The 144179-nt window shown below is 39.3% G+C and overlaps 1 protein-coding gene and 1 long non-coding RNA gene across 2 annotated transcripts; one reads left to right on the plus strand and one right to left on the minus strand.

The window, feature by feature from the left end:
• Positions 1-861: 861 nt before the first annotated feature.
• klf6a (Kruppel like factor 6a) lies at positions 862-8138 on the minus strand. Its single transcript, XM_057824982.1, has 4 exons — positions 7801-8138; positions 5752-6337; positions 4896-5019; positions 862-3279 (listed from the first exon to the last, which is right to left on the minus strand). Exons 1-4 carry the CDS (start codon positions 7900-7902, stop codon positions 3228-3230), a joined length of 864 nt encoding a protein of 287 aa, XP_057680965.1. The 5' UTR covers positions 7903-8138; the 3' UTR covers positions 862-3227.
• An 8499-nt stretch (positions 8139-16637) lies between these two features.
• LOC130908438 (uncharacterized) lies at positions 16638-68692 on the plus strand. Its single transcript, XR_009061600.1, has 3 exons — positions 16638-16737; positions 68364-68427; positions 68511-68692. It is a non-coding gene; the product is annotated as an uncharacterized LOC130908438 (long non-coding RNA).
• The last annotated feature ends 75487 nt before the right edge of the window (positions 68693-144179 follow it).

Consider the following 144179-nt stretch of genomic DNA (forward strand, 5'->3'; position numbering starts at 1 on the left):
ATGAATCAAATGTATTCTGTATGCATTTTCTGTAATATGCATAGTACTCTAGGTAGATTATAAATTGTTAAACCAAGTGGGGCAGATCAAGGAGCCGCAGCATTCGCTGGCAAAAACAACATTCCGTGCCAAATCTGGGAGGTTCTTAAAAAATGGGCTAATTACCAACCGCTCGCAAACCTCATTTAAAAAGCAAAGGGCTTTTACTGGAAATCAGAGGAGCTAATAAGTTGCCTGCCCATTCTAGGTCATCACCATAAGCAAGGGAGCATGTTATTTCTCGTTAGTTTGTAACTTTTAAACTCGGCTCTTTGGTTTATCCACTGCTGTTTTGTATCATTATCTGCGTTGAAGAAAGTAATCATCAAACAAATGTATGAAAGTGGCTCCATAATTAAATGCCATGGGCTATAAGAACTAGAGATAAATTATTTATACTGCTTTGATGAGCACTTGCTTGCTCTAAGGAATGGGGAGCTCATGGAATTTCAACTATATGGCTTCATTTTGCAGGAAACTTTTCTGGGGGTGCTTTATTTGGGTGGAGTGGAGACAAAGTGTGTTGGGCGTTCATGTTTAGCAAAGCTGTTATTTTTATAGTTATTTACAAGTCAGGAAAAGGTGAGACAGTACACAGGAACTTTTGAAAAAAATATTGAAGAAAAGATGTTGCACAAACGGGTTTCTGCTCAACATCTCTCTTCTAAATTCATCAAGTGGCTGACACCAATATTGTCACTTTTGTAGCCTTGGTACCCACGCACTAACTTTAATCTGTCTTGCGTCAGTGCAGGACAAAACACACTCACAGTAACATAACCAAATAGAGAAGACTTAACAAATAAGACAAAGGAAGCAAGGTCAGATAAGAATTTCTTATTATTCCAATAAAAAATACATTCATACAGAAATATAACAATTTTGCAAAACAATTCCAAATAAAAATTTCATAAAGCATAAACATAACAATTTTACAAAAGTTTTTTTTTCCTTTTTATACAAAGATTCAGTTGAGAACAAAGCTGTGTGTTTGTGTGAGACAGAAGAGCTGGAATAGTGGCATGAAAGACGACGTCGAGTGAAAATGATGTCAGCAAACAGAGCTGTTTCAAGGCTCAATTACGATTTGAACTGTATCGGCTGCCAGCTATCTCTAATCTATCGTATTTTCAAGTTTGTACACGTCCTTGTGCACCCGCCCGTCTGAAATCTATATATTGCAGCACGACATCCGATTCCTTTTGGCAAGGTGGCATAGATCGTTTAATCCTGCGTGAATTGCGGCCTCTGCCTTTAGACAAGTATCTATTGCAACTCGAGATGCGGATAATACTCAGGCAGTTAGCGTTTTGTCTCGGTCTTCTGATTTAACTTTGACAAGCGCTGTCAATGGTTGATCTTTATCCCCACCCCCTTTCTCCTTTTAGGGCCTGATCACGCTTTTGATTTTCATAATACTGTTGCTGCCTCGCTAAAACAACGCTCCCAGACAGGTCAATATCCAACCTCCACAGTCAGCAGTCTGTGACAGATTCCATGCCAACAAAGCCTTTAGCAATTCATTACTGTGAGGCACTACAAGGCGAGGCCTGTCCAACTGCAGCCTGTTAATTACAATAAATCTTTAGCCGTTTCTTCAGTCCCACTTGCAGGCATAAAAGGGACAAAAAGAAGGGGGGCTAGTGAGAAAAGGATCAACTTAAAAATGATGGTGGGGTCTTTTTGTACCTTTTGAGCTGTGTTTGATGGACATCAGTACATACTACACAGTAGTTGACATCTTTAATAACAAAAAAAAAAAAAATAAGTGCTCTAAACATACAGCATTTTACGTATTTACAGAATTGTAGCTAAATCTGTGCTATGACTCAAAAACAAAACAAGTACTTTCATGACCAGAGTTAAGAAACAAGAGATCGCTGTCACCAAACACAAAGTGAAGACATTTGTAATTGAGCCTTGATCAAGCTTGTCAAATCACCCATATAAACAAATACGACCTCCCGAGGGAAGTGCTCAACCACTGCCTCGGGGCAGTCACTTGCATAAGGCACCATTCAGGTCAACAGTGCATTATTAGATAGAAAGAAAGTACAAAAAAATTCCAAAATTGTTACCCCAAGGCAGAAGATGAATGAATAGAACAAGCAAGCATTGGTGAAATGAACACAGGAATGAGAAGGATTTGGTTAAATAAAAAAGAGGGAATCATCAAGGCTTTATGTACAATATTGTAACATTTTTTAACCATTTGCATTTTAGCTGCACCCTAATTGAAACTATTTGCAGTCCTGATTATAGTGGAAATGGGAAATGGAAGAAAAAAAACCCTAGAACCATGCAACACCTGTCTATGATACTGAAGATATAGTTGTGTTATACCTCTAAGCACACAGCTTATACAATTAGACTACAAATGAAGCTTTGTAGCTTGTAAAAAAATAAGAAATCAGGCTACATAACACATTGCACATTTAGTAGCTGCACCAAAAAACACCAAAACAAAAACAAAACTCATCTCATACAGCGACCATGGGGGTGAGCTTCGGTCCTGGTCTATGCAGAAAGGTGACTTGTTTTTCTGTGATAGAAAAACTTCTCACCCCCAAGTCTAGGTGCCAGACAGACTGCCACTGGGGAAACATAACTGGAATGTTTCCCCCAGAAACCCCACTCAGTCCACAGCAACGTCGGTGCCAGCCCCTTCAGACCATCCAACTAGCCATCCATCCTCTCTTCTTCCCTCCCAGAATCCTCATTTCTTCCCGGAAGAGGGCAGGCAGCCGATGCCAGTCATTCACAGTACATTCGTGCTCACTTCAGACAGTTTTTGCAAAGTACCAGTGTATCAGCTGTCCGATAGGGGAAATTTCCCCGAAACATCATGCACCATACAAACAAAATCATTCATTCTTTTGTCATTTTTTTCTTCTTTTTTTTCCTGACCGTTTTAATCAAAAATCGCTCTCTGCATCTTGCTCCCTAACATTGATGATTTTGTCCACTTGTTGCAACCTTCAGGGCATCCCTCCTCTCAAGTGAGGTCCCGGAGGCACTGGGTTTTCAGTATGGTGCAAAACAGCATGCTTTGGCTGGAACACACTCCCACCACTCGGGATAAGTTCAACCAAGAGACTGGTAGGGAGACTGTGTTTTTTTTTCCCCTTTAAAAAAAAAAAAAACTTTTGCCCTCCGCTGTGTTGCTTGGTTTGGTGCTCACCCCGGCTTCAGATGTGCCTCTTCATGTGAAGAGCCAGATGGTCAGACCTGGAGAAACATCTGGGGACGGGAAAGAGGTGGAGGAAAAAAAAAAAACATTAGTGGAGCAGAAGCTGGAGGCTGAGGCGCATGCTTCCAAGGACAAATGAATGTTTTTTTTTTCAGATGTTACGATACTTGATTTTTTACAACGGTCCCTTGGTTGACAAATACAGTGATCCCTCCCTCGTTATATTGCGCTTCAAACTTTGCGCCCTCAGTCCATTGCGGATTTTTTAAAATTAAATAAATACAGTATTTTATTTAAAAATGTTAAGATACATGCATGTATACATGTACAAATCATTATATATATATATATATATATATATTATATATTTTATCATTTATATCATAATTATTACATTTACAGTGCTTAAGAAAACATTTTTTTATTTTTTTAAAGATACATATACAGTACATATAAGTTTTTTTTTGTTTTTTAATTAACATATTTTCCGTACTATAAGGCGCACAAAGCCTTCAGTTTTCTCAAAGGCAGACAGTGCCCCTCATCATCAGATGCGCCTTATAATATGGATCGACATTTGTTCATCATGGCATGACATTCCCTTTAGCGCAGTTCCATCTAGTAAATGCATAACGCAACCACTACTATCTCTACCACTACCAGTACTACTACTACTGTGCCATATGATGCAGTGCGCCTTATATATGAGAAAAAAAAAGTTTTAAAATAGGCCATTCACTGAAGGTGTGCATTATAATGCAGTGCGCCTTATAGTGTGGAAAATACAGTATACTTTGGGGGGAAAAACATATGTATTTCTTTCCAATGCTGTTAAATCTGAAAAAGGAAAAAAACTTAATTAGATTATTTTATTTTTGATAACATTTAAATAAGCTTTGCCTTTACTTTGCGGATTTTCGTTTTTTGCGGAGGGGGGGTCCTATTAACCGCGAAAAACGAGGGATCACTGTAAAATAATCAATGCATAATATTAGAAATGTTAAAGATGATGACTCACTACATGCATTTTTTGTTTGCGAGAAAATCCGTCTGCATGAATTATCTACTCTTGAATATATTCCTCGTCTCTAACTTTATATCCAATAGTGATCAAGTAGAAGCAACTAAACTCCAGTGGAACAATATTATTATCCAGCTATCTGCGTAGGAGTTTGCCACATAGTCGAATTTGTTGCCGCCTCAAAAGATTTTTTTTACACCTTACTGACAAAAACATTCCTAACCAAATCACCAATAAGACTACTATAAGCCACTGGCCAGGTTCCAAAATGACGCTAAACGCATTTAAGGCAACAATATTTAGAGTACCTCTACGCTACCAGTGCACCAGTCATGACATGTTTTCCCTGTTTCCCTTGATATCTCATTGTTATGTTTTCCCAGTAACGGATTTCTTTAAAGTCTTTGTGATCATAGCTTTAAAGAGGAGAATAAATACTTTGAAAACAGAAACGCACGGTCTCAATCACCCCCTCATAGGCTTAAATGATTTACCTTTGATTGATTTCGCAGAAATTAAAAAAAAAAAAAAAGTCACCAAAAAAAATTCCGAAAAAATGCTCCAATCAAGCTGTCTGACTAAATCGTTGGCTTGCCTTATAAGTGTGAAACTACTGCTATTGGCAGTAAAATAGACCAAACTTACCTGTCACAGTGACTGCATTTAAATGGCTTTGCCCCAGTGTGCTTCCTGAAATGTCTGGTCAACTCGTCACTCCGTGCAAAACGCCACTCGCAGCCCTCCCATGAACACCTGTACGGCTTCTCACCTGAAAAGAGCAGACATAAACGGATTAGAAGTCACACCAATATATATATATATATATTTCTTTTTTTTAAACCAAGACCGTTGCTGAGCTTTTAGCTTGGGTGTCAAAATCAATCATGCCTCAGGGTGAAACCGGCCTTATGAGTAATGCGGAGTCACCCAAGACGGATTCCACGGAACCCGTTGGATGACTTGCATGTTTTGTTTTACTCTTTCAATGCAACAGGAAGCATGCTTGGAATGCTGCCGGTGATTTAGGGCAGAATGTGTGAGAGCGAGATACCTGAAACCAGAAAACCTACCCTGCAATTTCACGCCTTTAATCAAAAATCAAAAAGTGACCACTGAAAGCCTCCCAAACTCGGTGAAATCCCCCCATAACACACCGCCAGCCCATTCTGCCTTTCCCATGGTGAAACTCAATCTGTTTTCAAGTCCTTTTATCTCCAATGTGGAACCCCTCCCCCTTACTCCTGCTTGCTTGGCTCTCTCACTGGGACAGTCAGTCACATTCCACATAGATTAGGTCACAGTTTAGGTATCCAGTCATGCAGAGCTAATGCCGCTGTGCACCAGCTGAGGACATCATGCAATGTGGACCTTTAATTACGTTACACATTGAATGTACAGTGCAATTTGTGGTCGATGTCTGAATTAGTAGCTTCTTCGATTAGTTAAAAGAGTTTTTATGTCTGGAAATACATTGATTTAGCAAGTCAAGTGTACAACTTACCTGTATGAGTGCGCTGGTGTGCTTTTAGATGGGAGCTCTTTGTGTAAACCTTGCGACACCCGTTGAACTGACACCTGTGTATCCTCCTCCTGCCGTCCGGTGAAACATCCCCGCAGGTGAGTCCCGTCTTTTCCGAACTCTTGGCCACACCGTTGCTCCGGATTTTAGCCGGCAAGTGCAAGTCGCCGTGTAAGCCGACCCATCCGCTCACCACACCGCTGGGCTCAGAGTTGGCCTCTGGCGAGGACGGTGGAGTGCTGATCACAGACGGGCTAAAAGGTCCAGAGCCGACCAGGGCAGAGCCGAGAGGGTTGGAGATAAAGCTGTGCATGGGCGAGAGCTCCTCAGAACTGTCTGACGCTTCACTGCTGGCATCCGAATTCACACTGTTGGTGTCAAAAATTTGGCTATCGTGATTGTCCTCCTCTTGGGGGCCCGGGGGAAGTTTGGGGTCAGACTCGACTTTAGCCTTATCCCCACAGGCCAAGATCAACTTGCTCCAGAGGTCCTCCTGGCCGTCAAACTTCAGATCAGGAGTGGAGACGTAAGGCTCGCTCTGTAGATAGCGCTCCAGCTCCAAGCATGTCTGAAGCAATGACAACAAAACCAGAAAGTACAGTGAGAAAACATGAATTATAATACAACCCCCTGCAGAGTGTACGATTTTCACGCCAGCTTCTGTGGGGGGTTCATTCTAAATGATGCATGTGCTCACAAGCCCAAAACACTGAAAGCAGTGGAATACTTGCCTGCAGCAAGAAATGATCACCAACAAATTGTAGCAGATTATGCAGTCAATGGCCACAGCATGGTGTATATATTAGGTTTCTTAGTTACATTTCACAATCTAACATATTAGAAATGCTGTTAGTTGAATGTTGTGAGATTCCACAATTTTTTTTTTTTTTTTTAAATGTTGTAGTATTATCAGTTTGAAATTGTCAATCCTTCATGTACTTATTACAGCAGACAATATTAATCTTAACCTGTGACTGGGAACAGGATAATATTGACATTTAATCACCATCTTCCTCATTGAGTAATACATACTGCAGCTCTCAGCATTGTCATTTCAGTGGCCCAATGACTCACTGAACAAATTTAGATACCTTTTAAGGAAGCCACTCAACACCCCCCCTCCGCTACCCGCCAACATGAGCTATTCAGCTGCTTTTCCTCATGCGTACCTCTGACATGCAATCACATCCTTCCTCACAGTGTCAGCTACACACTACACAAGCTCCAATTTACTCCAGCGCCCATTAAAGTTGAAAGGCAGGGCCATTCATTAGATGCTGCTCAGAGACAGCCACGTTGACTAGGTTCATGTAGAATACATATTTCCTGCAGGCATATGTGTATTTCTGTCTCTTTAACAATGTTTCCCAGCTGTGCTTGCTTCCACGCATGCCACTGGAGAATTGGAATTTGATATGCTCTTATCGAGTACCGTCGATTCCGGTTTAAAGATGAAAAACACATTGACCATGACATCCGATACACCTGTACACATCCAAATACATTGCCACTGTCAAAAATGTATACGTAGTATCATATGGTTGGTGTTTGTGCTAGCGTGGAACTACAACGCATCCCGATGGTAATATTTTGATTGCATCAGATTTGCTACAGGGGAGGCGAAATTCAAACTTCAGACAAGATAATAGACATTGGATCTGAAAGCGTCAATCACTACTCGTTGAATGCAGAAATTGTCTACTGGATCGTATGAGTGTGCCTTGTTTTAATGAAAGTCAGGCAAAGTACGTTTAAACGTACACGTAAAATGAAGAAACAGTACGAAATACTGAATGAAGTACTGTGGAGTCGTGCACACACACGCAAGATCGCAGCGCAAAGCTACACATGCACGCGGGTGTTTTGGACTTCCAGCTGTCAGACGTGACACAGTGATCCACTTCGTTTCAAGCGCCCATTTCCAAGCCATCTAATCACAAGCGATTGACTGCCCTGAACTATAACCACGCACATGTGAGAACGCGTATGCTATTGAGTGAGTTAGTTGTAGATAGTAAATGACATATTCACCTGCTGCCAGTACTCCTCCAGTGACGGTAAGGCGGAGAAATAGCCTGTGTCGTGAACTATTTGAAGTTCTTGAAAGATACTGCACATGGGTAGAACATCCATTTTCCCGATCTTCTGTCAAAGTAACCCTATTTGATCTGTAAATGTGTTGTGAGGAAGAAAAAAATCAAGCCAGAGAGGAAACGGAGTGAAGAGTGTCCCTTGCTGTAACTCGCATGCGACGCAAACGAAGCAGCGCTTGTTTTCAAGCAACCTCCTTCCGTCCCCCTCCTTCTTCTCTCGCTTGGCGTTTAAGGTATTTGCAAACACTGCACCGGACTAGATGGAGAGCTACTGGCTCTGCAAAGTTCCCTATTCAAACCTCCAAGCCCGCCCCCTTCACACGGCAGGATGACGCTTGCTCCGCTTCAGCCAATCAGCAGCTAGCAGCCTCCTGCATGTCAAATGATATCACAACTGACCAATCGAGAGAGACCTCAGCACTCATTGGGCTCGCTCTCTGTTTTGATTGGAGGGTTTGACTCCTATTGTCTCGTGGCTGATTGGTCAGTTATTTTTAGCATGTATATAAGCGCGGAACGCGTACGGCCACTTGCTCCACTCCAGTCTGTGTTGCTGGCTTCATGTTTGACCACAGACAGCGCATGTGAGCCGAAACTGCTTTGCCTGTGAAAACATATCCGCTCGCTGTTTCAGTGCTCTCAAGTAGCACTGTGACAGAATCGTTTAAACGCTATGAGCTCACCAAATCTGTGGTAAAGAGTGTGTTGACAGTGCTTTCCAAAAAAAAAAAAGGAAAAAAAAGAGGTTTCAGCATATTCTTGTTTTGGGACACTGGTTGCTGGAACTGTTGACTTGTTATATAAGCACAAGTTTTATGAGTTTGAAGGAAACTATCAAGTTTGGTCTGAGTATTTTTGCATATAATAAACAGTAATTTAATGTTCTACTGTTCCTGAATAAGATTTTACTTCATTATGAAGTTTGTAGTTTTCATTTTCTGTAGTATATTCAACTAGAGTGAGCAGTCTCATATAGGGCCTACAGTAAACCTTTCAATTTAGCAAGTACAAGTTCAAAGTTTATTCCTGGGCCATTAATAGTAGATTTTACTTCAAGGGCGTAGGTTTGGTCTCAACATTGGTAGGGACAATATAACAGCAAAACCTGCGTGCACACTTTTTGCCGGGAATGCGACATTAGTAAGACCAAACAAATTGGCAAAACGGTCATCAAGACTACACTTCTTCCGAATATGAACCATAAGCTAAATGAGCAATGCAAAATAAATCTGAATTGACTTATACTAAACTTTCATATGCATTGGTTGAGGTGTTACACTGTTTGATTCATACCTTTGTTTACAAAAACTACTAGAGAAATATTTTGAAAACTTCCAGAATAAATGTCTGATGTTTATCAGCCAATTTAAATTGAAATATTGGAACATAAATTATATTACCATACATAATAAACACACTTGTTAATACTCTCTTAACTATCCAGGAATGCAAAAAATAAACATTTGTCTTAAGACCACTCAACATTGACTGTGTAAATGAATTAAATATGACTGAAAAAAACTTCTTAGTCAGGGAATAACAAAAATTGGAGCCTTCCTTCAGGTAAAACACAACTGCTGTGGTCCACAAGCACAGTCAAACTCAACAAAAAAATGAAAGTACCTTTGGACTGCTTTAAGACCACATAAACAAAATGAAAATCGGGGAGAAGTGGGTACACCTTGGTTCCCTATATTTCTCACACTTTAATTATTTTTAACAGTAGAAAACACATACAGTAGGACACTATAAGCAGCTTCTGACTCGAGTTTTGCAAGTTCGCAAATTCACACAGTTTAATGTTATGCTAGCTCTGATGTAGGTCGGACTTTCAGTTTAAAATTAGTGATGTGTTTTCCACCTCCACAACATTTATGTCTTTTTACATTACGACAGTGGCTGCGGCTGCTGGCCGAAAAAACTAATATCCCTCCTCTTCAAAGCGGGCGGAAGAGGCGGTATGTTGTCGACAAATTTTATTTCTTTCGGGGCTGTAAGTGCACGTGTGTGTGGGCTGGGAGGGTTAATCCATCAGCCAATCAAATGTGCATTTGAGGGGGAAAAATGAACTGACACATTCAGCAAGTAAAAAGGAATTAATGTAAGTCTGAACATAATAAAAATAATTCACTTAATAATGGTAGGGTCAATTCTATTCTTATAACACAAGGGAAGACAATTTAATCAGCTATATAACTGAAGTCAATATATAATGCAAATAAGGTTGCTTAAAAGTAGGTGGGGACAATTTGAGCATCCTGAAAAGTTGGTATTGTTATGTCCCGACTGTCCCTATGCAAACCTACGCCCTTGTTTCAGTTGTTTTAATAGCACTAGAAACAGTGGCCCCTTGACTTACGAGTGACCCGACGTACAGGTTTTTCAAGTAATTAGCGATTGCTTAATGATTTTTCTTTTTTTAGTATGCAATATTTGGGCAATTAAAGGGCATGAATCCGTGATCAGACAGCAAACAAAAATCAGCTAATCGATTGGACAGCCCCTGTTAAAAACACTCCACAAAAGCATGGTGGTGAGGAGTTTGAAAACTATGAATGGCTTCTCAACTTATTTCAATGGACAAAATTACAAGCAGAGTTGACAAAATGAAAAAGTCTTTCAGTACCATTGACCATGATAGCATAGGCCGAGTTAACTTTTGTGGCGGGGGACATGTTGATGACCCCAAAACGCGATGTCAGCAATAAAATTAACAAGATTTATCCTGTTAGTAAATTTCGTATATCCATCTTGTTTCTGTCCTCAGGCGGTTTTGGACATTTTACCGGGAAAGTCTTAATTTTAAATTCATATAATGGCAAGTCAATTCCATGCAATTACATTTTTGGCCAGAAAGGGGGGGGGGGGTCTATGCCCCCCTGGACTCCCCTTAATATACCCGCGCATGCATGATAGACATCCTAACATTTTCTCTTTATTCCTTCTGTTGTGGATTGAAATTAGTTTCTCAATAGAAGACGCCCAATCCATTTTAACCTCCAGGTTCAGATTGATCGTGTATGGCCGTCAATTGCAGCCAGTGACTTAATCAAGGTTTCACTGTACTGGCATGGCATATTTTTTCTCATATAAAGTGACATTAAGGCGATGCTAGGCTAAATTTACAAACCCATCAACTGATCCAGGCCTAATAAAGGAAACTATTTCGTTCATAAATATTTTGTCGTTATGTTAGTCGAAAATCTTGCATATAGTTTGAGGACATTTACTGATAGTAGAGGGTAAAGTCAGCCCATGTCAGCGTTCTTTTAAAAATTCCATCTCTTATAAACCTGCCTGAGATTATTTTAGGATGAGGATGAGCCTAGAAAATCTCCTAACCTTGCAATTTAAGTTAGAAGCCTTACTTCCCCTTAACATACCATGCTTGGCATACAGGACGTATTTACTCTTGTGAAGTCTTAAAGGTCTTTATTTTGAATGGTGACACTTGTTGTATCCTTTCATGAATGATGCACCCGCTTGTAACATTCCATGACATTCCAGTTGGTAGTGGCTCAACGTCACTCAGAACATTCTCTTATCATTTCCTCTGTCTGTGTGCCAGGCTCCACTTCCTGTAAATATTGCATAAGTCCAGAGTGTGAAGTTAGACCGCGACCTGGCACGCTATCTCCTGATGAGATAAACAACATTTCTAACACAAGAACCCCATTGTTTTCCAAGTGGCAGTATTTTCTGACACTGGCAAAGTAGACAACTGAGCAGTCTTTGTGTTGCTCTCAGCTGTGAGGCCGTATTTGTCACCCACGGCATCTGATTTAGTCATATGGTGGAGGGATGTCTTGTTCAGCCTGGAGCTGGACTCAGTAGCCCCGCGCAGGAATTCCACTTTTCTTTTATGTTTCAAAAGAGGCTATTCATTGTGTCCTTGTAGAACTCAATGGAAAGTCTGATTTGAAAAGTGTCCATTTAGTGGAGCTGCTAAAACTCCTTTTGTCACAGCGCATGAAATGTAGCAAAATGCATTGCTCCTCATTGCACAATAATGCCTGGTCATTACTCATGCGTTTTCCAAGTTGCCAAGGCTTCCCCAGCATGTATTTGATGAATAACATAGTACATGTTCAGGTCCCGCTGGAGCATTAGTGGGCTGCTCTACTGTAATCACTTCCTTCAGAAGGCGTCTTAGATGAAGCATTTAGAGAATGCGCAAGGTCCTCGCATGGCAGTTTTATCTTGGAAGGCCAGGTCTGTAGCTTTATCATCGTTATGTAATTCCAGGCCCGCAAGTAGCCGCAAGGAAAGAGCAATTACGGAGTGACCCATTTAATGCATCACTGTCAACCCAATCAGTGAGTTGTTCTATAAAGGTTTTTTTTTTTTTTTTGGGGGGGGGGGGTGCAATTTAGCAATATTGGACCTCTCACTGGTCACTATAAAAAGGTAAGAAGTCCTTGGCTGAATTTTATGATAGTTTTTTTGGCAACACGAGCTCCCGAGCTGTTGGAATTTAAATTAATTGGGAGTGAAGCAGATGGTATAAAGATTGTAATGATTAGGAATAAGGCTGCATCAACTAATCGATTAAAATTGATTATCAAATTAGTTGCCAACTAATTTATTAATCAATTTTTGCCAGCAGCTGTTAGCAGTCCCGCTTGGGTCCTTGTTTAAGTGTAATGCAAGGCTGCGCGCGTGACAGTGATTTGGCCAAGAGAGAGAGATTTCACTGTTGCAACTGCAGCTGCTGCTGTTGGGTTGCTGAATCAATAATATTAGGAAGTGTCGGGACTTAGATTGTCTTTTGTGTTGTTAGATCCAGTGTGCCTCTGAGTAAATGAAGCCAATTTCATTGTTTGTATTCTTTGTTGATGAGACGTTACTTAGCACTGAGCGCTAAGCCAATTATCAATTATGCTAATCAGTGTCTTAAGTGTCCGTTTGTATTATGTTTTGGGGAAGCATATTAGCACTTGAGTTATTCTTAGTTAAGTCACATTTCTTTTTATAAAGAAACCTCACACATAAACCCATTCATTTAACAGTTTAGAGTCTGCTTCTAACACAAACTCAAACTGTAAATTGTCATACAAAAGAATGTGCTTTCAAATTGGATTTGGACTGTATTTATGAAAAACTATTTGATAAATAAAATGGATCAATTATAGTCTCCCTCCTTCTTATTGAACTTTGTTGTTCACTTTGTTTAAAGAAACTAAATGAGTCAATGACAATTTATATCAGTGATTTGCCCACACAAAAAAAAAACAATCAGCCATCAGTCTGATTTATGTACTAAGAAATTCTTTTCATGTTTTATTACCTAAGCTTTATTAAAAAGTTTTTTGTGCTTAAAACATTACAGTTGTAGAGTACAGTACAGTCAGGAATCTGTAATAGAATATTCTTTAAGAAAATAGACATCCATTTTAACTCTCCCTCATGCCGCTTTTCCTCACGAGGGTCGCGGAGGTGCTGGAGCCTATCCCAACTAACAACGAGCAGTAGGCCCGGTACACCCTGAATTGGTCGTCAGCCAATCGCAGAGCACAACGAGACAAACAACCATTCACGCACACACTCATACCTACGGTCTTCAATCAGCCTACCACGCATGTTTTTAGGATGTGGGAGGAAACTGGAGTCCCTGGAGAAAACCCACACATTCACGGGGAGAACATGCCAGAATTGTGAGGCGGACGTGCTAACCACTCAGCCACCGTACTGCACATCCATTTCATCTTTATTGTTACTTACAACATGCCTAAAACAACTTCAAAACAAGTTCAAATGTGAAGGTAATTGAAAAAAAGTGACATTTATCCAATTAATCGATTATAAATAATAATCGTAGGAATATGTGACATCAGAATTATGTATGAATTCTGAACCTACATTTGTTGCATTTAATGATCTGCTTCTCTGAGTTAAAAACAAACAAACATATCACTAACTTTTGACAACAGAACCCCTAAAAGTTAATGTACAGAAGTCACTACTGCATATTGGATTAGTCACCAAATATTTTTTTCCCTCTGTTATACATCTGTTAAGTCCCAAAAGTCTAAAAATCTTAAAAACATACTCATATTTCAGTGAGTGCCCTCCAAAGGGTTAAGGAGCAACATTTGGTTGAAAATGAGCTGACACATTCATTTAGTGTATTTGTTTATGAGTGTCACGTAAAGACTCCAGCGACAAATTTATTGCCCGACAATGTTTATGTCGGCATGACAGATTCTGAAATAAACCTTTGCTCATTATTTCCCCGCCAACTATCAGAAGGCCAGTTAGTAATGAGGTACATCGCTATTGATAGAGATGCATTGCCCTCTGCGGGGGCCACTGAAATTTGTCCTGGCTTAAATAAAATGAAAATAAAAATAATTGATTGGAAATCAATCCACATATATCATTCACTCTTTTGTTAAAAGGCGAAATGGACGGAGAGCAAGAGAGGAGGGGGTTGGAAGAAGAAGGAAAAAAAGAGCTCCTGGAAAAATCAATATTCATTCAAATCATAAATCAGAATTGAGTCAGCACTCGCAGGGAGGATAGATAATCATTGGCCTGGTTTTGGATTACACACTTGGCAAAGCTGAGGCTTGTCCAGCCTGCAAATACGTCCCTGCACGTCAAATGCACGCACCACACACAGATACAAAAAGTGCAATGATGCTTTAATGCAACGTCGGTCTCATGTCTCTCCGTCAGGCCACGTCTGGGGACAGATCAACATGTGTATACTATGGGACTGGTGGTGTCGCTTCCATCAGTCAACAACCTGGCTCTTGACCTTGAAGATGAAGAGTGTTCCCTTTCTCATAAGTATGTGTGCGTCTGAGCTGCTAAACAGACATGCATCAGACATAGCAATCAGTCAGGGAGCTCTTGTGATGTTTGGTGATGGCGCTTCTTGAATTGGTTTGTGTGCTCGCATTCAGAGCACAACGATACATCCATTTGCTGATCCTTTGAGGGGGAAATCAATATTGTCCACCTCCAATATGATAAAGGATTTGGGATGCTTGCTGCACTCAAACGTAGTAGTTTTTGTTTTGGGTGTATGACTCATAAAATATAAACTCTTAAACTTAGGAAATAAAGAAATTTTGAGATCAGCTAAACCTTGGAACTTACTTTGTATGTACAGTTGTGTTCAAAATGATTCAACCCCTCACGTAATTCAACCTACCTCATCTTGTTTGTAATCACATCAAATAATGACATATCAAATAGATAAATGGCCGAAAACACTCAGGTGACTTGAAGTTCCGCTCTGAGACCACCAAATTTCAAAATTGTCCTGTATGCATGTGTGATACATCACTGGAAAGCATAATATCTCAATTTTCTGGGGGAAAAAAAATTGAACAGGAGGGCATTTAAATGTACATATTATATATATATATATATATATATATATACATAAAGCAAAACCCTAACTAGAGGTGAGAGCACGCGAGAGCACAATTAAAGACGCCACGATTTTAACGAGATATTATCGCGTACATTCCTTGTTTCGATCCAAAAACTCCATGTAGCGTGTATCACCAAGTGTCAAGACAGAGATGTGAATGGGCACAGCAGGATTTTTGGGGGATTTTTTGGTGAACATAGTAATATAACAAGGGTCGCGATGGAGAAATCGCAGACATCAAGGAGTGGTTGAGATTTTCTTTTTCACATATTTACTTTTTCAAACTTTTTTTTTTTTTTTTGGATCGATGATTTATCATCTAACATATCGGGGAAAATACGACAGTAACAAAACAAAAAATACAATTAAGCCATAGTTATAAGATAGATATTAGGGTTGGGAATCTCTGGCATGAAGCCGAGTCGATATGTATCTAGATACACAGGTTACGATTCGATTAAAAAACGATAGATTTTTAAGGCCGAGCGATTCGATACAGTGTAAGAACGATACGGTTCGATAGAGTGAAAACGATACGATAGTAAATATTTGTTGTGTGTGTTTGTACAGTATTTTAAACATATAAAAAGACCACATTTCTAACATAGCAAAATTAAACAACAAAATTTCATACTGATGTTATGTTTTATTTTTTTATGAAAAAAAAAAAAAAAAGAAAAGAAAAAGGCTTCCTATATGACCGTCATTTTGTTGGATGGGATTGATAATAAAACTCCAGTGACAGACAACAATAAAGTGCAGTAACTCAATTAATGTATTTCCTGGTGTTTTTAGCACAAGAGGTAAGTAATTTATGTGCAAACTTTCAACGTAAACATCTTACAAACAAAAATATTAATTATATGCAGCAGCGCTAGAAAAAAAAAAGAATTAAACCTGCTAGTGTCATCATAAATAAATGATAAATTATGCTTTACGACTGGTATAATTGGAGGAATAAAAACATGGCGCCTGTGCTTCCTCATTTTTTTGTTCCTCATCACTGTGCATATCTTTTTTGAAGGGCAGATTTTTCTTGAGGAAGATCAACTAATCCACATGTTCATGTTTAAGTAAACTGCGTTTCGTGGAAACAATATGCCGCCCTTTCTACCATTGTAGTGGGTTATTTTTCAGGGTTAAAATCTCACGATCTCTGTACCGCTCCACACTTCACACAAGCTCTGTCCCATGCGAACAGATCTGGCTGCCTTCATCACTTTAAAGTCCCACTTTTGTTTTCCTGGGTGCGTTGAAAATCAATCGCTGCACGTCGCTCGCGTCGGTGATCACACTGTCCATTGTTTTAGCATGTTGCTTCGTTGCCACTTACTAGTTTCATTTTGGGCTGTGAAGAAAATGCTACGGAGCGTGCGTTACAGTGGTTTCGTTAGCTCTCGCGTTGTTATGACATGCCCGTGATGATTGGGTAATGACGGTGACTCGTAGCGTTTCTGCCGAAATGCATGGGAAGTTGAGGCAACCACGACTGTGAGTAAGCTTGTCCATATTATATCATGCCTGCGGTCTCGATCTAAGTGCGCTGTGTGGTGAATGACACAAGCGCAGCATGTGAAGTAAAAGCTAAATTATTGTCATACTAAGCAATGCATTGAAGTAGGCATTAGAAGCCGATTCTTGTGCTCGCGATAGCCGAATTCTATCTCTACTATCGGTTCATTGAATATTTAATGGCCAATTACTGTCGAATGGTAACTTTACTATCGATACATCTGTATCCCTCACCTGTAAAACCGGATATCCGGTCGTATCGGTTTATTGTTCTCAAGCTTAGTAGATATCCGGGAATTTTTTACAGACAGAATTTTTTTTATTGTGACGTTATTTGTTTAGAAGTTTAAAATATGCAGGTGAATCATTTTTTAAAGTTTTTTATTTTTAATGAAATATTACACATCAATTAATGATTCTAAGCTAAAAATGACATTCTGAATAATAGGTATAATTAATTACCTTCGTTTTATGACTGGGTTGTAACAAAAGCGGTTGTGCGACGTCTGTAAACGGGGGTTTCCAGGGTACAACGGACAAATTAAAAATCGTTCAGGGGCCTAATGTGCCATGAATCTGCTATGGCAGCAGATATAGATATATTGTTCTATCAAACACAACAGTTCTTTTGGCATAAAATACAGCAGTTTATTCTAAAGAGGGGTGTAAAAACTGAAACTGCTTTTTCAGTCTTGTCTGTGTTTTCCGCCATCTACAACTGAAATAACAAAAATATTTTGGGGAATATTCCAATTATTGACCTTTCTGTGATTACCTAATTGACAAAATTATTCAACCTACCAAGTCCACCACTCTTTAGAACAAAGGTTTCTATCAGATGTTGTCAAACAGCTGATGAAAACATCTGTAGATGTGAACGGAACCCTAATGAGCAGCAATTAAGCACATTTAAAAGGACTGTGACACATGGCTCTTCTTGGTAGTTAATGATATCTTTACAACATGGTGAAGTCCGAGGAATGGTCAAAAAAGCTCACAGAGGAGGTCATTTCACTACATAAGCAAGAATATGGTTATAAAAAGATAGCAAAAGGCTAAAAATTTCAAGAGACACAATGGGGAGCATAGTCAACAAGTTTAAAAGAAAGAGTAGAAAGAGGTTACTGTTGGCAACTGCTGTGCGATACCTGAAGCGAAAGGTGGAGAAAAATCCACGGGTGACAGCTGAGGAACTACAACAGGACATGTCATAGGGAGGTATTCAGGTTTCATCACAGACAATAGGACACGCACTGTGAAATGATGGCTTCCATGCAAGAACTCTCAGGTGCACCCCCCTGCTGACTCCAAAGTACAAGAAGTATTCCAAAAACCATGTGGACAAACCACAAACGTTTTGCAATACTGTTCTCTGGAGTGATAAGACCAAAGTTTTTGGGCCAATGGATCAACAGTGCGTGTGGAGGAGAAAGAATGATGCCTCTAAAGAAAAGAACACCCTATCTACTTTGAAGCACGGTGGGGGGGTCAGTCATGCTCTGGGGTTGTTTTGCTTTTTCAGGTACAGGGAATCTTTAGCGTGTGCAAGGAATTATGAATTCAGTTCAATACCAGGAGATCTTGGATGCAAATGTCATGCAATCATTGACAAAGCTGAGGCTTGTGTGATGTTGGACCTTCCAACAGCACAATGAGCCTAAGCCAGGGGTGGGCAAACCGGTCCTCAAGGGCCGCAGTGGGTCCTAGTCTTTGTTCTAACTGATTGAGCAAAGATAGTTTAACCAATGAGGTTTCAGTAGAAACAAGAACCACCTGATTGCAATCAACTGATCCCACCTGTAAAACACCAGATTAGTGAAAGGCTGCCCTTATGATGGGTTGGAACAAAATCCCGCACCCACTGCGGCCCTTTGTGGAATAGTTTGCCCACTCCTGTCCTAAGCATACTCTCTATACATGCTTTTTGTAATTCTATTAGGAATCCTAACCCTAATTGAAAATAACCCTATGAGAATATAACCCTATAAAACATATATAACCCTAACTATAATTAGCCCTATAGGAAATTAACCCTAACGTTAATTAACCCTAACTGGGTAATATATATTTATATATGGATAACTGTATTTGAGGGTATATATATAGATGTTTGCTTATGGAGGTTTATATATTTGGATATTGGTTTAGTTGGTTTATTTGGGATATTATTATATTTTTTGTGTATGCATATGTATATGTGTTTATATAATGGAGGTTTATATGTGTATGTATACATGTGTATGTCTGTATATAGGTATGTATGCGCATATATGTTTATAGACGGATATTGTTATATGGCTATATCTTGATATATGTATTTTTATGGATATATATATATATATATATATATATATATATATATATATATATATATATATATATATATATATATATATATATATATATATATATATATATATATATATACAGTATATGTGTGTATATGCATGCACAAAAAATTGGGATATATATGGAGAATAGTGGCATGGAAGAGTTTTATGTAAAATTATTTTGTATTGATAGATTATTTATTATTATACATACTATTAGTGGTTGGCCTCGACCCGTGATTCTATCCGAACTGGATATAAAGACTCATTACTAAATTTTATTTTTTCCTCACATAATTTAATAATCGATTTGGATATCTTTAAAAACTAATAAACATATACATGTACATTTGAAATACCCCTGTCATAGCATGTGCCAGAGCTGGTGAATTTTATGTTCACCCTATTATATAGAAATAACCTAAGCATACTGTAACTCAACATCTACCACATCTTGGTTGCAAAAGAAGTGCTGGAAGATTCTGGAGTGGCCATCGCAATCACCAGACTTAAATCCCATTGAAAATCTTGAAAATCTCTGGTGGTACTTGAAGAATGCAGTTGCAGCAAGCAAGCCTAAAGATTTTAATGAACTGGAGGCCTTTGCCCATGAAGAATGGGCAAAGATACCTGTGGATCACTGCAAGAAACTTGTGTCAAGTTATGCTTCACGTCGAAAGGATGTTACCGTTGCAAAGGATGTTGTATTAAGTACTAAAGTTATACATACCTAAGGGGTTGAATAATTTTGTCAATGAAGTGATCACAGAACGGCCAAAGATTTCCAAAAATATTTTTGTTATTTGAGTTGTATTTGTCTATTTGACATGTCATTATTTAATGTGATTATAAACAAGATGAAAAATAAATGTCAAACTTGCAAAAACACTTATCTACTGTGGAGGTTGAATAATTTTGAACACAACTGTATAGAATGACCGCGATCTGACGGTATGATCTGAAAGTCCACAAATTATGTTCATTTAATCAAAATCAAAATAATACAACTACATACTATATTTTTTAATCGTTTTTTTTCAATCACCAAATAATTTATCTCTAGAAGGACCTTTTCCACACTTGCATTTGTTTCATAATGAGCATGCGATATGAAACCAGTCTATATTACTAGCATGTGTGGCACAGCAATGGGCTTATTGCAGCATGTTCATACACAAAGCTTTTTTTTTTTGCCTTATTAGTGCAATGGAATGTTAGCATTAGTGCAGATATTTTAGCATAAATCTGTGCCACGTAGCAGGTAATTATGAGTATTGACCTTACATTTTTTTTTGAGGTGTTAAGAAATATTGTCTTCAAGAAGCCTTAAGCAATATGTACTGTAACATTTGCTCTCAATATTTGTCCTGTTGGTGGACATTTTTCTTTCATTCTTTCTCTCTTTAAAAAAAAAAAAAAAAAAAAAAAAAAAAAAAAAAAAAGAGTTGTGAGCGGAAATGCTCATAAAATTTTAAGTGACTTTCAGAGTAATTATGTGGTTCAAGCTTTTCAGTATACTTTCAAAATGTAACCCTCATTAGTACTGGAGCCAAATAGTGTAGCAACCCATCCATTAGATTTCCCTTGGCCCGAAAAGGCTGGTAGCCACCACTTGGGAAGCATAAATTTTTTGCCTGTCTTGTCAGCAAAAACAACACTAGAGTTAAAAGTAGTTAATATTGGGCCACAATTGTGCAATTACTGATGAGCCTACACGGCTCCTAAAAACACAATAGACCTGGCACATTTCACATAATTAGATGTTGAATGAGAGTCCCTGGCGCATAATTTGTTCAGCCTCAAAAAATGTTAGATCCAGTTGAAGCAAGATAGATGGATTCATTGATTGTGAGTTTTGTTTATGTAGTGATATAGTGAAACTTCACATTTCCATTCTAACAGTGTGATCAACTTTTGGAAAATTATAACAGTATATTTTGGAGTCAAACTAATGCCAACTTAAAACCCATGCCAAGTGAACAGATATGGGGTTTAGCAAGGGCGTAGGTTTGCATAGGGACGGTAGGGACAAAACACTACCAACTTTACAGGATGCTCAAATTGTCCCCATCAACTTTTAAGCAACCAAGTTTGCATTATATAATGATTCAGTTATACTGTATATGTAACTTAGATTGTCCTGCCATATGTTGTAAGGATAGAATTGACCCTACCATCCTTAACTTAATTCTTTTCATTATGTTCGGACTTACATTTTTCTCCTTTTACTTGCTGAATGTCCCAATCCATTCCCCCCCCTCAAAACGCACGTTTCATTGGCTGATGACTTTACCATCCCGCCCCTTCACCCCCCAAACAAACACAGACACGCATAGTCACACAACATGACGCCTCCTCCGCCCCCTTCAAAAGGGAGGAATATTAGAAGTTTTTTTGGCCAGCAGCAGCTACTGCAAGTAATGTAAAAAGACAATGTTGTGGAGGTGGGGGAAACACCACTAATTTTGTTACTTAAAGTCCAACCTGCATCAGAGTTAGCATGACATTAAACTGTGTGAAACACAAATAATTTTGCTACTGAAAGTCCAACCTGCATCAGAGTTAGCATAACAATAAACTGTGTGAACCGGCTAAACTGCAAAACTACTGTGGTCAGGACAGCCTCCACAAGGAAGAACGAAGTCAATCTAGCTGTCCCTATTTGGATCATTGTTTGCATTATCTGCATTACAGTAATGCAACGCAGTGGCTTCAGAGTGCAAGTCCCTTTATTTAAAAAAAAACATCAGAGAGCTATCCAAGAATGGGTCCAGTGCAGGGTGGACTCTGACATGAACATGAACTGACACGAAAAAAAAAAAAAAAAAAAATCTCTGAAATGAAATCACACATCAGAATTTCATGAGAGTACTTTGGTTCGAGTCTTGGGGTAGTCTAGTATGCCTTAGATGTAGATCGAACCTTGGATATCTTGATCGTCACTACCAATGTTGAGACCAAACCTACGCCCTTGGGTTTTAGTAAGAGTCAGTAACGACTGTTTCATACAGGACAAACGATTGTATACAGCATGGGTCTCCAAACCTGTCCTCGAGGGCCGCTGTGGGTCCTGGTTTTTGTTCATACCGATCAAGCACAGACATTTTAACCAATGTGGTTTCTACTAAAAGAAGCAGCACCTGACTGCAATGAACTGATTACACTTATAAAACACCAGATTGGTGAAAAGGTGTGGTCTTGTTTTGTTGGAGTGAAATCTTGCACCCACTGCAGTTAACCATGTGGAATTGTTTGGAGACCACTGGTATACACTATGTACAAATCTAATAAAATGTGGGTTTGCAGGTAAAATATTTGTTAAATCCAGGTAGTCCCCGGGTTACGAACGAGTTCTGTTCCTACACTTGTGACGTAACCTCAATTTCAACATAAATTGGAATTAACCCTTTAAGTACCCCTAAAAACCCCTAAATCTCAAAATAACTATCCAAAAACATGTACTATACGTCATTGCACTGTCCTCGCCAAGCCGTTGGAGCTAAAACCTAGTTAAACACCGAGCTAAGCTCCGAAATGACAATGTCAGGCGTCCGTGTGGTTTGCTGACTTTATTCAGCTGCTCATGACATCAACAATTACAGAATGAAACTAAAATAAAAATTAAATTAAATCAGTTTCATCTTTAATGATTAATGGTAAATATGCGTTTATAAGTAGCTGCTGATACAGCAATAACAATCCACACAAGCGATTAGCATGTATCAGTTAGCGTCTGCACATCATCAAAAACAATCACATAAACTCACCCCAAGTATTTGACCACAATTAAAAACGCACAATAAACAGTACAAAAGGTGTTGTGTATAGGTGTTGCCTCTAATGATGCTTGTGCGCGCAGGCTGTAGTCCCCCCCCCACTCGGCTGCGCGACTTCTTCATAGGGGCAAATGCGCTCTTACTCGAGTGTGCGCAGATACATTGTTCTTCGGGTGTACAGTACATACACTCTCACTCGCGTGTGGAAGTACTACCTGCTCTATGCTTCCTGCGCCAAAATAAAAGTATGCATCACAAAACAAAAGTTAACATTATTTAAAACATAGACTCCACCATCAGTTGACAGGACAACTCCCTCAGACTTTGTGCCACGCCTTCCTGTAGGGGGCCAACCCATAGTGTTGAGGTGGCTTTCACTATTCACTGTGATAAACACAAGCTTGGGTTCTAACGCCGGATTTAAGTGGAAATAGGACAAAGGTTTTATTGCATACAAGCAGGCAGGAGTGTCTCAAGAGTGATTTGGTCGAAGATTCAAGGTCATTATTATATTTTTCACACCATGCATGCACTTCGAAACGTTGTGAATACAATGAAATGAATGGAGGAAATTATTCTAACTTTAGCTTGAAATATTTACGTAAAATGTATGATAACTGCCCGTTTTTTTGCTTTTAACCAAGAGCCTAGACTGTTTTATGTTCATATCTACAGAAATTCCACAATTTAAGCAAATATTTGCAAGAATTTTCAACTTAAAAAGCTCTTTGTTCCGTGATGGCTGCCATATTGGATTAAACAATACCATGCATTTGGGTTGAAATATTTACCTAAAATGAATTAGAACTGCCTGTTTTTTGCTTTTAACCAAGAATATAGACTGTTTTGAGTTCATATCTATAGAAATTTCGTGTTTAAGCATTTATTTGCAAGAATTTTCAACTTAAAAAATCTCTTTGTTTCGAAATGGCGCCATGTTGGATTAAACAATACCATAACTTTGGCTTGAAATATTTTTGTAAAATGAACGACAACTGCCCGTTTTTTGCTTTTAACCAAGAATCTAGACTGTTTTACGTTGATATCTACAGAAATTCCGGGATTTAAGCATTTATTTGCAGGATTTTTCTACTTAAAAAGCTCTGTTTTGTGACGGCCGCCGTGTTGGATTTTGTATCTCTACATAATAGCTGTCAGGAAAACGCGGGCAGGCAGGTGAATTGTGGACCCAAACGCAGGAAAAGGGAAGAGAGACAAAAAAGGTGGTGCATTAATGTTTTAATTAATGCCAACAAAAAACAAAGTACTAACAAAATGACCGGGGAATCCAAAAAGTCTTAACAAACTAAAATTAGGCTTACAAATCAACTTACTTCCAAAGCAGGACGAGGAACACGAGGAACTGGGGAAAAACGCTGACATGAACGTGGAGATTGACATTGATATAGACTTTGACAATGACGCAACAAGGAGTGAAAAGAAACTGGAGCTTATATACACAACGCAGACAAGGGGTAACGAGACAATGAGGAACAGCTGGATGACACAGGAGGATGCAGATTGGAGGATACACTAGGAGCAGGCAAAACAGGTGAAATCAATGGGCAATCACAGGAACACACTAGGAGGGAACCAACACAAAACCTAACAATAGCGGAATTCAACCTGAATAAAGTTGTGAATGTATATAGAAAAATGCAAATTTTATTTTTGTTAAGTAAAATTAAGATGATTCTGCATGCTTTCCTCAAGTATTTATGTAAAAGTATAAGCTTCTGATGTGAAAATTGAGTGATTTATTAGCTGTTGAAAACTAAAAAAAATAATCAAGTTGCTATATTGAACAAAAACTTGTATGATGTGTTAAGTACTGCTATTGATCCTGAAAATATAGGTGATTATCTCTACATTTGGTGATTTTTGTGCATCTAATTTTATAGCAATTTTATGTTTTGTTATACTTGTCTAAAAAAAATAATTAATTAGGATTTTATTAGGGAACAACTTTAAATTTTTGGATTTCGGTGCTCATGGGGACGTATATATGCTAATGGGAGGTGTCTGTTTTGGTTTTAAGTCGCTAGGAGCTTTGCTTTTAAAAATATTAGAATTTTAAGTATTTGAAGTAGGCCTCCTACGGATCGGCCCCGAGTCGCGTGAACTGATAGTGAAGTCTATGTTTAAAATAAATAAATAAATCATTAAATAAACGACTGGAGACAAAACAGCGGACAAGACTCCGGTGCCATAAACGTAAGTCGGGTACGTCGTAAACCGTGGACTACCTGTATAATGTATTGTAATTTATTATAAATGAATTCAGAATGTGTGGGGCTTTGTAATATAAGTAAATTATCACAATATAAGCAGCGTTAATCAGCATTCTAAGAAGGACAATTCTGTCATCATGTGCAATGCTGCACAGTCATTTAAGTGAGAACTGACATCTGAAAATTACCTCTAACCATGCACAATGTGTAACATAGCCTTGGGGTTATCATGCCTGTGAATAGAAACAGTGTCCACCTCCTATCTTCGGTTGCCTTCAGCTCTTCCTATGTTAAAATGGAAGTGATGAACAAATACTCCCTTGCTACACTAAACACATGCGCTCCCCTCTGAAAAAAAACTTCACTCCGCAAACACGAAAGTGTCACATGCACCTAGAGGATTTGAAGTTTGTTTGAGCATTGCAGTCACGCACAAAGAGATTTCAGCGGCAGATCTTAAAGGCTCTGGAAAATCAGCGGGACAGTTCAATAGTCATTGTTTCACTCAGGGTGGTGCATTCAGGGGCTGCATGTTGTTTTCCCTTCCATTAGTGCCAGCAACACAGGCCTACTACATTATACGTAGTGGAGGAATGCTGGGTATTTTATTATTTTCTGCCAACCTCTGTGGGAACCAGTGCACTCAGGGGTGGTATTTATTGAGGCCACGGTATATAAACAGAGAACCAAACTGCTGATTAGCAATCTGGGATGTAGTCATTGTACACATTCTGTGGGAGAAAAAGTGAGGTGGTAGGTCTGGGATTAGGGGGTTATGAGCAGGCCACCATGACCATATGTTTAATGTGGTTGGGTCGGATAAAGTAACACCTACAGTATCACCCAGTTGAAGACAGCCCACTCATGCATTCCTTGTACATGACTAGAAGCACATAGTGCTGGCTCGTAGTTTAAATGCTATGTGACAAGAAAAATATTGTGCATACTGTAGTCATAGTTTATCACTCATGTCACAGCTAGGTGATTGTTGTCTCACCTGGCCTGGATTGCTTATGGAATTTACAGTTACCAAAAAAAGATGAAATAGTTTTACTGTTTTTCTGTCACGTTATACAGCAGGATAAAGGTTGAGGTTGATGGACAATCATCCAGGGGTTTGAATTCCGAATTGAGGCGATTCCTCAAATTTTACAAGAAATATAAACAAATACATTCAAAAAACATTCATTCAACTCTGAGCAAGATTAAAGAATTTAGCCCTACTTCACTAAGCCTGACTTCCGTCTTCACGTGACGAACCCATGCTCAGTCTTTCCTTGCGTGCACGGGTAATGCATTCTTAATTGATCTTCACTGTAGTAAACAAGATAATGTTAGCTACAGTTGCTATGTTGGTAACATGGCTTATCTTTTATAAAATGTTAATAATAATATCAACAGCTACTATTGTTTTATAGTATCATTTTTTTATTTAACGTATTCGTGAAGCAAAACTGAGATCTGAAATGCAGCTTTACCGCCTTCCCTTGTTTTGTCTTGCAATTGTCCATTTCCTTATTATTATTATTTTTTTCAGTAAATTTCAATTTGCTGTTTATATTTAGAATACAAAGGTACCTCTATTTACAAACGTCTCTACATAAGGGATTTTCAGGTTAAGACCAACCTCAACGGGAAAACATTGCCTGTTGTTACGAAAGAAATTTTAGGATACGAAAGGCAAAAATAGAGTATTGATCGTTACTCGCAGCCGCCAGAGTTCACTGAACGTAATGTACTTCTAGCTGTTTTGCCATTGGCTATCGCCTAGCATCTTCCTGGCCTCTAATTGGCTAAGAGGGACCACTACTGTATCTGTATGTGCATATCCCAGGGTCCTCTTCTTTCGCCCCTAGTGTTCCGACAGCTTTACGTGAGTGTATTACTTTCATATTTTTATTCTTTGTTTTTTTTTCCAACTCTTATTTTATTGTTATTGTGCAATAATCTAATTGTAACATGTATTTGTTACATGTTTTGATGCATTTTTTAACTTTATGAAAGATTTATCCCTGAATTTTGGGGGGGCTTGGAACAGTTTAGGGCATTTACAGTGGTATGAAAAAGTATCTGAAACTTTTGGAATTTCTCACATTTCTACATAAAATCACCATCAAATATGATCTGATCTTTTTAAAAATCACGCAGATGAAAAAACAGTGTCTTCTTTAACTAAAACCACCCAAACATTCATAGGTTTTCATATTTTAATGAGGATAGTATGCAAACAATGACAGAACGGAGACAAATAAGTCAGTGAACCATCCCATTTACAATTTTGTGCCGCTTCCTGTAGCTGCAGATCAGTCTGGCACGTCGATCAGTACTAGTCTTGGCCCATTCTTCTCTACAATACTGCTGTAGTTCAGTAAGATTCCTGGGATGTCTGGCATGAATCGTTTTCTTTAGGTCATGCCCTAGCATCTCAATAGAGTTCAAGTCTGGACTTTGACTTGGCCACTCCAGAACGTGTATTTTGTTCTTCTGAAACCATTCTGAAGTTGATTTACCTTTGAGTTTTGGATCATTGTCTTGTTGCAGCATCCATCCTCGTTTTAGCTTCAACTGTCTAACAGACGGACTCCTGCAAAACATCCTGATGAACTTTTAAATTCATTCTTCCATTAATGATTGCGAGTTGTCCAGGCCCCGAGGCAGAAAAACAGCCTCAAATCATGATGCTCCCTCCACCATGCTTCCATGCTTCAAGGTGAGGATGAGGTTTTAATGTTGATGAGCTGTTCCATTTTTCCTCCACACATGACGTTGTGTGTTACTACCACACAATTCAACTTGGTTTCATCAGTCCACAAAATATTTTGCCAAACCTTATATGGAGTGTTCAAGTAACTTTTTGCGAACATTAAACGAGCAACAATGTTTTATTAGACAGCAGCGGCTTCCTCAGTGGAGTCCTCCCATGAACACTATTCTTGGCCATTGTTTTACATATAGTTAATGTGTGCACAGCGATATTGGACTCTGCCAGTGATTTCTGTAAGTCTTTAGCTGTAACGCTAGGGTTCTTTTTTTACCTCTCTGAGTATTCTGTGCTGAACTCTTGGCGTCATCTTTGGTGGACGGCCACTCCATTCGTAGACAACTTCTCTGACTGTCGATTGATGAACATCCAGACTTTTAGAGATGGTTTTGTATCCTTTCCCAGCTTTATACAAATCAACAATCCTTGATTGCAGGTCTTCAGACAGCTCTTTTGTCCGAGCCATGATGCACATCAGACAATGCTTCTCATCAAGACAATTCTTACCAGGTGTATGTTTTATAGTGGGCAGGGCAGCTTTAAATAACTCATTAGTGATACGGCACACACTTGACTTAAATTGTTCGGTAAAAAAATGGTTTCAATTGCTCTTTAAGTCTCCTTAGGCAGAGGTTTCCCTTATTTTTTCCCCTTCTGTCATTGTTTCCATGCTATCTTCATTAAAATATGAAAACCTATATATGTTTGGGTGGTTGTAGTTAAAGCAGACACTACTTTTACATCTGTGTTATTTTGACAAAGATCAGATCACATTTGATGGTGATTTTATACAGAAATGTGAGAAATTCCAAAATGTTCAGATACTTTTTGATACCACTGTACATGAAAAACGCGTCTCTAGTTATGGAATTTTCAGTTTATGAAACTAATTCCAGAACGACTTAATTTCTTAAGTAGAGGTACCACAGAAGCTGTTTTTAATCAGCATTCAACTTTTCAGGTTCCATTGCAGTGGGTGAAGAGAATCCTTTCTTTTTGTTGTTGTTCTGTCATCGGTACAACACTCAAATTTGAAAACATTTTTCATAAGTCTTTAAATTTCTATTATGAGCCAAGTTGTAATTGCCATGATTAATGCTTTGTTTCATGTTGTTGCTGTTGACATGTCTGTTTTAGTCTGCGCAATAAGAGGAAGGAATGCTACTTTGCACATAGTAGGTCTGTCTTCGCACAACAGTGAACAATGTGACTCTACCCCTTGCTTATCACTCTTACCCAAACCCACATCTATCATTTATTGCCACAGATCTGTGTCACGGATCAGCGATCAGACTCGTTTGCTGTACTGATGACAGGATTGATGAGAACTACAAAGGCAATATAAAAGGAAGAGAGCTTTTATTCTCTTTAAAGCAGACAAAGTGGGACTTTTTCCACTTGGTTAGGTTTGTAATGAATGACCATCTGTTTTAAAGTGAAACTTTAAGCAGCAAAAGCACTATGAGTAAGCCTTTTGGTCATCACTTTAGGATTCCAATTCCTTGCAGGAATACAAATAATCCAAGGTAGGATTTGTGGTCTTGTAAAGAGGAAATATTCTGACGTGTAGTTAATCATAATTGCGTTATTGTCAGGCAAGCTGATCAACCTCTGCTAATGCTGTGTGTGAACTTTAGGAAGCTGTGGTGTATAGAAAACACATCAGCTTTCTGCACCTTTCGCCAAGGTCGTGACTTTTAAAGGTTGACTCCAAACATGGGCTTTGTTGACTCAGCGGCTGTCTGTACATTAGGACACATTTAGTGGGCAACCTAACAGCCTGCTGTTGCCAAAGTAACAAATCCTATTCGTTATGACCTCATTGGCCACTGAAGGTTGTTGAACTTTGAACAGTTATGTCATTTATTTGATCTGTGTGTCATTGACACTTCCTGTTCTAAGCTCCTCCCCTCTGGAGTCTTGCAGTTCACCTGCCTTCTTTTTGATCAAAAGGAAACCCTACACCAAAACCCTTTGTTTTGCTACATCAACCATGATGTCATTTACTTCCTTGAGCTTTCATTGTGAGTTTTCTGTAGTATAATCTTGACTATGTTAGCCCCATTCACTTCACGAATGTAGCCTAAGTCAATTTACCTAAGCTTAAAGCATGCACTTTGATTTAAATTGATCCATACAACAAGTTTTTAGCCAAACTAATCAATGAAAAACATTGCTCTGTTCTTAAAAAAAAAAAAAAAAAAAAAAAAAGACAAAACTATGTAATGTTGCAAAATATACAAGAATAAAGTTGGAATGGTACAACTGCCCTTTTACTTTATCTGGCTGTTTTAAGCATATTTAACAAACACTGAGTTCCTCACTAAATAACACGTAGCCCAGTGTGTACATGATTCTCATGGTGGTTGCAGTAATCAGGTGATAATCATCCACGAAAGAAAATGTCCTTCTTCCATCCCCTAAGCAGATACCTTTGCCCTGCTGAGAATGACTCATTTATAACTCATGACTGCTTTGCTATGAAACATGTTGTTCCTAGTGCCACATTACTGGAAGCAGGATGAGTTGTGAATTACAATATACAATCACACCACTCTCTGGGGAAAAGAAAGGTGCAGATAAAATCAACTGCATTTACTTGTTACTTTTTCAATTTATTGTTAAATTAATATATAAACTGGGAAGTATACTGCAAATATTGGACCATTTTCTTATACATGTATGATATTGTTGCATGTATGTACAGTGGTGCCTCTACATACGAATTTAATTCGTTCTGGGACCTGGTTTGTGAGTCGAAATTTTCATCGGTCGAGCGGGATTTTCCCATAGGAATACATGATAATTCGATTAATTTGTTACACAGCCCTAAAACCTACGCTAAATTCTTCAAAAATACTGCTGATACAATAACAAATAGCTATTACACATTGCAAAACAAATAAATTATGAAGAAAAATTGTAATAATAATAATAACTAGAAACTGCAATTTCTGGAGAAATTACGATGGGGCTTTGCTGTGGTAGATACAGACGAATCAGGTCGCTTCCTGTTGATTTGGGGACATTTCGGGGATACTTCCTGTTGATATAAGGTCACTTCCAGTTGTGTTGGGGACAATTCGGTCCTTTTGATATCAGGACACGCACTGTTAATTCAGGGACATTTGGGGAACATGTTCTGTTGATGTCAGGTCACTTCCTGTTCATTTGGGGACATTTCAGGGTCACTTGTTGATATCTGGTCACTTCCTGTTGATATGGGGACATTTTGGGGACACGTCCTGTTGACATCAGGTCACAAAATGTCAATGGGCTGCAATGATAAATAGTCAAAAATCACAAGAACCTATGTTTTCCTGGCGTTGAACATGAATGGGAAATAAGGACGTACATGTCTGTCAATGCCATCCCAGTAGAAATGAATGGGAAAGATTTCGGGGGAACCGTACATTTTTGCCAAATCCTCTATGCATCTTTCATGCCCCTTACAGTCCTAACATTTTTGACGTGTAAATTACGTGACTTGGTCAAAAATTGTAGGAAAAGTAGCGTTTTGAAAACTTTTTGTTTTTTCAAAAAATCCACGTTTACAGGTGAACGGAAAATTTTGGGGGGTCGTTTGAAAAATTCCCTGCGTCGCGCAAAAATTCCAGTCATTTTGATATTCGAACGATGACGGTCTGTCAAATGGCTTGGGCTGTGCGGCGCGCCAGAAAAAAAATGCTATTCAAAAAATCCCCCCCCCCAAAAAAAGGAATTATACTATATGGGCCTTTGCCTTGCAAAACCCCATCAAATAATAATATAATGCCCGATTCTAAAGTGGCAGCTGTATTTTGCATGCTGTTCCTGAACACACAGTGTGACTGACACCATAGTGAGAGGTGCGGCAGAGTTTTTACTTTCTCTTTCCATGTTTATGTCGGCTTCAGCCATGGCTGACAGTAGCTGTGTTGTGTTGCACAAGTTCTGAAATAAATGACTGACGAAGCTGGCGACTTCCTTGCCGATGTTAATAATTGTCACCTTAACTTATAAAGACTGGCGAACAGAGGTCGGAGGAGGATCGTCAAGACCGTAGACAAATTCCATCATTTCCATCTTCATTTTAATCGTAAGCGTCACCTTATTTCTTTTTTCACCACCTGCACTAATTTTCTTGGGACCCATGTTGATTTCTCTCATAAGAAAATCCGCTGTGCGTCCGTCAAAACAATAAAATCGCCCCACTGTCATAAATTGTCGTATTTCGAGGGTGTCATCATATGTCGAGACAAATAACGACTCAAATTTTACGTTGGATGTCGAAAGGATCATAAGTCGATGCCATCATATGTCGAGGTACCACTGTATTGTCATTTATTTACTTTTACATACAAACATTATCCCAGGAACAACAGCAATCCTCAGTCCATAAAGAGATCACCTCGATGAAACATAAGTGAAGAAAACATGAAGTAAGGCTACTTGGCTGTTGTTTTTTTTTTCTGAGAACAAAAGCAGACATCCTTGATATCTTTTTTTTGGGAGGGAGGGGCAAGTTTAGCTAGCACCGGTCACCCACCCACCAAGGACTTTTTTTTTTTCAAAATGCATATTCATAATGAAGTGTGTGACCCCCATTGTCATTTTGAAGCTGAGTGAGTGGACAGACACCATGAGGTCTGCTACACCGGTTTAGCAAGGTGACACAAAGAAGGACAGACAAGCTGGCAGACTGAAGCAGACAGGTAAACACACAAGCAAACAGGGTCACGCGAATGCCCCAGAGAGCAATGACACAAGCCACTGCCTCCAACCCACAACACACAAACTGAGCAGGCAGGCGGCTTTCGAATGACTGAAGCGCACAGCGACCTGCTTGGCTGAATCAAACGCGCGGCTTCTAATGACAGGAGACATGGCTGGCATCCCTCGGGAACAATATGAGGTAGGGGTGCACAGCACATGACGAAAACCTCTTCTTTCCCCAATTGGCCCGGGATCAGTAAATAACAAGAATGACAACACCAAGCCAAATAAGCCATGACAGCGTGCGGGGTACCCGCACCAGCTCCTAATTGATCATTCTCCACTAGTGACTTGCACCCGGCTCATACGTGCCGCTCTCACTTTTGCTTCGTGGCTATTCTTAGCGCAGGTGCTCTGCACGGTTGGATTTCTCTATTTGAGCTCTGCCACTAGCTGCAGACACCCATAGAAAGCATGCTCAAGTTTGTTTCCATGGCACGAGATACTTATTTATTCTCGATTAGGGAACTAAACTTGCAGTGTTCTTAAAGTAGGTCTGACATCAACCCATGGTGGGGCAACCCATTGTGAGAATTCATTAGCAGCCCTGGCAGATTCTAGCACTGTTATTTGGGACTTTCTGAACATAGGTGTGATATGTGGGTCGGTGTGGAGCAGAGCAGGGAGGCCAACGTCACAGCTGGATGTCATGTCATCCTTGCACTATCAGCCCTGGACAGACACGCTGAACACGCTCAATAATAAAGCATTCTTATCCCTGCCGGCTTGCTGACCAGCACAGTTTGGCATTCCCCACCTTTTACAGTACCCTAATCTGGGAATTTCACAATGTGTCTGGTCTTCCAAACCAGGGCGCACATCCTCCCCCTCCCTGTCCATACTGGTTGACTGTATTAGTCCAGTTAGCACATGTGCCCACCCACAAAGCCGACAAGCAGAACTTCACACTCTCACACGCTGGGCTCATTCAGCAACCGCAACCACACGCAACACTGAGTCACACAAGGATGCTAATAAGAGCTGTGGATTCCTCCTCTGCTTTCTCTATTTTTTATTTTCCTTCTCTGAGAGACCTTATGCAAGTAACCTTCAAACTAATAAACTTACGGTACATTGGTAGCTGGTAAGGTCTTTAACTTGCGTTATGCCGTGTGACATTGACAATGTTGAGAGGAGGGTGTTTGCACAGCAGAGGTGGAATAAAATCCACAGAGAAATCTATTTCCTTGAAAAGCCAAACAGAAACACGGGAATAACCGGACACATCCTGACATGCAATTAGTCTACAACTGCACTTTGGGAGAATAGCAATTAGCATCTTCCATTTTCATGTTTTTTTCCCCATCATCACCCTGTTCAGTGTGAGCTCCTCATGTTTCAGCTCAGGCTATCACAAGGGCAGATACAAGAGATAGTCAAGGCCAGTGTCAGAACCTTTCAGCTGTATGCGGTAATTACTAGTGTCCTTGATATTTGATGTGAAATGGGGATGGTAACCTTTAGTGTTTGCCTGTTAGTCCACCCCTCCTCACACTGCCCCTGCCCTCGATTGCCCTACCTCCCTCCCTCTATTACTCCCTGGTCTCCTAGAGAATGGATAGAAAACAAGAGCCTCACTTTGGAGGGAAGTGCGAAGTGTGTTTGCGTGCCAGCTGGTGCCTTGGGACATGGTCAAACATCCACTGGGCCGATGGCGCAGTGTCATTACTTTGATGCAGAATGGAGCAGTAGCTAGGAAATGCTGTCAAGGGAGGGCAGGTGAAAGGGGAAAGGGCCCAAGGTGAAGACTTTGGTCCTGTTTACAGTATAGTCAGTGTTTTATGATGACGTTTGCAAGATTTTAAGCAGTGCACAGGCGGGTATACTGATTGATTGTTTACTGTCGGATCCATCCATCAATACTTATGCCGCTCATTCTGTTTAGGCTTGCAAAAGGGCTTGAGATTGTGACAACTGCCAGGGGGAAAGGCCAAATACACCTTGGATTGCTCAGCAGTGAACCAATGGAGTGCCTGTTTCACTGCACGCGATACTTCAAAATACATTTCTATGGAGATGTAGACAATTTTCCGAGTTACTTCCACATTTCTGCTCGGGACTTCCGTTCTATGACCGAAACAACATTGGAGCTGGAGTAGCAACACTCATCGAAATCACTCAAAAAAGAATATTTGAAAATACCCCATTTATCCGCCATTATCACGACATGAAAAAATGGATAAGAGTCACCACAAAAAAAACAAACACACAAATTTAAAAAAATGTATTTATTTATTTAAAGTACATACGACAAGATAAAAAAGTCTTAAATAGCACTATTATATGAATTACAATCATATTTTGAGAGCATTCGACTATGTACAACAATTTGGCACAGATGACAAGAAATTAGTCTTTTAATCTGCTGTTTAGCCACGCCTACCATTATAGGGCTCTGGCGTCCCAAACAGAAGGATAACATCGGCAGGGTCATGGTTTCATCTGATTTAGAATTAAACCCATTGAGGGGGAATTATTCAAAATGAGGAAAGTGCAATGAAGAGAGCAGCAAAATGTCATTGTTTCAATCTCTCTACGCCAATATTTTTACAGGATATTCTTTTTATCCAAGTATTTTTTCCAAATTGCTAAATAAATGGTATGGTCATGACAAATAACAGTCTTGTGCTATGTAAATGGAATATGAAATATTAAAAATGCATTTATTCAGTACGACATGGCAAAAGTACTCCATAATGGTCAAAACCGTCGACTTCACCTTTACTGTTGCACCTCCCGAGCGATATTTTATTCCATCGTAGTTAGTCCGAATTTTGTCATTTCCCTGCCCTGGCTTCAGAGAATGTAAACAAACCAAGAGGCATGACAGCTAGCCGACATGCTAACCCGGACCGAGTGAAGTCTTAAAGTCTTATTTTTGCTTTTTGAAGTGAGAAATCACACAAAACTAGCTTGGATCATCTCACACGGCGGTGGGGTTGGAGCTTGTCGATCGGCAACCTGTTTGGCGGCGAGCAAGTTAGAGCTCGTCGTTCCCCTGCTGCGGGCAGAGGGCTCGTTTGCGGGGAAGCAGCTGGACAATGACGTCTGGACAAACTGGCCGATGTCGGAGGAGCGCGTAGCTGCCACATGGTCAACACGAATATGGCGTAAAATAATGCTTTAATATACGGCGAAGACGTAAACAGTGGGAGAGTCATACGAGAGCGGCGTGCAGTTGTTGTGTAGCTAACATGGCAGGAAGTGTCTGAGGAGAACTTTTCTACATGTCCGTCCATGATCAAACGTAAGTAAATAGTCCTTTAAAGAAAGTTTGTAGTGTTTACTTTGTAATCGCTGTATTCGCGGCCATTTTTAACACAAAGTTGCAATTTCTGATGGGGTTGAAAATTTGACAGAACACCGGGCACACGAAGAGGGCAATAAGCCGAGTATAGAGGGGTGTGTGGCCGAGTGGCATTCTCGGTGGACAATCAGCCACAAAATGCAAGCCACCTCCATATTAAAACGTGTGCCAGGATCCCAGTATTTGGCATAATACAAAATACGATGTTTACTCACTTCCTCGCAAGTTCAATGGTCCTACAGTAGTAGCAGTGACCAATATCCGCAGTCAATGGGAACCTTTTGAAACCCAAAAAGGCTCATGCCTCACCCTGGTGCAGCAACAATTTTCTGCAACACATTTGGCTGGCGTGATGTGAAAAATAAATGAATTAATCCGCAAAATCAGCTGAATCGGCAGTCCATCTGCATGTTATAAAGCAATGCTGTATTATGAGATGCTGACCCGGGTGACGCCACCTTTGCATTCCTCCTCAAAACAGGAAGTGATTCATTTTCATAGCGGGGAATTACAAAAATTGAAGAAATAAAACGATCGCTTCCACACACTTCCAAGCGGTCCGTTTCATTCAGGAGTATAAAATACCATATCATATACATAAAATATGAATTAAACATGCTTTTTGGTGTCATAGGCACTTAATGGCAGTATAATGAAATGCAATCAGGAACCTGAAAAGCTCCGAGGCATCCAGAACCTGCACAGGAACAAAGTTGAATGTGTCCTTATACATGAACACGGGAATTTTGTGTTCACGAAGGCAGATGTTGAACCCAGACAGTGCCACCACAAAGCAATAACATGGGTGCTGTTAACAGAGGTGGGAGACGTCCAGACTGCAGGCTGCACTTTTGTCGCAGGTCCCGAGGGGTAATGTAGCCATGCTGCCGCTGTGTTATGGAAAATATGCTCTTCCTATCCCTGCATTTTCATGTGTCTAGTGCTCCAAAGATACGAAAGCTTAAATCTTGCGGATGAAACGATTTCACAATCGTAATAACAATATCATTTTAATTATGATGATGTTTAATAGTGTTTACTGCACCCATGCTAACTACTAGTCCAGTACAACTGCTGCTAATCAGTACACGTAATGTCTATGTGGGATGGTACAATTATGTTTAATTTGCCTACAATTTTGTGTTTTGCGTCACTGAGACATCATTAGCTTTGCTAAACAATAGTTATACAATGATAAAGAAATGGAAAACACGCATCTTCTACAAGCCTTCTTACCGGGCTTCTTACCTTATACGCATAAATGCAAGTGTTACAAGTTTTTTTTGTTAGTTTACTTGTGGAAAATGCCGTTAGGCAAGGGAAGACAACTTGATGTGCCTCACAACAACTTTCTATACGTTGATGGACATATATCAAGACCAGTTTTGTTACTAACGGCGTTAGAGTATAACAGCGTTACTAACGGCGTTATTTTTTTCAGTACTGAGTATTCTAATTAATGAATTTTCTCATCTTGGCAACGCCGGTACCGTGACTGAGGATGTAAAGGCATGCGTTACTACGCGTTACTACAAAGTCAGAGACACAGACTCACGGAGAGTGGGAGTGGCAATGGGGAGGAGGGAAGGGAGATGTGACGGCGCTATAAACGTGATGTTAGGTGGCTGCAATAATACCTGACTGTAGCCGATAGCCTACGCCCACATCATGCTACAGTAGATATCACATGTATATAGAACTAGATGCAAAATGACAGGCACGGTGGCGTTAACACATGTATAGAGAACTAGATGCGAAATGATAGACTCGCCGGTGTTAGTAAACACCCGCCATCTTAAAGCAGTTGCCTTCTCAGGAAGGCTCTGTTGTAGAGAACCTTCTTAATGAACCTAAGTAACTTTTCATCTAAAATACTCCTAAATCGGCAAAATCTTGACTTGAATCTATCTTTAAATGAGGGAACAGTTTTAAAACTTTCACATGTCGAAAGTAGACAGCAGGGAACTTTTGCAATGACGGGAGCAATTTTAACAACTTTAACGGCTGATTCACAACATTAAATGGCTTCCAAACATAGCAAATGTTGCTATGTTTTTTTTTTTTTTTTTTTTTTGATGAAAAACAAACAAACAAACATGAAAGGTAACACCAGTTACTTTGCCAAATAACTAATTACTCCTACATTCAGATCACTGAGTTGCTAACTCAATTACTTTTTGGTAGTAATTTTTTAAAAGTAATTTGTAACTGTAATTAATTACTTTTTTTAAAGTAAGAGTAACAACACTGATGAAGAACTGCGCACATCTATACTTTTTACACCTGCTTGCTACAGTAGTGGATGACTTTGATGATACAAGGCTCTGCACCACCTATGTTAATATTTTTCTAACAATTTTATTAATTGGGATTCATTGACCTGCATGTGCACCAAATGTTATAAATAAAACATGAAATGGAATCATGTTGTCAAAAAGTTTTTATTGTGATCAATAATGCAATAAGAAAGAATGACATACTACTTGTGTTTATATGGGATGCATATGGGTGATGAGCTCATGAATAATACTATAACTATAATCTAACCAGTTGAAAAATACCTTGTGGTATTTCCTTGTAACAACAAAACCTGTTGCAGCACTTCCGCATTTGCCAAGTGTCATATTAATTATAATTTCGCCTCATTTTGGTCACTTTGGTGGCCGGCGTATAATCTACACCTCATGTTAACACAGGCTGCACAGATTGCTATAATTATGTCCAAGAACAATCAACGAAGTGATAAGAACAAATATACAACCTTTTAGTTGGATGCTTTAAGTTTATAGCAGCAAGCCACATCATTAATTTATTGTCTGCTGCTGGTTTCGATCTAAAGTGTATTGCGAGGTAGATCCACACTGGCGCTTTGTAGCTGGTCGCTGATCAAAACAACATGATTGAACAACATATATAGGCGCTTCCAGGAGTTCACGCACAGCACAGAAAGTCCCGGAGACTTATCTACGTCGTGCTGAAGCCGTTTTTGGAGAGTCCGTGGGTTCCTCTGGTTTGATTTTGCAGTTGAAATTGTCAAGACACTGCTTACTTCAACCACACTTCATTTTGTTATGTCTTTTTATGTCTGGTTTCGATTTAGGGCCTATTGCTAGGTGCGTAGATCCACACTTGCACTTTCTAGTTGGTCGTTGATCAAAACATTCCACTTCCAACCATATATATAGGCGCTTCCAGGAGTTCACGCACAGCACAGAACGTCCCGGAGCCTTATCTACGTCGTGCTGAATCCATTTTTGGAGATTCCGTGGGTTCCTCTGGTTTGATTTTGCAGTTTAACTTTGTCAACACACTGCTTACTTCAACTGCATTTCATGTTGTTCTGTCTAAATCGGAAGTCCGTAGCAGAAAATGTTAAAGATGGTGCTTAGGAATCTTGTTTATACCGGTAGTTAATGTAACTCATTGGCTGTCAGTGTCGCCGACAGACGTCCAATCCATTTTGAATAGGAGGTGTGGCAGTGACTGCTAGCCCTCCCACTGAAAATGGATTGGACATCCATCACTATAACCGAAAGTGAATGCATTAATGTTGTAGAAATTATGTGAACTGTTTTGAATACGTAGGTAAAGAGCAATCATAACCAGACATAGTTGTGAAATGAAACTTGTCAGGACTCAAGTTTGGTAACAGACATTTAAATACTGGACTTGTGATGACTTGCTCGTCTAACAACTTCTCTCAGAGAGTTCGAAGATTCCAATATGGCCTGTGGCTACTAATTAGACTAACTATGCCATCAGTCTCTGATGAGCTGTTTTAATTGGCAGAGTAACAATTGAAGTAAACCTTGCAGCCATTAGTGGGAACTCACTGTAGGCTAAAGAAACGCCAGTCTTTATGAATGTGTATTGATTGTTGTGTGTTTAAATTCTCTGCTGGACTGTAAATGGTGAAATTCCAATGCGTTCGATGGTTTGCGTTGGTTTATTTAACGACATCCATGCTGCAGTATAGGCAACATAGTAGCACTGATTTAGAGGGCTCTTGCCAACACATTCTTAGCAAATGTGTTCTGTTGCAACACGCCAGGTGTTTTGACAGTCAGCCTGCGTTAAACATCTCCCTCGGAACCGACATGAAGTGTCTTTTGAGGCCCACCCCACCAGCTGAATAGCTCTGGCTTATATAACGCTGCTTCACATTCATCAGGTTATACATATCGATGTTTACTTTAGCCTTTTACTACTTTTCTTGGAGTTCCTGTTGCATGGGAAGCTGCAATGGAACATAAGTGGTCACCTGCATATTTGAAATGCCTGGCAGGATGTATCATCACGGATCCCTGTAAACACGCATACTGATTTCCGTGCACATGTATAAGAAAAGCAACCAACCAAGCGAAATGTGACAGTGAAAAAATATTGAACGGGATAGATTACACCTGAGTTTGGACTTGTCAGTGGTTAAAGAAGAAGAAGGGGAAAAAATGCAATTTTAGGATGGTGTTATAACATGTTTGAAAATAAGTAGCTACTTTTACAAACATAGGGAGTCTTGAGTATCTTACTGTTTATTAATGTTTGGCTCATTCCACAGAGAGGAAATATAGATGTTGCATCAATAAAAATATCACAACTGCTCTGTAATAGGCTATAATATTGCAATTACAACTGGTTAGGGAATTCGGCAGTAAAACAGTAATGGCTTTCCATTACAGCCACAGCAATAAAGACGTTTGGAGTCACATTATCTACACTTATTGATATTTTTTGTCATTACTTTTCCCAGCTAATTTCAAGTCAGCCATTCTATACGAGTCTTATTGATTCACTGAAAAAACCCAACCAAGAAGCGGGTGGAAAGATATGAAGGTGAAAGCAGAAGTGAATGTTGTGGACCGACTGAGGTCAGCACCATTGTGTGGTTGTGATCTCCATCTTCATCCATTGTCCATCTATGGATGCCAGGCCTGAATAGGGCTTTTCTTTTTATTTGATACACTTTTGACCCATACTTATTTCCTCCTTTGGTAAACATGTTGACCTTGTCTTTCTATGAAGTGACCAGCTGAGCTATTGGACTGTGTAACCTCAGATGTTTTGTGTAAGTTGCAAATATTAAGTTTAAAGTTTAACGTAGCGACAGAGATAGATGTGGTATATAGTATCCTTGCAACATTGGTTAAAGTTCTATAGCCAATTCTTTTGGGGACATTTAAAGGCACAAACCCGCTAGTTCAGATGATGGAATGACAAATACAGTATATATATGTATATACATTTTTTTTTTAAACTTCATGTGGCTGTACATACAAAATCACATGATTTTATTTTGACATTGGAATCGTAAAATCATATATTTGGTGATCGATTGCATGCACTACTGCACTTGGCTTGCTGTACTTTCATGTCCGCAGTTACAGTGGTATGAAAAAGTATCTGAACTTTTTGGAATTTGTCACATTTCTGCATTAAATCACCATCAAATGTTATCTGATCTTTGTCAAAATCACACAGATGAAAAAACAGTGCCTGCTTTAAATAAAACCACCCAAACTTCATAGGTAAGTGAACCATCACATTTAATATTTTGTGGCCCTCCTTTGGCAGCAATAACTTCAACGAGACGCTTGCTGTAGCTGCAGATCAGTCTGTCACATCAATCAAGAGTAATCTTGGCCCATTCTTCTCCACAAAACTGCTGTAGTTCAGTCAGATTCCTGGGATGTCTGGGATGAATCGCTGTCTTTAGGTCAGTACTTCTCAAATAGTGGGGCGGCCAATAATTACTTACACAATGCTCATGGGTGCTGAAGCCTATAAAATCAGTCGCACCCAAGCGCCAGCAGTGGGCAACAAAACTCAGAAAAACACAACAAGTAAACATTTCACTGTGCTGTCATTTCAATCTGAGCGGGGCATTCGCGTTAATTGCGTCAAATATTTTAACGTGATTAATTTAAAAAATTAATTACCGCCCGTTAACGCGATAATTTTGACAGCCCTACCAAAAACACATCGACACAAGTCATTTACAACAGTCTGTCTCGCGCTAGCCATGTTGAATAAACTCCGCTCTCCTCGCATGTTTACTTCCGCGCGCAAGTCCCTCGTCGCTTTACTAACGTCACGTCTGCCCGTCGCTGATTGGTCCACTCCGCTGTCTATTTGCTGTGGCTTGCTTCGCCCTGAAAATTTTATCCGCTGAATGGTGGACTCAATAGCTGGAACAGCGGTGAGTCTGGTGTACGAGGCTATGATTTTTGTTTTTTTAAGTCTGAGAATTTTAAAGCCATTTTAAGTTTTGTTATACCTATATAAAAAATAACTAATCAGGATTTTATAAAGGAACGAATGTATATTTTTTGATGCTGCTGCTCATGGAGACTCATATATGGCTAAAGGCAGGGGTGAAAGTGGACGGGAACGGTCAGGAACGCAGTTCCGGTATAAGATTCAGTGCATGTTTTCTGAAACAGCAAAAAAAAAAAAAAAAAAAAAAAAAAAATATATATATATATATATATATGTGTGTATATATTCCATTTCACTCTGCATTATATGTCATTTGTACTTATTTTTCTGAATGTTTGTTACTTACATCTTTATTATTAAAAACACAACAAAAAGTAAATGTTTACATTATCTTCAATTTTAATATACATCTCATGTTCTCAAGTAGTTAAAATTGAGATTTGGCATTTAGTATGTGAGGAAATAAGGGGAAAATAAAAATTTGGAGATGGAGGTTGGGGTTATAGATGTTTTTGATAAGTTTTATTTTGCAAATCATTGAAAAAATAAAATTTTGAATGAAAATCAGTTTTCGTATGTGTTATAGAAATAACTGACCAAAACAGTTTTCTTTGCGTTTCAGTAGTTTTGACAAAAAAAAAAAAAAAAAAATTGATAAAATTTCTGGCTCCTTGGCGACCTTCACGTCGGGGAGTTCCGGCAAGAAATTCAAACCACTTTCACCCCTGGCTAAAGATGCCTGTCTTGGTTTTAGGTCGGTAGCAGTTTTGGTTTTGAAAATATTTCAACTTGATGTTTTTGAAAATAGGCCCCCTACGGATCAGCCCTGCGCCCCGTGTTATGTCAATATATTATGAAGTCTATGACAGTGTATTCTTTTTTACTGCGACTAGCTGTAGTGACGGGATCTGTCATTCACTTGAATAAACGAATCCATTCCGGTTCGTTCAGTAAAAAGATTCGTTCAAACAAATCGTTCAACGAATCGTTCGCCCCCCTCATCTCCTTCCCCGCCCAAATGAATCGTTCGGTTAGTGAACGGGAAGTGACGTTGCCGAACGAATCACCAAAGACCGCTTCGCAGTATAACTGAACGGGAAGTGACATTGCTTGGTCCCTCCCTCTCTTGCACACAGGCTCCTCATTGACCACTCGTCGTAGTTTCAGAAATGAGTGACAGGCGATATCATTCTGCTTTCACGGACAGCCTCGTCTCCCTCCCGCTGCTGCAAAAGCGAGGGAGAACTTCCGCGTTGTCTGTCCTAGTTCAATGGGATCAAAGTCATGGCTCGTGCTTGCATTTCGATTTAGGACACTGTTAAACATTTTCCTTTTGTGGGGGGAGTAGGGGTTTGCGGTCGGGGGCGCACGGACTTTCTTTAGCATGATCTTGATCACATATACAATGCTGCTGCTACCAGCCAACGCGGCATGCTTGCTGTCACGAAAATTAAAATAAATCGAAAGTTTAATTTCTCAATATGGAACGACCAACACATCATATTTACCTCTCGCTCTGTTGTATTTTAGTTTTTATGCTCAACTATTATTTTTGGTCACTATTGTTAAAACTGAAGTGTAAATAGCTAGTTGTCAAATGTGCTGCTCTGAAATAAAAACAGTACTACATTTTGATAGTTGACAGTTTAATTGCAAATCAGTATTAAGATGATCGTATTGAATTTTTGCACTAGTATTAACAAATAAAATAATCCGGTCAGCTCCCCTGTCGTCCCCTCATCGCAGATCGTCAAATGCTGACAAAAAATAATTGTTTGCTCTTTACGATGTTGCCTTTCTACTCTCATTAGTCTGTTAAGAAAAATGTAGACATATTGCGACATCTCCCGTGTCAGCGTGCGTTGTTTTTGGGCGCTTGAGTAGCACATGATGGACGGATGGACATAATTTGTCAAACCAACCAACACCTGACACGCTCTGACACGAAAAAAAAATTTAAAAAGTCGGAAAAAATTGACATGTATATACAGTTTAATTGCAAATCAGTATTATGGTGATCATACTAAATATTGTTTTTTTCTGTGCACATATGAGGTAAATATCGCTGCCATGAAGCCTCCATATAGTAACAGTTCTCTGCCCCCTTCACTGCCGTCACGCGACCGCAGCTCACTTTTGCTTGCCTCGTAGCTACCCGTGTTTTAAACTACTGTAAATTTGATAGTATGTCGTCATAGATAGTCCCGAGTCTGTTGAGAAAAGTAGTACACTAAACCATGCTCGCTAGATTTGTGTGGTGTTTTTGTCTGTTTGAGCAGCATTTGATAGGCTCCACATTAACAAATATGTGACGAAGTCCTTTCCTTTCATTTTTTGATTCGTTCACCGCATAGTCATTACTGGAAAGTCAAGTTAGCAGCAAGCTAGGTCAGGAACCGGAGGACCGAGTCACTGAACGGGAAGTAACATAACTCAGTCTTGCCCCCCTGCCTGCACGCTGGCTGCTTATTGGCTACATGTGGAAGTGAGTGACAGTCGCCCTGATTCTGTTTCCGCTCCCGCCCCTGCCCGCGATGAGGCTGGCGTCTGATTGGTCGTGTGCGATGTCAGACGACGCTGCCGCTTGCTCAACGCCCTCCCACGCAGCGAACAAGCCCCAACTTCATAGAACGAATCAGTGCAGATGGTGATTAGTTCGGTCTCGTTCACCCAAACAATTCGTTCAAAAAGAACGAATCGTTCGCGACCGATACAACACTAACTAGCTAGCAACCAGTTCAGGGTGTACCTTGCCTCTTGCCCGTTGTTAGTGGGGATAGGCTCCAGTGGTTCAGAAGATGAAAATGAATGAAATTATTTTTTGGAGGGAGTGACATTTTACTTGAAATAGGTATCTTTTTTTTTTTTTTGCAGCCACACTGAAAACACTGAAGCCCGAGCTCTCATTGCAGTTGATCTTCAGCCAACCGAGTCAACAACAGTGTGTTAAGAAACCATGTCAAGGTTTCTAGAGACGTGGGAACTTAACCCAGAATTCAATCTTGTTCCCTTTCTCCTTGTTAGCATCTTCACCCAAACAAGTCAGCGGCATGGCACGCACTGAGCTTTTGTCAAAAATTGCTCAGCGGTGACTGGGAATGATCAATGGTCTCATAGAAGCTCATTGTTGATGGTTGCTCGGGGCACCTGCATGCATTTTCGTCAAATATGCTCATCTCAAACTTTTCATCAGAGGTCATTTGCATCAGGTTGTGTCTGCTGCTCCCAGAGTCTTACCACACTAACAGACAGCCACTCTCTCTGTTTTTTGTAACGCTTCTGTAAAGAAGGAGCAAGGGCGATGGGTTAGGGAACGGGTGATTGCCACCTGCCACTTCATTCAACTGCATTTTAATCTGCGCTGTCTGGAAGAATCTTGTTTCGCAAATGACTTCAACTGAGGAGTGGCGGCGCAGACGGAAGGGAGACGAGATTTTAGCAGCTGATACCTCATAACAAATCACCTGGATATGAACTATCCGCTTTCTAATGGGAATCCATATTCATCTTCCTCTCCAAAAGCTTTCCAGTGTGGATGCAGATGTGTGGCTGCTTTTATATCTTCCCCCTTATCAACTTTTCCATCCGTGTCCCCTAATCAAAACCCCCCCCCACACATCTTTTAGGTCCTCTACCATCCGCATACCCATATTGAATTTCCACAGCTACACCATTGGTTTTATGGACCATCTTTGGGATTATTAATGACACAGCACAGAGTTCTACATATGAATATGGAGATCAGCCACATTGTGCATACGCTCCCCTATAAAACAGGATTGATGTAAATCTCAAATGTCTTGTGATTGATGGCACCACCCTACTGCTCCACCAGCTTTTCTTAATAATGTGCCTTTCGTACTGCCATTATCTGTGTATTTCCGACCCAAGACCCCACATAAGCAGCTATGAATGATAACTGTCCTCAGCACAAACCTCTCCAACTACTTTAATTCGGTGAGCTGCAATGATAAAGGGGTCAACTTCATGCTACAAGGGATCATATTGGAAGCATAACAGGTTTAGTTCTAGTGTTCTATTACAATGTAGGAAATGTGCATTTTATTTAGACATCTCAAAGGGCACCTTCATGCTTGTTGCTATTTCAGGGGTGTTTTGCAATACTTGGGTGATGCATGGACAAGATATGTAGGATGAGTTATTACAGTCAAGCCATTGTATTTATTAACCCACCCACAGAAGTTTGGAGGTGCCTCCTTAAATGTAGACTTGTCATCTGATGTTTATGCTTTTGAAAAATAATGGATAGTCTGATTCTTTCACAATTAGTGAAATATGCTTGTACAAAAACACTATTGAAACCCAGAACCTTATGATTGTTAACAAAAAATTGTTAAACAAAAGTACTCAATACTTGTGTGAAATGTTTTGCGGCTTCATTCTATACCAAGTATGACTGGTTTATTTCCTGTGTCATTTTAGAAAAGGTATTTACCGTAATTTTTGGACTATAAGTCGCACCTGACTATAAGGCGCCACCCACCAAATTTGACAAGGAAACGGCATTTGTCCTCATTGTATTATGGGATATTTACACCAAAAGATATGAACCAGTAACACTCCATCTGACAACGACAACAAAAGACCACCATGAAGCTTTGAACCAATTCACTTCAAAGCTTCATTGCTTCAGGAAGCTTAATTTAGCCATCAATGCTCCCTTGGGGGGAGACAGTCAACCTCTGCTGCCACCTCCTGCCAACACTGTTGTCATCCAACATTCCTCCTAGCATGCATTGCGGTGTTACATATTTAAATAACAATGAAAATCCATGTTCTGTGCTAATTATTTCTTCAGTTACTGTTCCAATTGCTTCATTCATTGCTAGTTATGGTATTTGGTAACACAAAAACACAATCGAAACCCAGAACCTAATGATTGTGAAAAAAATGTACTCACCACATGAGTGAAAATTCTACAGCTTCATTCTATACCAATTCTGACTGGTTTAGTTCATAATGTGTCATTTTAGAAAAGGCGCTTACAATAATTTTTGGATTATAAGGCGGACCTGACTATAAGCCGCCACCCACCAAATTTGACATGAAAACGGCATTTGTCCTCATTGTATTATGGGATATTTAAACCAAAATATATGAATAGGTAACACTTCATTTGACAACGGCATCATGAGACGGTCATAAGACTAAATGAACCACCAGGGAGCTTTGAACCAATTCGCCGCAAAGCTTCATTGCTTCAAAAAGCTTCATATAGCCATCACTGCTCCCTTGAGGGAGACAGTCAACCTCTGTTCCTACTTCCTGTCAACACTGTTGTCATCCAACATTTGTCCTAGCATGTGGTGTTACAGATGTAAAGGTAAATAACAATAAAAATTCATGTTCTGTGGTAATTATTTCTTCAATTACTATTCCAGTTGTTTCATTAATTGCTAGTTATGGTATTTGGTAACCATTATTTGACAGTGGCGCCATAAGACTGTAATAAGACAATCATTATTATTATTATTATCATTATTATAATAATTATGAAATGACACTACCATCAGCATTAATGAATGCTTGTAACAGATGTCATTTAGTGTCATCCGGCAAATGATCTAACTTTTGAATGGATGGAAATGATCCGAGTTAGACATAACTGGAGTTAGTGACGTAATATGCCAGAGTCATGTCATAATTATGACGGTCTGATGACAGTCTTATGATGCCGCTGTCAAATAAAGTGTTACTTAGTAACCCATATATAGTCCGAATATTACGGTAACAAGAATGAATCTTGACAGTAAGCTTGATAGCTTTATTAAGGATGGATTTGGTGATTCCCATAATAAGATAAAATAAACATATGAAACAGAGGAAACATAAAGCCTGCTTTGCTACTCGCCCTGGCATAGTTTTATCGGCATTTTTTGATCCTAGGGATGTCCCGATCAGAAATCGGGCTGATCGCACCATTTTTCAGAGGATCGGAATCGGGTGAAAAGAATCTTTTTTTTTTTTTTTTTTTAATTAAAAAATACATTTGTTTTCCTGCTTTATGCTTGTACAGCCCCCTCGCTGCCTTTCTTGGTCACCAGTGCAGCTGGCGTTTGGTACTTAAGCTTTGATCTGTAGAGTAACGGCTTGGTTACTCTACGATCAAAGGCAAAAATGTGTTAATCATCCTTTAGGCATTCTTCGTCATCGAGAGGCTGTTCTCGGCAGCGTGAGTGTCAAAGCGTGAGCGAATTTGAGTGGGCTCATACGAATTATATGAATGTTATGGAGAGTGATTAAAAGTATAGCTTTAAAGGTGATGCAATGAAAAATGTGGGTGCCCCTACATTTTTTGCTGGTGCACTTGAAGAAGAAAAAAAGTTAGGTGCACCAGTGAAACCAATGCAAAAAGTAAGTGTGGAGCCTTGGCCATATTTATCGCAATGTTAATTTTTTCCAATATCGTTCGTATTCTTTACTTTTTATTTGCTAAAAAGTAACAAAAAATCCAGATATACAATGGCATTGCCAAAAGATACAAATATAAAGTATATACCGTATTTTTCGGACTATAAGTCGCAGTTTTTTTTCATAGTTTGGCTGGGGGTGAGACTTATACTCTGGAACGACTTATGTGTGAAATTATTAACAGATTATAATATCATTTCACATGTTATTTTGGTGTTTTAGAGTGACACTGGTGGTTAGGTAAGCTTGTTAGCATGTTCTTTATGCTATAGTTATCTGAATAACTCTTAATAGCTATGTTACGTTAACATACCGGCCACATTCGCATTTCGTTGTTCATGCATCATGGAACATTATCATACGGTACACTTATTCAGCATGTTGTTTTATTTTAAATTGCCTTTCAAGATGACATACAGTATCTATTCTATGTGTTGGATTTTATCAAGTAAATTTCCCCCAAAATTTCGACTTATACTCCGGTGCGACTTATATATGTTTTTTTCCTCTTCGTTGGGCATTTTATGGCTGGTGTGACTTATAGTCCGGTGTGTTTTATATATACTGTATTTTTCGGACTATAAGTTTTACACTCCTCAACACTCCCGAAAAAGCGGAAGTGGAAGTACTGTAAAAAGTACAGTGCTGTAACATGTTTAGAAGGTTTGAAAAACCTTCGGTATTGAATTGGGCCTCTCTATCATCATATTTTCAAAATCAAATGACTCGGACTCGAGTGCAAAAATATGCGATGAGGGCATCCCTATTTGATACAAGGTACAATGTGTTTTAGCTGTTCAAATCAGTCATTATATTTCATCATACTAATAAGCAAGTACAAATAGTGTATAACAAAACAAGTTCTCACAAAGCTCTCTTATATGTGCGCTATCACAATTGGTGAAATTGCTGGAAAGCCTTGTATTATATGTAGTCCATGGTTTAAATTCAGCTAGCCAGTTATATTTAAGTTAGTAGTTCAATCACATTCAAATTGCATTCTAGCGACACGCCACACTTGTAGTTATTTTGATTTGTTGCGTTTTAATATTATTCATGAATTGAAGTAATAGTTGTTCTATACAGTGCACTGTTTGATGCAGTGACTTTTAGAAATAACGTGAGACTGTTTTCATTTATTAGAACGCATATTTAATACTGTGTTTCTTCAACTGTTAAATTGCAAGTCTACCTTTAGAACAGAGGGTTGAGATAAAGTCTGAAAAAGCCCTAATCCCCCTTATTTGTTGGTAGCTCTTTCCAATTGCTTAATGCGGCTTTGAACGAGAAACACAAGAATAGCTTCCAAAACTGTGACAAACTTTGAATGTACAATGTATGGTCTTGATAGATTGAATATGACTCACTGGAACATCGTCGATCTTTCAGAGTACATTGTGTGTGAGGAAGATGTACCTCTGTGAAGTTGGCCCCCCATCAGACGCAAATTTATATAAAAATGATGTCAATCGTTTGTGCCACATTTGTGCTGTAAATAGTTTCATTTGTGCTGCTAGCGATTTAAGATAGTTACAATTCTTTTGATGGTCAATCTGAGGTCAACCCCCATTTTGATTAAAAATGGTGTCAATCATTTCTGCTTTGTTTGTGCTGCTATCGTTTGAGATATTGAGATTAATTATGAGTGATGACGTCGCTCACAGCTTTTACGAATCCAGCTCCCACGGCTGACGGAGTGTACCAATTCTCTCAATAACAAAGGGGTGACTCAACAACTAGCGCAAACGTAGCTCAAGGAAATGAGGGGCTTAAGATATTAATTTCAAGTGATGACGTCAATCATAGCCCCTCTGTCGCCACTGATGGAACATACCACCTCTCTCAATAACATAGGGGTGATCCAAAAACTAGCGCAAATGAATGCCCCCCCTTCGGGTCCATTTTTCAGCCAATGAGGGGCTGTGAGTGACGTCATCCCTCGAAATTAATATCTGAAGCCCCCCATTTACTGAAAAATGTACGTGAAAGAGTGCCATTAGTTTGTGCTACATTTGCGCTAGTCGTTGGAACACCCCTCTGTTGTTAAGAGAGTTGGCACGCTCCGTCAGACACGACGGTGGGGCTGTGATTGATGTCATCACTCAAAATTAATATCTCAACGTCGATGAAATGATAGCAGCACAAACAAAATTTTTTACAGCACAAATTTAACATAAACGAATGGCACCATTTCGAGTCCATTTTGCAATAAATGGGGGGAGGCATGACGTCATCACTGGAAATTAGTATCTCAATATCTCAAAAACGATAGCAGCACAAACGAAACTTTCCACAGCACAAACGTAGCAGAAACGATTGACATCATTTTTATAACAGTGGGACAAATAAGTATTTAGTCAAGCACTAATTGTGCAAGTTCTCCCCCTTGAAAATATTAGAGAGGCCTGTAATTGTCAACATGGGCAAACCTCAACCATGAGAGACAGAAGGAAATTTTCACTTAAAATCTCTCGATACATGGCCCCATTCATTCTTTCCTTTACACAGATTAGTCGTCCTGGTCCCTTTGCAGAAAAACAGCCCCAAAGCATGATGTTTTCACCCTCATGCTTCACAGTGGGTGTGGTGTTCTTCGGATGCAATTCAGTAGTCTTTCTCCTCCAAACACGCAAACCTGTGTTTCTACCAAAAAGTTCTATTTTGGTTTCATCTGACCATAACACATTCTCCCAGTCCTCTTCTGGATCATCCAAATGCTCTCTAGCGAAGCGCAGACGGGCCTGGACGTGTACTGGCTTCAGCAGGAGGACACGTCTGGCAGTGGAGGATTTGAGTCGCTGCTGGCGCATTGTGTTACAGATAGTAGCCTTTGTTACTGTGGTCCCTGCTCTCTGTAGGTCATTCGCTAGGTCCCCCGGTGTGGTTCTGGGATTTTTGCTCACCGTTCTTGTTATCATTTTGACGCCACAGGGTAAGATCTTGCATGGAGCCCCAGATCGAAGGAGATTATCAGTGGTCTTGTATGTCTTCCATTTTGTAATAATTGCTCCCACGGTTGATTTCTTTACACCAAGCGTTTTACCTATTGCATATTCAGTCTTCCCAGCCTGGTGCAGGTCTACAATTTTGTCTCTGGTGTCCTTCGACAGCTCTTTGGTCTTGGCCATAGTGGAGTTTGGCGTGTGACTGACTGAGATTGTGGACAGGTGTCTTTTATACCGATAATGAGTAAAATCAGGTGCCATTAATACAGGTAATGAGTGGACCCTCGTTAGACCACGTTAGAAGATGTTAGACCTCTTTGACAGCCAGAAATCTTGCTTGTTTGTAGGTGACCAAATACTTATTTATATTATACTTACTTATATTTACTTATTACTAGGAAAAAAAAAAAAAATGCACATTACGAATCAGCACTTATTCCTGACTGCTTTGTTAAAGGTTGATCGCCCTCATTCGAATGAAAAATCAGAGTTGGTTTTTACTTTGGCAGGGTACCATTTTCTGTTGGTTCTTGAGTCGAGTCTTAATAACTGAAGATAGTTTGATGCAAGCAAAAGGAAAAAGGTTACTTAAGCAAGGTAAAAAAAACCAAAAAAAACCTCGCTGTGTTAGCTTGAAGCAGTGGCTTGGTTCAGTTGGCCTCACTGGTCTTTGAAATCATTACTTTAAGAGCCACATTAGTTAAACTGTGGTCATTTTTGGAAACATCATTAAAAACATTTCCTTTCTGTTCAAAATTTGATTTACCAATCATTTTCCAATTTTCAACCCGTGGCTGTACAGAACATGTCTGTGTATTTATAGAATAAGGACATCACCATAGAAACTATTGTGATTGTCTCTTGTGGAAGACTCGCAGATACATCACGGCCTTGGCATAGATGTAATCTGTCAGTGCAATGACAAATATATACGAGCAACACACTCATAATGAGAAGCGGGGAACAACAATATTGTTAATAGAGTCCAAATGTGAAATATTCACATAGGTTTTATATTAGTATTAGACTGTAAATTATGTGTTCACGAGTAGACATAACCTAATTTTATGATGCAAAAACTATCATTTGCTTTGGAAAAATTGGTATTCACTGCATTTGGCGAACTAAAAACTACACTAACGCCATTTCCTTTCAAGACCATTCAGGCTACATTGACAGTAGGATGCAAAAGTGCTTAAACATAATTATTTGGCCAATAAACTATATCATCCATTCTCACAAATCCATTCTCAATATACAAGTAAAGTAATTATATTGGACTGCTCGATGTGCTTGTGTTGGCCAAATTCGTACTTCTTTCTAAAGTTCTTGCTGCTTCTTCTTTTACATATGAAGACACTTATAAAGATTACACAGGAAAATATCATGTGTTTTAATAACTGCGTTTGACTGGAAGAATGCCAAGAAAACTCGAGAATGTCCAGGAAACAACGAGAACGTAAGCTCCCATGGATTGTGTTACAATGTAATGTAGCTGACTTACTTGATTTAACAATTTTCACATACATTATTTCGATGTCATAGCACGGTCCCGTGCACGGTTAAAAATGGATTTGATGTCTATTGCCATTAATAATAGCAATTCAGCAGTGTTATTTTTGACAGACCTTAATTTTTAATTTTTGTCTTAGTTTTTTGGACAGAAATGCTTATTAGTCAGTCATATTTTAGTCATCTGAAAATGTGTTTGTCTTCTAGTTTTAATCGACAATTACGGTACTCGAAATGTTTTCGTCTATAAATTTCAAAAGCTTTAGTCCATGAATAAATAAATAAATGATTTCCAACAATTTCGAATGAACATTGACAGATGAGCACATAATGGAGGACATCACCATCTTCGTGATGATAATGCACACATACAGTGGGACAAATAAGTATTTTGTCAACTACCAATTCTGCAAGTTCTCCTACTTAAAAAGATTAGAGAGGCCTGTAATTGCCAACATGGGTAAACTTCAACCATGAGAGAATGTGGAAATAAAAACAGAAAATCACAATGTTTGATTTTTAAAGAATTTATTTCCAAATTAAAGTGCAAAATAAGTATTTGGTCACCTACAAACAAGCAAGATTTCTGGCTGTCAAAGAGGTCTAACTTCTTCCAACGAGGTCTAACCAGGCTCCACTCGTTACCTGTATTCATGACACCTGTTTTAACTCATTATCGGTATAAAAGACATCTGTCCACAACATCAGTCAGTCACACTCCAAACTCCACTATGGCCAAGAACAAAGAGCCGTCGAAGGACACCAAAGACAAAATTGTAGACCTGCACCAGGCTGGGAAGACTGAATCTGCAATAGGTAAAACGCTTGGTGTAAAGAAATCAACTGTGGGAGCAATTATTAGAAAATGGAAGACATACAAGACGACTGATAATCTCCCTCGATCTGCGGCTCCATGCAAGGAGTTGCAAGTCCGTGTTGCCCAACGACAGCCCCAAAACATCACTGCTATAGAGGAGATCTGCATGGAGGAATGGGCCATAATACCAGCAACAGTGTGTGAAAAGCTTGTGAAGAGTTACAGAAAACGTTTGGCCTCCGTTATTGCCAACAAAGGGTACATAACAAAGTATTGAGATGAACTTTTGGTATTTACCAAATACTTATTTTCCACCATGATTTGCAAATAAATTCTTTAAAAATCAAACAATGTGATTTTCTAGTTTTTTTTTTTTCCACATTCGGTCTCTCATGGTTGCGGTTTACCCATGTTGACAATTGCAGGCCTCTCTAATATTTTCTAGTGGGAGAACTTGCACAATTAGTGGTTGACTGAATACTTATTTTCCCCACTGTAGCAGGAAAACAGTACATTATTTTCAATTAATTAAACTCACTTGGACGCAGCAAACTGAATGTAAAATTTTTCCAAGAGTTGAAGATGACACTCACCACGCTAAATGCTAATGCTATGCTAACGCTAATAGTTTTTTTTTTTTTTTTTTTAATGGAATTTTATTGTCATCATCATCGGTATCATTGACAATCATTGCAATTACAAAATGTGATATGATTTGCCGGAAGGAACCGAAGAAGACGACAAAGGCGGACGAGAAAAGCATATGCTTATCAGTTTCCCTTCCCCCATCAACTAAAGACGCACATTCAGGCATGAAACATACATCAAAGCTGTAAAATAACACAGTCAACAATCTGGGTTTGGTAACTAAGCGTCCAGTCAAGCAGCTCGATTAATTTTAGGGCGTACAAGGTTATGACTTTGTCATGTCCCTGACATTTTTGCATCTGTTTGCTGTGGAACATTTTGTTGTGGCTATGTGTGTGACATGTTATCATAGCTGGTGTGAGTAGCGACTCAAAATGCTTTAAGTTACATTTAGTCTGTGATGATCACTTAGCACAGACATTTAAAGGCTAAAGCAACATGGCATATTTAAAGAAGATAAAACAAAACTTATCAAGCAGCACCTGACATGTGTTTCAAAAAGTCTGAAGCCTGTAGAGGACACATGCTCGCTCACTGTAGGGTGAGTAAGTGTGTGTGTGGAGTGGGGGGGGTGCAGCAAGTCACATGAGTGACACGAAAAAAACACTGCTATGATGCGTGCCAGCCACATGTACGATAAGAAAATGTCACACATTATGAACTTATCACGGAAACTATGGCCAATTTTCATCTCGTTCCCGTCTCGTCAGACGAACATTGGCATCTGTCTCGTTATGTTTTAGTGTCCCAAGACATGTTTTTAGCTCGTGATCATCATGTCGTCGTGAAAAAAAATTGTTCATTAACGAAATATTTTCGTTATCGTTGATGAAAACAACACTGCAATTGAGTTAACTTTGGAATCACCTAGACGTTAATCTTACATATAACTTGCGCCAGCAGTGATTTGGATTCGTTCCCAGTTAGGGTTGGACTCAGCCAAGTTTCCCCTTTGTCACCGATTCTTTTCATAACTTTTATGGACAGAATTTCTTGGCCCAGTTTGATAGCCTCAGCATTGCATCTCTGCTTTTTGCAGATCATGTGGTGCTGTTGGCTTCATCAAGCCGTGACCTTCAACTCTCACTGGACCGGTTCGTAGTTGAGTGTGAAGCGGCTGGAATGAATATCAGCTCCTCCAAATCCCAGACCATGGTCCTCAGTTGGGAAAGGGTAAAGTGCCCTCTCCGGGTTGGGGATGAGATCCTGCCCCATGTGGAAGAGTTCAAGTCACTTGGGGTCTTGTTCACGAGAGGGTAGGAGGGAACGGGAGATCGGCAGGTGGATCGGTGCAGTGTCTGCAGTGATGCGGACTCTGCACCGGGCTGTAGTTATGAAGAAGGAGTTGAGCCAAAAGGCGAAGCTCTCGATTTACCAGTCGATCTACGTTCCTACCTTCACCTATGGTCACGAGCTGTGGGTTGTGACAGAAAGAACAAGCTCTTGGATACAATCGGCCGATATGAGTTTCCTCCGCAGGGTGTCCGGGCTCTCCCTTAGAGATAGGTAGCGAAGCTCGGTCATCCGGGAGGGACTTTGTGTCGAGCAGATACTCCTCTGCATTGAGAGGAGCCAATTGAGGTGGTTCAGGCATCTGGTTCGGATGCCTCCTGGACGCCTCCCTGGAGAGGTGTTCCGGGCATGTCCCACTGGCTCGAGCCCCAGGGACGATGCAGGAAGCGCCGGAAAGAGTGTCTCTTGGCTGGCCTGGGAACACTTTGGGATCACGCCGGAGGAGCTGGTTGAAGTGGCTGGGGAGAGGGAAGTCTGGGCTTCCCTGCTAAGGCTTCTGCCCCCGCGACCCAACCCCGAAATAAGCAGAAGAAGATGATGAATGGATGGAATTTGCGTCGCCAAATTTGTGAAGATCGTCTCTGTGCGTTTTGGCAAATTCGACTGGCCTTCTGTAAATGTCCATTTTATGCACATGCCTAAGTAGTTAGATTTCTTCTGGAATTTTTCAGCCACTTGAATATTGTGATAACGTAACTACTGTCACAAACAGTGGTCTCTAACTATAGTGGCTCCAAATGCGCTTTACTTACATGGTGAGAACCCTACAGCATGAAATCCAAATGATGCTATACTGACATGGTTACAAATATAAGACCATTAAATACATCCCAGGCTTAACTCATGATATGACATTCATTAGTTTTACAGTGATTTTTATCTGTCACCATTGTTCATATTCATAGAGGTAATAGAGGAGTTGAAGTGCTCTCTGGAAGGTTCCGACATGCACTGCTAATGAGAATCATCTGCACATGCTTGTGGAGCCCTCCGCAGAATCAGCTGATAGTCATGTTCATCCAGGGTTGTTATCCCGGGTTGAGAAACAGCTTGGGGTAAACAAGAAACAGAACACTCACACATGAGACCAGTCTTGCAGTAAATGACATGAAACCACCGTTCTTTATTTTCACTCTGTCTCGGTTTCATCCAACACTCATGCTGCATCATCTCATCAACGATTTCGGGGGGTGTTGACTGCAGATAAATGGCAGCTCTACAGTACACCGGCAAATCCTATCACTCGGGGTGAAAGTCAACTGTGTTTTTATTTGGGAGCAGCAATTTCATCTTGCAGTCTTCACATCCGTCTCAGAAATCCAATAAAGATGACTGACTACATTTTATCACTGCAGGATTTATCTTTCGAAAGATTTGCATGGCGACCCTGATAACACGGTAGGAAAAAACCCCCAAAACATATCAATATATTTTTGCTTTGACTTACATACTCAGAGGAGCTATTAAAACATGTAATGGTGTATTTACTGCTGAATAACACAATTAGGCTTCTGATTTGCAGTTCCGCTGATACTGCTTCATATAATTTGCCGATTTATCACATAGTAAGACTTTTAGTGCACGTTTCCACAACTTCCCTCCACAGATTTTGTTATCTGATCCAAACCAACGCAGTGACAGTGGCTCTTTGGCCCCGTGACTCAGTAAGAGCCTGTTTCACCCTTGACCTTTGTCATTATCCACCAACACCATTGTGGGTAGACAATCAAGGGATCAAGGCCGGGCAGGAGAAATCCTGTCCCTAGACATAAAAAAGGATGCGCAGGGCGAACTCTCCCCCACTCATTGCCAAGAATTCAATTTCACTCAGCTAACATCTGCCACAGATAAGTGAAACATAAACAATGTCACTCACAGAGAGCAAGCCAGTGAGCGAGGGGAGAGAAAGCTCCATTTCTTTTCCCTTGGAGAGCTCTATCTGTACTGAAACATCCTTAAATGTTCGTAAACATGCAGTTTTTATGCAGAACTTTTTTCTTTTAGGATCTCTGGAAGAAGAAAATCGCTGAAAGTCCTTGGGATAGAATGAGGAAAGCATTTACCAGACAAAGGAGACCATTGTCACTAGATAGAAAATAGGGATACAATGGAAGTCAATTCACCCAACTGTACCATTGATAACAATGTTTTCAGGGCTAATTGTTAGACATTATTCCAGTAGCGGGTTTTGCTCGAGAAGGTACAGGGTCGAGTTTTCGTGCTTCGAACTAACCATTGCTAATTAAAAAAATGAATTGAATATTAACTGCATAATGTGAATGTGAGCAAAAGCTTATCCCAGCTGACTTTGAACGAGAGGTTTGTTACACCTGGGAAAGCTCGCCAGCCAAATGCAAGATATTCAGTTACGCTCTAATGCATTAACAAAATGTCATTACAAAAATCCAAGCAGTATTACACTGCTGGCCAAAAATATTGGCGCCCCTGCATTTCTGTCAGATAATGCTCAATTTCTCACAGAAAATGATTACAATTACAAATGCTTTGGTAGTATTATCTTCATTTATTTTGCTTGCATTGAAAAAACACAAAAGAGAATGAAAAAAAAATATATACATCATAATCATTTTACACAAAACTCCAAAAATGGGCCGGACAAAAGTATTGGCAACCTCAGCCTAATACTTGGTAGCACAACCTTTAGACAAAATAACTATGAACAACTGCTTTCGGTATCCATCAATGAGTTTCTTACAATGCTCTGCTGGAATTTTAGACCATTCCTCTTTGGCCAACTGCTCAAGGTCTCTGAGATTTGAAGGGTGCCTTCTCCTAACTGCCATTTTCAGATCTCTCCACAGGTGTTTTATGGGATTCAGGTCTGGACTCATTGCTGGCCATTTTAGAATCTCCTGTGCTTTCTTTCAAACCATTTTCTAGTGCTTTTTGAAGTGTGTTTTGGGTCATTGCCCTGCTGGAAAACCCATGGCCTCTGAGGCAGATGCAGTTTTTTCACACTGGGCCTGCAAAATTTGTTTGTAGTCTTCAGACATCATAATACCATTCACACGGTCAAGCAGTCCAGTGCCAGAGGCAGCAAAGCAACCCCAAAACATCAGGGAACCTCCGCCATGTTTGACTGTGGGGACCGTGTTTTTTTTTTTTATTTAAAGGCCTCGTTTTTTTTTTTTTTTTTTTTTTCCCTGTAAACGCTACCTTGATGCCTTTTCCCAAAAAAGCTCTACTTTTGTCTCATCTGACCACAGAACATTCTTCCAAAACATTTCTGGCTTTCTTAGGTAAGTTTTGGCAAACTCCAGTCTGGCTTTTTATGTCTCTGGGTCAGAAGTGGGGTCTTCCTGGGTATCCTACCATAGAGTCCATTTTCATTAAAACGCCGACGGATTGTATGGTTTGACACTGTTGTACCCTCGGGCTGCAGGACAGCTTGAACTTGTTTGGATGTTAGTCAAGGTTCTTTATCCACCATCCGCACAATCTTTCATTGAAATCACTCGTCAATTTTTCTTTTCCGTCCACTTCTAGGGAGGTTAGCCACAGCGCCATAAGGATTGACACTTATTGATGACACTTAACACGGTAGACACAGGAACATTCAGGTCTTTGGAGACAGATTTGTAGCCTTGAGATTGTCCATGCTTCCTCACAATTTTGCTTATCAAGTCCTCAGACAGTGCTTAGTCTTCTTTCTTTTCTCCATACTCACTGTGGTACACACAAGGACACAGGACAGAGGTTGAGTCAACTTTAATCCATTTTAAGTGGCTTCAAGTGTGATTTAAGTTATTGCCACCACCTGTTATGTGCCACTGGTAAGTAAAAGGTGCTGTTAATTACACAAATTAGAGAAGCATCACATGGTTTTTTTAAAAGGTGCCAATACTTTTGTCCAGCCCATTTTTGAGTTTTGTGTAAGATGATAATGATTTAAAATTTCCCCCCCATTCTCTTGCAAGCAAAAATAAATGAAGATATTATTACCAAAGCATTTGTAATTGCAATGTTTTTCTGGGAGAAATTAAGCACTATCTGACAAAATTGAAGGGGTGCCAATACTTTTGACCAGCAGTGTATGTCCTAATGCCTGTTGATAAATGGACTTTTTTGCAATTTTTATCAGTAGAAGTCAAAGTGTTTTCACCCTAACACTCTTTGGTCCTTTTTAAATGGACCAGAGTTCTTTTCCTCAGATTGTCAGCTTTTTTAAAATTGTGAACATACATCTGAACTGCAGTACGGATCAAACAAACAAGCTCTGGTCCACTCAAAAGTCGCGAGTCTCGGTCCGTTTTAAGCGCGCCCTGCTTTGCTTGTGAATGCAAGCGGAGCAGTGTGCGATTATGCTACATTACGTGTAACATCACAGCTAGGGTTTGCCAACTCCCTGAAAAAAAAAAAAAAAAGGAACATCTCATTGTTGGAGCCGATAACTGTCACTCTTTAATTTTTTTTTTTTTTTTTTTTTGTGAAAAGTTTTTTTTTTTTTCATTGTAATTGTAATACAGGGAGTCCCCGGGTTATGAATGAGTTCTGTTTCTCTGTTGGCGACGAAACCCAAATTACCGTGTAAGTCGGAATTAACCCTTTAAAGCAACACTTTGTAACTTTTTAGTTTTGGTCGATTTTAGCGGCGCCGGTGGACAAAAGCGTTAGTGTTTTGCCTTAAGGAAGACTGTGTTTCCCATGAGGACCAGCGCACACCCGTACAGTGTCGTAAAATCATCAATCAATCAAAAATCAAACTCCCGGTTGCCTGCAGATGGATTAAACATTTCTGTTTCCAGCGGCCGTGTGAAGGATGAATAGTGAAGGAGATAGACGGTGCCTACGAGAATAAGTACTAACTGTTTGCATTACTCTAACACCCAATATAAAACAAATAGCAAACATACCATAGTTTAAGGAAAACGAGCAGAATATAAGGTGTAGAAGATACACAATGCCTTCTTAACACGGAAACCCAACATGTGCGTCATGAGCAAGATTGGGGCACCAACTCTCGCAATCAGTTCTCCCGGACAGTCTAGAACAAATGGCGGGAGGGTCCGTACCAACACAGGGAGCATCGGAGAATGCCCGATATCCAACTGATAACACGATTGAAAAGACTCCAAGAGCCCCTTTGACACTGAGGTGGCAAAATCCACAAGCCTCGTTGCCCGGACAACAGTAACACTCGAATCCTCCTGTCCAATCCACAAACAGACAATAATCACAAACACACCCTTCTTCCTGCCCACGACCCGCCCCGCGAGAGCCTTCAAAAGATTGAATGTTTTACTAAGCTTTGTCATTTTTCTCAGGAACCTTTTGTTGAGGGATAGGGTGACCTTGCCTTCCCACCAGAGTGTTTCTGTTTTGCCTTGCCGTTTTGATCGCTGTCGACCTTAATAAATTGTCAACTTGTTTTCGGTGAGCCCTCTTTAAATCTTTCAAAATGGAGTCAGAACATAGGGTTAAGACTAAGGTGATCGCGTGGAGTTTGCCCTTCTGGCCGGATTGCCGGGGTCTCACCGGCCCGGATCGTTGGATCCGTGGCAGCACGGGTCAGGCGGTTCGGCTGGCGCGATTCCGGCGGTCTGGCTGGAAGGTCAGATTTCTTCAATAGTGTTAAGGTAATGAATCCAGTTGTGACCAAAAAATAGCAACTGATGATTTGCAACTGTGTGGCTTAGTGTGGCTAATCCTGCCACCCCACCCGAACTCATCAGCGCTGACGAGTTTGTTCGGGGGGGGGGGGGGGGGGGGGTGACACCAGCAAGTGAAAAAAACTTTTTTGTCCTTTTTGTTGCTCTGCCATCTTTGCAGAATTCGCACGAAAGCGTTCGCATCGACTTCCGTCTCAATAATGAATGGGTAAAGTGACGTATGCGGTATAGCAGTAAGCACATTTTTTTTGTGTGGCAGGGTTCCTGCCAGCCTCCTGAAAGTGAATTAGTGCCAGTGAAAGCGATACGGACCCCCCTCAAGATATAAAAGAGGTGTCATTTACCTCGTTGTCAGTCGACATATTATCACAAATATTATGAAAATATTTTATAAAGGTTGTAAGTAGAGATGTCCCGATCGTTTGGCATCCCGATAGATCGGGTCCGATCACGTCATTTTCAAAGTATCTGAATCAGCAAAAAAATATCGGACATGCCTTTTTTTAATGTACTGTATATATTTTTTTAATTAAATCGTTTTCTAATTGTATTTAACGTTACAGACATAATATGTTACACTCATCCAGAGTCTTTAGGCTTAAGGTAGGGTTATCAAATTTATCCCGATAACGGCGATAATTAATTTTTTAAAAAATGTATCACGTTAAAATATTTAACGCAATTAATGCATGCGCTGCAAGACCCACTCATGCATTGTCGCGTTCAATCTGTAATGGTGCCGTTTTACCTATATAGAGAGCTAAAAGGCAGCGTTAAATTAGTAGAGTGAACTTTGGCAGCCTTTGAAGCCTGTTTTTAATCGGTCAAAGCCTTACAATCCCTCTCCCTACGATTAGAAACATTGTGGGAAGCAATGTGGGGAAGAAAGGTAATAATTGATCTTTTTCTTAACACCCTATGTTATTTCCCAACGCAGAGAAGATATATCAATTGGTAGCACTACGCACAGTCATGGTTGCACTTCCCATCATGCATTTGGGCATGGCTACATTATCATTTACTGAAAGCTCAACAAATACACTAGATGGCAATATTTAGTCACAATATACAAAGTCACATTTATCCTTTAAGAATTACAAGTCTTTCTATCCGTGGATCCCTCTCAAGAATGTTAATAATGTAAATGCCATCTTGAGGATTTATTGTCATAATAAACAAATACAGTACTTATATACTGTATGTTGAATGTATATATTCGTCCGAGTTCTATTCATTATTTTCTTAATGCATTGCCAAAATGTATATGATCGGGAAAAATTATCGGGAATGATTGGAATTGAATAGGGAGCAAAAAAAAAAAAAACCATCGGATCGGGAAATATCGGGATTGGCAGATACTCAAACTAAAATGATCGGGAGCAAAAAAACATGATCGGAACAACCCTAGTTGTAAGTGCACACTAGGAAGGGAAGTACTGTTGTTGTGCTGCGTGAAGCAGTTGCATTTGTTACACGAAAGAATTACTGAAACAAATGCCTGCACCAGAGGCTCAGTCTTTTCCCTTTCCCCCCTTTTGGCAGGGATGGGGGAAGGGGCTTTCGTCCCCAAAAGGGAGTTATTTCCGCTTCTAAATTTGTCCAATCATTGAGTGCGCCGTTTTCGATGTAGCTCTCCAACCATACCTTGTCCTCTTGGTTTAATGTAATAGTGCCCTAAGAATGAAATAATTTTATTCAGATTTGCCAAACATACCAAACTATTCAGTTGAAGCTACTGTATAAAACTGACCATTTCAATATCAACTAGCTCCTGAAGCTGACGGGCACTACCAGGTCCAAATCTTGAAAGTGTTTATTTCTGTACTGCTAATTTAGTTTGAGTTGAAAATACCATATTGGCTGAGATGACGCAGGCAGCAAATGTCTGGTTCACCTTTTTGGATTTTCTTTCTCTTGTAGGAGCACCATTACAAACTATATTGTTTATATTATGTTCGTGAGAAACTGCCGTGCTAACCTGTGCCGATATACACATGACTTCATGCTATAAACATACCTTTAAAGGCCGAGGAGGTTTGCTCATTATACAGACAAATGTACTATATATTTACAGTAGCTTTTTAACATACCTTTTGCGCATTCGTATTTTATATTTATATGCATATATTAATATATTTTAATGAGAATGTATGTCTTTTAATCCTGAATTGATAATACTAGTATATATCAGTAGTAAGATGAATTTTTGTTCATCTTAAAAAATGGATTTGAGGGCATGTCTGTGTGGTCTTTCTCACCAAAATCATCAAAATATCCCCTCATGGACTTTGCTATGTGCAAAATGTATTGATTCATTTCAGTTAGAACTAATGGGTCTAGCCCTGCTCTTAATTAATTTATTGATTAGAAGTCTCCAAAGTCTTACATATTTACCTGCATCCTTAACGAACCAAGAATTTGCGGTAGTCGGTAGAAAATGATATAATTTGAAGGTGGAAAACTACTTAAAGCTCTTGTTATGTCACTGCTTTACTCTTATTAATCACCCGGTAATATGACCCATGTGGGGAAAAAAATGTTTCCCAAATGAGGCTTTTAACAAAGCTCTACAGTTTCTTATAATAGAGTGGAACCTCTACATACGAATTTAATTCGTCTTAGACCTGCTTTGTAAGTCCAAATGTTCGTATGTCTAGCGGGGTTTTCCAATAATAATCCATTATAATTCAATGAATTAGTTGCACAACCCAAAAACCTACGCTAAATCCTTAATAAATACTGCTGGTACAATTACAAAGAGCAAAACAAATACATTATTAATACAAATCGTAATAATATTATTAAAAGAGTAATAATAATGTAACGAATCGGGTTCATATGTGGCCGTTGTGTTTCGCATGCTGTTCCTGAACGCATCGTTTGATTGATGTGAGAGAGAGGTGCGGTTGAGAGGGAAGTTTTTACTTCTTTACATGTTGTTGTTAACGTCAGCTAGGGCGGACAGTATCTGTGTGTGTAATTTAGTGTAGGTTTTTGGGCTGTGAATCGAATTACAATGTACAGTGGTACCTCTACATACGAAGTTAAATCCCTCCAGGACCTTACTTATTAGTCAAAATGGTCATATGTCGAACAGGATTTTCCCATTCTCGCAGTCGGACATCTGGGCATTAATGACGTCACCAGCCACAACAAAGCGTCGCCATATTGAAAAGGGGGCAAAACACGAGTCACAAGCAGTTGCTATGTCGTGCACTGTAGTACAAACGCGTTAAACTTTTATCTTTTTTGCGATCTTTTTTTTCCGTCGGAATGACTAAAAGTTGCTGTGTTGCGGGTTGTAACACAAGGAAGAGTTCGGAGCAGCATTTGAAGTTCTTTATTCTTCCTCGTGAGAAGAAAAGTAGAAGCAAATGGCTGAAAGCAATTAATCGAGGAACAGTAAAAGAAGACGGTTCCATGGACCACTCTCGCCTGTGGGAACCTAAATCCAGACACATTTACGTTTGCAGCCGACATTTTATTACTGGTGAGTAAACTTTAGCCCCAATTAGCTGCTAGGATTCAATAGACTAGGCAGTGGTTATTATCAGCGTAACCGACAACTCGCAAAGCGTTATTTTTCTTTTTCCGTGAACTGCTCTGATTGGCCAATCGGTGTATTATTGGCCTGGTGGGAATTGGCTTTTTTGCCGTGACGTGACTCATGTACTGCATTCTTGCCTCGTGACACCCCATTTAGTTCTACTACCACGGTTCACGGCTAAATAGCGCTTGGAGCCGAATTACTGGTTACGACAGAAATAATCACTTCGTATATACTACCAATTTTCTCAGTTCCACAAAGTACATATTCCACGTAATTGATAAAGGTCAACTTACTGGGTGACTTTATGAGGTAGTTGTAGATGTTTCTGAACTCCACTGCAGGCCATTCCTTTGGATTGCTGCGACTTTGTATGCGCAGATTTGCAAGCCAATACACGCTAATTTTAAGTTGTATCGCCTCCTCGCGTCTGTCGGCAGTGACTCGTGATAATAATAAGTCACGTTTAAGACGTTTTTATGAAAATAAGATGCAAAACACAGCTGAAATATTTGAATTTCAGACGTTTGTCTACGGATGTTTACCTGTGCGTACCCCCTTCTAAAAAAGTTGCTATGCGAGATGGCGTCATCGTGACATCACGCCGACTGCGAGAATAAGAATACATTATAACGTATTGGCCCGAAGACGGCCCTGATTATAAGACGACCCCCTCTTTTTCAAGACTCAAGTTTGAAAAAAGACTTTTTGAACACCGAATTATTTTTTATACAGAAAATAATCATAGTACACCTGAAACAAATGATTATAACAATATATTTGAGAGAAAAAGCATGTTATTTTGCCCAATTCAAATCTTAATATCTGAACATTATATATGTAAACTAAAGTGCAATCGCATTCGTAAATAAATGGCTTCTGGTTTTTGAAATGTAAATAAACCAATCTATTGTGATAAAACAACAAAATTGCAATAACTGCATTAACCATCAAAGTGAAGTCTAACTGTAACTGTAGTCTTGAAACAAATCTGAATAAGGAAAAACATTGCAATAAAATAATGCAAACTGGTTAAACTAGTAGCTGAGATCTGTCATGACAGAACATCGCTTCAATGATATCTGGCGCCATCTAGCGTCGTGAATGGGGAAAGTAGCTGAGATCTGTCGTAACAGAACATCGCTTCAATGATATCTGGCGTCATCTAGCGTCGTGAATGGGTATAACGTCTAGACCGCGAATATAAAACGACCCCCTCTTTTTCAATCTTATTTCAATGCAAAAAACACTGTCTTATATTATGGCCAATCAGGTAATTCCATTAATTCGTTCCACAGCCTGAAAACCTACACTAAATCCTTAATAAGTACTGCTGGTACTACTGCAAATAACAATTATACAGAGCAAAACAAATAAATTATGAATAAAAATCGTAATAAAAGATACTACTACTAATAATAATACCTGTAATAATGTAACAAATGGGGCTGTAATGATGTGTTTTGCATGGTGTACCTGAACACACCGCGGGGCTGACTTGACAGAGCGAGGGAGGACTTTTTACTTTCACTTTCTTCGGCTGTGGCGGACAATAAGCATGTTGTGTTGAACAAGTTCTGAAATAAATGATTAAAAACCAGACGAAGCTGATGATTTTTTTGGCGATGGTACCACAATAATAATTGTCACCTTAACTTATAAAGACTAGCGAACGGAGGTTGGAGGAGGAACGTCGAGGTCATAGACATTCTACGACAGTATTGTCGAGCGAGTTCATGGACATGCACACTATGCTCATTTTTGTATCATTTTCATCTTCATTTCAATGGTAAGCCTCACATTTTTCCTTCTTTCACCACGTGCACTGACATTCTTGGAACCCATGTTGAGTTTTCTCACAAGAAAATCCGCCGTGCGCCCATAATGCGGGGAAGGAAACAAACTTCGGCGCTGTCGCAAATCGGCGTATTTCGAGCATGTCAAGAGATGTAGGAACAAATGGTGAGTCAAATTTTACGTCGGATGCCGAAAAGAAGGTACCACTGTATTTCGAGCATGTCGTCATATGTCGAGACAAATGACGAGCCATAGTTTACATCAGATTTCGAAAGTATCGTATGTTGAGGTACCACTGTAACCTCATCTGTAGTAGGAGTGGGAACCTCTTGGTACCTCACGATACAATACGATTTGCGATAAAAAGCTCAGGATACCAATGATCTGATGATATAGCGATACAACAATTATCGATACATTGGTCGGAAAAAGATATTCTACAAACAACTAATAAACAGAAAAAACAGGCTTCTGCTGTGAATTTGATTGATTTTTGCACTTGTAGACATCCAATCCATTTGAACTGGGAGGGTGGCAGCGAATGAACATTCGTTCATTCGCTGCCATCCCTCCCACTTCAAACGGATTGAACGTCTATGGCCAGTAGTGGCAGCCAATGCCAGGCAATGAGGTAATTTTGGGACATTTAAGGTCATTTACCTGTTCATTTTCAGGTACTTCCTGTTGATTTGGGGGTATTTTATGGGTCACTTCCTGTTTATTTTGAGTTACAGAACAGGAAGTGACCTGGGAATCACCCAAATGAATAGGCAGTGACTCAAACTCAACAGGAAATGACCTGTAAATGTCCTAAAATGAACAACAAGTGACCTGTAAATGCCCTGAAAATCAGACAGAATGACTGTGAATGCTCTGATTTCGAAAGAACGAACGTTCCCAGTCTAAATGGATTGGGCGTCGAGCACCGTCAATGCAGCCTTAGAGTTGACTGAGAAACTATTATGGTGCAAGATTTTGGCAGCAACTTGTTGGTTTGTTTTTATTTATTTGTTTTTTTAGACATTGACACTGCTTTAAAACGCTATCTCGATTCTTGGCAGGAGCATATCGATAACCTTAATAAATAAAAAGTATCACGATATATCACATTCAGATATTTTGTCACACCCCTAATCTGCAGCTGAACAAGAGTTGCCTGACCACTTCAAATCAATAAAATCATGCACGTTCTCTACCTATGTGCAGCTTCAGCTATGCCCTGTCTTTAGATTTATCGCTTTACTAGAGAACATAAGAAACATCTAATGCAATAACCTTATGCTGATGGAATAATACCATTTTCTCTTGACTGCCTCAAAGGAAAATGCATCCCTAACTATACTCTTGAGAGAAAACGAAAGCCTAAACCAAAGGCTTCATTTACCCCGGTTGCATGTGGAAACAGCAAAGAGTCTGTATTCATGAATGTTTTGGTTATTTGGTGAGCAGACCTCATTACATTAGCATACCGGGAGGTAAATGACAAATAAATGCGGAGCTCATCACTGTTTCTATTTCTGCTTGACAATGTGGCTCTGCATGAATGAATATTGATGCACAGCAGCCCCACTACAACATACTTTAACATGGCTCCTTTTTGGGGATCAGGGTGTTGGGGGAGAACGGTGTAGATCGGGATAAAGTTTAAAAAAAGAAAAGGAGCAGCAGACTTGTAAGTAGCGCACATTGTTAGCTCTGGAAGCGCTTCCTGCTGCTAGTCAATAAACAGGATGCTTGCTTGCTGTGTCATTCCAGACGTTTGAAGACAGCTGCCGTATGGCAAAGCGAAACAGCTTGGTGTCTAGATTTTGGAAACTACAACTATTTCTGGGATTCGTATTCATCTTCTCTTTTTGAAGAGGAGGAGAGGAGGATGAATGAAAGCAGGCACTCCCTGCCTCTTCCATAAGCCTCTCCTGTCCCTCACCGCAACTCCCTCTCCTTGCAGGTACCTTCACATCTGTTTTTCCTGACAACGGAAAGTGGATACGACTTTTCAGCACAGATGTTTAATTTGAAAAAGGCTGGATGATCACAAAGTTCAAGCAATAATGCAAGTACAGGGGTTGACAATATAAATAGCCCGGTGGCCCAAATGTACTTTTAAAACCATCAGGGCGACCAGAATGCTCCAACCACTGGCCTGGTGGGGCTAGTAAGAATAAAGCTTTAATTAAAAACAAACTAAATTTTTTTTTTATTTCGCATCAATTCCCAGTGGTTCTGTGTTTTGATTACGTTAAGCTATCCTGATCAAAGACAACCTTACATTCTATGCAGAACATGTGAACGCGCGGAATCTGATTACTTCTGCTGATTGATTGTCAGTATCTCAGCACCCACCTAATGCTATACGACAAGACGACATGTTTCTGAAACCCCCAGCACCTGGCCAAGCACCGGGAATGAAAGACCGCTCAAGAAAGACAAAGCAAAATCCAATATGAAAAGAAAAGGAAGAGAAACTTTCGGCCTGAGTGGCAAAACTGCGGGAATTGGCTCGGCTACGATAAGACAAAAAAATAAATAAATAAAAATAAACAAGGTTTACTGTGAGATGTGCAGATCAATGCCCACATATGCAGACAAGTAAGTTGGAAAAAGTTAACAAGTATAAAACCTATCGTAAGAACATAACGGGATAACACATCCGCGTGACTACGGAGAAAATAATATCGTCATAGCAATAGTCTAGCTTGAAAATCGTTAGCCATAATTGCCATAGTCATCTATTTGACTTCCATGACGCCAAAATCAGCCAACTAAGGAAGAGATGGAGGAATAAGTGGCTAAACTGGAGTAATTATGGAATGATTATGGATGCAATTAAGGAATTTGAATTGGGTTATTTGCACTAGATTAGTGTTTTTGCACTTTGCATTATACTATTCTATTTTTCAGTCTACCTAAAAAAAATGTTTATTCAAGCAAATTGTTCTTTTTCGTGATTATCGGGATCAATAACTGATTTGTTGACCTGTGCCAGTGGTTTTGATCGCGGGGCCAGTGAACTTCAACTTTCCTTATTGTATACCCCTTAAGTATGAATGAAAAGTTTGACGTTTCGAAACTTAAATAAAAATTAAATTAACATGGATACAAAAGAATCAGCACAAACAGATAAGTAGGTAAACCCTTTATGTAATAATAACAATAATGATACAAAAAAAACAAGTAGAGGGTGAAAATCCAATTGCACCCACATGGCACATATTCTACTGTGTATAAAGAAACCCATTCAAACTCACATTTACACAGATGGACATTTCAAAGTCTTCATTTTACCGAATTGAACATGTTCTCGGTTGTAGGAGGAATTTGTGATACCCAGAAAAAAGAAAGTTGAGAACATCCCAGCTCCACAGATGGGGGCTAAAGCTAAGAGTCAAACCCGGACCCTCTCAACTGTATATCCTATAGCTACATTAAAACCTGCCAAAAAGGTAATGCAGCAGTGTTGTTTTTGGCAGTCCTTTAATTTTTGTCTTCGTTTTATGGACGAAAATACTCTTTCCTATAATGAAAACGTCTTGTTTTAGTCATTTCCAAATGTTTTCATCTTCGCTTAGTTTAAGTTCACGAAATCTCATACAAATGTTGTCTAGTATTAGTCGACAGTTACTCAAAATACTTTCGTCTGTAAAATTAAAAGTTTTAGTCCAAAAATAACCAACCAAATTTCCAACAATTTCGAATGAACATCGACAGACAAGTACATATTATATCGTCTACAAGGACAACGCCTTTGATGACGCTTTGTGATGATAATATACGCTCAGTAGGAAAAGCAGTAAATTATTTTCAATTAAACCAACCCAGAAGCCATGAACTGTATATGTAAAAGAAGAAAAAAATTGTCAGAGTGTTTACCATTCTCTAGACTTACCAGAAAAGCCAAGAGGCTCTGCTTTAGACTGGCTAGTGTTTTAAGAGGACGCTCGTCATTCTGAAGCTAACACTAATGTGAATGCTATGCTAATGCTAGGATTACATTTAAGCCCCTTTTACACATATATCCAGGTAAATTCTCGTGTAAGGTGAAGCGGGATTTACTCGTGTCATTGCTTTTACGCATGGAGAGATATCCCGGTAATGACATGGGTTGGACGCTTTCACAAAGTTTTCCCGGTTTGCTGACTCGGCACTCTCTGCGCGGGGAGAGATGGTGGCACGATTTTATATACCGAACATTATGTATGTTCATTGTAATTGCAGCCAGTTCAAGCTCATCAAGACTGTATTTAAAGCAGAAATGTGAAGTAATTTCATACCATGCCAAATAGGGTCACAATTAAAGTCATTGAATATTAATGTAATATAATAATAATTTATATGTTGTATATTTGACAAAATAATCGCGTTTCCGAAGTTCGAGCCTGAAAGGGGACGAACCCGGAAGTGATACGTCACATCGGGAACAGCGATGGCAGCTCCATACATACGGCCGCCATACAAAGCCTTTCAAACAATGATTCAAACAGCGATATAAGCGACAGATCGAGCGCAAGGGAGGAGATCCAAGTTTTTGAAGAGTTGGAGGAAGAAGAGGAGGTTGGAATTTAATGTTGGACCTAACATATATTAGCCAGACGCTAATTGGGATGCAAACAATGTGCCTAGACTACCTGACATGGAATGGATACAAGACCCATCGAGATTACAAGATTGGTAAGATATAGGCTGTTATTATTTTAATGATTTGAAGATGCAGGCATTTGCACATAATTGTATGTTTTTGTCTATCTGATGACATTGTTAAAAAAAAAAAAAAAAAAATCAGACTTCATGTTCATTTTGGCAGATCCGGCAGCTCTCATGCACATAAAATAATAATATAAAAACGTTGGGGGGAAAGAAGGAGATGAGTCGTTGATGGCTTTCTTCACTTTATTGTGGCAACAATAAGAAAACACAATAATAGCGGACTGCCGCTACATTCGACCGCAAAGTTTTGCTTGTCGCTGGTCTCCTCCTCGCCTCCTACTACTCAAGCGTCTCTTAAACGGATCGTGCATAGTGTCTTGTTATGAGCTTTTTGTTGGCAAATGTATCAAACACACGACGTGCTGACAACTTTGTTTCTTTATTAACACATGGAGCTAACAGTACAACAGAGCTCGGGGCTCTCGGGAGGAAGTGGCGTTTAATGGCGTAAGGAAAATCTAGTTTTTTCACACAAGCGAACAGATTACAAAGCACCACTTCAGTGTTGTCCCGAGACTACATTTCCCATGGTTCACTGCGTGACCTGCGCGCTCACTGATTCGCTGCCAGCCATTAAAAGCAACACGCTTGTTGGGGTCACCTGTCAGCGGCTCTTGTACAGTAAAACACAAACTAGAAGGCTATCCTTCGATCACCGTGAAAGAAATGCTGAATCGTACAAATGCAATGCAATGCTTGAAGCATGAAGGTGGAAATACATAATACAAATACAAATAAATGTGTACAAACTCACCGGCGGTGTGTGTCTCTTACTGCAACGTGACCATGAATTACCGCAACGCCGACCCGCTTATATGCACATCCACACCCCTTTCCCGATTGACAGTGGATTAACCCTTTCGGACAAGATCGTAGATGACGCATGATTTAAACACGCTTAACCTAGCGAACGCAACAACTACTATGATCGGGGATTGCCACGAGTTAACTTTCGGCTAACGTCGCTAGCTTATACTGTTCATTCCACAACAGTTGGCAGCTCTGCTTTGACAAAGTCATCAGTCCAAAAATTACACTTATTTTTTGGCAAATCCTTGATCATAAGTAGACCGGTTAAGGAAGCAGGCATCTTCGAAGTGTTTGCAGCAGAGAACACTACTCAATGATGGCGTGAAATTCATTCGCTTCGTGCGAAACAAAAATGCCCATTTACGTGCCCTGCTATCCTTTGGCCACTCATACAACTTTTCGTTTGAGTGAGAACAAAACATCGCCACACACCACCGTGGCATCTTACAGAGAAGCAATGCAACAAACAATACTGTTCTATGGCAGACTTCCCTCGCACTTCCCGGTGTGACGTAATTTCCGAAGATTTCCGAAGATTGCCAAAGAAAAGCATTTTCGTTGTCAAGAGCGTTGCTATGGGTTAAACAAAGAATCTGGAAGGGTTGCGTTAAAAAAATAACGAAAATATGCTTAGAATTGTTTAGCCATTGATATTATTCAAAAACATGGTTGGCCAACCTTACTTCACATTTCCGCTTTAAGCCCAGGCGATCCAAGAGAAGGGTGCCGAGATATTAACTTGCTGAGCGCCATTCGACACCTTGTACTCTCAAGTTTTGTGCATTTGCTTGCTTGTTCGTCTGCCGCCCTCGTCTTTAAATCCCCTATGTTGTGCTGGTTTTTGAATGTATTTGTTTTGTTGTCTTATCGGCTCTCTGCCTACTGCTTAGGCTAGTTTTGATCCCCATCGACCTACTGTCACGGTCCCATTGTGTCATTCCCCGTTTTCCGCGATCACATGTACTTTTGTATGTAGTTATTAAACCCTTGAACGCTTCCCTCCGTTGTTTTTTGCTTTGAGGTAAAACCTTGTTTCCACAGTTGCAGACCCTAACATCGGCAACAAAATAAACCACACATTTCCAAAGATGGACGATGGACTCTCTTCCTCGGCTCTACGATCCAGTAGCAGTTAAATTTCGTTATGTTTTCCAGTTTAATTTAGCTATTTCAAGCTTGTTCTGTTAATAATTGAAATTTTTGTTTACCGCTTTTCGTCTTACTGCAAAGAAAGAGGAAGCGATGATCGGCTCGCCATGATATTTATGTCATCAGCCATCGTGCTGTGACCCGTGAATTTAACACCTGCTTTCACACACTCCTCTTACGGAAAGTCCCGGACATTGTACCAAGACGTGACTCAGTAAATATCCACGCCATCTACGTGTCAGTCGACCCGGGAAATTGCTTTCACATATAAGGGCTGCCAGTTTAAATCCCAGGATTTAAATGGTGTTCAGGTGTTTGTAAAAAGGGCTTTAGCATCTGATGATCACTTAGCACAGTCCTTTAAACGCTCGAGCAACATTGCATGTTCTCTCTCGCCAAGATAAGAAAACAAATTTTACAGTATTTCCAAACAGGCAAGACTGAGTGCAGCTTAGCTTGAGACACTTCGGTGAGGTGGGAGAGGCGCAGCACGTCACATGAGTAACACAACCCAAACACTGCAAGCTGACATACTCCACGTACGATCTGAAAATGTCACTCATTGTGTACCTAAGACAGAAACTATGTCGCATTTTCCGTCTCGTCAGACAAAAACTGGCATTCGTCTCGTTATGTTCTAGTCCCTAAAGGCGCGTTTTTAGCTAGTCATCGTCATGTAAAAAATGTTCGTCGACGACATATTTTCGTTATCATCATTGATGATAAAAACAACACTGTAATGCAGTAATTTAGGTGAAACTATGCAGAGGATGCTGTGCAAAATCTGTTCAAATAGATAACCGGAGCATTGAAAGACAGTCAACTGTTTTCCCTTTTCAATGAAAACAAATGATAATTCTAAACAATATTCTGTTTATAAATTCATAAAATATGCCTCCTCAATCCCAGTTCATTAATAAAATCCAGACTTTATGAATATGGAAATGTTTAGTACCTCTAAAGACGTCTTGGTTGGTACACTGGAGGTTTCAAGTTGCGCTTATGTCATTTCCATATTCAGAGTTGCTTTTTGCCTGTATTGTCACAAATAAAAATAATAATCCAAACTTTTCTTAACACACCTTCCCACTTTAAATTGACATTAATGACTAAAAGTTCGAATCACACCTGGGAACCAAATGACTGCTTCCTGGTAAATGCCAGACTTGCCCTCAATTTCAACTCAGGTGTGTGCCTTTCTCGACCATACCCATGTGGTCTGCTTTTTTATATTTTAATAATTTAAATAAATAAACAACACTAGAAAGCATAGTGATTTTTCCTTTGGGGATTAATGTGTATAATAAATGCAAAAACCAATCTAGTGTTGAAATAAACATTGTCAGATCCCCCTACAACAATAGTCATTTATAAGAGCAGATGTAAAGAAACAAATTTTCGCACCATAATTTGACATGAAAACGACATTTGTTTATCGATAAACCACACTGGACTATAAGCCGCAGCTGTCCTCACTGTTTTATGGAGTATTTACACCAAAAGATATGAACCGGTAACACTTTATTTGACAGAGGCATCATACGACTGTCATCAGAGCAAATGAACCACCATGAAGCTTTGAACCAATTGGCTGCAAAGCTTCTTTGCTTCAAGAAACTTCATTTGGCCATCACTGCTCCCTTGAGGAGATATTCAACCTCTGCTGCCACCTGCTGTCAACACTTTTGTCGTTCAACATGCCTCCTAGCATGCATTGCAGTGCTACAGATGTAAATAACAATCACATTTCATATTCTGTGCTAATTATTTCTTCAGTTACTATTCCAGTTTCATTAATTGCTAGTTATGGTATTTGGTAACACTTTATTCGACTATGGCGCAATAAGACGATCATAATTATGACATGACACTACCATGAGCATTAATGAATGCGCCATACCACTGTCATTAGACAATCATAATTCTGATATGACACTGTCATTATTAGCCTTATGCCTCCTAGCATGCATTGTAGCGCTACAGATGTAAATAACAATCTAAATTCATGTTCTGTGCCAGGTATTTCTTCACTTACTATTCTAGTGTTTTCATTAATTGCTAGGTATGGTATTTGGTAACACTTTATTTAACTCTGGCGCAATAAGACGATCATAATTATGACATTACCATGAGCATTAATGAATACTTATGACAGGTGTCATTTTGTGTCATCCGGCAAATTATCTCACTTTTGAATGGATGTAAAACATCCGAGCTGGACATGAATAGTGTTAGTGACATGATTTGCCGGTTGACACTTAATGACATTTGTCATAAGCATTCAGTATTGCCCAAGATTGTGTCATGTCACAGTTATGACAGGCTTATGACACCGCTGTCAAATAAAATATTACCTATTAACCCAAATAAACCGCACTTGGAGTATAAGCTACAGGAATCAAAATGAACAAAAAAAGTATCGGCTTATAGTCAGAAAATTATGGTTTGTTGAATCTTTTCAGTGAACTTAAAATGATCATTGCCAAATTATGTTATTGTTGTGGTCTTTTTCTTTATTATTATTTTTTTTAATTAATCCCTCGCAGTTCTGGGAGCTCCCTTGACTCGCTCTACTCAACCCCAGCCTGAACTGATCACGCCCAGTCGGTGGGTAACCCCACTAGCTCAACCTCCCCCTGGGAAGCGACTCACATCCTTCCTCTTCAGTTCGTGCTCTTTACAATTCTCCCTGTATCTTTTGCGGTGCTCCACTTCCGTCCAGAGTGAGAGGATCACCATCTGCTTGGCCAAATCCCTCGCCAACGAACCCGTTCCCCCACATCCCTCCTGTCTCATCTCACAGCCTCCTTCCGCTTACACATCAGCAGGAAGCATCACCTGCTGCTTTACCTCACTTCCTGCTGTCAGAATTGCTGTTGTTATATTTCACAAGGGATTTTGTATACCGTAGTGTATCGAGAAACAAAAACTAAACATTTTGGACATGAATTCTTCCCTAGTTCTGACTGTTGAAGCTATATTTTACATGTAGACACTTATTAATCCTTTTGCACAGACAACCTTGGCCACAACTGTCTCCCTGACCCAGGCCACCCCGCAACCAAGACCCTGGAATAAATCATACCACCTTTGTTGGTATCTTATCAGATCGTTCAATATGTCCTTTTGTAGGGGGTCTGTCATCTTTACAGCAGCATAAAAACGACATTGTGCCAGCTTGACCTTATACTTACTTGAGCCCAAAAAAAAAAACCATAAAAGATGTTCGACTACATTAACTTCCATTGCTGCATTCTTCTGTCACAACCCATTTCCCTCAGATTCTTGCCATTACACAGCTTGGGAAATATTCTGATTGTTTTATTTTTTCTTTGCAGCAGCTCTATTGAGTTAAGCAACTCAAAACAGGATGTTTCGCTGTTCAATTACCGCTCACGAGGAATGATGGAGGAACAAACAGAAGCTGAAGTCACAAGGAGAAGTAATTTCAGTTTCTCTCTGGGTGGATGTCCATTGTTTTGCGTACTCTGGTAACTCTTTTTTTTCAGTATGCTTCCTGTACTGTCACAGGGCCTAGAGACTCATCAGCTGACCCATGGAGGTCACTGTAGTGTTTTTTTTTGTTTTTTTTCTTTACTCTGTGACTGCAAAGTACTGAAACTGTGGTGCAAGAGGTGGGTAGAGTAGCCAATGATTTTACTCAAGTACTCAAGTGACTTCAAAATAATATTACTCAAGTAAATGTAATCATCCCAAAAATGTACTCAAGTACAAGTAAGAATACTCAAGTAATCAGTATCATTGTGAGTACGGTAATTTTCAAACTATAAGACACCACTTTTTTCCTTCATTTTGAATCCTGCGGCTTATAGTCCAGTGCAGTTTATGTGTTGATTTATTTGGGTTGATAGCTAACACTTCATTTGACAGTGGCGTCATAAGTAGGGATGGGAATTGATACGATTTTTACGATTCCGATTCCATTATCGATATTGCTTAACGATTCGATTCTTTATCGATTCTCTTATCGATTCTAATTTCAGGAAAAAGAAGAACAAACATTTTGATTGGCATCAAGTTTGTTTAATCAGAAGTCACAACCTTACAAACTCACAACGAGGTCAAAAGAGGCCCAAAGCCTCAATGTTAACTGTGGCAATAAGTGGCAAATGCACAAGAATGTGTAACATTTTACTGAAACATTTTTCTAATAGAAATAAAAAAATATTGGTATATTTTGGCATATAGGTCGTTGTTCTGCCTTTGGCAATGTCCCCAAACTTTTTCCTGTGAGGGCCACATAACTTTTCCCTTCTCTGATGAGAGGCCGGGGTCAGTTTGTAACAGGAAAAGTGTGACGATTGCAGGAGTGCGTAAATGTAAAAAAAATATTGTTTTTCAGAAAGCCACAATCAAATAACCCTCTGTGGATTCTTCACGGAACAAAAGTAAATAAAATAGAAATAATAAAATAATATAATAATAATAAATAATAATAGCACTATTAATTAAATAGATAATAACCAAATAACCCTCTCTGAGTTCTTCACTGAAAAAGACCAGGAAATAAAAACCACTACTAAGGGAGAAAAAAAAAAAAAAGAAAAAATTCAAAATGCTCCCCCCCCCCCAAAAGTATATGTCGTATATGTATCTCTTTCGAATGCAACTGAATCTGAATTTTTAAAAAATTCTGCTGGGCAAAAAAAAAAAAAAATCTGCATTAATTTATACTCAACAAAAACACCAGACCAAAGATCAATTTTTTTGATCAGGGATATTTCATGCTTTTATTGTTTTTTTAATGTTAATTTTAATGATAAATGAGCACTTTACGTTATCTTTCTTGAAGTTGCATTTGCGTAGCCATTTTCAAAGAGCCAAAAATAGTAAAGAGGAAATTCCAAACCTCATGATTTGATTTCGATGGGTAAAGTTTCTTCCAATCATCTCCCAGAAGTGGCAATAGCAACAAAATTCAGTGTATTTATTGGTTTAGAGACACGAATGAATCATGTCCTTCAGCAGCATGCTTGGGTCTGAAGGGGTTAATGTAAATTAGCTCCGCCTCTGCTTTGCGTATTTTCGATTTTCGCATGGGTCCCCATTGACAGCGAAAACGAAGGATCACCGAACTGCACTATAACCTATTACATAACCACATTAAGCCAAAGAAATACAGAAAAAATATGATTGAAATCCGGCAAGAGAAAAAAATCTACAGAAATAAAGCATAATTCGTCCAAAGAGCATGAGTGCCCTCTAGTGAAGAAAACATGGTGGTGTCAAAATGATAACAAGAACGGTGAGCAAAAATCCCAGAACCACACGGGGGGACCTAGTGAATGACCTACAGAGAGCTGGGACCACAGTAACAAAGGCTACTATCAGTAACACAATGCGCCGCCAGGGACTCTGCACTGTCAGACGTGTCCCCCTGCTGAAGCCAGTGCACGTCCAGGCCCGTCTGCGATTCGCGAGAGAGCATTTGGATGATCCAGAAAAGGACTGGGAGAATGTGTTATGGTCAGATGAAACACAGGTTCTCGTGTTTGGAGGAGAAAGAATACTGAATTGCATCCGAAGAACAGCATACCCACTGTGATGCATGAGGGTGGAAACATCATCCTTTGGGGCTGTTTTTTCTCCAAAAGGACCAGGACGACTGATTTGTGTAGAGGAAAGAATGAATGGGGTCATGTATCGAATGATTTTGAGTGAAAATCTCCTTCCATCAGCAAGGGCGTTGAAAATTAGTCGTGGCTGGGTCTTTCAACATGACAATGATCCCAAACACACAGCCAGTGCAACAAAGGAGTGGCTTCGTAAGAAGCATTTCAAGGTCCTGGAGTGGCCTAGACAGTCTCCAGAACTCAACCCCAAAGAAAATCTGTGGAGGGAGTTAAAAGTCTGTGTTAACCAACGACAGCCCCAAAACATCACTGCTCTAGAGGAGATCTGCATGGAGGAATGGGCCAAAATACCAGCAACAGTGTGTGAAAAGCTTGTGAAGAGTTACAGAAAACATTTGGCCTCGGTTATTGCCAACAAAGTGTAGATAACAAAGTATTGATATGAACTTTTGGTATTGACCAAATACTTATTTTCCACCATGATTTGCAAATAAATTCTTTAAAAATCAAACAATGTGATTTTCTGTTTTTTTTTTTTTTCCACATTCTGTCTCTCGTGGTTGAGGTTTACCCATGTTGACAATTACAGGCTCCGCTAATATTTTCAAGTGGGAGAACTTGCACAATTAGTGGTTGACCAAATACTTTATTTGCCCCACTGTATTTGCTATTATGAAATTAAAACTATCTTGAGTCTAATTGGTATAATGGAGTCATGTGATTATTGTTGCGGCGTCTCATTGGTGAAACTGGTAGAGCCACTGTTGGCATCTCTGGCAAAAAAAAAAAAAAAAGTAAAATCTAATATGTATAATAAAGAGGAAAAATGTATTGACCAGTGCAGAAGTGCATTTTTCTCCAAATGTTACTCAACTGAATGTAACGCGTTACTACCCACCTGTGAGTGGTGCGCAAAAGTCTTGGTCGACCATATGCCATGTTTTAATACAGCAGTCAATTTGGCGTTGTTGTTTTATAGCAGCAGTCGATTTGAGATGTGAATATGGGGTGCATTTAATTTACGTTTTTCGTCCAATTCCAGTTCTTCTGAAAACAAAATGTCCTTGCTCCTAAAGACCCCGTTCCTGTGGTATTCATATTTACATTGTAGTCATAAAAGCCAACCATCATCAATGAACTATATGACTTTAAATCGATCTCCACCCTCTGATTTACATGGCAGCGTGAAGCTACTAATAGTACATCGCTGAGCTTGAGGCGAAACAAATTGATCCTTTACAATGTTTTCACTGGGTCTGGACAGAGAGTATTCATATAGTGAATATGGATTTGCTTTGTTATAGTTTGCAAAGATTTGGACTTTTTAAAAATTTAACATGTATTGGCTCATGGACAGGAGCGTATATGGAAAAAAACATTATTGGTTGCTGTGCCATGTTCGAGGCAGTGCTGTTTAGGTGCGACAAGCGTTTAGTGATGCAAATACAATCATAACTAAATCAGCCAATATTGGATATTCATGATTAATGAGCTCCAAGACTGATTGATCTGTCTGGGACGGTCATGACAGACAAAATGTTTCATTATGAGAATCAATATGATTGTCTGTGTTGACAGCAAATTTTCAGATGCATAAAGAGCTAATCTAACATTTGATCTACAGTGTATTATGAGGCTTATTAGGAAACGAAGGTTCAAAGATCAGGGAAGCGCAGAGAAGCCGTTGATGATATCAAAGCTGTGTTGCCAGGAAACCAAACAGTTAGGTGATAACAGGAAATGATGTCATTGCCGCTTCCTTTGATGTGCAATATTCAGACATGCTTCAAAGATGCACATTTTTTGGACACAATAAAAGCTTTGTTGATGTTAAGTATAGTGTATTCTATATATGTCATGATTGCCAGATGTGAAGGACTTAGAGCAGAATCAGAATCAGAGACGCACTGTTGTTTTGGGCAGCCCTTTTAATTTTCGTCTTAGTCTTTTGGACAATAATACTTATTTGTCTTAGTCATATTTTAGTCATCTCAAAATGCTCGTTTTTTTTTTTTTCCCGAAAACTCAAGACTAATTTTCTCAAGTTTTTGTCGACGTTTAATAAAAATGTTTCCGTCTGTAAATTAAAAAAATTACTCCAAAAATAAACAAAAGTTTGCAACTATTGCGAAAGAACATTAACATGAACATTAGGGTCTACAATTATTTATACCCACCTGGACGCCACGAACTGTATATAAAAAAGTTTCCTCAGGGAAACATGGGCGGCGCCGGTTTAGACTTCGTGTTTAGACAGAACAACACGAAGTGCAATTGAAGTAAGCACTGCTTACTAAGCAGTGTGTTGAAGTTAAAACTGCAAAATCAAACCAGGGGAACCCACGGAATCCACAAAAATGGATTCAGCACGACGTAGATGAGACTCCAAGACTTTCTGTGCTGTGTGTGAACTCCTGGAAGCGCCTATACAGTGTATCACAAAAGTGAGTACACCCCTCGCATCTCTGCAGATATTTAAGTATATCTTTTCGTGGGACAACACTAACAAAATGACACTTTGACACAATGAAAAGTAGTCTGTGTGCAGCTTATATAATAGAATTAGGGCTGTCAAACGATTAAAATTTTTAATCGAGTTAATCACAGCTTAAAAATGAATTAATTGTAATTAATCGCAATATAAACCATCCATAAAATATGCCATATTTTTCTCTAAACTATTGTTGGAATGGAAAAATAAGACACAAAACGGATATATACATTCAACATACTGTACATGATTACTGTATTTGTTTATTATAACAACAAATCAACTAGATGGCATTATTAACATTCTGTTAAAGCGATCCATGGATAGAAAGACTTGTAGTTCTTAAAAGATAAATGTTAGGAATAGAAATTTATAGAAATTTTATATTAAAACCCCTCTTAATGTTTTCATTTTAATAAAGTTTGTAAAATTTTTAATCAAAAAATAAACTAGTAGCTCGCCATTGTTGATGTCAGTAATAATTATGGTGCTGAAACCTATAAAATCAGTCGCACCCAAGCGCCAGCAGAGGGCAGAAAAACACCAAAAAACAAGTAACAAGTGGAAATGACACTTTGCTGTCATTTTAATCTGTTTGAGCGGGGCATGTGCATTAAATGCGTAAAATATTTTAACGTGATTAATTAAAAAAAATTAACGCCCGTTAACGCAATTATTTTGACAGCCCTAAATAGAATTGATTTATTTTCCACTCAAAATAACTCAAAATATAGCTATTAATATCTAAACCCCTAGCAACAAAAGTGAGTACACCCCATAAGAAACTACGTACATCCCTAAATGTCCAAATTGAGTACTGCTTGTCATTTTCCCTCCAAAATGTCATGTGTCTTGTTACAGGAGTGCTGTCAGCATTGCTGCAGAGATTGAAGAGGTGGGGGGGTCAGCCTGTTAGTGCTCAGACCATATGCTGCTGTACATCAAATTGGTCTGCATGGCTGTCACCCCAGGAGGAAGCCTCTTCTGAAGACGGTACACTTACATACATCCTCTATGTCGCCTAAGTTTCAACATTTGTATTAACAACAGTTGTTGTTCAATATTGATTAGCTGCCGCTGCAAATAAACACGTTCCAGCTCCGTTGCCATTGCAATCAATGACCGGAAGATATCTATAGGAATTCGACAAGAGTCGCCTAAAACCGTACAAAGACAAAGCCACGCCCCTCTAGTGGCATGGCGATGAGTTACAGAGCAACGTGTTCCCTTGACGCAGAACTTCGAATGACAGCGTAGGTTCTACGCCGTCGCTCGGCCGTCTCTGGAACGTAGAAGCATAAATGAGTCTTTAGTGTGTATGCAAGTCTTCATGGAGACTACATAATGGTGACTCGGGAAGAGGAAGGGGAGGGCGTACCATGTCACGAGCAGTGTTGCGCACGTTACTTTAAAAAAGTAATTAGTTATAGTTACTCACTCAGTTACTTTTTGGAAGAAGTAGTAACTGAATTACTCTAAAGTAAAAGTATCTAGTTACCAGGAAAAGTAACTATTTCCGTTACTTTAAAATGAAGTTGTTGTATGTCAAAGAATTTGAAATTTTCTGAGCAGTATTCGGATCAGTTAAATAGAGAAGAACAGACAGGTAGTTGTGTTGTAGCACCTTGTAATATTTATTGCACATCACCAGCAACAGATTTATCCTACACCTGAAGTGCAACAAAAATAAACAGATTTGAATTGCTTACCACAGATGTCAACAAAATCTTTGCCCCGGGACATAAATGACACTTTATATGCACATTCTTTCCTTTAATTTCGACCAACTTTAAATAGTGTTTATATCTCCACCTCGTAAAGGACAAATTTTCCTCTGAATGCTCTGCCATCATATCCCTCTGCATTTGTTTTGCGTGTGTGTGTTTGCTGCACGCCCTGTTCCGGTATGTGTGTGAAAACACCGGCTCTGAATTTTTTTTGTTTTTTTTTTTAAACAAACTTTACTAACAACAAATACACATATACAAACATAGGGCGAGAAAATTCACATGTAAACAACCGGCTCTGAAGTACATGCGCTATTAGGCTCAAGCCTTTACGTCACAGAATGGGGGACCATGTGAGATTTGACAACAACGCAGCCATATTGGAAGCAGATCTGGCTTGGCTCGTGGGACAATAAACTTTAACTTGCCATTTCGATAAAGAGACAAACTCGTTGCTAAGGCGAAGAACAGATATAATCAAACTTAAGGATGTGAACAATGTTGACCCTTACGAGCAAGCCGAAGACAAATGGAGTAAAGATGTCGACGGGCTTCCACAATTCCGCGAAATGGACATTCTGCTGTATTTATTGTTTGGTGTATGTTACTAAACTCATCAGCGATTCCCAAATTACAAATCGCTACAAAGCTACGAACAGTTTTGCTGTGGATGGGTGTAGGACCTGCACATTATGAGCGTTGTTGGGCCATTCCTTACTACGCGGCGAAACGTCCTACACAATGCAAAGCGCCCTTGCGCATGCATCCACACGCATGCACACATCGGTTAGAAGCGGCGAGTACTCACTATTTTTGTTTTTATTTAGTTATTTAGAACCTTTTCACTGTTTCAAAGATACTTTTTGCATGTATTACCCTCTCATACTTTTAACCATTGTGGTTTTTTGTGTTAGCTTTGAAGCAGTTGACCACATTAGTCACGTAGTGTATTTAAACAGTCCTTATTTGATATAACTACATTTAAATATTTTCTGCAGGCATTTTTTTTTTATTACGTTATTCCTGTATGCATCTAAACAAAACAAGTTTAGAGCGCACAGTAGTACTTTGGGTGTTAAATTCGACTAATGTAGGACGTTTCGCCGATGTAACAGATTTTGGCAGAACACCGTATCAAACGGCAACTCCATCGTTCTTGCAAAGGTAGGCTATATGTGTTTACTATTTTCATTGCCATGAACCTGAACGCACCACAAGTCTTGGATGACAAATAAACAGAGCAGACTCGCTACGGCTGGTAGTTTCTTCAATTTATTCAAAGTAAGTAATGCACTGCTTTTGACCATCAGTAACGGTAACGGCGTTGTAACGGCGGAAAAAATAATTAGTTAGATTACCCAGTTACTGAAAAAATAACGCCGTTATGTTATGGCGTTGTTCCCAACACTGGTCATGAGTGACACAACCAGACACTGCTACGATGCAGGCTAACTACACATAAATTGTCACACATTATAAATATGTGTCTTGTCAGATGAAAACTGACAGACTAATCTCTATGTTTTGGCCTCCCAAAACACGTTTTTAACTCATTATAGTCTTTTTGTCGCCTCGAAAAAAAGCGTTCATTGACAAAATATTCTCCTTATCCTCACCGTTCAGGAAAACAACACTGCAGTGACGCAAGGCACGTTCAGTCCGTTAAACACAAAAAAGGGGTTCAGTACAAAGGAGATTGCAAAGGGCACAAAACTAAGGAACAAATAACAGCTAGAAGGAAGGTCAGCATACACAGGTCAAAAAACCCAATGAAAATAATGCGCAGAGAGGTAACACGACAATCTTGCACAGAAGACTGGGAGTGAGTGGCTTCAATACACCAGAAAAGCAAAGCGTTTTGGCAATAAGTGCAGGTGACACACCTGATGCTAACACAGTCAGGGAAATTAGGATGGAGTGTTCTTGCTGAGACTTGTGACAATATGCATCCAAAAACTATTATAGCACACCCATTTCTATCTGCCACATAAAAACTCGAAAATATTTACATTCAAATAAAGTTTAAAATCATTTAGATCTGTTGCCGTGAATGCTTCGAACTTGAAGTGGTCTATAAAATTCATGGAACAGCCTGGGCAGCTCTTGTATTTTCAAGACTTCTAGTAAAAAGAACATGCTGTTTTGGATCTTGTAAGGGCCAACTTTAAAGAATTTCACATGACTGAAGTTCAAACTGCTGGATAGATTTCGGATTGTCTGTCAGCGTATCTCCGCTGCTGGCGCCTACTGTATTTCAGCTGACTGAAGCAAGATGAAGCATCCACCTCGATTTTTTTTTCTTTTAAGGCAACATTCACACTTTAGTGTGTGATGGCCAATTCAGATATTTTGTGGAGCCATTCATATTGCAACAACATATGTAACTTTTAGAAGAAATGTCACACACATGCAAACAAAACATGTCACGTGTCGCTGTGTGTTTATTTACGCTTATCACTTTAAACTATATGTAATTAAACCAAAATACCCAAAACGTTTCCGTAAAAAGGTGACAACCCCCCCAGATATCCGTATTCAAAATCTAAATTTGGACATCCCTTGTGAATAGTCAATTCACCTCTGCTCAGAGCGATTAATTAAAAAAAACTTGAAAAACCACCGAGACAAGTAGCCTACAGTTTGTGTGTGTTCGGAATCGGAATTGAATGGCCACACGAAGCGGTGACCAAGTCGGCCAAAAACTGCCAGCTTTTTATCACTTTATGTCGTATTCTTTGTTGATGCACTTAATCATTTATTGTGTACATATGTTTGCTGTGAGTCTGACTTATTTACATGTCATGCTTCAAGTATATGAAGAATAAAGCACAGGTTTGGTGTCAAAAGAGTTGTTTTGATGTTTAATTTTCAACAACAGACAGTTAAACCACGTTACATCATCACTGATTGAGGTGTCTCACTGCTTTTATAACGTTAACATCAAGGCTTCCAACGCAGTTTGGGAAGTTCCATAGACGCCAGAAATCTGCTATGGCTTCCCACTGGCCGGTTGAGGGACACGGCAAACAAATCGGGCTGGATGGCTTTGCAGACCTCGGATAAAACGCTGGACCCAGCGCTCGACGCCAGTTTGAAGTTAGCCGCTACAGTTAGCTGGTTTTCACCCGAGGCTAGAACTCTCAATGCGGCATCAAAAGTTGAACAGACCGCCTCGAAACAGTCTTCTGCGTCGCCTGCGCCTAAACATTTGTATGATCAACCTTTATTCAATGTAGATGACATTCCAGCGTTCCTTGGTGCATTGTTTATTTTTTTCTCTGTTAAACTAGATTAGTGGAAGTCAACAAACATGCCCCAAAACAGTACAAACATAACGCCACATCCCTCTAGTGGCTTGGCTGTGAATTACAGAGCAACGCGTTCCCTCTCCGCAGAACTATCGAATGCTCATTGACGCCGTAGTCACTTCGCCGTCACCGCTACGCAGGAGTATAACTCAGGCTTTAGAGTGGCGTTGTAACGGTTTGCTTTGAAAGTGTTTGCTTTTAGTTTTATTGATTTGGGTCGATGCACTGCCCTCTAGAGGCAACAGTGAATATGACATAATTCATTTGCATGGTTGAATCCAGCTGCAAGTTTTTGTTTGAGCTAATAAGTATTTGTAATTTAGTTTATAAGTATATTTAGCAGTTTTTTGTGGGAATTCGTGTTGGAATGATTTGTTTCGAGCATTTGAAAAAAAAAAAAATTGTTAGCTCTTCATCGCATTTAAGCTAGCGGGCTGCTATTCAACTTTGCCAATTGTTCTTTTCTTGTACTTCGATCCTCATTTTTAAAAAAATACATTTTGAGGCTAAATACAGGTATATTTTGCATATTTTGTAGAAACACTGGAATTTTGTTTTGCGTTTAATGGTATTTGGAAGTGCAATCTTAGCAAGACTTTGTTTTACATCTAAAATGTATTCTACAGCACCTTAAATGTTCCCTAATCCGATTGCTAAATTATTTGAACTAATTGATAGATTAATCGATTACTTAAATAATTAATAGCTGCAGCCCTACATATGAGCAAAGAAATCTGAATTGGGCTGCAGTGTGAATGTATAGCCTTTGAATCCATCTATCCATGTTGTATATTGCTTAATCCTATGGGTTACAGGGAACTAGAACTTCTCCAAAATATCTTCAGACGGGAACTGGACAACATCCTGGACTGGTTGCCAATTGCAGGGCACTTAGGGACATACGACCATTCACACATCCATTCATAAAGTTACTGAGTATGAACTGATCCCAGGCTGCCCCATAGATGTCAGGCAAATGTTAGCAAAAGTCAAACATAACTCAACCTCAGTCAACTAGTCATCAAATCCATGTCTGGAGATGCACATTTGTATTAACGACAATGAGAAAAGCAAATATTACATGATCCAATTATTGTTTATTGTTGCATTAACTGACCTGAACGTCAGCTGCTGCTTCCTGTGTCCATTGGAAAGCTTTCTAATGTGTAGTCTCTGTACGTGCTTCGCATCTGCACTACTTTCATTAGAAGCTGTGTGCAAGCCACTGGAGCGGGTTGATAGTTGCCAGGTCTGAGCCAGAAGGGTTCATCTGTAGGAGATAAGACTGAACCATACCAGAGCAGCCTCAGGCACTCTTTCTGACATCGTCTAATTCTTGCTTGATAGAGCTGTATGGAATGTACTATCTTATAAACGTCTCATTTTCTTTAGAAGCTTAATAATCGGACTTCACTAGCCACAATATTGTTGAACTGATACTGTATTTATTTGTTTTAGCAATTGTGATTCAGAACTAATATTGTCTCCTAAGGAATTTTTAACAATGCTTCAAATCATAGTAATGCTGATGTAACAAGGACTATTCTTCCTGAATACCTCCAGCTCTGAAGCCCCCACACTCCCCCTTCTGTCACACTGTCTCCTGCGTTAACATCTTCATAACTTATCAGCAGTACCTGTCAAAGGTTTAAACAAAGACTTTGGTGACTGCACTTTCAAATAATTTGTAGCTATTCTGCCCCGGTAAAGATGGGCGGGGGGGTCGGGTCTTGTCACAGGAGGCACTCTCAACCCTGCCTTCCTTGAAAACATGGCTGGAATTTGGCTGCAGGGTAGATGGGTATCATTTTGACATAAGGTGGAATGTGTTTTTTTGTTGGAGGGAGTATATGTGTTGAAGGGAGGCCGAAGGGGGTGGGGCAGTCCTGCCAAACCACCCTTTATTGTAGCTTAGAGACTTACTGTATGTGATGTAAATGTGTGGGGAGCTGATGAAAATATGCAGCTGCAGAGGGTAACTACATCGTGCTGGAATTTGTTGTCTGTTCAGCCGGACTTATGCAGGGCAAAACAGGGCAAACACAAAAAAAAAGCATTTCCGGGCGATATGTTGGGTAGGGTAGCCGTTCCCGCTGTCAATATGTTAAAAAGCAGTGTTGTTTTTGGCAGCCCTTTTAATTTTTGGTCTTAGGCTCACTCATTAGTCTCACTCATATTTTAGTCATTTCAAAATGTTTTCGTCTTCATTCAGTTTTAGACGACAAAATTGCAGACAAATGTCCTCTACTTTTCTTCGACAGTTACTCAAAATTTTTTGTCTGTAAAATTTAAATTTAAAGTTTTAGTCCAGAAATAAATAAATGCATAGACTTCATAATTATATTGACGAGACAGATTCCCCAGACACTGCACCACGCCTTCAAGTAAGGGGCCGTCCTACACTCCGTGTGAGTCAGTCGAAGTCGATCGCAGTTATTCTCAAAACACATGCAGCGATCCAATGCCGGATTTAGGTTGAAAAAGTACGAAAGCTGTATCGCATATAAACAGGAAAGATTGTCTCAGGAGTGATTTGTTCTAGGATTCAAGGTGAGTATGATATCTTTCGTACCGTGCATGCATTTTGAAACACTGTGAAAAAAAATCAATGTAAGAAACTAGCCGATAGGGCACTGGCGTCAAAGTTCGCAATATTTACGTAAAATAAATGCGAACTGCATGGTGTTTTACTTTACAGCAAGAATCGAGACTGTTTGACATCCATTTCTATAAGGAATTCAGGGATTGAAGCATTTATTCACAAGAATTTTGAACGGAAAAAGCTGTTTTCATCTGGCAGCTGCTACATTTGTTTACTGACTAGCATCATAGATCGCAATATTTATGTAAAATAAATGCTAACTGCACATTCTTTTTGCTTTTAACCAATAATCAAAACATTTTTACGCCCAAATCTATAAAGAATTTAGGGATTTAAGCATATTTTCACAAGAATTTTCAACGGAAAAAGCTCTTTGTCTGTGATTCCACTCAGCCAGCTTTGACGGCCACGCCAACAATGCAGGCCCCCTATTAATCAGCCCCGCGTCCCGTGTTCCATCAATATACTATGAAGACTATGATAAATGTTTCCAACAAATTCAAATGAACATAGACAAGCACATATTATAGAGTCCACCAGGACAACGCCAACTTTGTGGTGATAATAAACACTCAGCAGAAAAAGCAGTGCATTATTTTCAATTAAACTAGTGCTGCAACAATTAATCGAGTAACTCGAATAATTCGATTAGAAAACAGCTTCAAATCAAAATTTTCTGCTTCGAGTATTCGTTTATTTAAAGTGACGTTGTAATGTTTTTTTTTTTTTTTTTTTTTTTTAAGTATTTGCTTTTAGTATAAATGATTTGGGTGTTTACACTGCTTTGTAGTGGCAGGGGTGAATATGACAACTGATTTAACATGGCTGAATCCAGCTGCTCCCTGTTAAGACCACCATAAAGTCAGTTTTGTTTGAGCTAATGTTTTTTATGTATTCGTAATTTAGTTTGTAGGTAGGCTATTTTTGCCATTTTTTGTTGGGAATATGTGTTTAAACAATTTGTGAAGCGCATTGTTTTATGTTTATATCTATAAAGAATTCAGGGATTTAAGGTTTTATTCACAAGAATTTTCAACGTAAAAAGCTCTTTGTCTGTCTTTCCACTCGGTCAGCTTTGACGGAGAAAGGCCCCACTATTAATCGGCCCCGCGCCCTGTGTCCCATTAATATGAATTATGAAGTTTATGGGTTTAGTCTCCAAAGCCATGTTTTTAGCTCGTCACAGTCATGAAAAAAAAAACAGTTCGTCGACGAAAACAAAACTGGTTACAAGGTACAGGGAAAACGACCGACTAAAAAAAAACAACAAAAAAAAACTTATTAAAGATTTCATGACCCTGGGTTTTGTTATAAATAAATTTAATCCTCCAAATATAATAAATCACTGAGCTTCTTTAGGGCAAATAACCTTCTGAATTGAACACACTAAAATCATGACTGTGTTCTTTCTCAGTGCCAAATGTTTTTTTTTTTTTTATTTAAATAAAAATGTGAAACATTGTGTTTCTGCCATGCAAAATTTAAAGTATTATTGCCAGCATCAAAGACAATTTCAAGGTTTAGCGTCAGACTCTTTGAAGAATGTAGGACTATTATATCCAGAAGTGCTTTGCAGGTCAAAAAGATTTGAAGAACATCCTTCATGTTACATTCAAATGTCATAATCCTTAAAATAGTCTTCAAGGCGACAAATTACCTCCTGATGAATGAGAGTATCTTTATTTTAGTGCTTCTTGACCTGATTGCACCCTCTGACACATTTCTAGTGATTAAATGACTTAAGTTCTGTCATGAAATCCGCAACGACCCTTGAAGTGTGTTCTCTTTTTAAGTATCATCTGCAAAAAATAATAACACTTCCTTGGAAAACAAATAAAAAGGTCTAAGATTAATTTCATGGTTCAAGCTGCGGTTAGTCTAATAATACAGATTTTAAATGTACTGTCTATATTTTCAGTATTTGTCGCACATTTTAGGGTGGTCGCAAAAAAATAAAAAATAAAGCTTATAAATAAAGTTTCTGACACTTTTTCTCCCCGTGCCACTTCCAGTAAAGCATTGGACAGGATTACCTTACCTTTATTTGCGGCGTACTACAAAACTTGTCCTAAATCCTGCCAGAATTGGTTTGAGAACAGTGATTACTTTCAAAGCACTTCATGGCATGGCTCCCAGTTTCATGCTTTTTATGTTTTGATCGCCTCACTTAAAATACAGAGCAAAAGAGGAGTTTGACAGGAATAAGCAACAACAACTTTCCTAAATGGAAAATGACACAGTACTGTTTGACTGACAGGTGGACTTCGGAGTGCAATTACCACATTAAAAAAAAATAAAAAATATGCAGGTTGGGGTCATCATTTTAACATGAATCAAATCATTTCAAATAGCTGACAATAGGTATGTTCACATTGGTAGTTTTCCTCAACCCCATTGAAATCACTCGGATTAAGTAAATAGGATTTGATCTGTATACATGAAGTTTAAGTGAAGAGATCCGTATTTGAATGCCCCCCCCTGAATCTGACTGAATTCTGCCACTACCTGTAATGCAGGAATTCTCAAATAGTGGGGCACGCCCCCCAGGGGGGCACAGGGTTAGGGTTAGGGGGACATACGTTTTTGCTGTACTAGAATAAAGTGTAATTGCACATCCACTCAGTGGTTGGCAGTGGCGTGTTCATTTTCTGGGTGTGCGCAGTATTTTTGAACCAAACAAGAGCGCACAGCAAAATAGCACTGGAGATATGAACGAAGAGCTAAGACGAGGAAATATGATGAAATGGATGTATTGTTGGGCTTTTGGCTTTGACTTTTAATTTTTGGGAAATGAGAAAAGACCAGTCTGTTTACTGTGTCCACAAATGTCTGCAGCGGACAGCAGGAAGTCCAATCAATTAAGACGTTACTTAAAGACATTAGATAAGCGGCTTATCAATGTGATCTAATTTTTTTTCAGCGATAACGTGCCGAATATTGCCAACAATGGTCCTGCTTTGTTAGTGTTACATCAGCAAACCAGTGAGCACTGTTAGTATCATATAAGGTGGCATACCAAGTTGTTCAGTGCAAAAATAAAAATTGTCCTTCTGTACAATGACATTGTCATTTTTGTACTATAAATTTTTGTTTTTTCGGTCTAGTTGCTTAGCATATTGTCCTTATGAGTTCATGTTGCTAATCAATTTGAATTTGCTATTATTTATTGATTTTATTAAGTTTTGTTTCTCAGTATTAAATGGTCAAAAGTTTTACAGTTTGGATTTATTTTTTTGTTTTTTAATTCAGGCAAAGCAATCCACTTTGTCTTTTCTGTTACAAACAAAACAATGTTAATAATGTTATACTTTATTGTAAGATGATCTTTTCATATTCATAAGAAAAAAAGTAATATAGGACTAGTGTTGCACCGATACCTTTTTTTGGCCATGATACCACTTTGTTTGAAAATTATATACACAAAGTGAGTCCAGTACAACTTTTTTATTGCATACCTGGTATGGGTGACAATAGTTAAATAAACCTTTGGCTGTCAAAGGCCAAAATAGTGCTAAATTTGTCAAATTAAAACATGTATAATACTAGCCCGACAATAAGAAAGTAAAAATACAATGAATTAATAATGACTAAACTTTTTTAAACCCTGAGTTTTGGCTCTCAAAGGCCAAACAGTGCAACTTTCATGAAAGTAATAATAACTTACCACAGCATCCTGTCTCTCTATTAGCCTCCCTCTCTGGGCACCAGCAGCAAAACACACTTAGCCACTTAGCTTAACTTACTCTGCTGACTTCTACAGCACTTTTGAATATGCTTGCCACCCGTCGTTTGAAACAAGGACTAGTTCCGAAGTTGGAATTAAAAGTTGTGTTCCGTATTGAACTAATGAACTAACTACTGTGGCATTTCTTTCAGTAAAAGACAGTAAAAGTAAAGTAGATGAAGTGAGCTGACCAGGGTTTGTTGCTCCTGTCCAGCCCCCTTTCTATTGGTAGCAGTTGCTGCTGTTGTAGCTTCAAACTATTTTTGTTCACGTTTCGTCTTCAAATGTTTCATCAGGTTCGAGGTATTAAAACTGGCCGATTTAACTCTAACTCTCAAAACGTTCAGGCTGCAAATATTGCATGCAGCCATTGCACTCGACAGATATTTTAAGCAGAAATATTTCCAGACCGCCCCTCGTAGTTTGTTTTTCCTACATATGAAAAAGCTGCCCCGGCCTTGGTTAAGAGCGGCTATTGGCTCGCTCTCATTGGTCTGGAGCAGGCCAATAGCGGTTGCTGGTTGGCATGCAAAGTGATCACGTGTCATCACACAGGAGGCATGTGAGGAGGCTTTCACATGCTATGCACCATAATTAAGACATCACATGAAACAGCATAAACCTGCGTGCTCTTACATAGTAAGAGCGCATGCGCAAATCCAGCAATCCTCTCAATCAACACAATCTGCTCCACTCAGCGGTATACATTGGGCATGGAGCAGATTATCAATCGGTGTAGACGACCCTTAACAATCCGATCCAAAATACAATCCCATCCGAATGAAGGAAATTGGGTAAGGTGTTGATATGAGACATTTTTAATCGTATTGGCCTTTCAGTCGTATTCTAAATAGGATTTTTGGACCCGTGTAAACGCACACAATAAGATTGTAAACATTTTGTCTTAACTGTAACTGTTGTGCCTCAAATTAAGGGAAATCGCATGCTTACTGGACATCAATGAGCTTCTTTTACATCCCAATGGGAGAACAGTGACTTCCCATTAGCTCGGCTGAGGATGGCCACAGAGGACTTTCATCTCCAAAGACGTGCATTACCTAAACATTGTACAAGCATCCTGCATTATTCATTTAGCTTATTAACGGAGGTGGACTTTGGGTTATTGCAAATCAGAGGAACAAATATTATCCCATGACATTAGCATTGGAACGAGCACGCTTCCCAATGAATGACTTGCAAGGGGGGATTTCATCGAAAATGCCCTAGAGGTACCATGCAGATTCATACCTAATAAAAAACAATAAAGGGTTGGATTAAAATTGTATGACCACATTCGAGCTGATAGCTTGTGAACTACATCTGTGTTAACATTGGAAATAGCACAATTAACCTTGCAATTATAGGTCACTACGCCGTGCAAAAAAAAAAGTGCATGATATATTATCATGAGCAGTGATTATGAGGACTTTTGTACGCATGTCTGCACATATGTTTGCCTCTTTATAGCTTCTTAAGGCATCAATTAATTTTGGATGAAAATCAATGATCCTCAAGGACCAAACTGTCTCGTTATTGCCCGAGGTTTTGTTTTCCTGAGATTGGAGACTAATGAGGCAGCGCACGCACAGTTCAATGCCATCCTGCATACCACCCTCCCCCAACGAGTCTGATGGTCTTAAACTCCACATGCCCCGATGCAGATGTCTTCAACACTGGATATTCATTAGCCATAGGCTGAAATTCCAGCCCTGTCTCACTTTTTTTCATTTATTATGAAATAGAAGTATGGGAATTATTTAAAACCCGGGGACGGGGGGGGGGCACTGGCAGCATGCAATGCAAACTGATATGACTAATATGCCAACATTTTGAAATGGGAGCGCTATTGCTTGAAACAGCCAAGCAAATATGCAACAATGGATTTAATTCTATGGAAAATGTTTCAAGGATGACTAGCCTCCGTTGTATGATAATGATAGGTTTTTAAAGAAGCCGTGTCAGAATTTTTCACACTAAAATTACATGGTTTATCTGAAGTGTTCTTTTTTTTTTTCAATTATCCTCATCTTTACGACATGGTGCCTTGTTCATGACTGCTTGATGGAAGTCATCAGACTTCAGTCAGCAGGCTCAACGTGCTCCCACTCGTCATTGACGTGACGTACACAGCTCAACTTTAGTTGACCCTCTTACATCACTTGGCTGCCTTTCATCTAACTGCATCGGTCATAATTACATTATCCAAGGGTGAGCATGTGTGTAGGTGTGTGTTTGAACGGAAGCTGCTGAGTTTGTTTTGATCCCAAGCGTTTAAGCTACTATTGTAAATGTATCCATCTTATGTTTATTTTGGTTTAGGCTTACCTCGCATCCAGCAGGAACTTTGACTCATGTGGTATTTGTTAAATGTGTTCTAAAAATGTATCAGTGGATCATACATTTTGGGAGAAATTCAAACTCTTCTTTTTGAACATAATGGTTCTCTGGCTCTTCACTTTAAGATATCAAATGGGAATTAAAGTAGAAGTAAACCTACAGTCAATCTTAAATTACAGCCAATCACTTTTTAATACATAGATATTTGGCAATAAAGTTGCATGCTGCTTCAGCATTGCTGATAAAGCATGCTGATCCCAGTTCCAGTTCTGACAGTCAATAACAGCTCAGGGACCTGTTAAGAAAATGGTCAATATACAGTGGTTTATAGTATACTTCAAACTCAACTACATCATGAATTGATTATTTATCAATTTAGGCAAAACATTTAGATACAATAGCAGATTTTTAAAGCGGTACTCATCTAAAACATTAATTTCATTATTGTGTTTTGCATATTCTTACCTTTTTTTGTAATGTGCAGAAATTTTCTAGGGATAGAAAAACTAATTTAGAATTTATGTTGACAACATACAGTGGTACCTCGACATACGATCGCTTCGACACACGATCTTTTCGACATCCGACTTAAAATTTGACTCATCATTTGTTTCTACATCCGACATTAATGATAGCGCCGCAGTTTCTTTGTTTTCCCGCAAGACGGACGGATGGCGGATTTCAACATGGGTTCCAAGTGCTGAAAAGAGGAAAAAAAGGTGAGGCTTACCATTGAAAATGGAAATGATAGAAAAATATGAGTGTGGTATGCGCGTCCGTGAACTGCTTGACAATACGGCCGTAGATGTCGACGGTCCTCGAGTTTTTATAAGTTGAAAATTGTTATGACTGTTACGTCGCCCCCCAAAAATCGCCAGATTTGTCAGGTTTTTAATACCGTATTCATTCGCCCTGATTATAAGACGACCCCCTCTTTTTCAAGACTCAAGTTTGAAAAAAAGACTTTTTGAACACCAATTTTTATACAGAAAATAATTACAGTACATCCGAAACAAATGATTATAACTAGGGCTGTCAAACGATTAAAATGTTTAATCGAGTTAATTACAGCTTAAAAATTAATTAATCGTAATTAATCGCAATTAATCGCAATTCAAACCATCTATGAAATATGCCATATTTTTCTGTAAATTATATATACAGTATATTCTGTAAAATAATTTGTTGGAATGGAAAGATAAGACACAAGATGGATATATACATTCAACATACGGTACATAAGGACTGTAGTGGGCATTTCACTCTACTGTCATTTAAATCTGTCTATGCTGTCCTCACTCCGAAGCGTCTACTTTTTCCAAAGCTAGACAGCTAGTGAACGGCGCCTTAATAATCATACTTCTTCCTTTTTCATCTGATTTATTAATAAAATGGCCTCAAACCACTGTCCTCTTTAGACCGTAGTGAAACTACAAAAAAAAGTACACAAGCATTGCATTAGCAACAACGTAAGCTTAGCACGCTATACAGGTTCACTAAACATAAACAAAAAGCGTCTCATACAAAAAATATAACATTTCGCTTACTAACATAATATGTACATTCTTTACAACAACGATACTTACGGACAAATCTTGTCCAAGGATCATATAAGCACAACATTACAATGTAGGCGTCAGCCCGAGACGTCGTGCAGCCATATTGAACTGGCAAGAAAGCAATAAACCATGTCGCAAAGCGACCACAAGAGTTCTCTGTTAGACAGCACAAAAAACCTTGCTGTAAAACTTACCAAAAGGCAGAATACTGTCTGAGCGGGACATGTGCGTCAATTGTGTCAAATATTTTAACGTGATTAATTAAAAAAATTAATTACCGCGCGTTAACGCGATAATTTTGACAGCCCTAATTATAACAATATATTTGAGAGAAAAAGCATGTTATTTTGCCTCATTCAAATCTTAATATCTGAACATTTAAATATGTAAAATAAAGTGCTATCACATTCGTAAATAAATGGCTTCTGGTTTTTTAAATGTAAATAAACCAGTCTATTGTGATAAAACTACAAAATTGCAATAACTGCATTAACCATCACAGTGACGTCTAATTGAAACTGTAGTCTTGAAACAAATCTGACTAAGGAAAAACATTGCAATAAAATGCAAACTGGTTAAACTAAAAAGAGTAGCTGAGATCTGTCACGACAGAACACCGCTTCAATGATATCTGGCGCTACCTAGCGTCGTGAATGGGGAGAGTAGCTGAGATCTGTCATGACAGAACATCGCTTCAATGATATCTGGCGCCATCTAGCGTTGTGAATGGGTATAATTTCTAGACCGCGAATATAAGACGGCCCCCCCTTTTTCAGTGTTATTTCAATGCAAAAAAACACCGTCATATATTCGGGCCAATACGGCAATTTATTTCAGAACTTGTGCAACACAACATGCCTACAGTCTGCCGCAGCTGAACATGAAAAATGAAACTAAAAAGTACTCCCTCACTCAGTCAGGTACACCGCCCAAAACACATCCAGCACATTAGAACACAATTCGTTACATTATTACAGGTATTATTATTATTATTACAATTATTATATTATCCTGATTTTTATTCATAATTTATCTGGTTTGCTTTGTTTAATTGCTATTTGTAATAATACCAGCAGTATTTATTAAGGATTTAGTGTAGGTTTTCGGGTTTTAGCGCGAATTAATGGAATTATATTGTATTCTTATGGGAAAATCCTGCTCGACATATGGCCATTTTGACAAACAAACAAGGTCCTGGAACGAATTGTCGTCGTATGTAGAGGTACCACTGCATTAACATTAAATATAAAACACGAAGAAATACACATATTCAGTGCATTGGAAACCCAATACTTATTTTCACTATTGTATCCCTATATATTGTATAAAGAGCAATAGATCTCTAACCCCGAATTCAAACCGCCTGCGGCTGCGAAACATCACAGGTCAGTTTCTACTGGTTGCGTGTGCGCTACGAATGTCTGCAGAAATCAGACAGAAGAAATTAGGGCTGTCACGAGAATGCTCAAATTTAGGGATAATATTTACTATGTACATCCCAACTTCAGAAACTTGAGAATAAACGAGGGGTAATAAGTGCAATATTTGTTTTTTGTTGTTTGATCATGACACAAATAATAAAATATAAATTATTGACCGAGTTTGTCTTTTTCTACTTGAGGACATTACAACTCATTAAAAAAAAAAAAAATCTGTCCATGATAATAAAAAGTATAGAAAACAAAATAGCTTTACATAACATTTCACCTCGAGGTGAATATAATACCCGTGATCCTCGTTCACAAAAGGCCTTTATTTTGACTGGTAGTTTATTTTGTATTAGTGCTAAATGTCCTTTCCAGCACGGTTGTATTATTGTAACTTCATGCGGTCCGGCTACACCGTCCGGAAAAAATAAGACTACTGTGTCAAGCCTACGATTACCCACGGCATGTTGTAGACCAGGGGTGCCCAAGTCCGGTCTTCGAGAGCCCCTTTCCAGCTTGTTTTCCATGTCACCCTCCTTTAACACACTTGAATCAAATAATCAGCTCATCAGCAAGCTACACAGGAGCCTGATAACAATCCTGATTATTTGATTCAGGTGTGTTGGTCGGAGGGAGGCATGGAAAACAAGCTGGATAGGGGCTCTCGAGGACCGGACTTGGGCACACCTGTTGTAGACGATTCCACAGGCGGTGGAAAATGTCATATTGATTAGTATGCTTGCGAATACCTACGACGTCATGAACGCAGCCAATCTTGTCGCAGCTGTAAGCTGTGAGAATTCGGGGTTAACCATGACAACCCAAATAAAGGACGTTTTTTTAGAATTTTATTTTATTTTTGTTCTTTATGTTTAGAATTTTAAGATGGATAACAAATGTTTTCTGAAAGGCTCAAAAAGACCATTTAAATCAATAGTGGATCATAATGTAACCTTGAAATGTAACACAGCACTACCTCGACATACGAATTTATTTCGTTCCAGGACCTGGTTTGTATGTCGAAATGCTCGTATGTCGAGAGGGATTTCCCCAAAAGAAAACATTATAATTTGATTAATTTGTTCCATTGGCCGGAAACCTGAGCTAAATTTTAATAAATACAACAGGTACAATTAAAAATAGCAAAACATATAATTATAAATAAATTGGAAAGAAAAAAAAAGTTTTTATTGTCACCTTATATCAGAAGTGGGTAGTAACGCGTTACTCAAGTAAAGGTAACTGAGTAAATGTAACTTTTTGGGAAAAATGTACTTCTAAGAGTAGTTTTACTAAGCAATACTTTTTACTTTTACTTGAGTAAATTTGTGAGGAACAAACATTACTCTTACTCCGCTACTTTGGGCTACACTAGTCGTTACATTTTTCCTCCTTATTCTACAGATTAGATTTTACTACTTTTTTTCTAGCAAGAGACACTAACAGTGGCTCAACCAATTTCACCAATGAGACGTTGCAATAATAATCACATGACTTCATGATACCAATCAGACTCAAGCTTCCCGTTCTATGATTACGCCAGCCTGTTCAATGATATTGCGTGTCTAGAGCACTGTAAAAAATTAAGTCTTTGACAGAGTTGTTTTTATTTGGCACCGATTGACCACGGGAAACCAGAGATATGATCCTTTTAGTTTCATAATAGGAAATATGTTGTCTTCACTAGAGGGCACTCATGCTCCTTGGATGAATAATGCTTAATTTCTGTAGATTTTTTTCTCTCTCGATTGAATTCAGTGTTTTTTTGTTGTTTTATTTCTTTGGCTTAATGCGTTTAATAATACTAGTATGTTATAGTGCAGCATAATAGTTCATATACTGTAGATAACGTTGTGTTGAGAAAAAAAATACCATTAAAAAAAAAAAAAAAACAAACATCTTAAGCAGTTACTCACAATGTTACTCAATACTTGAGTATTCTTTTCACCAAATACCTTTTTAATTGTACTTGAGTATATTTTTTTGGAAGACTACTCTTATATGAATAATATTATTTTGAAGTAACGCTACTCTTACTTGAGTAAAAATTTTTGCTACTTTATCCACCTCTGCCTTATAGAGACTGGCAAACAGAGGTCAGAGGAAGCGGCAAGTGTGGAGGTACAGGGCATGGTGAGCAGTGTTTGGTCTAATTTACCAATTGCATTAAATTAGACACATGTAAAACAAATACATTATGAATAAATAAGACATTTTTAAAAGTGTTTTTTATCGTCACCTTAACTTATTGCCGAAAGGTTGGAGGAGACAGCGGGTGTGTAGGTAGAGGAGGTTACGGTGAGCCGTGTGGTGAGCAGTATTGTTTAGTCAGTTAACTCACATGCACTCCACACTCGTGTTTTTCCATTTCTTTTTTTGTTCATTTCAATCCTAAGTGTCACCTTCTTCCTTTTCTCACCACTACTACCACCTGGACTAACCTTCCTGGAACCCATGATGATTTCTCTCACAAGAAAATTTGACGTGCTCCGTCTTGCAGGAAAACATTGAAATTGTGACACTGTCGTAAAGTGACGTATTTCGAGCATGTCGAGACAGATGACAAATGAAATTTTCCGTTATATGTTGAAAGAATCGTATGTCGATACCACTGTACAGCATAAAGAGTGGATCTGTTTACCATTATAACACAATAAATAAAGGGTGTTTGTTTAGAATGAAGGTTGAATCCATGAATCAGTAAATTTAGCTGATATGCAGTGAAAAAAAAAGTATTTGAAAACCCTGCTATTTTGCATGTTCTAGCACTTAGAAATTATGGAGGAGTCTGAAACTTCCATCGTAGGTGCATGTCCACTGTGAGAGAGATAATCTAAAAAGAAAAATCCAGAAATCACAATGCATGATTTTGTATTAATTCATTTGTGTGATACAGCAGCAAATAAGTATTTAAACACATGTAAATCAGCTAGAATTCTGACCCTGAAAGACCTGTTATTCCGCCTATTACAAGTCCACCTCCACTCCATGTATTATCCTTAATCAGATGCACCTGTTTGAGGTTGGTAGTTGCATAAAGAAACCTGTCCACCCCATACAATCAGTAAGACTCAAACTTGTAACATGGCCAAGACCAAAAAGCTGTCCAAAGCCACCAGAGACAAAATTGTACCCCTCCACAAGGCTGGAAAGGGCAACGGGAGCAATTGCCAAGCAGCTTGGTGAAAAAGGCCCACTGTTGAAGCAATCATTCCAAATAGGAGAAGTTAAACATCTCGGTCAATCTCAATCGGAGTGGAGCCACATGTAAGATATCACCTTGCGGGGTCTCAATGATCCTAAGAAAGGTGAGGAATCAGCCCAGAACTACACGGCAGGTGTTGGTCAATGACCTCCAAAGAGGTGGGACCACCGTTTCCAAGGTTACTGTTGGTAATACACTAAGACATCATGGTTTGAAATCATGCATGGCATGGAAGGTTCCCCTGCTTAAACCAGCACAGGTAAAGGCCTGTCTGTCTTAAGTTTGCCTATGACATTTAGACGATGCAAAAGAGTCATGGGAGCAAGTTTTGTCATCAGATGAAAGAAAAATACACTTTTTGGTCATAATTCCACTAACCGTGTTTGGAGGAATATGAATGATGAGTAGTATCCCAAGAACACCATCCCTACTGTGAAGCATGGGGGTGCTAGCATCATGCTTTGTGAGTGTTTTTGAATGACTGGGGCCCTGCATTGTAAGATTTTGGGTAACAACCTTCTTCCCTCAGTCAGAGCACTGAAAATAGTGTGTGGCTGGGTCTTCAAAGCACACAGCCAGGATAATCAAGAAGTGGCTCCGTAAGAAGCATATCCAGGTTCTAGCATCGCCTAACCATTCTCCAGACCTAAACCCCATAGAAAAGCTTTGGAGGGAGCACAAGCTCAGCGACAGCCCAGAAACCTGTCAATCAATCAATCAAATTTATTTCTATAGCCCTTTACAAAATCTGAAAGGCCCTCAAAGTGCTTTACGACAAAGACAAACATGGTTCATGATAGATAAAAGGAAGGAAAGTACTACTATGACATCAAGAAAAACAAAACGCATCTCGATAAAAGTCAAAACAGGGAATAACACAGATAAAATCCGAAAACATTAAAACCCTTAAGAAATAAAACCAGGCTACCCTAGTCAGGGGAAAAAGCGAGTCTAAAAAAGTGCGTCTTTAACACACACCAAACAAGAAAAAGAACCAGTCTTTCAAAGTAAATAATGTTCATAAAAATATTATGCATCTAATTGTAACTATATTTAACTGAAAGTTACAGAAAACAAAATGTATATAGGTTATTTGCATGGGATGTACAGTGTTTGTGTATCATTTTGTCATCAGATGCAAGAACAATATACTTTTTGGTCATAATTCCACTAACCGTGTTTGGAGGAAGCAGAATGATGAGTACTATCCCAAGAACACCATCCCTACTGTGAAGCATGGGGGTGGTAGCGTCATGCTTTGTGAGTAGTTTTGAATGACTGGGGCCCTGTATTGTGAGATTTTGGGTAACAACCTCCTTCCCTCAGTCAGAGCACTGAAAATAGTTTGTGGCTGGGTCTTCAAAGCACACAGCCAGGATAACCAAGGAGTGGCTCCGTAAGAAGCATAGCAAGGTTCTAGCATGGCCTAGCCATTTTCCAGACCTAAACCCCATAGAAAAGCTTTGGAGGGAGCTCAAACTCAGCGACAGCCCAGAAACCTGTCAATCAATCAATCACATTTATTTCTATAGTCCTTTACAAAATCTGAAAGGCCCTCAAAGTGCTTTACGACAAAGACAAACATGGTTCATGATAGATAAAAGGAAGGAAAGTACTACTATGACATTAAGAAAAACAAAACGCATCTCGATAAAAGTCAAAACAGGGAATAAAACAGATAAAATCCGAAAACATTAAAACCCTTAAGAAATAAAACCAGGCTACCCTAGTCAGGGGAAAAAGCGAGTCTAAAAAAGTGTGTCTTTAACACACACCAAACAAGAAAAAGAACCAGTCTTTCAAAGTAAATAATGTTCATAAAAATATTATGCATCTAATTGTAACTATATTTAACTGAAAGTTACAGAAAACAAAATGTATATAGGTTATTTGCATGGGATGTACAGTGTTTGTGTATCATTTTGTCATCAGATGCAAGAACAATATACTTTTTGGTCATAATTCCACTAACCGTGTTTGGAGGAAGCAGAATGATGAGTACTATCCCAAGAACACCATCCCTACTGTGAAGCCTGGGGGTGGTAGCATCATGCTTTGTGAGTAGTTTTGAATGACTGGGGCCCTGTATTGTGAGATTTTGGGTAACAACCTCCTTCCCTCAGTCAGAGCACTGAAAATAGTTTGTGGCTGGGTCTTCAAAGCACACAGCCAGGAAAACCAAGGAGTGGCTCCGTAAGAAGCATAGCAAGGTTCTAGCATGGCCTAGCCATTTTCCAGACCTAAACCCCATAGAAAAGGGAGCTCAAGCTCAGCGACAGCTCAGAAACCTGACTGATGTAAAGATCTTTGTGGAGGAGTGGGCCAAGATCCCGCCTGCAGTGTGTCCAAACCTGGTGAAAAACTACAGGAAACGTTTGACCTCTGTTTGACCTTTAATAGCAAACTAAGGCTACTGTACCAAATATTAAAACTCATTACACATTAACGTGTGTGCCAAAGGAATTTTCTGATTTACAGCCCAGTAGGCAAGTGCAATTAAATAAATTACTCCAAACATGTCTAAAAAAATTGATTAAAAAAAGATCATTGGCCTTGACCCAAATATTGTCTGCATGTTAACACAGCCAATGTCTCATGCCTCTGTTCCAAGAAAATAACCTACGAGTGCATGATGTAACAAATTGTTGTTGCTTTTTCTGTTTTCTACTAGGTCTTTGGGTTTTACTGGCCTTGCACTTGACTTTGAAAAGTCAGTCATGGCAAAGCCTGTTTTACACTTAAAAATATACAGGAGTTGCTTTGGTTGGCTGAGCCTTTTGTTACTTTCATTTGACCAGATTTGAAGTGGGTCAGCCATATAAAAAAGGCTCGCTCCATCGTCCTTCTTGCTGTAATTTGGAGCATTGATTGAACTCTGTCTCAACTTTCGGTTAACCTGCGCGTAGGGGCATGAGACACGTTATCACTCAGGAGGAAAGATGGATTAAAAAAAAACAAAAAAAAAAACAGGATGAGTGATTGAGAGTAAAGATGTTTCCGTATCCCTGATTTCTTCTCTGAAATGAATACATGGAGTATTTCCAAATATAGTCATGTGACCAAAGAATGTAATATTTAGGTTGGCTGCAAAAAAACATATACATTTTGGAATTTGTAAATGTCAAGTCTAGACTAAGGCTATGTTTAAAAGCCGCAACTAACAGTTATTTCCATAATCGATTAATCTTACTTTTTTTCACTTACCTTCACAATTTACCTTGAAGTTGTTTTAGGCATGTCGTAAGTAACAATGAAGACTAAATAGATGACTATTTCCTTCAAAAATAATATTTTATTACAGCCTCCTGACTTTACTGTAGTCTAGAACTGTGCTGTTTTAAGTACATAAAACTATTAGTTTTTAAAAAATTTCTGAGTAGAAAAAATAAAAATAATTTCTCAGTACACAAATCAGACTTGTTCTTTTCAGACAAAAAAGCGATTGATAATTTTTATTCTTGTAGATGAAGCGCTGATATATATTGTGTCAATGACTCATTTATTTACAAAATCAAATGAAGAGGAAGCATACTGTAATGAATCAGTTGTTGATAAATACAATTCAAATCCAATTTCTAAGCACACTCTCTTGTTTGACAATTTACAGTTTGAATGGGAGTTTGTGTTGAAAAGACTCTCAGCTGTTGTATGAATGGGTTTATGTGTATGTATTCTTTATAAAAAGAAACGAGACAACTTTACTATCAAAAAATAACCTCGGAATCCCATTGGGTCCGCCGCGCTGTGCTCAGATACGTTCCGAATGACGCAACAAATTTGTTGTATTGCAGTCAATACGAGGATTATCTGCTCAGCCCTGATCCATATCCGCCAGAGTCCGGCCTCTCCGGTCCATCAAAACTAAAATGTGGACAAGGTCTATTTTCTGGTCCGTCAACCTGCGGCCAGATGAAGCCCTGCCATTTAGCACGCACTAAACAGGAAATGGAACTGCAGAAATATCTAGTCTTTCAAAGTAAATAATGTATATAAAAGCATTGTGCATCTAATTTTAACTGTATTTTATTGAAATTTATTTTTTGGAAAATAAGTCACAGTTTTTTTTCGTAGTTTGGCAGAGGGTGCGTCTTATACTCTGGAGCGACTTATGTGTGAAATTATTTACACATTATTATATCATTGTTGCTTGTTAGCATGTTCTGTATGCTATAGTTATATCATTAACTCTGTTACATTAACATACCAGGCAGGTTCTCAGTTCGTTGTTTATGCGTCATGTAATGTTAGCATACCGTACACTTATTCAGCCTGTTGTTCTCCAGTTTTGTTGTTCTCCATTGTCCTTTTATTTTAAATTGTCTTTCAAGATGACATGTCTGTTCTTGGTGCTGGATTCTGTCATATAAATTTCCCCCAAAAATGTGACTGATAGACCCCAATCACAAACGTCACACAATCACGTGATCGCTTTATTGTGCCGCCATATTGTCCGTCATTGTGTGACCATATTGTCAATGATCGTAGTTTCTAAAGGTGGATTCACTTGCAAATTATGGAAGCCCCTGTGCTTTCAGACGCTGTAAACTCATTGGATGAGTTGCATGAAAGCAGTTATTTGGAAAAGCTTCGGTCGATTCAGTTGCCAGATCCATACTTGATGCCCAAATCGATGTTTCCTCCCGTCCGGTCCCGCTCGTGCAAAAACCTCCAGTCATACTCCAGTTGATGTCACGATGAGGTGTCGGGTACCCAAAATCGGCACCGGCCCGAATATAAAGCGACATTTGGGCAGCTGAGCGACACCATTGTCACGATTGTAAAATGAAACTTGATTGGCGGTTCGACAACGGGCCGGTGTGTGCCAAAAAATAGCCGCCCTGCATGAAATGTCCCCCCTGAAGGGAGTGCTTATCTATAACGCTTTATTGAAGTGAAAACATCAAATATTTTCACGGACGCATTACAGTAATGGATTTACGACTGTAAAATCAGTTTTAAATAAATAATTAAATTACACAAAATATTAGTACTGTATTTTAGTAACAAATTGTAGACTGGGCCACATAACCATCTTTGAACAGAAATGTATTAGTCTACTGGTTTTCATGACCATATCGCAATGACAATCACACAGGTATGACATTTATTAGTTCAAGCAGAGTAAAATAATACATATTCACAGTACAAGATTTATTAGTTCAAGCAGAGTAAAATAATACATATTCAGGGTACAAGAAAGTCATTTCCATGTGGGTGCTACCGTCAGGGGGGACAACACCTGTTGTTGCGTTCACCTTCTTGCTGTGCGACCGTGGCGATGAGCTTCGTAGTGTCAGTCTGATGATGTCTGCGATCGTGTTGGCATCACGACTATTGATGTTTTCGCCGCTGTCTGACGGCTGTCGACACAAACGCATCATGGACAGAAATAAACAAACCGTGCTGCTTTAGAGATTTGCCCTTTTAACAATGGGCACACAGTAACTACTAAAATGACAGTTTATCTTCTCTGTTACTGCAACCAACCGCCACACATGCCTTCACCATTTTGATTAATCACTGTTAACGATTGTCAGGAAGGTTTTTGGGTTCGTTTATTTGGCGGTGATTCCTTAGACAAGCAGAAAAACATGCAGTAATAGGAGGAATGTACGTAGCGGTAATATGTAAACACGATGAGCTGACGGACAACATGGCGGCACAAGTCAGGGGTGCGGAGTTGTGACGTCACGTGAGTGGAGTCTATACTCGACTCGTGACTTGTTTTTTTCCTTTTCATTGCGCATTTTTTGGCTGGTGCGACTTCTACTCAGGTGTGACTTACAGTAAAAAAAATACAGTACACAAAACAAAATGTATGTCGGTCATTTGAATGGGATGTACAGTGCTTGTGTATCAAGAAACAATATATTTTAAAATGACTAAAGGAAATGAAATTCTACCTAAAACTATTATAGTGTCTTTAGGATGCGCGGCAATGATGCGTCAGCGCAACCCTCCAATTGATGCGGCAACGCGATGCCCCTATTGGCCGGTTACTGGTATGGCCTGAGCGAGCGTGGAGAAAAATCGACCTTAAAAAGTGAGCTAGACTTCTGTGCTGATTTACTGAAGCCAATTTCCACTGCCAATTCTTACAAGTTCTACACTATGTTTATGTGTGCGTGGATTTGTCTGCAGGTTGTGTGCTTTTGTGTATGTTCAATGGAATTTAACTCCAACTAAACTGGACTATTGGCCTTTGTGCATTTTGGCCCATATATGTACGTTTTTTTTTTTCTGAAAATACTGTCACAATAATGAACTTTGTCTCGATCTGATCACCAAGTCTCCTCCATTTTGGCATCTAAAGTCCACGGGTGTACGGCCCGCATGAGAGTCGTATGCAGTGGGCTTTGGTAGTCGCAGGCGGTCTGCATCGGGGCGGAGCGCAGCGCACATGGACCCAGTGGGATTCCGAGGTTACTCAAGTGCAAATATGCTTTACCAAAAAAACTATACAAACAGACACTTAAGACACTGATTAGCCTCATCGCTAAATAGCTTAGCGCTCTGTGCTAAGTAGTAACTTCTCATTAACAAAGAATACTAACAATACAATTGGTTTCATTTACTCACCTCTGACAGAAACGCACGATATCTAACAACACAAAAGAAAATCTAACTTTTGACAAGACACAAGTGTAGCAGTGAACTCTCTCTCTTGCTCTAATCACGTGTGCAGCCTCACGTTGCACACAAAGAAGGACCCAAATGGGACTGCTCATGTCTGATGGCAAAAATCGATTGTTACATTTGTTAGCAACTAATTATCAATCGATTTTAATCCATTTAATCGATTAGTTGTTGAAGCCTTACTCTGTTCACACCGCAGGGCATGATAACCCATTTGGATTTTTTTTGTTAATTCCGATATTTTTGCAAAGCTGTTCATATTGCGTGAACATATACTATGAGTTAAGCTATCCCACGTGAGCCTATTTAGCCAATCAAAGTGGCAATTCAGCCAGTGCAAATTAACTTTACAGTCGAATACAAAGGATAGACAAAGCTAGTGAGAACGCTCAAGACAGCTGCACTTCGGAAAGTTGAGAAAATGACAGATAAAGGAAGACAAAACTCTGAACAAACATGATCTTCCCCCAAAAATGAAATGATGGCCGCAGTCTTTCCTGTTTATAGTTCACACTGGGAGCATCTATTGCAAGTGCAAAGGTGAAATGCCATCATGAGATGTAGCAAAAGTCTTGAAGAAACATACCCACTCAATCTCTGAAGTGAGATGACAGAAAATCTTGGCAGGAGCACCAAGAGCTCAATTCTTTTACTGAGCAAAAAGAGTGTGGAGTGGAGTGGGCGGTTAAAGAGAGCAGGGAAGAAAGTTAACCTTTAAAACTGCTCAAATTTAAATGTTGTGGCAGTGTTAAAATGTAAACGTTGTTGAGATGTTGACGTTAAACACAAATGCCAACTCCGAACTGAACTTTGTTGTTGAATGATTATTATTTTTGTTTCACAAATGTTAATGTAAATACCAAATGTTATCATTTCTCTCCAATCCAAAATTGCTGTGGATCCTTATGGCCTTTATGAACTATCAGTGGTGGATGACGTACTGGTACTCTTTTTTTTTTTTTTTTTTTTTTTACTTAGTAATTTCTTTCTTAGAGACCTTTACCTAAAGTAAAAACACTATACATACTATAAAATTTACTTTGCAAGTGTAAGGTAAATTTTTCTCTCGATGCAAAAATGTGTATATACTGTATATAACACACACACACACCTGAGCCAATATTCAAAGAACCAGAAAATCTATTGGCTGTTCGATTTTATTTAAAACTATGCAGAATGAAAAAAAACAATAAAATTAACTGCACTGAAAAACAAGCTTAACAAGTTAAAAAAACCTCCAAAATTTAGTGTAATAGCAGATTGCAAGCTACAAAAGTGGTATCTCTACTTTCAAACGTCTCTACTTAACTAATTTTCAGGTTCAGACACTTCAACGGGAAAATATTATCTCTTGTTACGAAAGAATTTTCAGGATAAGAAAAGACAAAATACAGTATGGCTGGTACTCGCAGCTGCCCTGCCATTGGCTACTGCCTTGTATTCCTGGCATCCAATTGGCTGAGAGGGACCTCTACAGTATATGTATGTGTGTATCCCAGCGTTCTCTTCATTCACTCCTCGTGTTCCGACAGCTTTACATCAGTGCATTAACTTTTATTCCTGACTCGATTCTTGTTTTTTTACATTATGCACGACTCAGATTATTATACAATATACGCAAAATCAAATTGTAACATATATTTGTTACATGTTTTGATGCATTTTTATGCATTGTGAAAGATTTATGTCTGAAATTTGGGGGGCTTAGAACAGATTAGGGCATTTACATAAAAAACGCGTCTCTAGTTACAGAATTTTCAGGTTACGAAACTACTTCCAGAACCAATTATTTCGTAGAAGTATCAGGTGTATACCGCCACCAAGTACCACTTCCATAGACTTCACTATCAGTTGACGGGACACGGGGCTCGATCAATAGCAATATTTGATATACAAGTTTTTGCCCGAAATAGCAACTATTTTTTTTATTTTTTTTTAAATATTTTTTATTTAGTGCAAGTTTTCAACAGCTCATAAATCACATCAGAAATGTAATACTTGAGGAAAGCATGCAGAATCATCTTAATTTTACTCAACAAAAGCAAAATTTGCATTTTTTTTTACATGCAGTCACAACTTATTTAGATTAAATTCCGATGAGACTATTGCCTTAGCACGTCTTGCCGGCTATCTGGCCCTCGTCCTTTTTAGACTGAAATGTAACATAAAATAAAACACGTAAAATGCGATTTTTTTTTTTTGTATGGATGCAGAAATGTAAAAAACTACATTTTTTTTACCAAAATTACCTGATCATTTGAATGTAAAGTTACGCTATTGTGTATGGATACAACATGGCGGCCATCACAAAATAAAAAGCTTTTTAAGTGTAAAATTCTTGTACATAAATGCGTACATCCCAGAATTTCTATAGATGCGAACGTAAAACAGCCTCGATTCTTCGTTAAACGCGAAAATATGAGCAGTTATCTTTCATTTTACGTAAATATTTCAAGCTAAAGTTATGCTAATTTTTCCCATTAATTTTTTTCACATTGTTTAAAAGTGTATACATGGTGCAATTTTATATATTACCTTGAATCCTCAACCAAATTACATTTGAGACACTTCTGACTTTTTGTATCCAGTAAAATGATTCATCCTTTTCCACCTAAATCCAGCGATTGAACGCAGCGTGTGCTTGAGTTTAATTAGGGTGAAAGCTGCGTGAGGCTTTGCGTGGCCCGGCTCCCTACGGGAAGGTGTGGCGAAATTAATGCCACTTCATATTTGTAATGAAGTCATGTACAGATACACAAAAATTAAAACACTGGAATCCCCGGGTTTTTTTGGGCTATAAAGAAAGACCAGACAGGCGTCAAATTACCCTGATACCAAACTGACTACTTGGCTTTGTCAAACAATAGACCACTCAAACAAGCAATCAAGCATACAACCCCCTCCTACACACTCCTGTGGAGTCGCTGCCTAGGTGTGAAAGGGGGGGTTTCACTCTGGATAGCTGCAATAAACGTCTTGGATATTTGCAAATCCAGGGCTCCTTTTGCTCCGTCAAACACGGAGGAACACAGAGAAGGCCAGTCGCTGTGTTCTACAATATGATTGACATGGCAGCACTGAAAGCATAGGCGTTGTATCTGGCATACACCGGAAGGCAAGAGAGATGGGTGGACTTCTTGGTGGGTCTTGCAAAGGAATTGCCTCACTCTAATGTGGGTGCAAAGAAGGACCAGAAGGAAAAATTGCTTCGGCAAAACCTCCCACACCTAGCCCAGGGAAAAGGGCAAAGTGTCATACAGTATGTCACCACATAAAAATGTTTTTTTTTTTATTACATCGTCCCTTGTACATAGGCAAACTGCAGCTTTTGGAAGATGTAAAAAGGTTCTCCGCCCAATTGCCTGCCTGAGCGGTCCACTGTCCGACAAAGCCAAGGCACCCCAGCCCTGCAAACACTCAAGATGCTAATTGGAGCAATCCAACCCTGTGGTTTTGCGAGTGTGAATGGGAATGACTAATGAGGACCTCAATGCTCACAAAAGATATGCGGATTAGGGTCAGATGACCCTTCTCTGGATACAAAAGGGATTTATATCAACTGATCCACCCTTGGTAGTTCTAGTGTCAAAGCGACCCCAAACTTTTGAACAGTAGTATACTTTTACTTTGTTACATTCTAGCACTGTGAACTACAACATTGCCTTCCACAACCGAGTTAATGTACTTCCATATGTGATTCACTGTAGTTAATATGGCTATTCTGATGCCAATAATCACATTTTTATAATCTGAACATTTCCAGTGGGTGCGTGTTGGAATGCCGTGCTGCTTGGATGTATATTAATGATCCCACATTTCAATACCTGCTAATGCCCACCATATTGTTTGTCCTTGCCACATTTCATCACGTCCGTCGTGTATCGAGTGCCATTCATCACTCCTCCGTCAAACACGTTTCAAGCGGGGGACACATAATGTGGTCGTAAAAAGATGGATGCCGCAGCGCATAAGAAGCAGTAGATAATGGCCCTTTTTGGACTTGAGGGTATTTGTCACTTTTGTTTGTACACCAAATAGCAAAGTACATCAACAAGGACAACTATGGTTTACACGAACTACTGGCAAGCATCCAAGCAAAGAGTAATAACCGAGATGGGAAGGGGGGGGGAAAGGAGCTGCCTTACATCATCTGTTGTGTTGAAGACTGGCAGGAGAGTGATGTGCTGTAGATGTGTCACTGGGGAGTTTTAAACTGGCAACGATTGCGGCAAAGACTATTACGCCGGGTACTTCGAGAGCCTCGTTTTCCACCATATCTAGCAATCGGAACAATTACTTAATGTGAGAAACAGAAGAAGAGTACTGAATCACAAGTGATAAGCACTGACATGTATTTTCCTGGATATTACTCACACCTTCCGCAAGGAGATGGGCCATTTTGAAACATTTAATTTGTCTATAGTCAATTTTCAGTGCTTAGAGGTCAATAAGATGGCGCACCTACGCACGCAAATTGTTAATCCCCCAGTGGCCACCTCCACACTGTCTCCTCTCTGCCTGAGCCAGATGGCATTTCTCACCACAAATGAACCCCTACAATGAGCGCAAACCCGAAAAACGTCAGAAGAAGCAGTGGCGCTACATCTCTGAATAAATAAAGAGGCGGCAAACAAAAGGCGCTCTGATCAACAAACCGCCTTGAAATCTCTTTTTAATATGCTAAGACCTTCAGAATATATCAACCTGGCTGCATTAAACTCAGCTTAACATTTAAAATCTTCGGGGGATTCGTGTCTGAAGAAGCTGTTAAATCCTCATTTGTTTTGTGGAAAAGTACTCTCATAGGTGTGCTGGAGTCCTTCTCTATTACATATTGACGTTGGTCTTTTTCTGCTTTCTTTAATTGACTAACTTTTTTTGATTACCGCCCTGAGATGAAGCTAGTTAAAGTGGTGCTAATAATCCAGAAAGTTGAAGTATTCAAACTGAAACTAACTGAATCAGGGTATTTGTGAAAGTCATCCAACTGACCGGCAACATTATTTGGTTACAGCAGTACTTCTCAAATAGTGGGGCAGACGGTGCTGCATGTTGTTAAGCATGTCAGCGTTTAAATATGAGAGAGCCATGCAGTCTGTGCATGCGAAAATGATATCTAGTGCACGGCACTACCTTTATATACAGTCTATGCACTGCAAAAACACACCTGTTTAAAACTAATTAAACTCTCTTGTTTTCATTGTAAATCTACTAGAAATAAGTGAAATGATCTGCCAGTGCTTCGAGTAAAATTTACTCAGATTTCTTGAAATAAGATAAATAGCTACCCCAAAATAAGCGTGAGACATTATATATATATATATATATTATGATTATTTTTTTATTTCAAATCTCACAAATAATATACATAGTATAGACCCTACCCACGTGACGTCACAACTCCTTCCTCCTGACTGGTGCCGCCCAATTGTCCGTCAACACATCATGTTTCCCTGTTACGGCTACGTACATTCCTCCTATTTACGACGTGTTTTTCTGCTCGTTAACATTAATAATCAAAATGGTGAAGGCGTGTGTGGCGGTCGGTTGCAATAACAGAGAAGATAGACGGAGAAGACGGAGAGACTTGAAGTTCTATCGGATTCCGAGAGACCCGGAGAGAAGAGAGCGAGATGGGCTGCTGCAATTCGATGAGAAAACTGGGCTCCAAATGATTACCACAGATTATGTAGTAGTCATTTTATATCTGGTAAGATGCATTTAATATATATTTAGAGGGTTTTGGGCTGACAACCACAATTAAGATAATTGCTAGGCTAATCGCCGACAACATACACGTATGTATGTAGTGAGAGTGCTATCGCTAAACCCTATAAACATTAAAAGCCCTAACATTGACAAACGACATGAAATACATTAGACTTGACAGTGGATGTTAGCAATAACAAAAGATTTTGATTGAAAATTTCGTAACTCACCTTTCCAAACACAAGATAGATTCCTGCTGAATTTTCGTGGACGAGGACCTGTTTCACCCAACCAGCAACGAAGTATTTATAAGCCTCCAAGCTCTTAAAGTTTTTCAAACTTTCGTGAGAATAGGCTGATTTTGTGTGGACAAGATAGTTGTACAGTTCAGGGTAGCTAGCAGATGTCAGGCAAATACGGCGGAGACAGCGGGTCGAAAAACATCGATTTAGGCATCAAATATGGATCTGGCGAATGGATAAACTGAAGCTTTTCCACATAACGCCTTTTATGCAACGCATCAAGTGAGTTTACGGCATCCGAAAGCACCGGGTCTTCCATGAAATGCATTATAAATTGCTCGATCAATTGAGACCATTGATAATACAGACACAAAATGACGGACAAGTGGGCGGAACCATACAGCGAGCACGTGATTTTTTGACGTCGGTGGGTAGGGTCTATAGTGGTATGAAGAGGTATCTGAACCTTTTGGAATTTCTCACATTTCTGCATAAAATCACCATCAAATGTAATGTGTTTTTTGTCAAAATCACACAGATGTAAAAACTGTCTGCTTTACTTAAACCACCCAAACATTTATAGGTTTTCATATTTGAATGAGGATAGCATGCAAACAATGACAGAACGGGGACAAAGAAGTAAGTGAACCCTTTGCCTACATAAAGAGCAATTGAAACCAAATTTGACCAAAGAATTTAAGTCAAGTGTGTGCCCAATCACTGATGAGTGGTTAAAATATGCCCTGCCCACTACAAAACACACACCTGGTAAGAAATGTCTTGATGAGAAGCATTGTCTGATGTGCATCATGGCTCGGTCAAAAGAGCTATCTGAAGACCTGCAATCAAGGATTGTTGATTTGTATAAAGCTGGGAAAGGATACAAAACCATCTCTTAAAGTCTGGATATTCATTAATTGACAGTCAGAGAAGTTGTCCACAAATGGGAAGGATTTGGCACTGTTGCTTCTCTCCAAGGAGTGGCCGTCCACCAAAGATGACGCCAAGAGTTCAGAGCAGAATACTGAGAAAGATAAAAAAGAACCCTAGAGTGGCTGCTAAAGACTTACAGAAATCACTTGAACAGTTCAATATCTCTGTGCACACATCAACTACATGTCCAACTATGACCAAAAATGGTGTTCATGGGAGGACACCACGGAGGAAGCCACTGCTGTCTAAAAAAATATATATATATATATATTAATTTTTGCTGGTTTAATGTTCGCAAAAAGGCACTTTGACACTCCATAAAAGGTTTTGGCAAAATATTTTGTGGACTGATAAAACCAAAGTTGAATTGTTTGTGAGTAACACACAACGTCATGTGTTGAGGAAAACTGGAACAGCTCACCAACATGAACACCTCATCCCCATCACGAAGCATGGTGGAGGGAGCATCATGATTTGGGGATGCTTTGCTGCCACAGGGCCTGGACAAGCTGCAATCATTAATGGAAGAGTGAATTCAAAAGTTTATCAGGCTGTTTTGCTGGAAAACCTGAGGCCGTCTGTCACAGTTGAAGCTAAAAAGAGGATGGATGCTGCAACAAGACAATGATCAAAAAACACAGACGTAAATCAGCTTTAGAATGGTTTCAGAAGAACAAAAAAAAAAAAAAACATGTTCTGGAGTGGCCAAGTCAAAGTCCAGACTTGAACCCCATTGAGATGCTGTGGCATGACCTAAAGACAGCGATTCATGCCAGACATCCCGGGAATCTGACTGAACTACAGCAGTTTTGTAGAGAAGAATGGGTGAAGATTAGTCCTGATCGATGTGCCAGACTGATCTGCAGCTACAGGAAGCGTCTGGTTGAAGTTATTGCTTCCATAGGGGGGGGCCACAAAATATTAAATGTGATGGTTCACTTACTTATTTTTCCCCTTTATGTCATTGTTTGCATACTATCCTCATTAATATATGAAAATCTATAAATGTTTGGGTAGTTTTATTTAGCTGAGATGAATACTCAAGCAACTCGAGTAACTCGAGTTTAAAAACTGATCCGAATAATTTTATTCACCGAGGAATCGTTTAATTTTGCCAGCTCTAAGCAGCCCGTTTTGCCCGGACTACTTTTAATGTGGGACAACGCGCTGTCATCACGTGCGTAGAGGAAGAAGTAATTAGTTACAAACTACGCCGACGTTGCTAAAAACTATGCCCGCATGATGTTAGTTTGGTAGCAGGTAGTGTCCGATGAGTCTCATAGATATCGCATGCATTTAGGACTAGTTGCGAAATGACAGACTCGGCCGCGTCAGGGCAGCGTTAGTAAACAGCCGCCATCTTTAAGCAGTAGACTTCTCAGCGCTAATAAATATAACGTTACTGTCACATGCTCACGTAACGTTAGCCCTTCGGAGGGCTAGGTTTCTATTGATTATGACCACTGTCGATGCGTGGCTAACGTGTCTTACATACAGGCTTTATTTAATCTGTAAAAACACAGCGCTGTAGAGTGATGAGGGTGTAAAATTAAAACATAATAAAGCTAACTGTCAGTTTTAGCTCAGTAGTCATTGCTGAATAAATGTGCTCCAATACAGCAGGTATCATACATTTATTTTGAACACTTCAAAAACTCAAAATCCTACCAGTACTTACAGTTTAGACTAACTTAAAACTTAAAAATAGCTTGACACAAATGGAAACTAAATTGAAACACGTGGGAAAAACACGTAGCTTTCAAGTGATGTGTGTTATCAAGCGTAATTACATTTTTAAGTAAGAAATACATATTATGTATATTATATATATATATATATATATATATATATATATATATATATATATATATATAAGGTCTAGAAGTTTTTTGAGTGAAAGCAGTGAATTTTTTTTCTAGTCACACCTTAGATGCAATTGTTGGCTGTTTTCAACAATGTACATCAAAAATAAAGACACTGATTGACTGAAAATGGTTCAATATTGGATTAAATGTCTTTTTTTCTCATGCATATGTATAATTGCTCTTTACCTAAAAAAAAAAAAAAAAAAGTTTTATCCGATTACCGATTAGAATTTTCAGTCGATTACTAAAATATTTGATAGCTGCAGCCCCAAAGCAGACACTGTTTTTTCATCTGTGTGGTTTTGACAAAGATTAGATCAGATTTGATGGTGATTTTATGCAGAAATGTGAGGAATTCTAAAAGGTTCAGACACTTTTTGGTTACTGGTTTGGTATGGTTACTCTCGGTTAGCTTTTCAAATGACACATTGTATTGCATTCCTACTCTATTGTTCATTTCCACTGTGCTCAAATACTGGGCGACCTCCCACCTGCATGTGAATGTGGCCTTTGACGTACTGCTGTCATGTTTATTTTACATTTATTAAATGAAAGGATAAAATGAATAAACAATTTTCTCTTCGAACTTTCGATAGCCTTTATACAGTAAACCACATACAGACCCTTGCTTGTATAATTAGGCCAAAACTGAGGCTGTGTCGGGGTCAGTGTACTTGCCTCAGTTATTTCTAGTGCCAATATTCTCCTCAAGGCCTTATCATCTTGCAGTATGAACATTTCATTGCCGGACTATTCGATGCAGCCGCCAGCGTTTGACATTTAGCCACAGGTTTTGCTGATTTATGGAGTCAACCTTCATCATCAATTGTTTGTCTATCGCATTGGCGTCAACTTCTGTTTAATCAGCTCTTTTCTGACAAAGGTCATCAGAAAATATCCAAACCTGAACTGCGTATATTAGCCTGATCGAGAAGGCATGCCCCAAAAGATTTCTGAATTGGTCTTTTTTTTTTCACTGCAAGTGATTAACCTTTTCAGAAAATTTATGTGGATTTGACAAGGCCTGGCATAATGTGCCTCATCCCTCAGCCTGGATTAAGAAAGCATAGCTGTGTGTTAAGCAGGGTGGAAATTGGAGTGTTTGCTATGAGACAGTTTGACATAAACTGTATGTGGGTCAGGTCTAAACTGCCAGACTGTTAGTTTGTATTGAACACTGTCATCCCCTTTTCTCTCCGTGGAGCCTCTCAAGCTTCTTTCATATATTGACCGCATGCATTACAGGGCTTGGGGAACATGACTACAAAAAGTCCCTCATTAGAAGTTTGGGTTTCTCTGAACATTATATGAGAGGAGGAGGAGGAGTATTGATCGCAGCAAGATAGCTAACTGGAAAACACTTCCCATCGGAGCCAACCGAAGCTCATTTGGGAGGCGTGTATCTGGCAAGCTGGAGACTATTCCACATCTGGTTATTGGACCCCGGGCGGTAGTGACTACAGTATGTTTCTCCTGCAATCAGGAAACACTGGGAAATCTATATGTGGTAATTACAAATTCATGCCACCACTGTGAAATTGAACACTTGGCGTCATTATAAAGTAATGGGGGCATTAAATTGAAGTTTGCAGCGATTATCTCCCACTCTGCTCGTCAGTAGCATCAGCAGTGAGCCACACAGTTGCAACATTAGACTGTCAAATTGCCAAAGGAATCATATTTTATTGGGGATGGAACAGCAGAGCCGTATTTTTCTCCTTATACACACACAAAGAGGAGTGGGGAAAAAAATGAATGAATAAATAAAATACATTTTAAAATGCTAAAGAGCACTATGGTGTAGTTTACTTGGCTGACGGTAAATCCTTCGCATTGCTTACCAAGCTCATTTAGAACACATTTCAAGGAGGATTGTTATATTGCAACTACAGAAGCCAATTTGTACATGGGAATGTAAAATACAACATGTGAGGCAATTATATTACAGATGGAGATAATGGATGAGTCATAGCGTAACTCCCACGACACTTCCATAAATATTCATGAAAATCCAACAATTCATAGGAGACTTACATTCACTTCAATTCTGAAGTGGCATCTGCTTTATTGCAAAAAATACCCCTGACTCTGTTTGATGTGGGACATGAATGGCTGTCCTGACAGAGGAAGACACTTCAGGCAACGAGGAAGCAAAGGGATGCTGCAGTCATTGGGCTAACTGATGAATGGTCATTATATGGGAAAACTGTAAAACCAATGGTTAAATAATGTAAAAGATTGCCATCATTCAATGTGTTTTAGTCTAGACAAGGAGATGTTTACATAACTGATTAAAAAAAATCTACTTTATGACAGATATCAACAGAGGTATCAACAGAGGTGGGTAGTAACACTCCGTTACATTTAACTTTTTGAAAAAAATGTACTTCTTAGTTTTACTAAGCACACTATTTACTTTTACTTGAGTAGAGTTGTGAAAAAAAAAAAAAAAAAACGCTACTCTTACTACGCTACTTTGGGCTACACAAGAGTCATTTCCTCTTTATATTATATATATATGTTTTTGCCAGCTATGCCAAGAGTAACTGTACCAATTTCACCAATGAGATGTCGCAACAATAATCACATGACTCCATCACGCCAATCGGACTCAAGCTTGCCGTTCTATAATCATGCCAGCCTGTACAATCAAGTGGAGTCTTTAAAGCCCTGTAAAAAAAGTATTTGACTGAGAGTCCTACCCTCAACATGACTCAAAAGCACAGATTTAAAACTCAACCATAGACTTCATATTGATACTGACGGGGCGCGGGGGCTGATTAATAGGGGGCCTGCATTGTTGGCGTTGCCTTCAAAGCTGACCGAGTGGAATCACAGACAAAGAGCTTTTATCGTTGAAAATTCGTGTGAATAAATGCTTAAATCCCTGAATTCGCTATAGATATGGACGCAAAACAGTTTCGATTCTTGGTTAAAAGCAAAAAAAAAAAAAAAAAAAAAAGAAAGAAACCGTGCAGTTAGCATTTATTTTACGTAAATATTGTGAACTACGATGCTAGTCAGTAAGCAAATTTAGCGGCCGCCTTATGTAAACAGAGATTTTCCAGTGAAAATTTTTGTGAATAAATGCTTAAATCCCAGAATTCTTTGTAGATATGGATGTAAAACAGTCTTAAATCTTGGTAAAAAGCAAAAAAAAAAACAAAAAAAAAGTGCAGTTAGCATTTTAAGTAAATATTGCGAACTATGTTGCTAGTCAGTAAGCAAATTTAGCGACCGCCTTATGTAAACAGCGCTTTTCCAGTAAACATTCTTGTGAATAAATGCTTAAATCCCTGAATTCTTTATATTGACGTAAAACAGCCTCGATTCTTCGTTAATAGCAAAAAAAAAAAAAAAAAAAAAAAACGTGCAGTTAGCATTTATTTTATGTAAATATATGCAGTATATACATATATAATTTATGTAAGTACTATGCTAGTCTGTTAGTCAATGTGGCGGCACCTTTACTTCAAAGAGCTTTTTACGTTGAAAATCCTTGTGAATAAATGCTTAAATCCCCAATTCTTTATAGATATGTGCGTAAAACAGTCTCGATTCTTTGTTAAAAAAGCAAAAAAACGGGCAGTTAGCATTTACTTTATGTAAATATGTCAAAGAATTATATTAGTCTGTTAGACAATGTGGTGGCAGCCTTTGAACAAAGAGCTTTTTACGTTGAAAACAAAAAAAAAAACCAAAAAATTATAATTACCTTGAATCCTCGAACAAATCACTCCTGAGTCAATCCTTCCTGTTTGTATGCGGTACAGCCTTTGTACTTTTTCAACCTAAATCTGGCGTTAGATCGCTGCATGTGTTGCTGCGACCGACTGCGAATAACTGAAGCGGATTGTGAGATGGCCCCCTACTTGAAGGCGTGGCGCAGTGAAGGTGGAATCTGACCCGTCAATATCATTATGAAGTTTATGCCTCACCCAGGGGTCGCGTTAACCGAATATTTTCTGTCTTTGACCGGTTTTTTAAAACGGTGACGGAAAAAACTGAGGTCCATCTGTCATTTTGACAGGTTGCAATTCACACCCCAGACCACAGGGTGGCGAGTGAGCATATTAATTAGCTATTTCCTCTTGATGCATGACGTCGTTGGCCTTACTCGGAAAAATGTCAAGGCAACTGAGTGTCCGAAGTTTCTTCAAAAAGCCCCAAAACGACGATGGTGTTGATAAAAGAGGTGAAAAAAGAGGGACTGCACAATCGGGCACGCAATTCAAGTCCATGCGCACCAGGAGGAAGGTGTGAGACTGCGTTCAGGCCACAGCAGGTGAACTGTTAATTTCATTGTTCCATATGTAGCCTACCTACTGGGGCCACAGTCAGCTGTTTTTGTCACTGCGGAGAAAAAGTTACATATTCATCTGCTTGATGTGTGATGGCACGGTGTGGATTCTCTGTTAAGCTTGTTCGGACAGAATATTAATTAAAAATGAATGAAAGCGACATACTATTGAAAATGTCATTATTATCGTTTTAAAAATTTAAGTGACGGGTAAAAACAGATTATGACCGGATTTTTATGACCCTGTCAGTCAAAATGACAGACAACGAAAAAGTCTTGCACAACCTCTGGCCTCACCTGTTTTTATTTGACTCCGATCGACCACGGAAAACTGGAGATATGATCCTTTAAATTACTATTCACTATTCAAACTAGGAACTATTTTCTCGACTAGAAGGCAGTCATGCTCTTTGGACGAATGACGCTTCATTACTGATTGTTTTTGTTTTGTATTTCTTTGGCTTAATGTGGTTATTTAATGAGTTATTGTACAGTATCATTATAACAACAGTTCATATCGATAAGTTTGTGCCGAGAAGAAAAATACAGTTGTTTACCAAAAACAAAAAAAAAAATCAAACAAAAATAAGCAGTTACTCACAATGTTCCTCATTACATGAGTATTCTTTTCACTGGATACTTTTTTACTTGTATATGTTGATGTAGGATAGGCGAAGCCAGTGCAGACAAAAATGCGACCCGGAAGGAGAGGATGTGTGAAGTGATATTTATTGAGCACAGGCAAGGTTTTGGTTCGCTAGCGGGGGTAGTGAATCTGTGAATAGCTGTTGCAGGTGGCTTCATTCAGACAGAAGGCCTGGCTGGGTGGGTGTCCTGAAGGCAAAGACAGAATTAGTCAAGTGTTCAACAATGAGAGTTAAAACTACAGGCTTAGTTGGCCGATGTACCAATGTTGTCAGGCAATCATCTGGCACCTGCTTGAGGCCCAGGCCGCTCCTTAAAAGCAGTGGTGATTGCAGACGAGCTGCAGGTGAACTTCCAGGTCTACCACACCCAGTCTGCCAAGCTTGAATCAATGCCACAGGTCAAAACAGGAAGTCTTACAACAATAAAAGCCAAAGTAGAGGGGGGTGAGGGCAAGTATCCCCACAGTATATGAATACATTTTTTGGATGACTACTTTTATGAATATTTGAGTGATATTATTTTGAAGTAACGCTACTCTTTCTTAAGTTAAATTTTTGGCTACTCTATCCACCTCTGCATATCATATTTTGGAGCTTTAACACTATGCTGAATAAGTGTAATGCGGTGAGAAATAGCTGTTTTGCTTTGTTTAAGTGATCATGAAGTTGTTCGGCAAGTCTGTCCATAACATCCTGTCCATTTGAATATCCCCAAAAATGTATCATGGTCGCCAATTATAGGCAATTTGGCAAATGCAGTCTTCCTTTGATCAGATGCGAAAAAATTATTTCCACCCATGATTGTACCCCTTTTCTCTGAGAAGCAGCAACTGAAGACTATCCTCTAGGCCTGCACAATATATTTTTTGAACATTGCCATCGCAATGTGTGCTTGCTCAATAGACCCTACTCACATGACGTCACAACCATGCCTCCGCGCCATATTGTCCGTCTACTCGTCGTGTTGATGCATTACCGCTACGTAAATTCCTCCTATTATGGCGTGTTTTTCTGCTCGTTAACATTAATAATCAAAATGGTGAAGGCGTGTGTGGCGGTTGGTTGCAATAACAGAGAAGATAGACGGAGAGACTTGAAGTTCTATCGTATTCCGAGAGACCCGGAGAGGAGAGCGAGATGGACTGCTGCAATTTGACGAGAAAACTGGGCTCCAAACGATTACCATGGATTATGAAGTAGTCATTTTATATCTGGTAAGATGCATTTAATATATATTTAGAGGGTTTTGGGCTGACAACCACAATTAAGATCATTGTGAGGCTAATATACAACATACAGTTTCAAATTCAAGATGCTTATTTCTTCCACCATCATTACATTTTGAATAATATTTAGCTGGTACCAAGTGAAAGAAGCTGGCCTCGTCTACGGATCATCAGTTAAACAGGTGTGTCTAAACCTTTTGCAAAGGGAGCCAGATTTGGTGTGGTAAAAATGCGGGGGGCTACCTTGGCTGATTTACATAGAACAATATATTTAAACAAATTTTAGCAAGCCTTTCTGTGTGTCACATTTGCTTTATTATTTTTTTTTTATTCATAATTTCAACAGTCTCGTCTTTGTGGCTTTGTCTTTCGAAACTCGGACTCTTGCGAAATACTGCTGCTGTGAAAGAATAAACTAGCTTCAAGTTGCTATAATTTCTCGCTGCGTATCTTCCCTGTAATGTTGTCGTACATGTCAGCGTGTCTTGTTTAGTAATATTGCGTCACATCGAACTCGATACAACGATAGTTGTACTGTAGATATCAGGGTAGCAGATGTCAGGCAGAGAGGGCCAAGACAGCGGGTCGAAAAGAAAAATATCGATTTAGGCATCAAATATGGATCTGGCGAGTGGATAGACTGAAGCTTTTCCACATAACGCCTTTTATGCAACGCATCCAATGAGTTTACAGCGTCTGAAAGCACCGGGGCTTCCATGAATTGCTCTATAAACTGAAAGACTAATTGAAACCATTGAGAATAGGGCTAAACAGAGACGGACAATATGGCGGCCGGATACAGCGACACGTCATTTCTGTGACGTTGGTGAGTAGGGTCTATAGTCCCATCGCAGGACAAGCGATTGTTATCTGTTTCGTTTTTTTAAATGTAAACTTTTGTTTGTCTTCATAATTGCAGAAATTGTGCAGAGACATGGCTTCCTAGATCCTTTTTTATATGCACCAATCTTCATCATTTACAGATAAACCCCCTTAGCCTGGATTAAATACCTGGATTAACATATGAATACTAGGGATGTCCCGATGGCATATTTTTGCACCCGAGTCCGAGCCACCTGATTTTGAGAATCTGCCAATACAGTACCGATCAGATACCGCAAAAAAAGTTTTTTGCTTTGACGCTCACACTGTCGAGAACAACCTCTCACTTACACAATGAATGAGTTGCCACAGCTCTTTAGACTGTGTATGAAGCTTAACGATGATTAACACATTTGTGCCTTTGATCGTAGAGCTACCAAGGAGTCTCTGGCCAGATCAAAGCTATAAATCTGTCAATCATCGTTTAAGTACCAAACACCAGCTGCACTGATGACCAAGAAAAACAGTTTGGTCGCACTTAGGGCTGTAGCAAACGACTATTTTTTCCCGATTAATCAGCAGACTTTTTTAACGATTAGTCGACTGTTCTAATTATTATTTTTTTTTTTCAACTAATCTAGCAATTACATTTTTGTTGATGCTTATTAATTCACAAACACATTTTGAAACACTTAAATTCTTAATCAAGGTACAAAATACAAAAACAATAATAAATCACAAATAAACAATGAGGTCAAATGCGGATAGCATTAACTAATGCAAAAGAATGGAATGTAAACAGATTCAGAACATTGTGACTTCACCTTTCCAACATGATTCGAAACAATTCTTAAAATAAAGCTACGTATTAAAAATATGTAGGATTAATATATACTACTAAATATAATTGTAACGTATTATGTATAAGGCGTAAATCACAGAAAAGACTGGAAAAAGTGGTTTCTGCACTCCTCTTTAAAATAAACTGCTGTATTTTAAGCCAAAAGAACTGTAGTGTTGGATAGAACAATATGTCTATATGCTGCCATTGCAGATTCATGGCACATTAAGCCCCCAAACTATTTTTAATTTGTCCGTTTTACCCTGGAAACCCCTGTTTACAGACGTCGCGCAACCGCTTTTGTTTCATCCTAGCCATAAAAAGGTAAGTAATCGTATTTATTATTCAAAATGTCTGTCATTTTAGCTTAGAATCATGAATCAATGTCTAATATTTTGTTTAAATAAATAAAACGACTTAAAAAATTATTCACTCGCATATTTTAAACAAATTACATCACAATGAAAAAATTAGCGTCTGTATAAAAGTCACGATAGCTACCACATAACTATCGCTTAATTGTATTTTTTTTGTTACTGTCGCATTTTCTCTGATATGTTAGATGATAAATAATCGATCAAACAAAGAAAAATTGGAAAAGTTTGAAAGGGTAAATACACGAAAAAGAAAATCTCGACCACCCCTTGATGTCTGCGATTTCTGCATCGCGACCCTTGTTAGATTACCATGTTTCACCCTTAAAATCCCCCCAAAATCCAGCTGTGGCCATTCAGAGCTGTGTCTTGACACTCTGTGATACATGCTACATGAAGTTTTTGGATCGAAACAAGGTCAGTACGCAATAATATCTCGTTAAAGTCATGGCGTCTGTAATTTTGCTCTTGCATGCTCTCACCTCCAGATAGGGTTTTGCTGTTTAAAACATTTTTTTAAAAATGCCCTCCTGTTCCAAATTTTTCTTCCCCCAGAAAATTGAGATTTTAAGCTTTCCAATGATGTATCACTCATGCATATCGGACATTTTTGAAAGTTGGCCAAATTGGAGGTCTCAGAGCGGAACTTCAAGTCACCTGAGTGTTTTCCGCCATATACAAAATAAGTAAGATTAGTGCAGTCATGGATTATAGTGAGCAGGCCAGTGTTTCCATTTTTTTTTTAATCACACAAGGTGGATACGTCATTCAAGAAAAGTTTTGGGCAAAAAAGTTACCCGAGAGTTTAAAATGACGCTCGCCACGCTAAATGCTCATGCTAGCGAGAATGCGAATACTATGCTAACGGTCTGAGCCACCTAGCATGGCGTTTGCAATCCCCTTCTTCCCTCCCCCTCCTGCTCTGCACTCTCCGTGTCTCTCAGACATCTCTTGCGTCATTCAAGTTACCAAATTGCAGTCAAGCACGCCTTTACATCCTTAGTAACGGTAACAGTGTTGCAAAGATGGGAAAAGTAATTAATTAGATTACTCACTATTGACAAAGATAACACTGTTATTCTCTAACGCCGTTATGAACAACACTGGTTATATGGACTTACGATCTTCCGGCTTGTTGTCTCCTGTCGTCTTCTCACATTACAACTGGGTGACGGCACTTCAAGTGTTCATTCACGATGGACGTCCTGCCGTGGTATGATGCAATTGCAAGCTTGGCATTGAAGAGACCGTGCACACAGTGTACTCTCCTTTGTTTCGTTGAAGTAAGTCCACGGTTTGGCCGCTCTGGTGCGCTTTTTTTGGCTTTGTGTCGCTTTCTCCGCTTGCGCTCCACCATTCTCAATTTTTCACGTATTTAATATTTTTTTAACACTGTATTCACCGTCGACGGGATGATGTGCCCGTCGACGCATTTACGTAATCGATGACATCGACTAGTCGGGAGAGCTCTAATCGCACTGCTTTTCAGGAGGGATTGTGAGAGGCTGTACGAGCATGAAGCAAGAAAACATACTGTAAATATATACTTTTAATTGAAAGCCCGGTCTTTTTCACCCGATTCCGATCCCCTGATCGGATCGGGGATTCTCTAATGAATACAATGCGGTCATAATGAGTCAACCAAAGTCTTCCCAAACAAAGCTATTCAACTCTGGTGAAAACTCTTCTCTTTTTTTATATCACAATTTATATCGCAAACCCCCAAAAATGCAATATCAGTTTTTTCCTATATCGTTCAGCCCTACTATCGACTATTAGTTTTTTTTTTTTTTTTTTTACATTTCTTTTCCAAGCGATGCATTCCAGCTTTGTGTTTTCCCCCCAGAATTTCCAGTATTATTTTGACGGGGAAACCAAACACCCCATCCATAGACGTGTAGAGCTGAGCCGATTTGCCACTGTGCAGTGGTAGAGTATTTAAGCAGGTTTAGGCATGCATGATTACCTCACAGCCATTACAACAATAGAAATGGAGTTGTTTGTGTTGCGCTGAGCATGATATTTGTCTCATATTGCTTCTCCTGGTTATACACCTCGAATCCTGAAGCATATATAAGCCAATGAAGGGTATTCCAAATACAATTTCAGTAAGACCCGAGTGACAACCATGTATACACCGCTAAAAAACACCTCCTTAAAACTAGTTAAATTCCCTTGTTTTCAGTGTAACTCGACTAGAAACAGGTGAAATTAACAGCCAGTGCTTCAAGTAAACTTTAAGATTCTTAAGATTTCTTGAAATCAAATAAAACAGCTAGCTGAAAATGATCTTAACAGACTTATTTTAAGCAACATATTGGTATATTTGATCTTTTAAAAAAAATTGTTTGTCAGAAATGTTCTTATAATAGATGTTAATAGATGTTGCTCAGAATATTATTTGAAAGCATTTTTGTCTTGATTTAGGTGAAAATTTACCAACTTTTAGATGTATGGTCTTAATAAAACCATATAGTAATATTTACTTAAAGTGGAGTAATCTGCCGCATAAATATGTTAACTAGTTTTTAACACTCAAAACAATATGGAGATAATATTTGACTAGATTTAAGAAAATAATCTGATTAAGAATTTATAAATTTGCAGTGAACAGGTAATCCCAGGGTTATGAACGAGTTCCATTCCTATGCTGGCGACATACCCAGAATTTCCGCAGTAATCAGAATTAACCCTTTAAGCAAGAACAAACAGACTGAGGAACATTTTCTTTGCTAATGCCAACACCACCCTGAGCTGCCATTTGTAACACCACAAATTTTTTTTTACCCGTCATTACCTGGCAACGGTATGTTTTGCCCGTCGACACATTTACGATGACGTCGACAACGTCGACTAGTCGGGACAACTCTAGTCCTGTTAAAGTGACTAAACAAATTAAGAAACAAACAAAAAAACGGCTGGGGACAAAATGGCGGACGAGACTCAGCTGTCCAAAAGTTGAAATCACGTCAGTCAGGTACGTCGTAACCTGGGAACTACCTGTGTATGCAAGTCCTCAGTATGAATGAAAATTTTCACGGACACACTTCAAAATTATGTAGAAAGTCTTAATGCAAAGAGTAGCCACTATGTCCATCCACCACTCCCTGTTTTATATTGTGGTAAGTGCAAAGTGGCTGTAGAGCTGTCCTAACTGTATCTCACCATCGCTATCTTTAATCTGTGTTTGTTGAAAACTCCAGCTAATTTGAGAAAAAATAGCGTGTTCATTATAACTCCCCGACATTGTCTTCTTTGTTTTCAACAGTATATGGTATTTATATATACACAAAGTATCAGGCTATAGTCTCCTCACACTTCACTGCTGTTAAGATGTCACAACTCAATTAAGAATCAGACACTGGGAAGATGTGATCATTCTCCACGCTGTGAAGTTAAAAGGCTCTTCGTAATTTACCTCATATATCAGGCCCTCAGCGTGAAATAGTTTGTACAAAATCCTTCATAATTACAGCTCTTTCCATCGCTCGCTCGAGTTACTGGCCCTCGTTGCCGTACAAAATTGAGTAAGAATTGGGGCCCAGTCATCTGGAAATATGGTGCAACTGGGAGGACTCAATGATGTTTGTTCTGGCCATGCTTGATGAAGCTACTAATTGTTCTTTGCTGTCTAAAGAAAACATATGTCACCATTAACCCAAAGTACAACTGTGGTCAATTCTGGTCCCTTATAGGCAGTGGTGTGCATAGCAAGGGACAAAGACATACAGTCCCTATCATAAGTATTCACCCACTTGGATGTTTTCCCCTTTTATTGCATTCATTAATCAATCATGGTCAAAACAATTTGGCAGCGGTGGAACGTAATGAAGTAAAAGTACATTGTTATTGTACTCAAGTAAAGTTTTGTGTATCTGTACTTTATTTGTTGAGTAAAAATATGAAGTGTTACTTTTTACTTTACTGCATTTTACAACACGTATCTATACTTTTACTCGACTTTTCAAATTGTCACCTGCGTTAAACGTTACTTTTGTTTTTTTCCCCTAATTGTTAATTGATAGTTTCGTTTTAATGCCACCGCCGTAATCGATAAGCCCCGTGCAACTATACTGTAATTGAGCACTAGAGGCAGTAACACAAGTACACGCAAGATTAGGCAGGTGAACAAGATATTGACCAACAGCGAGCAGCGCTCCTTCAGATAGGTGGGTGCTGCACACTCTTGTACGGTAGTTTATGCACTAGACTAGACCATAGATTATTTGTGGAAATCCAGCGGATCTTGGGACGGGATTGATAATGAACGGGAGCAGGAACAGCTATGAAATGCAGATAATGATGTTCACCAGTGTTAAAAAACCTAGCACAGTGGTCTCCAACCCGGTCCTCAAAGGCCCGCTGTGGGTCGTGGTTTTTGTTCCTGCTGATCCAGCACAGATATTTGAACCAATGCGGTTTCTGCTCAAACAAGCAGCACCTGAACCCAATCAACTGATTGCACTTGTAAAACACCAGATTGGTGAAAAAGTGTAGTCATCTTGTTTGGTTGGAATGAAATCCTGCACCCACAGTGGTCCTTTTTGGAATAGGTTGGAGACCCATGAGGACCGAAGTGTCCATTTTTGTAGTTTTGATTTCGGAGGCCAACACTGTCTCAAGTTGCACTGGCATGTCAAAAGAACTACACATTCCAGTATCCCAAGTTTCCAGACATCCCTCCGCTGCAAGGCTTCACGCAACCCCCATTCTTGGGCGCAACATCTGCTGTGGGTGGAATACGCTCACAACTCCCTTCCCAGCTCTGCCACCAGCCTGTCTCCCTTTCACACCGTCTTCGGCTATCAACCGCCCCTGTTCGCCAGCCAAGAGGGAGACACTTCCTGCCGGTTCCGCCCAAGCCTGGGTACAGAGATGTCGCCGAATCTGGTCTCAAGCCCATACCGCTCTTTTAAAGTGTTTCTGGTTATGCCATCAGAGCCAACAGATGACGGACTGCAGCCCCGGCATACCAAGTTGGCCAGAAGGTATGCTTTCTTCCCGGGACCCGCCACTCCAGGTGGAATCACGTAAATTGGCACCCAGGTTCATCGGTCAATTTCCTATCAAGAAGGTCATCAGCCCATCAGCTGTCCGACTCAAACTACCCAGGTCTATGAAGGTTCACCCAACCTTCCATGTAAGCCCCCTGGTCCTGAATGCAGCACCACCTCCCCCTCCTCGCCTGGTGCACGGGGGTCCTGTCTACACAGTTCGCCGCCTGCTCAAGTCACACCGACGGGGCCGGGGCCTCCAATATCTGGTGGACTGGGAGGGATATGGTACTGAGGAGAGGAAGTGGGTCCCAGCTGGGCAGATTGTAGATCGGACCCTCATATCAGACTTCCACCGCCTCCATCCGGACCAACCATCCGTCCCGTGGGTTCAACCTAGAGCGGCTTGCTCTCAGCCCATGCCTGCATCTGCCTGACTATGAACCCGATCCTGTACCCATGCCTGCATCTGACTCTGAACCCGACCCTGTGCCATCGGTAGTTGATTCCTCCACTGGCAAGGAGGAGATTGAGGCAATGCCCTTAGTGGAGAAGGCCATGGACTCTGACGGGTCAGTGGATTAGTAGCCCTTGGTGGGCTCAATTCTTAGGACTTCTGGAGCCTACCTTTGTGAGGGGGGTTCTGTCATGTACCAGCATATTGCCAGTATATTGCATCACACTCATTCATCACAAAGCTTCCATCACAAAGACTGTGTACTCTATGTAACAAAGAACAACTGAGAACAGTATATAAGGCACGCGCACAAAGCATTCAGTGTCAGGTCGTCAGCGATTCAGCATAGGTTTGCATGCCAACTAGCCATTACCGCTTGACCTGATTGTTTTCTTTGCCTGTCAATATCAATAAAATTCAGTGTCTGCGATATGCAACTTGTTCCTCCGTCTCGTACCTGACAGTCTGTCTAAAAATGATTGTAGCGGACAGCGGGAAGCCAAATCAATTAAGACGTCACTTAAAGATACAGTATCAGACCCCAATCTCATTGATAAGCTGCTTGATTGTTTTTCAGCGAAAACGTGCCAAATATTTCCAACAATCGTTTCGCTTTGTCAGTGTTATATCAGTAAACCAGTGAGCACTGTTAGCATGCTCAGTGCAAAATAACCCCACACCATTGCAAAGGAAGTGATACTGCGAGCAGCAAAAATAAAAACTGTCCCTCTGACCAATGACACTGCCGTTTTTTCTATTCAGTTTTGTTTTTTCGGTCAAATTTTTTGGGCATATTGTCCTCATGAGTTAATATTTATTGATTTTATTACATTTTATTTGTCAGTATCAAATGATCAAAAATGTAACTTTTCCATCCAAATGTATTTTTACAGTTTGGATGTGACTTCAATTTTTTTTTTTTTTTTTTTAATTCAGGCAAATTGATGAGCTTTAAGTCTTTTCTGTTACAAACAAAACAATGTTAATAAAGTTATACTTTATTATAAGTTACCTTTTTTTAATAAAAAAAATAAATAAAAGGACAGTGTCAGGCAGAGGTGTACTTATAATAGTAATTTTATAGACAAATGATACTATTTACAGTGGTGGCCGAGAGTTTGGGGGAGCGCGAAACATTTTCGTCTTCCTTGGGGGGCATAACAGAAAATAATTGAGAAGCACTGGATTAAACACAGTAATCTAAAAAAAAAGATAACAAAAAAAAAAGTCCATTGCCTTTCCTAATGACCAACCAACCAATTTGAGTCAAATTGGATTTACACTTTGACTCAACCCCGGGATTGGGATAGAATGTGAGTTTTTCTCTGGGAGCGCGAAAGAACGGGAGTGCAAAATCCACACCCAATTCCTGCATAGTATGCACAGTTTTAAATAAAATTGAGCAGTCAATGAATGTTTTGGTTCTTTCTTTGCATATTGTCTCAGATCTCATATCACATCTTTGCATCCGGAGAAAGTACTTTTACTTTATACTTTAATAAATAATAATTGAATTAATAATTAAATTATTTCTGAAGCAAGTTCCTTTTGCAATTTTACTTAAGAAAAAGTAAGAAAAAAAAATTCTCAAGTAACATTTTTGCCCCCTGTATCTGTACTTTTATTTATGTAAAAAAAAAAATTGAGTACTTCATCCACCACTGCAATTTGCCATTCTGGACACAAAAAAATATTGGGAAAAAAAGTTTTAACATCAAAGTGAATACATATTTCTAATGTCCATGAAATAAAAAAATATATAAATGAAAATAATTGTTCACATAATTTTTTACCCTCTTCAAGTCGGTATTTCATAGATGCATCTCTTGCTGCAATCACAAGAGTGAGTGTGTGGATAAGTAAGTCTTTTACATCTGCCCACTGCAATTTTACTCCATTCTTCTTTGCAAAACTGCTCAAGCTCTGTCAGGTTATGCAGGTATCGGGCATGAATAGCCCTTTTCAAGCACTGCCACAAATTCTCAATAGGGTTGAGGTCTGGGCTTTGACTTTGCTCCTCCAGAACATTTCCCTGGTTCTTTTTCAACCATTATTGTGTAGCTTTTGTACTATTCTTTTGATTACTGTCTTGCTGGAAAATAAATCTTCTCCCAAGCCAAACCTCTCTTGCAGACTGAAGATCCTCCCCCAGGATTTTGGTGTATTTTGCAGCATTCATTCTGCCGTCTATCTTTACAAGCCTTCCAGGTCCGGCTGCGGAGAAACGTCCCCACGGAGTGATGCTGCCACCACCATGCTTCACAGTGGGGATGAGGTGTTTTTGGTTATATGCAGACTTTGGTTTTGAGATTGGCACTGTATTCATTTGAACCCCTCTATTAAAATATTCATTAATATTTTTCTATAGCACTTTTGTTTTATCTGGGATGAAGGAAACACAAGGATAACACACAAAATCCACACAAAAAGAGCAAAGATTCAAACCAAGAACCTTTCAATTCTGGCTGAGGAAGATAGCCCAACAACTATTTCACTGTGCCGCCTTCTTACAATTCATACTGACAAATCCAAGAAATGATCACGTAATCCTAAAATCTCTGTTCTGCTAATTACAGTAAATTACTTTCATTCAGTGTAATACAAAACAAAATCTGTTTAACAGAGGACTGGCAGTGAATAAATGGATTCGTTTACAACACTGCATTGCTGCCTCTGTTTACGCATGTTTAAAAAAAAAAAAAAAAAAAAAAAAAAGACTTAAAGACTGGTAGACATCAAAGTCATGAGTGCTTATTATTGTTTTTGGTGATCTGTTGTGCGTATTGAAATTATGTGTTGATAGCAACATATATGCAAACCGCATTTTGGGGGATTTGCTCACAACTTGAACAAAATACATTAAAAATAATCATTCATTCATCTAAGCAATTGTAAAGGCAACACATGCCATTTTGGATTATTGGCCATGTGATAAGGGATTTGAGACTTGGGAGGGGAAAAAATAATGTTTGCGTGCAACACTAGACATTTACACTACATGTTCTCTCCTTTTTTCTCAATGCATGTGGACCTATGTCAGCTTTGGGATGAGTACAGCGTATGAAAGCCTTCATCACCTCCATTGTATCACCTATTTTCTGATGTGAGATTGGATGGAAAAGCCTGAGTGTGAAGATGTGTCTCACACCAGAAATCTGAGTGCAGCCATTTTGCCCTTTATTACTTCAGTTCTAACTGGCCAAATAATATGGACACATTTGATATTCCTTTTTAGACTTGAGAGACAGTCAAGAATATTGCCTTTAAATTAAAACAAAAAACTCATTATCATTCATTATCAGTCATTATTTACTGCGGGGTAAAACATTTTTCATAGAAGTGGCTGATGCTGGTCTTTTAATGAGGGGAAGATCAATGTGTGTTCTCCTGCGAGTACTTTGTGACGGCAGAGGGATCAGCGGCACCGTCTGCTCGGTAGGGAAAGAAACTAGAGTGCCAGATGTCAAATCTCCAAACGCATTCAGCTACAATAGAAAAACAAAAAACAAAACAGGAATTAGCTTGATTTTTTTCGCTAGTTTTTTTTTTTTTTTTTACCAAAGCAAAGCAAAGCAGAACACTATCCTTAAATATTCCATAAAGTAAATATATCGACAATAATTCAAGTACAAAAACCAATACCCAAAACATAAACTTGTGTAAAAGGGCTCATTCTTGCCTTTAATTTCAGTGAGCGAGAAGCCAGTGTTCTGCCGACTGGGTCTCTAAAGCGCTACTGAGCATGGGCAAGGCAACCACACTCCCCAAGGGTTATCACAGGTCAAATGTCCGTCGAGTTGGTCTACTATTTTGATTATGCCGTTGTTGCTGTTGTTGTCAGTAATATTTTTAAAGTATATTTTATAGAGTCACTTGACCACTAAGCCTATTAAAAATGCTAATTATAGTAGAATATTATTTGAAGTAATTTATAAGCCGGCTAAATTAGGCTACGTCTAGTAAAAGCCTTTTTTAAAAGACTTTATATTTCTGTGGAAATACAATATATCTATGCTACTGCAATATCATTTACAGGACATGATATGCCTGATAAACTGTCCCAACACTACCCATAATCTTATTCGTGATTTGACATGGAAGTATTTAATTTAAACGTATCAAAAGTAGATTTGTTCGACGGGACAGTTTGCATCGATAGTCCCTGCCGTTGAGTAAAACTGCTGTCAACAACATGGAGTTTACTTTAACAGGAAGAGCAAATCAACGGGACAGTGGTACTTAACAGGGCTTGATCCGACCACCTAGCCCAGTGGTCGGGAACCTTTTTGGCTGAGAGAGCCATGAACACCACATATTTTTAAAAGTAATTCCGCAAGAATATACCATATGTTTAAAACTAAAAATACAAGTAATGTGTGCATTTTGTGTAATTTCAACACTTTTAAAGTACAATAAGTCTCTGAATTCTTTTTCATAACATAGTTGTGCTGTTGCTAATCAATGATGAGTATTTCTTACACCTATTGAGACTTCTGGTGCTGCAAGGTTTTGCTGATGGCTTTGTAGTCTGGTTCATGCAGACATTAAGAAACTTATGCACGGAGTACCATCAGTGCACACCGAAACAAGTTTATCCATCGGTAGATTTTTTTTTCTTTACCGAACTCAGTGAAGGACTTGAATAAATCCTTCCCTTTTGTTTTCCCTTTCAGAGTCAAAACCTTCCAATCACGCTGAACTGCGATAAATAGCTTACGTCTGTTGACTCATCCAAAGCGAGAGGAAAAATGGTCTCGCATTTTTGTCCTTATGTCCTGCTGAAAAGTACGATACTCCTCGTCTTATTTTCTTCTTGCCATCTTCTCAAAAGAGTTTGTAAAATGAGATGACAACGCGAAAAACGAAACTGACAACGAGTTTACTTCCTGATATCACGCACACGCGCACATAGGCTGCTATTTTCAACAGCAAAATACAGCAACCCCACTTGAACAGTGTCTCTGCCTCATCTGCGTTGCCCATGCGATTAATAGATAGACACAACGACGTGCAAGTTTGCCACTTTACTGCGAACCGGCTTTCTAGTCGCCGGTTGTAGTATATGGACTATGTGTCCCATGATCACCCTGGGTTCACACAGCCAACAGCATGGGACTTTGGGGGATCTAACGTAGCACATCTAGGTTGCTATTTGATGATATCTAGTGCAAAGTGCAGGAGTGTTGTCGGAGCATTAAAATAGTTAACATACGCCGCAAAAGTCACGTCTGCTCATTACTGCACAACACCAGCATGTGACCGGTGACCCGTCGCCGTTTCGCGCAATGCGCAAAGGAGCATATTAAAAAAAGTTTCGTTAAAGATTTGTCTGCGAGCAAGATGCAGCCGTCAAAAGAGCTAGATCTGGCTCGCGAGCCATAGGTTCCCGACCCATGACCTAGCCAATCATTATCATGTTTGCAATGGTGTCACCACCCCTTTACCTCCTTCCCCCTCTCACTCTGCTCTATCCAGGTAGGAGGCAGCTAATGTGTGACAAAATCAATTCTCCACAGTTCGCACTTCATTCAACCAAATTGTAGTAACGAGACCCTTCACATCCTCAGTAATGGGAACGGCTCTGCAACGATGGGAAAATTAATTTGATTACTCACTACTGAAAAAAATAACGCCATGGGAGACATTATAATAGTCCTTCTAAAAAAAATTAGCATATTGTGATAAAGTTCATTTTTTTCTGTAATGTACTGATAAACATTAGACACACACACACAACACACAACTGAAGTCGTTCAAGCCTTTTATTGTTTTAATATTAATGATTTTGGCAAAAAAGTAACGAAAAACCAAAAATCCCCATCTAAAAAAATTAGCATATCATGAAAAGGTACTCTAAAGAAGCTACTAACCTAATCATCTGACTCAACGAATTAACTCAAAACCCCTGCGAAAGATTCCTGAGGCTGTTAAAAACTCCCAGCCTGGTTCATTACTCAAAACCGCAATCATGGGCAAGACTGCTGACCTGACTGCTGTCCAGAAGGCCATCATTGACACCCTCAAGCAAGAGGCTAAGACACAGAAATTTCTGAGCGAATAGGCTGTTCCCAGAGTGCTGTATCAAGGCACCTCAGTGGGAGGGAAAAAGTGTGGCAGGAAACGCTGCACAACCAGAAGTGGTGACCACAGCCTGACAAAGATTGTGGAGAAGGGCCAATTCCAGACCTTGGGGGACCTGCAGAAACAGTGGACCGAGTCTGGAGTAGAAACATCCAGAGCCGCCGTGCACAGGCTTGTGCTGGAAATGGGCTACAGGTGCCGCATTCCCTAGGTCAAGCCACTTTTGAACATGAAACAGCGGCAGAAGCGCCTGACCTGGGTTACAGAGAAGCAGCACTGGACTGTTGCTCAGTGGTCCGAAGTACTTTTTTTCAGATGAAGGCAAATTTTGCATGTCATTCGGAAATCAAGGTGCCAGAGTTTGGAGGAAGACTGGGGAGAAGGAAATGCCAAAATGCCTGAAGTCCAGTGTCAAGTACCCACAGTCAGTGATGGTCTGGGGTGCCATGTCAGCTGCTGGTGTTGGTCTACCGTGTTTTATCAAGGGCAGGGTCAATGCAGCTAGCTATCAGGAGATTTTGGAGCACTTCATGCTTCCATCTGCTGAAAAGCTCTATGGAGATGAAGATTTCATTTTTCAGCACGACCTGGCACATGCTCACAGTGCCAAAACCACTGGTAAATGGTTTACTGGCCATGGCATTACTGTGCTGAATTGGCCTGTCAACTCTCCTGACCTGAACCCCAATCCGTGGATATTGTGAAGAGGAAGTTGAGAAACACCAGACACAACACTGTGAATGAGCTTAAGGCCGCTATCGAAGCATAGCAGTGCCACATGCTAATTGCCTCCATGCCGCGCCGCATTGAAGCCGTCATTTCTGCAAAAGAATTCCCGAACAACTATTGAGTATATAGTGGATATAATTAATTGAAGGTTGACTTTTTTGTATGAAAAAATACTTTTTTGTATTGGTCGGATGAAATATGCTAATTCTTTTGGATACGGATTTTTGGTTTTCTTGACTTTTTTGCCAAAATCATCAACATTAAAACAATATAAGGCTTGAACTACTTCATTTGTGTGTAATGAATGTAAAATAAATGAAAGTGTAATGTTGATCAGTACATTACAGAAAATAATGAACTTTATCACAATATGTTAATTTTTTTAGAAGGACTAGTATTTTAACGCCGTTATTAACAAAACTGGTTGTAGCACAGTATTCAATGATATGGGCACATAACAGTATACATGTGATCACTCTTTTTTTTTTTTTAATTTGGGGGAATTCACAAACATCCATATTTTGATTATTTAATAATACTAGGTAAAGCAGAAATAAAACACAGTCAACGCATTATTTGGGGCGCAATGAGGAACAGACCGAGAGTAAATATGTTCAACTCAGTTGCTACAAACATACGGCCACATAATACTACGGTAGATATCACATATGTATAGAACTAGATGCGAAATGACAGACTTGCAGGCATTAGTAAACAGCCGCCATCTTAAAGCAGTAGACTTCTCTGGAAGGCTCTGTTGTAGCAAACCTAATTAACTTAAAAAAATTTTTTTTTTTTATCAAAACTACTCTTAAATCGGCAAATCTTTAAATGATGAAACAGTTTGAACTTTTTTACATGTCGAAAGTAGACAGAAGGGAAATTACGGAATAACAGGAGCTATTTTAAAACCTTTAACGGTTGATTCACAACATTAAATTGAATGCAGTTTAAAGCTGCTGATAGAGAATGGGACTTGAGTATTTTATTTATTGTTTTGAACTGTTAACTTTATACTGAAATAGTAGTTTGGTTTAGCCCGAGAGGATTTTCGAACAATTTTGAAACTCATGTACGAAACATTAAAAATGGGGAGGGGGTGCATCAATAATCGAATTGTAGCCTCTGAATCGTAATAATAATTGAATCGTTAGGTGCCCCAAGAATCCCACGTCTAGAAAATATGAAATAACAAATGAGGTTGATGAGGATATACTTTATATAGTGTCTCCTAACAGTAGGGATTAAATAACAGAGACAAATCAAAAGACACTCCATTATAGTGACTGAATATTGTATTAAATGATTATATGGCAATTTAGAGTGGGGACTTTTTCCAGAGTTGTGTAATAGTAATACCAGATCAAATCCACCTGCAATATAATAAAACCTCCAATGAAGTGTATCTTACTTTTATTTTTAGTATTTTACAACATGACCTTAATGTGGATGACGCCATAAAGGTTTGCTCGTATTTGTGATCTTGAATTATGATTTAGCAGTTGTGGCTGACTGATTGACTGTTGGTCCTTGGAGAAGCTATTGTGTTTTGAAAATGTCAAATGTCAAATAACAAACAATAAAACAGCCACAACTCACATCGAGCATCGTCCAAACTGGTCATAAAACTGGGATATGCTCCTTGTTCTCATGCGAAGTGATGTATTTTCAAGTAGTAGCTCACTCATCAAGCTAACTGAATTTTGTATTTTCTCCAATTCTACAGAACAAGCTCTGTTTGGATAGATTGCAGAAGACCAATCATGCGTCACTTTACCATGACGCACACTAATGCATGGCATCAAGCAAATGTATAAATCTGACGAAATCACTGGTGCGCTTCATTTTTCAACGTAATGGCTGCAGCATTAACAGCTGCTAGTCGTCGCCTTAAAGTCATTTATTACAACCTATGTTATCCTAGTCTGCCATTTTACTACCATAGGTCAATAAATCAGTGGGCAAGAAGAAGGCCTGCTCCCCCCGCCGTCATGCCTGCTTTCTAGAGAGAAATATGGGGCACTGTTAAAGCTCACGCAAACCCCAAACCAACTTTGATAGAACATATGGGATCAACTGTGTTACAAAGACTAGCACATTTTTCCTGTTTGGTTTCAACTTTCTTGCTATATTTTAGTGCATAGAGTTAATTTGGATGACTTTATACTGGACCCCCAACTGACTTTTAGAACTGTCTACACTTTATTATAATTTTATGGTAGGTATATTTATAGAGAACAATTAGCATTTTTTTATTGGAGAAAAATTAGAAACCTAAATTACCTTGGCTTTTTTTTTTTTAGCCATTCTCATTCAAAAAGACCAGTTCATGGAGTAAGAAGGATCTTTATCAATATTTTATTGTAAATGGCTCCATACATTGGCGTAGTTGAGTGAAACTCTTAGAAGTAAAACGTTATTTTTACACCAGCATTTTTCTGCCAAGCTGAACTGATTTTCCAGATTTTATCTAATTTATTCAAAGTTCTTTTCCACAATTTAGAATAGATGGCCTAAACATGAGCCTTATTGAGTATGGGGACCGTGCCAGTGTTTAATGTTTTCAATACATCAACTAATATGTATCCAATGATTTTCTTCGTGACTGTGGTCTGAATTGCCTCAACATCATTGGAAAGCTTCTTACACATACCTCTGAGCAGATCATCATGATCATCATTAACCCATTTAACGAGATAGGAACTCATGGCTATGAGCGTTCTTTGGTATTTAATTGAAAAGTGGATTTTTCATTGATTGATGACCTACGCAGGGTCTGGAATACATTTCAACTTAAGGATAAGATACAAGATAAGATAGTTTTGTGAATTTTTACACCGAGTTTTTTTCCCCTTTCCACAAATCTTCTTATTCATCATTTTGGAGCCCACAGCTCTGCAATCATCACTAACGAATGTCTTTTGACAGCTCTAAGTGCCACTTCCTTTAATCGGGTGAAACAATTGGTGGACGAGTAACAGCTAGTTTTGCTCATACATTTATGAAGTGCTGCAACGAAGAGCCGAAATGACGCCAACAACTTCAGCAAACTCCTCTGCTTTGCGCACTACATGTTCTTGGTCAGCAGGTCCCACTTCCACATAATCAGCAAGGTCTAAAATATCTCTAACAAACTCCTGAGAAAGTATAAACTCCGTAGCCGCAATATTTTGAAAGACTTCAGACGACAGCAATCAATTGAGCCCCTTTTGCGTACCCCTAAACACCGTTAAAATCCCAGGATTTAAACAGGCAGGCCTTGTATGTGAAAGCAATTTCCCGGCTTGATTGACACGGAAATTTCACGGGTTGCATCTTAGTATAATGTCCGGCACTTTCCCAGGACGAGGCGTATGTGGAAGCAAGCATTAAATACCCGGGTCACAGCGCTATGGCTGATGATGTAAATATCATGGCAGGCCGATCGTCACTTTTCTTTGCAGTAAGACAAAAAGCGGTAAACAAACATCCCAATTATCAACATAGCAAGCTAGAAATTGCTAAATTAAACTGAAAATATAACAAAATTAAATTTATACTGGTTCGTAGCGCCGAGGAAGAGAGTCCATCGTCCATCTTTGGGAATGGGTGGTTTGTGGTTTGTTTTTGTTGCTGATGTTATGGTCAGCAACAATGGAAACAAGGTTGTATCGCAATGCAGAAAACAACAGACGGACGTGTTCAAGGGTTTCTTGAATACAAACTATAATACACGCAATCGCAGAAAAGGGGGAATAACACAATGGGTCCGTGACAGAAGGTCGACGGGGATCAATAACTCAGCGGTAGGCAGAGAGCCGATAAGACAATTAAACAAACACACTCAAATATCAGCAAAACGTAAGGGGTTTGAAAACTAGGGCGGCAGATGAACAAGCTAGCAAATGCACGAAATTCGAGAGTACAAGGTATCAAATGGCGCCCAGCAAGTTAATATCTCGGCACCCTTCGCTTGGATTGCCTGGGATTAAATACAGTCTTGATGAGCTTGAAATGGCTGCAATTACGACGTCGGGAATGCTCCCACAACTGGCTCTGTAACAAAACACGATTTGACCAACATTGTGACAGAAGATACCGATCAAAAATGATGTAATGTCCAGGCTATGATTTCATAGCCTGGACATTACGTCACACTCCACACTCACCACTGTTCCAGCTATCGAGTCGAGGACTAGGGATGGGAATTGATAGGATTTTTACGGTTCAGATTCCATTATCGTTATTGCTTACCGATTCGATTCTTTATCGATTCTCTTATCGATTCTAATTTGGCGAAAAAGAAGAACAAACATTTTGATTTGCATCTAGTTTGTTTATCAGAAGTCACAACCATACAAACTCACAACGAGGTCAAAAGAGGCCCAAAGCCTCGGTGTTAACTTTGGCAATATTTAACTGTGGTAAATAGTCAAGAAAGAAAAATATTTCAGTAAAATGTTACACAAATAGAAAAAAAAAAAATCCTTTTTAAAAGGACATTTGAGCTGATAGCACTCATAAAATATTAAAAAAAGATAAATACTGTCAAATACAACAGAACAGTGAGTACTGCAAATGTGCAAAATTAACACTTCTTTTGCAGAAAAATAAGCATGTCTGTTTTTCAGGTAGGATACGTGTTCTTTCTGGACTTATGGTGTCTCCAGCAGTGGCGAGCATCCTCTCAGATGGGGCGGAGAAAGCCTGAACACACAGAAAGTGTTCATCTAGTCCAGATAGCAGGGGCAGAGTATCTCTTTTGTTCTCCCAAATTTTAACAAGTTTATAATTAGGTTGGTGTAATTACATAAAGATGGTTGGATCTCATACTGTACAATACTATGTATTACTATGTGTACTATGTCAACTTCCTTGACATAGTTGGGGTACTCTATGGAAAGGCCTTTTGATACTGAGTAGAATAAAAGTGGTTTGGGACCATACTATCTCAAATTACGGGCGAAAATACGCTGATTGGCTGTAGTCGTCAGGTGCATTTTGGGAATTAATTTGGAACATCCACTTCCGTTAGTCGTAGCAACACAAAAATACCACCATCGGATGCAAAGGTATATACTTTTGTATGAAATCAGTAGTCTGATTGACCCTACGACCAACCAAATTCAAATTATTCCTACCGAAATGGTTATTAAAATTGCTAATAAAATCGTTCAGGATTATTTTAGATGCATGTATGTTATATTTTTCTTTAAGAGTATTCGACGAGGAATACGATAGACCCATTAATAGACTTTTTTTGAAAAATCACCATTTTTTAAAGTAGTCTCATGAATAATCAATCACGTGGCCTGTGAAAATCAATGCAAAAATAACTGACGGCTCTTCAGATTATACTTGGTGAGTGGTCACTCTTTGAATAATCACATAGTCTTATGTGCTAAATGTGAAATATCAAATGTTTTCATGGACGCATTACAGTAATGGATTTACGACTGTAACATCGGTTTTAAATAATTAAATTACACAAAATATTAGTACTTTATTTTAAAAAATCGTGGACTGGCCCACATAACCATCTTTGAACAGAAATGTATTAGTCTACAAGTTTTCACGACCATATCCCAATAACAATCACACAGGTATGACATTAGTTCAAGCAGAGTAAAATAATACATATTCACGGTACAAGAAAGTCGTTTCCGTGTGGGCGCGCCCGTCAGGGGGGACATTTCACGCAGGGCGGCTATTTTTCGGCACAACACCTGTTGTTGCGCTCACCTTCTTGCTGCGCGACCGTGGCGACGAGCTTCGTAGTCTCCGTCTGATGATGTCTGCGATCGTGTTGGCAACATATTGATGTTTTTGCCGCTGTCTAACGGCTGTGGACACAAACGCATCACGGACCGAGATAAACAAACCGTGCTGCTTTCGAGATTTGCCCTTTTAACAATGGGCACACAGCAACTACTAAAATGACCGTTTATCTTCTCTGTTACTGCAACCAACCGCCACACATGCCTTCACCTTTTTGATTAATCAATGTTAACGATTGTCAGGAAGGTTTTTGGGTTCGTTTACTTGGCGGTGATTCCTTAGACAAGCAGAAAAACACGCAGTAATAGGAGGAATGTACGTAGCGGTAATATGTAAACACGATGAGCTGACGGACAACATGGCGGCACCAGTCAGGGGGGCGGAGTTGTGTTGTCACGTGATTGGGGTTCGCGATTCCCATCCCTATCTGGGACCCAGCTCCTTATTGGCCCCTCAAGCCCGAACGAAATCGTCCCTGCAATCAGATTCATTTTACGCGTGACGCGTGCTTAATCAGCAACGTCACTCTTGCGCGTCGGCAGTCGTCTCCAAAACAACACAGATGGTGAACAGGAGAGCCGAGAATATGTTCCTATCCGCCGTAAATTCAGTTTTAAAAGACCAAAAACACATTGAGTCGCTAAAACCAACAGTCACCTAGCCATGTTGAATAAACTTCTTCGTTCTCCGCTCTCCTCGTATGTTTACGTCCTCGCGCTAGTTTCTTATCATTTTACCAACGTCATGTCTGCCAGTTGCTGATTGGTCCACTCCGTGGGAATTTGATCCGCTGAACAGTTGCCAGACTCTATAGCTGGAAAAGCGGTGAGTCTGAGTTACAGGCAAATGAAATCACGCCAGCAGCCCTCTCCGCACAAAGAGCGCCAGTGGGCAACACGTGTCAGACCCGCGTCATTCCCAGGATATCTCTACATGCATGTAAGCAATGACATGAGAAAATCCCACATCACTTTACACAGAAATTTACCGGGATATGTTTATGAAAGGGGCTTCAGACTGAGATCAGCGTTAATCAAAGTCAGTGAGCGGGACTAAGTTTGACAGATAAAATAAATTCACAAAGTGCTGCAAATGTGTCAAAGAAATATATAATTATTCAACAATTTTATTATGTTTTTACTAGGGCTGTCAAACGATTAAAATTTTTAATCGA

The sequence above is a fragment of the Corythoichthys intestinalis genome, chromosome 20, assembly GCF_030265065.1.
Source record: "Corythoichthys intestinalis isolate RoL2023-P3 chromosome 20, ASM3026506v1, whole genome shotgun sequence".
In the NCBI taxonomy this organism is placed as follows: domain Eukaryota; kingdom Metazoa; phylum Chordata; class Actinopteri; order Syngnathiformes; family Syngnathidae; genus Corythoichthys; species Corythoichthys intestinalis.

Excerpts from the sequence above, each read along its gene's own strand:
- klf6a (XM_057824982.1), bottom strand. The coding sequence starts at position 7,902 with ATGGATGTTCTACCCATGTGCAGTATCTTTCAAGAACTTCAAATAGTT. Across the intron at positions 6,338-7,800 it reads TGGAGGAGTACTGGCAGCAG|ACATGCTTGGAGCTGGAGCG; the intron begins GTGAATATGTCA and ends TCATTGCTTCAG. Across the intron at positions 3,280-4,895 it reads AAATGCAGTCACTGTGACAG|ATGTTTCTCCAGGTCTGACC; the intron begins GTAAGTTTGGTC and ends TCCCGTCCCCAG.